The 144,179-nt window shown below is 33.2% G+C and overlaps 2 protein-coding genes across 4 annotated transcripts in view; both read right to left on the reverse strand.

Annotated features, from left to right (window-relative positions):
• LOC127175472 (adhesion G protein-coupled receptor A3) overlaps window positions 1–795 on the reverse strand; it is a 196,255-nt gene extending 195,460 nt beyond the window's left edge. Inside the window, exon 1 of the mRNA XM_051126554.1 lies at window positions 254–795. Within this exon, the coding sequence (XP_050982511.1) occupies window positions 254–462 (209 nt within the window). The 5' untranslated portion in view covers window positions 463–795. The remainder of the gene's footprint in view (window positions 1–253) is intronic.
• Window positions 796–46,782: 45,987 nt separating this feature from the next.
• On the reverse strand, window positions 46,783–110,001 carry LOC127175465 (gamma-aminobutyric acid receptor subunit pi). Of its 3 annotated transcripts, none has more exons than XM_051126542.1 (10): window positions 109,702–110,001; window positions 94,266–94,342; window positions 69,435–69,547; window positions 63,377–63,444; window positions 61,690–61,907; window positions 59,953–60,035; window positions 54,936–55,073; window positions 53,468–53,620; window positions 51,740–51,933; window positions 46,783–51,370 (listed from the first exon to the last, which is right to left on the reverse strand). In XM_051126542.1, exons 2-10 carry the CDS (start codon window positions 94,307–94,309, stop codon window positions 51,005–51,007), a joined length of 1,377 nt encoding a protein of 458 aa, XP_050982499.1. In that variant the 5' UTR covers window positions 94,310–94,342; window positions 109,702–110,001; the 3' UTR covers window positions 46,783–51,004. The 3 variants fall into 3 exon arrangements, with proteins under 3 accessions (XP_050982499.1, XP_050982498.1, XP_050982500.1); XM_051126541.1 differs by having other exon boundaries at window positions 94,266–94,346; window positions 109,702–110,000; XM_051126543.1 differs by having other exon boundaries at window positions 51,199–51,370; window positions 51,664–51,933; window positions 94,266–94,346; window positions 109,702–110,000.
• Between the last annotated feature and the right edge of the window lie 34,178 nt (window positions 110,002–144,179).

The following is a 144,179-nucleotide window of genomic DNA, read 5'->3' on the forward strand; positions in this document are numbered from 1 at the left end:
ATCTATTGACACAAATAGATAAAGTACTAAAAAAGAAACACTTAACATTGTCTTCTGGATGTTTTTTTTTTTTTTTTTTTTTTTTCCAGTAGTCTGAAAAAAACACTACAAAAAAACAAAAAGACCAAAATCTTGACAGGTGCATGATAAAACTGTGTTTTTGCCTGCAGTTTTTCCCCCTAAATAAAATATTACCCACACATTTAACAATGTAAACAGTGTAAACACGCAGCTTCATGTCAGAGATACTCACAGTGACACAGTCGTGTTGGGTAAAGAGCTGGGCTGCATGGTTTCCGTCAGGTCCTTATCCTCACACGCAACCTTCACGCGCAAACTCTGCCTATTAAACTCCTTTGATCTCTCCGACACGCAGCGACAGCTGTCAATCATCAGCTCGGGACAGTATCTGCTGCTGAACGCTCCCGCGAGCGCAGCGCACAGCACGAGCAGCACTTTCATCGCGATCTGTACTGTCACGTTACTTCCAGCCAATCTGGGAAAAAATGATCGATCATCTCAGGGAAATCAAACACAGAGCAATATCGATCCCTAATGAGCAGTCAAGCACCTGGAGATGATGATGATGATGATGATGATGATGCGTAAAACACAATATTCCCAATTCAAAGCCAGTTTTGCATTATTCGCCAGTTTGTATCCTCACTGTAAGCGCTTCTCTTCATCTTAAGTATCCAAAAGTGCAAAAAAACTTCTGTCCCACTGCGCGCCTCCGCGCGTTTGAGCAGTTCTGCAAGTGCGTACTGCTGTCAACAGGTTGCTGTTGCTGGATGAAGTAACTTGTAGCGATGTGTGTCCTGACACACGCGTTCCTCCTCCCGGCGTCGCGTCCTACTACGCTAAAGGCTTGTCTCATGAATATTAATGACGTTTCACCATAGGGCGTTCTGATTGGCTGACAGGAGAACGCTGGTGGGCGGGAGCTACTCAGCTGACCAATTATTTAACTCTCTCTGGTGAATCGCTGATTCATGAATAATACTTTTGGCGCTTCAGAATGGTTTCAAAACAACGTCAGCACGCCGTCATTAATATTCATAAGCGTTCCTTCGCCGTAGTAGGATTTAAAACGGTCCCTCCCGGTGAATAAACTTTTCATTGGCTCAGAATTTCACATGACATAATTATGTATCCCAAAGAGGCGTGGCGATGTGGAATTTCACATTGTGTTTAATCAAACTTAAGTTAAATGATTTATACTAACAAAAGTCTACATCTAGCATTTCTCTTTTTATGATTTACAATCATTACTGAATCATTTTTGGTCACAAATTATTATCAATTTTACTAGTAGTCCGGTGTAAGAAAATTTTTTTGGGTATAATATGTCACAGTTTACTTTATTTTGCTATCCTCTCTTACATAAATGAGCTAGAGTGTCCTGCACCCACTAGTAAAATAAATAAATAAATAAACAAATAATTTAAAAATTAAAATCTGGTGTCTGAATAATTTTTGTTTTGACTCTATATATACGTCTAAAATTAATTATAAATATAATAAAAATTAATTAAATTAATCTAAATATAATTTTTAAGTTTTCCCAGTGATTACTGCATGCATGAAGATTAAAAAAGTCACAAAAAAAGCAATAGTCAATTCAAAATTGTAAATTAGAGACTAACTAGAACTTTTAATGGGTTTACTAATATCCACAACATTTCTATCAATATTTTAATGAATGTAATCATTTCCATGACTCTTCCATGAAGATGTAAATTAAATTAAATTAAATTAAATTAAATTAAATTAAATTCTCTTTAAATGTTCAAATAGGATAAAAATAAATAAATAAATAAATAAATAAATAATATTTATTACCTTACACAGTTGACTGATTACATTGATAATTGCAAACATTTTTTTTTATATTACAAGTTTTCTAAAATGTTAGGTTTAAATTTGCAAATGAGGTTTTATGAAATATGCACTAATTTGCATCAATTTCTAGTATAAAAATCTAAACTGCATGAAGTCAGATTCAAAATTCTTGTTTATTTATTTATTTATTTTTTGACATTTTAGAGTCAAATGTTTTTACAGAGGGAATTTTGGGGACTTCATAATTCAGAAAACACTTAGAACAAACAGAAAACAATTTTAAAATGTTGTATATAATCAAGCAAATTATATATAAACAAATCCCTTCGTAAAAAACTTTAGGATATAGACAGGAATAAAAATGTAAAGTTTAGTGTGTAAGTGCTACTAAAGTGAAAATGTATGGCTCAGTGTAGGAGAAAAAACTCCTTTTAACAGCCTTTAATGTATTATAAGTGAAATCTATTGACACAAATAGATAAAGTGCTATAAAAGAAACACTTAACAGTGTCTTTGGGATGTTTTCTTTTCACTAGTCTGAAAAAACACTTTATGAAAAAACAAAAAATTACTGGCATATACAATACCAGTCAAAAGATTTTTTTTTTTTTTTGCTCACCAAGCCTGCATTTATTTGATCCAAAGCACAGCAAAAACTGTAATATTTTGAAATATTTTACTATTTAAAATAACAGTTTTCTATTTGAATATATTGTAAAATGTAATTTATTCCTGTGATTTTAAAGCTGAATTTTTAGCATCATTACTCCAGTCACTTGATCCTTCAGAAATCATTCTTATATTCTGATTTGCGGCTCAAAACATTTATTATTATGATGTTGAAACAGCTGAGTAGAACTTTTTCAGGTTTGTTTGATGAATAGAAAGTTCAGAAGAACAGCATTTATCTGAAATAGAAATCTTTGGTAATATTATAAATGTCTTTATGATCACTGTTGATCAATTTAAAGCTTTCTTGCAAAATTAAAGTATTCATTTCAATAATTCTTTCTCAAAAAACAAAACAAAACAAAAAAATTATACTGACTCCAAGCGTTTAGTGTATAATGTTACAAAAGCTTTTTCTTTCAGATAAATGCTGATCTTTAGATCTTTCTATTTATCAAAGAATCCTGAAAAAAATGAACTTAAGTACTGATGATAATAACAATAATAGAGAATTCTTTAAAAAATTACAAATCTTACTGTTCAAACTTTGGCTGGTAGTGACTTGTTGCAGCCATATTTACTGTACATAAGCACCTCAGCAAATACTTATTGCGTTTTGGCCGTCACACAAAAGCCATTCCACCTTTAAGATGATCTTTTCTCAGATTATTGGCCTGAAATGCACTGTTTTTCTTTTAAAGAAAGAACAACGTAATAAGAGGGAGGTTTTTTTCTATAGAATTGTCTCTTTCTGTTACTAGGTTACTGAATGACACGCTGGGATGGACGTCAACTAGTTGCGTTGGTCATCAGAGACATAAAAGAGCAGCACATCTTGTTATGTCTTGCAATGAAATGTTTTACCTTTTTTCCCATGTGCATAAATGATCTTCTTTATGCTCTGGCAACCATTCAGATGACAAAAGGACAGGACATCAACAATTCAGTAAGATAAATTTGGACATCTCAATCTCATTACATCCAGTCTACAAAATGTACACCTGAAAGAAAGAGAGTGTTTTGAGGGGAAAATGGGGAGTGTGCACGTTGCTTATACGTCACATGGGATTCAATTAAATTGTTGTGGACTTCACATTCAGAGGAAGAATTTTTAAGGTTTTCTTCCCCCATGTCCAGTCTTAGATTTATAAAAACTCTTAAAGTTGAAACGCTTTTCAAAACACGTGTGAATAAATCAAAGCTAAAGGATTTGCTTTTTGACATTAATAGCTTCAAGTTCAAATAAAAAAATGTGCTAAAATGTGCTCATCCTCAGGTCATCCAAGATTAGAATGAGTTTGTTTCTTCATCAGATTTGTAGAAATGTGTCATACCATCACTGCAGTGAATGGTGCCGTCAGAATGAGAGTCCAAACAGCTGATAAAAACATCACGATAATCCACAAGTAATCCACACCACTCCAGTCCATCAGTTCACATCTTGAGAAGACAAAAGATGAAACGAAGTGGTGTGGATTACTTGTGGATTATTGTGATGTTTTTTTATCAGGTGTTTGGACTCTCATTATGATGGCACCCATTCAGATCCGTTAGTGAGCAAATAATGGAACGTAACTTTTCTCCAAATCTGATGAAGAAACAAACTCATCTGTATCTTGGATGACCTGAGGTTGAGCATGTTTTCATTTTTGGCTGAACTGTCCCTTTAAAGGTGTTGAAACAAATCCATCATTAAATGAGTCCATAATCCATAATAACACTTCCTCCAAGTTCAAAATCGGGGAACCATATCAGTATGGAGAAAAATACTGAAATGTTTTCCTCAAAAAAACAAAACAATTATGACTAAAAAAAGAAAGACATGAACATCTTGGATGAAAGGGGGTGAGTACATTATATGTGAATATTTGTTCTGGAAGTGGACTTATTTTAACCTGTGCAGATTTCTTTCCCGATTCAGACCGGACCACTTTTTCACTGGAGGAAGCGTTATTATGGATTCAGGATTAAATTTAAAACATATTAATGAAGGACGGTGTTTGATAAGTTACTCTAAAAAAGTTATTAATTACTAGTAACTACACTGTAAAAAAAAAAAAAATAAATAAAATAAAAAGTTGTTTCAACTTAAAAAAGTAAGTGTTCATGCTGCCTTAAAATTTTAAGTTTACTCAACTCAAATATCAACGTTTTTATGTAGTACAACTTAACATTTCATGTTGACTAAACGTAAAATTTTAAGGCAGCACAAACACGTTGAAACAACTTAATATGTGCTTTTAAGCACACTGTAAAAATAAGCCATTTCAACTTAAAAAAATAAGTGTCTGTGCTGCCTTAAAATGTTAAGTTTAGTCAACATGAAATGTTAAGTTGCACTACATTAAAACGTGGATATCTGAGTTGAGTAAGCTTAAAATTTTAAGGCAGCACGAACACTTACTTTGTTAACCATTTAAGTGTCACCCGTCCCCTCAGAGAGAAGTTTACTTCACTATATTACAATTAAATCCTATTTTACCCTGGACCACAAAACCAGTCATAAGAGTCCATTTGTTTAAATTGACATTTATACATTATCTGAAAGCTATTGATGTATGGTTTGTTAGGATAGGATCATATTTAACTATTTGAAAACCTGGAACCTGAGGGTTCAAAAAATCTAAATATTGAGAAAATCGCCTTTAAAGTTGTACAAATTAAGTTTCTTAGCAATGCATATTACTAATCAAAAATTAAGTTTTGATATATTCACGGTATGAAATTTACAAAATGTCTTCATGGAACATGATCTTTACTTAATATCCTAATGATTTTTGGCATAAAAGAAAAATGTGTAATTTTGACCCACACAATGTATTTTTGGCTATTGCTACAAATATACCTGTGATACTTAAGACTGGGTTTGTTGTCCCTTTTTCCCTGTCATGGTTTATAAAATATCATAAATTATATATCAATTGAAAGTTTAAAACCTTAAAATTCATCCTTTGAAACCCATTTTAAAATCTCACATTGCATTACCATGAAAATGGTACTTCAAAATCATATTAGAAAATGTATTTGTTAAAGGGGTCATCAGATGCTAAGTTCACTTTTACATGTTGTCATAGTGGTCGTCATTTACTCCCGACATCTGAGCCGCTGAAGATGCAGTGGATTACGTTTGTTTGTGAAGGGAATGGGCCTCCCGATCTACATATATCCGTCTGTTCACGCAAATCATTCGTGATCCAGCTTCACTTACAGCAGAAGTGAGTATAAGGGGTTTTTATGAATCTTTGCAATCGCCTTTCCTTATAATGTGCTAGTTAGCAAGTTTAGCGGCTAAACATGGCTAAACGCGGCTAAAGTAAACAGGCTCGTCACTCCACAGAGAGAAGAGAGGGGCGGGGTGAGCAGAGCTCATTTGCATTTAAAGCAGCCTCGACCAGAATGAGATGAATTTTGCAGAGCTGATTTTGACAAGGTAAAAAGGGTGTTGTTTTACACAACCATTGAGAATTTTTAACCAAAGTATATTATAGACTTTTCTTTAAGACACTAAAGAATCATATCAACTTGTGGAAAATGGGCATCCGATGACCCCTTTAATAACATAAGAAGTAACTCTAAGTAATCCCTTACTTTACTTTTTCAGGGGAAAAATAATTAAATTACAGTAACAAATTGCTTAGAAATTACAGTTATACCCAACACTGATGATGGATTTGTTTCAGCTTTTGTCTTCTCAAGATGTGAACTGATGGACTGGAGTGGTGTGGATTACTTGTGGATTATTGTGATGTTTTTATCAGCTGTTTGAACTCTCATTCTGACGGCACCCATTCACATCCATTGGTGAGCAAGTGATGGAATGACACATATCTACAAATCTGAAGAAGAAACAAACTCATCTGCTTCTTGGATGACCTGAGGGTGAGCACGTTTTCATTTTTGGCTGAACTGTCCCTTTAAGGGTGTTGAATGTGTATATATAACAACAGAAGCCGGCGCAGCTGCTCCAGCTCTTATAGAGCCGAGAGCGAGACAAACTTCCCCTCAAGCGAGCCACACTGAATGGGCGCTCATTATTTACACTGAAGGAGACAGAGAGAGCGAGCGGCCGCTTCCTGACCGGCTGACCAGCCCCGAGTTTCCCATATTTCACTGCATGACAGCCAAACATGAGGCAGCTCTTTTCCTCTCAACCGCTGACAATTTCTCATTATCTCTCCCTTTTTCTTTCTGTGGATCTCAGGGGAAAGGCAAGAAATAAAAAACACTGTTGGGTTTTGCGTTCCTTTCAGGTTGCTGCTCCCAGGCCGCCTGGAGATGTTGTTTAGACAGATGTAGTTTCACCTCTGCGCTGGAACGTGAGCCGGGAGAATCTTCCCTCGTGAGACCGAGCCGCGCCGCTCTGACATCATCATCCGAAATGATAAATCTCTAAATGGAGAATAAAAAGCAGGCGTGCAGATGCAGTCCGTCTCTCCTGTAATGAGAAGCAGAAAACTTCAGCAGCCTCTTGATACTGGGTAAATATTTTCTCAGTGGTAAAGAAAGAGCGTTCAAGCCTCCCTAAACACCGGAGTGATAAATAAACGCACTGAGAATTTCAGACTGCGAGTCGGTGTCTCAGATTGAACACATGTGGAGATTCACATTAGAGACGCTGAACACTGTGAACTCAAGAGGGTAATGCAAGATGATTATGAACTCTTACCTGCATACTGGGTCAAAATCAACACTCCACAAGAAGAAAATCTGACAAAAACTGGAATCTGAATCTGTAACAATACATGCTTTAAGTCAAACAGCGACCAATAATACATTCACACACACACACACACACATATATATATATACACATGTGTGACCCTAGACTACAACAAGGGTCTGTTTTTGTTTTTGAAACTTGAATAAATAAGCTTTCCATTGATGTATTGTTTGTTAGGATTTGGCCGAACTATTTGAAAATCTGCTATCTGATGGTGCAAAAAAAAAAAAAAAAAAATCAAAATATTGAGAAAATCACCTTTAAAGTTTTCCAAATGAAGTTCTTAGCAATGGACATTACTAATCAAAAATTAAGTTTTTATATATTTATGGTAGGAGATTTACTAAATATCTTCATGGAACATGATCTTTACTTAATATCCCAATGATTTTTGGTATAGAAGAAAAATCGATCATTTTGACCCATACAATGTATTTTTGGCTTTTGCTACAAATATTATATAATATATACATTTAGATATTATATATATACGAATCTGAATGTTTATTAATGATGATAATACATAATTAAACAACATGACCAAACCAAAATACATTTTCATGGTCTGAATTTGTTTCCAGACCTAAAGGAGAAGTTCCAGAACAACAATTTACAGATAATGTACTTGTCATCCAAGATGTTCATGTCTTTCTGTCTTCAGTCATGAAGAAATTATGGTTTTTGAGGAAAACATTTCAGGATTTTTCTTCATATAATGGATTCACTGGTGCCCGATTTTGAACTTCCAAAATGTAGTTTAAATGCAGCTTCAAAAGGCTCTAAATGATCCCAGTCGAGGAAGAAGGGTCTTATCTAGCAAAACGGTCTGTCATTGTTTTCAAAAAATAAAAATTTGTATACTTTTTAAGCACAAAAGCTGGTGTAGCACAGGCTCTGGGATGCGCGTCCATGGGTCATTCTTGAACGATTCGTTCATTTTGAACAAATCTTTAATGACTCGGGAAGATCGATTCGTCTCGGGGAGTGATTCGTTCAGTCGCGCATGCGCAACATCCTATTAGGTTCTGTACTGGAATTAGTTCACCCGTTTCGAGTCTTTGGTTTTTTTTGAGTCGTTCGTTCATCGTATGGGGCTGTCACGTGATGCTGATTTTGCTAAAATGAACGAAATGACTTGAAAAAAGATTCATTTTGCTGAACGAGACTCAAAGGTCTGACCCGGTAAAATGATCCGAACTTCCCATCACTACTACGAATCACGTCTAAGTTCATCGTCTGTGTACTCCGGCTCAAAAAGGTAGAGTATGGCCAAAAACTCCATCTTATTTTCTCCTACAACTTCAGAATCGTCCGACATATTGTAGCTTTTTGTTTGTAAACAGTGTTTGACTTACTTGCACTTCCTTAGTCTTTGCACGTTTGCTTTGTAAACACTGGGTCTGTAGTTCCGCGTGACCTTTCGACATGATTCAATAATACGTCGTGAATGCGCATCCCAGAGCCTGCGCTACACAAGCTTTTGTGCTTAACAAGTATACAAATTTTTATTTTCCAAAAAAAATTAGCTAGATAAGACCCTTCTTCCTCGACTGGGATCAATTAGAGCATTTTAAAGCTGCATTTAAACTACATTTTGGAAGTTCAAAATCGGGGCACCAATGAAGTCCATTATATGAAGAAAAAAAAATCCTAAAACGCCTTCCTCAAAAACCACAATTTCTTCATGACTGAAGACAGAAAGACATGAACATCTTGGATGACAAGGGGGTGAGTAAATTATTTGTGAATTGTTGTTCTGGAAGTGGACTTCTCCTTTAAATGATGCCCCCAAGTTTGAACTTCCAAAATGTAGTTTAAATGCAGCTTCAAATGACTCTAAATGATCCCAGCCAAAGAAGAAGGGTCTTATCTAGCGAAACAAATTAACAATTTATACACTTTTTAACCTCAAATGCTTGTCTTGTTTAAGTCTGCGTGAACTCTGTTTTCTTTCTGGTGCAGCTACGGTCAATACAGTTAGGGTATGTCGAAAAACTCCCATTTAGTTTTCTTCCGCAATATCAAAATGGTCCTAAATAACTGCAGAAGTACAACCCAGTGTTTACAAAGTGAACATGCAAGGAAGATCAAACGCCTTTTACAAAAACAAAACAAAAACAGAAGTAAAACAGCGATGTAGGACGATCTTGGCGTTGAAGAAGAAAACGAGTTGGGAGTTTTTCGACATACCCTAACTGTATTGACCTGGATCACACAGACTGCACATGCGCAAATCACAGACGAGATTAAAAAGTATATAAATTGTCAATTTGTTTAGAAAATGACCGATCGTTTCGCTAGGTAAGACCCTTCTTCCGAGGCTGGGATCGTTTAGAGGCATCTGAAGTCCACTATATGGAGAAGAAACAATTTCTTATCGATTGAACAAAGTAAGACATGAACATCTTGGATAAAAATCAATAAATAAAAATAACATTTTAATGTTTTTTTGTGGAAAAACAATGGAAAAAGTTATAATTGTCTCTAATCTCCGTTACCAAACACCCATCATATTTTTATGCTGCAGTTTACTGGATGGGAAAAACGATCCGTGATCATTACAAACCCTCATTGTGATGTAATTAGGAAGCATTTACAGCAAACGAACAGGTAAACAGCCGTGTCCTCTGCATCAGGAGGTCCCGCGTGTGCCGTCTGCCCTAATGAGTGCACTTGTTTCTGACACGACACGACATGTAATGCGTGTACCGGCAGCGGCTCTGGCAGGAACACAAGAGCACGTGACCGGGGCAGATGGGCGGCAGGACGTACAGTACAAGACTCCTCAAATGTCAAGAACATTAATTAAGAACATAGATTAAGTATTTCTACTGTCTAATTATTTGACAATCAACAAATGAGCACATATAAACAAAAGCAGTAGAAAGCATGAGTGTTTTCACTCAGTGAAGGCTGTAAATGTCATTGTGAGGATGTGGGTAGAGGATCGGGTTCGGTGTGGTTCTGGTACCAGGGCGGGTCTACAGACCGCCAGCTACTGGAGCTCTGGACAAACCGTGGTTTGGCTCCCGATGAACTCTAACCAACAGGGCAGAACTCATGAGAATCAGACATGTTCATGCATGCACTTTAAAGTGGGGATGAAGTAAATTCACCTATTTTCTAAATGCATGTTATAGAGCTTATTCTGTACAATTCATGCAGATATGTGACCCTGAACTGCAAAACCAGTCACGGTATCACGGGTATATTTGTAGCAATAGCCAAAAATACATTGTGTGGGTCAAAATGAGCGATTTTTCTTTTAAGCCAAAATCATTAGGATATTAAGTAAAGATCATGTTCCATGAAGATATTTTGTAAATTTCCTACATTAAATATATCAAAACTTAATTTTTGATTAGTAATATGCATTGCTAAGAACTTCATTTGGACAACTTTAAAGGAAATTTTCTCAATATTTTGATGACTGGTTTTGTGGTCCAGGGTTATAGTTTTTAATATAATATTATTAAATTAGGCTATATCTTCAATTACTATTATTCAAAGTAATAATATATATCTAATAATATGTAGATATTATATTCATTTAAATCATTTTTTAATGAAAAACAAAAATCTAGATTTCCAATGGCATGAAAAAAATAATTTGCCCAAATTTGCAAAGTTGTGACTGGTTAAAATAGAGATTGCCAATCTTTTTGTCAGTTGAACCCCTCTGAGCTAAAATGTTTTCTTTGAGACACTATTATAGCTTTTATTAATATTTTTAATTAGGATGTTAGTTATTTTTACCATTTTATTTATTTATTTATTTTTAATTATTAAGTTTTAATAATTTTGTTGTTTGTTTTTGTCATTTTGATTATTTTTTATATACATATATTTTTTATTAATCTTTATTTCGGTTTTAAAAAAAATAAACAAACAAAAAAAAACACCTAATTAAAATGTATTTTTTTAAATTTTATATTTCAGTTATTGTTTATTTAAAAAAAAAAACAAACCAAAAAAAAAACTGTTTTTTGTTTTAGTTTCAGGTAACTATATAACATTGGTCCCACTGAGATTTTAAGTTTATATTTCAATAATTTAACAACACATTCACATGTTCACCTTTATTTGATCCAAAGTACAGCAAAAACAGTGAAATTATGAAATATTTTTACTATTTAAAATAGCTGTTTTCTATTTGAAAATATTTAATATGCAGTTTATTCCTGTGATTTCAAAGCTGAATTTTTAGCATCATTTACTCCAGTCACATGATCCTTCAGAAATCATTCTAATTACTGATTTGCTGCTCAGAAACATTTATTAATATTACTATTATGTTGAAAACAGCCATGTAGATTTTTTTTTCAGGTTTCTTTGATGCATACAAAGTTCAGAAGAACAACATTTATATGAAATAAAAATCTTTTGTAACATTATAAATGTCTTGAATCGTGACACTGAAGACTGGAGTAATGATGATGAAAACTCAGCTGCGCATCACAGGAATAAATTACATTTTAACATAGATTCAAATAGAAAACAGTTATTTTAAATAGTAAAAATACTTCACAATATTACTGCTTTTGCAGTATTTTAGATCAAATAAATGCAATATATATAATGATATATTATTAAATATTTAATAATTAAATTATTTTTATATTTTAATTTTAGATTTAAATAATTACATTTTTTATTTAACTTGATGTAATTAATTTTGATTTAATTACTAGCTATTTATCAACTTACAAATTTCCTGAAGTTTTCTCACAAACCTCAGAAACCTCAGAGAAAAATATGAGAACAGTGTTTAAACATGACAACAGCATTTGCTAGTGATCGATACTTTCGTCCAAACCCATTTCTATCTTGTAAAGAAGTCTTTGTTTTGCTGCTCTGCACTGAAGTCAGCTACTGTTCTGATGTGATTTACCGGAGGCAGCAGGAGCTTCCCATCAGGAGCTTGAGCGTGATTTACAGCCGCTGGAATAACCAGAGCTGTGTGTGACTCTGAGCCCTCGGGGAGACGACCGTGTGGATCCGAGTCGCTCGACAGAAGCCTTCAGCGGGACCGAAACTCGCTCAGATCCGGCTGGGATAATTAGATGTTGTCTGGTCGGAGGGTCCGTGTGGAGTTCTCCCATGAAACAGATTTCATGGCGTGTTACGCAGCCGTCTGAAGGTTAGGAGGGCGAGACGGCCTCTGCCGCGGCTCTATTATTAGGGCACGCGGCCTGAAGACTCGTATTGTCAGATGAGAGTCAGATGTGTCAGTTTCACAGAGATTCACGCCGGTCTCCAGATTTCCCATCATGGTGAAGAAACGTTCTTTGTTCAGTGCAGAAACTGCACTTACTGTACGGAGACCCTCAGATCTATAGTTCACCTGGAAATTGTTCTGTGGAGCACACAAGAAGATGTTCAGAAGAATCTTAACATTGATTTCACATACAATAAAATGAATAGAAATGATGTTGAGTTCAAAATGGACATAAAGCACCACAGAAGCATCATAATAATGGTCCACGTGACTTGTGTGCTGTTATATAAAGTCTTTAGAGGGAACAGACCCAAATTTCATCAAATTTGCATTGTTGTGATTGGTTAAAATGCAGATTTCCAAATTTTTTTGTCAGCTGTCCTTTTGTATAGATATTAAGTTATATTTCAATAATTTAATAACACATTTGCATATTTATGGTTCTCTAAAATCGATTAATGATTACATGATATGCAGGTAAACCAATAAATAATAATAAAATAATAATAATTATATATAATTAAAATAATACATATTATTAGTAGTATATATATATGCATATATTAGTGCTTTATTTTATTTTAATATTTATTAATATAAAATATTTTTATATACTTAAAATATTTATTTTTTGTACTTTTTAACTAGTTCTGATTCAATTTGAAGGTATTAATTTTGATTTAATTAATATTTAATAGTTTAACAACACATTTGCATGTTTACTGAAATTGGTTATTGTCACATGACTTTAAGGTCAATAAATAAAACATTTATTAAATAAAATTGTCAATTTTTAGTGTGCTTTTGAAACCTAAGACTTTATATAGTTTATCACATTGTAAAAGTAAGATCAAATTTTAAGGAATTTTCAGTGCATGTTCCATTATAATAGTTTTAATAAAAATTAACATACTAATAATTTCCTTAATTTCCACAACTATTGTTATATCATTCCATACTTGAAAACAAAAAAACAAACAAACAAACAAACTGCAAAATAGTCCAAAATAGTAATAATAATAAAAATCATAATAATTAAAAAGGAAAAAAAAAAAATCAATATATATAGAATTTATTAAGGTTTTTTTTTTTTTTGCCATATGGGTTGTGAATCGAAAAAAAAAAAAAAAAAATATATATATATATATATATGACACTACCGTTCAAAAGTTTGGGGTCAGTAAGACTTGTAAGAGTCTTTAAAGAAGTCTCTCAAGGCTGCATTTATTTGATTAAAAATATAGAAGAAAAACAGTAATATTGTAAAATGTTTTTACAATATAAAATAATGTTTTTTATTTTAACATACTTTAAAATAGAATTTATTCCTGTGATGAAAAGCTGAATTTTTATCAGCTGTTACTCCAGTCTTAAGTGTCACATGATCCTTCAGAAATCATTCTAATATGCGGATTTATTATTGGAATGATCAATGTTGGATAATATCAACAGTAGTGCTGCCAAATATTTTTTGGAACCTGTGATTTTTTTTTTTTTTCAGGATTCTTTCATGAATAACAAGTTTAAAAAGTACAGTGTTTATTCAAAATATAAATATTTTATAGCAATGTAAATTATTTATTATTAACTTTTAATAAACTTTTAATTATTAACTTAATACATCCTTGGTGAATAAAAGTATTAATTTCTTAAAAAAAAAAAAAAAGAAAGAAAAGAAACAATAAAAATGTACTGACCCCAAACTTTTGAACGGTAGTGTATATATATACGGACAGGGTCGTAAAAATTCTGTCATAATCTATTATTACCCGTCATTATAATTTTTATATTTCTATTAGAATAAAACATTTAATTGCTTTTATTTTTATTCACATTTTTATCTTTAATCATGAACCTACAGGACGACAGTGCAGTGTTTAAAAACAACAAAATACACTAGGGAAGGGTAAACAATAAATAAATAAATAAATAAATAAATGATTTCTCGATATTAATAGATTCTCATTTTAATGAACCAAAATCCATTCTTAAATCACAATTGATTTTTTGGTCTACGCTGTTTTCAGCTGATGAATAAACAGTACATAGTCCGTCCTCCTTCTAACAAATAGCAATAGGCTAGGGCTTGTGTTACATTTGATATAAAACACAGTGTCAGATTTCAAATTCTGTCCATTTCATTAGGAAATTCAAGCAATAAATACCGTTTTGGCGCTCTTTAATGTGGCGTGATAGATCGTTGTAGCTTCTGCGTACTCGCCCGTGTGTAGTCAAACCCATAAGAAAACATTCGTGACAGTTTTGTTTTTGTTCTGGATCCAGTTCTCTGCTGCTACACTGGAGCGCACTAGCCACCAATTGGACAGGGGTGGGAATTACAGCTACAATTTTACAATAGATTACCCTCAGTGTAATCTGTCAAAATGACGGACGGACAGATTTTTCCGTCACTGATAAAAAAATTTGAGAATTTTTTTTAATTGGGAAAATAATAGGGATACATAATATTATTACACTATTCTACCTTTAGGGACACAAATGTGGAAAATTCATCACACACGCACTAATAACTTCCAACTTTTCCAGCACTAGATATATTATTTTATCATTCCAAGCCACACAAGTTTAATATGTACTGTGGGTTAATGTTATGTGTTTCCTCTGGTGTGTCTGAGCGTTCGCTCCATCCTGATGCTGCTTTCACAATCCGCTGCTTTCCCACACACAGCTGGAGCCTGTCATTGGATCAGGACCACAAGAGTCCTTCTGAACCTTCCACAGCCACAGTAAAGACCTGAACACAGCCGGCCACGCTGTCCCACAATACAACCGCTGCTACTATAAACCTGCAGTCACACGCACACACACACAGATGCAGGAGCTGGAGGCCCAGCGGCTCTAGAGGAGACTGTAATAAACAGGGTGTGTGAGAGACTGAATGAAAACAAGTGAGGGTGTGGAAGAAATGGAAAGCAAACAGACTGAGCAACAGCGCCGGAGGAAAGAGGAACTCCACTGTGTTTGTGCTGAAATGCACCTGCTGGATCATGTAATGTGTTCAAGACCACCAGAGCATCACACCTGCTTCAGTATACCTGCAGGACGGGCCAAAACTAACACTCACACAGCACCTAATAAAACACAGACGGGCTCTGGACAGTAAATAAAACAAAGATGACTTGTCAGTTGGCCGGAAACTTCATTAGGAACTGCAACCTAATACAATCGGTCCAACTGTAAGACTGAAAGAAAGAGAAACATTGCCAAAAATGGCTAAAATGCACCTTTTCCAGAGGGGTCTTTACTGACGAAAAAAAAAAAAGAAATAAAATAAAATAAAATAAACACACATATAGTAAAAAAACAAAAACAAAAAAACATCACCTTTTTCAGAAGTGACTTTACTGTCCAAAAGAATAAAATATAAAAATAAATGGAAACTAATAATACACTAATACATACAAAATACATACAAAAGTGGCTAAAATGCACCTTTCCAGAGGGGACTTTACTGACAATAAAATAAAATAAAATAAAACACATAGTAATAAATAAATAAATATTTAATTAATTTTTATACTTTTTCAGCAGCTACTAGTCTTTTGCTAATACTGCTGTCTTCCTTTGAATAATTGCTTCTGTTTGTATTATTCTTATTTGTGAGACACTTCGGACAAAACCACACATGTAAATTTAGATTTATAACACATACAATTAAAATGCTGATAGACAGAAAAACATTGTCAAAAAAGGCTAAAACACACCTTTTTCAGACATGACTTTACTGTCCAATAATAAAATAAATAATAAAAAATAAAATGTGAATTTACATAAAAAAACAACAACATCCAATTATATATATATATATATATATATATATATATATATAATACAAACCTACTTTATAAAAATTATATGGTGACTTTATTTTTACTTGGAAAACAAAAAAACTGAAAGTGGAAAATCGTGAAGTGAATATATTATATTAAATATATTTATATTAAATAAATATTATGTTATATGTATATATACTGTATATTTTTTAATAATAAACATGCTATTTTGTAGCAAAAATAGTTTATTAGTTTATGGCACTTTCTTATTTTTCTAGTTATTTACATATATAGCGGCTAACAAATCAGAAATCTCGCACATTCAAAAAAATTGCTTATTTCTGTGTTGCAAAATAAGGTCTCAGATCATCTTTTTCTGCAGTATATATACATTAATGAAACACAAAAACAGTCTTAAGTATCACAGGTACAGTCATGTGAAAAAGTTCGGACACCATATTAAATTTCATGGGTTTGTGTATCAGGACATTAAAAATGATCTGGTCCTTGGCAGGTCTTAAAATTTGGAAAATAAATCCTCAGATAAACATCATCACATGACATATCACACAGTGTCATTATTTATTTAACAAAAATACAGCCGAGAGGGAAAGGCCATGTGTGACAAAGTTAAGACACCCTATGAGTCAACTGCCTGTAGCAGCAATAACTTGAAGCATTCATTTACTGTGCGACTTTATCAGTCTCTCACATGGTTCTGGAGGAATCTGGACCACTCTTCTTTTCAGCGTTGCTCCAGTTTATTGAGGTTTGTGGGCATTTGCTTATGCACAGCTCACACCACAGCATTTGAGTCAGGATGAGCTCTGGACTTGGACTGGGCCATTGCAACACTTTGATTCTCATGATTTTCTTTTCAGCCATTCATTGCTGGTGTGCTTGGGATCATTGTCCTGTTGCATGTGGGACAGATGCCCTCGCATTTGACTCTAGAATACTTTGATATACAGAGGAGTTCATGGATAACTCAATGACTGTGAGGTGCCCAGGTCCTTTGGCTACAATACAAGCCCAAAATGATCAGTCCTCCTCCAGCATGTTTGTCTTTTGGTATGAGGTGTTTGTGCTGATATGCTCTTTAGGTTTTCACCAAACTTGGCGCTGTGCATTATGGCCAAACATCTCCACTTCAGTCTCGTCTGTTCAAAGGACATTATTCTAGAAGACTTGTGTTTTGTTCAGATGCAACTTTGCAGACCTAAACTGTGCTGCAATGGTTTTTTTTAGACAAAAGAGGTTTTCTTCTGCCAAACCTTCCAAACATGACATTTTTGTCCCATATATTTCAAATGCTATTCTCATGAACTTTATCATTTAACATGTAAACTGAGGCCTGTAGAGTCTGAGGTGTAGTTTTTGGGTTGTTTGCCATTTCTCTGAGCTTTACACGGTCTGATCTGGGGGTGAATTTTCTGGGACGTCCACTCCTGGAAGGAGAGGTGTCTGTTTTGTGAATAAACGTCAGATTGTTTGGAAATGGCCGTATTACTCTTCTCAGACTGATGGCAGCAACAAGTGCTTCTCTAAGATGATTGCTGATGTCTTACCTCCTTGGCATTGTGTTGGCACACCTGCAGGCTCCAGACCAGCAAACTGCCAAAGCTTATGCTTTTATAGAGGCGCTCAGACTTGCTGATGATCAGTTAATCAAAGGTATTTGATTAGCAGTGCTTGACTGTTATTTACCCTCTTAATTTCAATGTTAACAGTAAGGGTGTCCTAACTTTGTCACACATGGCTTTTCCATTTTGGCTTTATTTTTGTTCAGTAAATAATGACACGGCACAATTTATCATGTGTTGTTGTTCATCTAAAGTTTTATTTTTGAAATTTTTTTTAATGATGTCCTGATACAGAAAACCATGGAATTCAATAGGGTGTCCTAACTTTTTCACATGACTGTATATTAGTAGCAATAGCCAAAAATACATTGTATGGGGCAAAATGATCTATTTTTTATTTTATTTTTTTTATGCCAAAAATCATTAGAATATTAAGCAAAGATCATGTTCCATGAAGATATTTTGTAAATTTCCTACCATAAATATATCAAAACTTTTCTCAGTATTTTGATTTTTTTACATCCTCAGATTTTCAAAAAGTTGTGTCTTGGCCAAATATTGTCCTATCCTAACAAACCATACATCAATAGAAAGCTTATTTATTACCAGCTTTCATATAAATATCAATATCACAATATTGACTCTTATGACTGGTTTTGTGGTCCAGGGTCACATGCAAGCTGTGCGTCAAACTAACAGCTCTCAGTATCCCACAATGCAATGCAGTTGAGCCGACCTTCCCTGTCCATTCTGAGTCCAGCTATCTCTTAATTACCAGGACCGACACAGAGGCATCATGGGAGTAAACCAGAGACAGCAGCACGTCAATCAGCTGCCAGCTCACAGCCGAAGGGAAAGACTTCATTTGAAAGTGAATGAAAGTCAGTGTGTGAATCATTCTGATACACTGATTCATATTAATTCATTTGGCAGATGTTTTTACTCACAGCGTTTATCTTGGAGAAAGCTTGAATGAGGAAGAAAAATAATCAAATGTAGCAGCGATGCAAGCTTGATTCTTTGATATATCGACTCAGTTCTGAGTCTGTCATGTGCATTTATATCCATTCAGTCCAATTTAAAACTGCTGCAAGTGACTTTTTAAGAAAAATTGCACATTAAATATCTGCATTGCCTGACAGATAAATAGTATGCATATGCAATATAATAGTATGCAATATTGTAATGCATTACTTTTCCCAACACTGATGATTGAAAATCAGATTTCTGAGCTTCTTCAAAAGTGGCTGATGGGATTGAACTGGTTAAACTGTAATAATGACCAGCGTCTCAGTCCAGTTTTCTCTCTCTAATGGTTAAACTGAGTCACGGTGGGTCTTTACAGACATACATGGACCGAGATCCAGTTGTGTCAACATCGCACACGCATACTCCTCTGACGTATGACAAAAAATATCATCTTTAGTACATACGACCACGGCGGAACTGCAGAGAAAACAGAAAGGCACCACAGCTCATTGTAGTGAAAAAAAGTCATTAGTGTTGAAAAATCTCATTTAAAACTGTTTATAGTCAAACCACAGTCCAGATACTCTTTTAGAGTGTTAATTACACTACAAGCTACTAAATTGTACAAAAAAAAGTAGCCAAATACATTAAAGCTATTTACAGGGATCTAGAGACTGTAAAATGACTTTTCAATACCTTTTTTTTTAATTTTCATTGACTTAAAACAGAGATCTCACTTATCAAACAATGCCTTATCTTTCAAATTCTAAAAAGATAAATACAAATCTACTATTAAAACAAAGCGAAGCACATGCAAAGTGCAATGATGTCAACTTAAGAACAAAAAGACAAACAGAAATAAATAACAGCATTTAAAGTGGACCATTTTTCTGGCAGCAACAGGTGTGATACCAATTTAAAATATGTATTTTATACAATTGTACACTTTAATAACAAGGGCGTAGGTTTGATTTTGGCAAGAGCAGTGAAAACTGTATCTCTATACTCATCCTATATGCACTCAAGGTGTAAATGTATGACTTTTTTGTTTGTTTGTTTGTTTTGTTAATCTGGCAACACATCCCTTACTTAAAAAAAAATTTAAATAAATAAATGAATAAATAAAAACATGGTTACAGTTTAATCATCATTAGTCCTTATAGTAAAACTGTGGTTATACTATACAAAAATCATGGTCACTATACTTTTACTATAGTAAAAGCAGTTAATTTTCTTAAAAAATTGTATTTGTGTATTCTTCTTTTTCTTTCTTTTGTTTTATAACTGTACTGCCTTAATGGTTTGATGTTTTGTTAAATTAAAAAAAGAAGTCTGAAAAGATCTCAAACAAATGATTTGCGATACGCGCTCCGAAGTTTCGATTTACATCAAATGATATCCGCTCTCCCAACTCCCGAACTGAATTATTCACGAACCATCATTTCAGGTGTCTGAGCGCGGATCGTGAATCATTCAATTCGCGAAATGATTCACGGACCCATTCCGAAGTCCCGATCTAATTTAAATGATTCGCGATCCGCGGTCCGAACTTCCGAGCTGAATGATTCGCGAACCACTCAGATCAGGAGTTTAAGCGCGAATGGAGTCCCGGCCAAGATGGCGACTGTGTAACATTCATGTGCTGAAGCTCTGCACTTGTTTTATAGTTAACGCATGTAAAAGGGTATATAAGTTAATAACAGCTTTTTTTACTGGTATAAGCAAGTCTTTTTTCGTTCTTTCGTCTTTCTTTCGTTCTCCTAACGTTTCAAACGAGCGCGATGGAAGCAGATAGGCCTAATCGAGGCGCTGGATGCCGCGTTCAAGGAAAATGACGCAGCGAAAACCTCTGGATCGAAAATCCCTCTACCTGAAACTCCCAAACCGCCTTCCAAGAAATCAAAAATGGGTGACAGAGATGGGTCGGACAGTCAGTCGGTTTCCAATTCACACCTTCTGGAAATTTTGGAGCGAGTTGAAAAAATGCAAGCCGAATTTCTGACTCGCATGCAATCCCTCGAGACAACGGTGAAAGACAACACGAATTCGTTGAACAGTGTGACTGAGGCGCTCGAATTCATGAACAATCAAGTAGAAGAGGTGACAGACAAGGTGAACTCGCTTCAGATCAAGGTGGAATCTCTGGAAAAGGAGAACCGTGTGCTGCGGGACAAATGCGACGAACTGGATTCTTACAAGAGGAGGTGGAATCTTCGAGTGTCCGGTATTCAGGAGCAGCGAGGAGAAGATGTCCGGAAGATTCTCATCGATCTGTTCAGTAAAGTTTCTCCTGTGATCGCAGATCAGCTCATCTACACGCTGGATGTCGCTCATAGACTGGGTCCGCGCTCTGAAGGAGTTCGCTCCAGCCGAAGAATCATCGTGCAGTTTCTTTCACGCAACGTCCGAGATCAGATCTGGAGGGATGCGAGAACCGCCGCCGTCCTCAAAGAAAGGAAAATCAGGATTTTCGAAGACCTGACGCAGAGCACCAAAGACGCCCGGAACAAACTCTGGCCTCTTGTCGAGCAAGCGAGGAAGGAGGGGAAGAGAGCAGGTTTCAGAGGCCCCTTCGCTTATATCGATGGTAAAAGAATCTCTGCTAAAGATCAGTTTGTGTGAATGATGCTGTGGCATCCTCCGCGAAATCTCCGCGCACCGAATGACTTTTCTGATACTCGCGGGTAAACACGATCTGCACCGCGGCTTCTTTGCACCTTTTTTTCCCTGACAGGATGGACAGACTGTAAACGGTGTTATATTGAGCTAATTGGAATCAGGAACCAGAAGACCTAAAGGTACCGTTACTTATTTAGTGTTATTTCACGAGCTGGATCCTCAACTCAATTTTTACTTTTATTTTGGGACTTACTTGTGTAGGGCATTGGTCATACATTTGGAATATTTACTTAATATATGAGTGCTCGTTTGGAAGAAGATATTACATTTTAGTGACTAAAAGATGAACGAAAGAACTCGGAAAAGGATAAAAGAAAAGAAGACGGAAAAAGACTTTTACTCAAGCCCTTATACTCATGTTGCAGAGTTAGGCGAAATATCGCTTTTTTCTTTGTTATTCGAGTAAATTTTTTTCTGTTCTAATTGATATTCAGATTGTTCTGTACCTAGTTCTTTAGGTATTATTCTCTTGTTTCATTTTTATGTCTTTGTCGTTGTTTTCTTTAAATGCCAGGGGTTTGAAAAATAATGTCAAAAGGAAGGCTTTATTTTTATTTTCTAAGAGACACAAAGTAGATTTTTGTTTTTTTCAAGAAAGTCACTCTACATCTAAAGATGCCAGATTTTGGAGGTCACAGTGGGGCAACGACATATGGCTGTCACACGGGTCAGAATACTCTGCGGGAGTAGGGATTATGAAGTGTAATTTTAATGGCAGTATTCTGGAAACCAGCATCGATCCTTCAGGTCATTTCCTGCTTATGGTAGTTGTTGTCAGTGAGTTTATAGTGATCATTGTCAACATCTATGGATACAATTCTGTGGCAGAAAACCGTACGCTCTTTAACATGCTAGATCAAACACTGTCATCTGCATTAGAGAAATATCCTACTGCCTTTCTGATTTTAGGTGGTGATTTTAACATGGTAATGAATAACACGATAGATCGACACCCTCCAAGGAAAGCAGCTTCTTCAAATTCAAGTCTTATTGCGTTTATGGATAAATTTGATTTAGTCGACATCTGGAGAGATATGTATCCGGATGTAATACAGTACACTTGGTCAAACAAAGACCGTTCGAGACAATCCAGAATCGATTATTGGTTGATCTCTAAAACACTAAGAAATAATAATATTTCTATTCATATTAGCAACAGTCCACTGACTGACTAATGCCATTTATATTTCGGTTAATTTATCACAAAATACTACAATTCATACTTCTAAAGCGTTACTTTGGAAATTAAATAATTCCCTTCTTAAATATGAAAAGGTCAAGCAACAGATTGATGAGTTAATCCGAATTTACTGGAAAAGGGCTGAATCAGAAAAAGCTTATGGACGTAACTGGGAGCTTCTAAAATATGAATTAGGAAAGTTCTTAAGAAAATTTGGAAGTAATGTAGCAAAACAAAACAGATTAATTGAAGATGACATTCTTTCACAGCTGTCTGCTTTATCACTTAAAGAACCATTGACAGATACTCAAAATGCTGAATACTCCAAACTCCAGAATAAATTAGATGAACTGTATAGAGCCAAAGCTAAGGGAGCCTATGTCAGATCCAGAAAAAAGTGGCTGGAAGAAGGAGAACAAAATTCAGCCTATTTCTTCAGGTTGGAAAGATCCAATGCTATGAACGCATCTATTGATCGTCTCCAAACAAATGATGGTGTTCTTGATAATCCTAAAGAAATAGCTGCTTTTTGCTCCAAATTTTATAACAACTTGTATACTTCAAGGTATTGTCATAATTCAGCCAAATCCTTTTTTGACTCTATTAGTCAAAACAAAGTTATTTCATTCGAAGATAAAGAAGCTTGTGATAATGATATATCTCAATCAGAAATTCTACAGGCAATTAAGAGCTTAAAAAATAATAAAAGTCCAGGCAGTGATGGTCTAACCGCTGAATTATATAAGATGTTTGATGAAAAATTATCTCCTTTCTTACTAAAAGTGTTTGAGGAAAGTTTTGAACTGGAAGCACTTCCACCAACCATGACACAAGGAGTCATTACTCTGATACCCAAACCCAATAAAGATCGAGAATGTCTAGAAAATTGGAGGCCAATCACCCTATTAAATAACGATTATAAAATTTTAGCTTTAGTTTTAGCACAAAGAATGAAAGATGTACTTAGTATCATTATTGATGAATCGCAATCAGGTTTTATGGAAAAACGTCACATTACGAATAATATAAGATTAGTTTTAGATCTGTTAGATTACGAGGATCTCGTCCCTAATGACAGTTTCATGCTTTTCTTAGATTTCTACAAAGCCTTTGATTCGCTTGAGCATAAGTTCATATTTCAAGCTCTTGCTAAATTTGGGTTTGGAGATCACTTTTGTAGAGCCGTCAGAACACTATATAAAAATAATAATAGTGCTATTAAATTAAAATTTGGAACCTCACCAAGATTCAGTTTGTCACGTGGAGTAAGACAAGGCTGTCCTATATCTCCATATTTATTCTTACTCGCCTCTCAATTTTTAGCCCTGCATATTTCTAATAATAATTTACAAGGTATTTCAATTGACGATAGACAAATTCTAATTAGCCAACTGGCTGACGACACCACTCTGTTTCTGAATGACGCTTCCCAAATCCCTTTAGCTTTGCAATTGATCGAGTCCTTTTCCAGAGCTTCGGGTCTCTGTCTAAACATCAACAAATGTGAGTTAATGTCAATTAAACGCTGTGAAATTCCCTCTATATGCAACATCCCTGTGAAAAATCAAGTTACATACTTAGGTATTGTCATTAATAAAGACCAAAAAACAAGATGTAAACTAAATTTTGACCCTTTAATAGTGAAAACACAAAGGAAACTGAATATGTGGCTGCAGAGAGATTTATCAATAAGAGGAAGAATTTTACTCTCTAAAGCTGAAGGATTGTCTCGACTGACTTACGCTGCTCTTTCCTTGGAGGTTGATAAAGGAACATTAAAAAAAGTTGACAGCATGTTAAACAACTTTGTTTGGAAAAATAAAACCCATTATATCAGAAAATCAGTAATAATGAATCCAACAAAACAAGGGGGACTGGATTTTCTAGATTTTGCTACCTTAAACAACACTTTTAAAATTAATTGGCTTAATAATTTTCTTAAAAATCCCTCTTCCCTTTGGAATATTATCCCCAATTATATTTTCTCTAAAGTTGGTGGGCTGAATTTTCTTTTACTCTGTAATTATAATATCTCAAAAATCCCTGTCAAACTTTCTAATTTCCATAAGCAGATGCTCTTGGCCTGGTCCCTCATATACAAACACAACTTCTCTCCACACAAATATTACTTATGGAACAATAAGGATATTCTTTACAAGAATAAATCTCTTTTCTTCAAGGATTGGTTTGAAAACAACCTTCTTTTAGTCGGACAGCTTTTTAACTCACAAGGCAGACTTTATAATTATTCAGATTTTTTACAGAAATATAATATCCCTGTATGTGCCGATGAATATGCGATTGTTTTCAATGCCGTTCCCTCTGCTGTGTCTTTTCTGTTGCAAGGCTCTACATTTCCATGGCCGTGTTCTTACTCTCTGAATTTAACTGACACAATGATTGGAGGTGTTTGCTTTTCTACAGATCGTCAGAAAAATAACTATAAAATCAGAGCTCTCTTCCAGGCTGAGATAACAACAATTCCATATGTAATACCGTATTGGAATAATATTGTGGAGAATATACCTTGGGAGAAAGTATGGACCTTGCCTCATAAGTATCTGCTTACCAATAAAGTAAAAGAAATGACATTTAAACTGATTCACAAATGTTACCCGACTAAAGTCTTTCTTAGGAAATATAAGTCTGACATTGAAGTGAACTGCAGTTTTTGTCATTCTTCTGAAGAAGACTTCATTCATTTGTTTTGGCAATGCACCCACACAGAGAAATTCTGGTCTGACTTTTTGGTGTTTATTCAATCTTATTTTGTAAGTGACTTCTCATTTTGTTTTAAAGATGCTTTGTTTGGCTTATTTGAATATTCTAAGGAGAATACAGGAAAATATTACATAATTAATTTATGTTTTCTGTTAGCTAAATTTCACATTCATAAACAAAAATTTACTGGCTCTAAACCTCTTTTTTCTTTGTTCAAAGTGGATTTGGATATGTATGTGGAAACTATCCAAAGTTCTACTAATTTGAAAGCTATGAAAACTGTATCTCTGTATTCATCCTTTGTGTCATCTTAAGATGTAATTGTATTACCCTGTTTTTTTCTTTGTTACCCTGGCAACAAATCTGTGTATTCTTCTTTCTTTTTATTTATTTTGTGTGTATTTGTACTGTTTTGTTGTTTTGAATATCTGTAATGCTTAATAAAAAAAAAAAAAAAAAAAAAAAAAAAAAAAGAGTTTAAGCGCGAATCGCGAATCATTCAAGTCGCGAAATGATCCGTGGTCCGAACTCCCAATCTGAATGATTCGCGAACCATCATTTCAGGTGTCTGAGCGCGAATCGCGAATCATTCAATTCGCGAAATGATTCACGACCGGTTACGAAGTCCTGATCTAATTCAAATGATTCGCGATCTGCGATCCGAACTCCCAATCTGAATGATTCGCGAACCATCACTTCAGATCAGGTGTTTGAGCGTGAATCCCGAATCGCGAATCATTCAAGTCGCGAAATGATCCACGCTCCGAACTCTCTATCTGAATGATTCGCGAACCATCATTTCAGGTGTCTGAGCGCGAATCGCGAATCATTCAATTCGCGAAATGATTCACGACCGGTTACGAAGTCTTGATCTCATTCAAATAATTCGCGATCTGCGATCCGAACTCCCGATCTGAATGATTCGCGAACCATCACTTCAGATCAGGTGTTTGAGCGTGAATCCCGAATCGCGAATCATTCAAGTCGCGAAATGATCCGTGGTCCGAACTCCCAATCTGAATGATTCGCGAACCATCATTTCAGGTGTCTGAGCGCGAATCGCGAATCATTCAATTCGCGAAATGATTCACGACCGGTTACGAAGTCCTGATCTAATTCAAATGATTCGCGATCTGCGATCCGAACTCCCAATCTGAATGATTCGCGAACCATCACTTCAGATCAGGTGTTTGAGCGTGAATCGCGAATCATTCAAGTCGTGAAATGATCCGTGGTCCGAACTCCCAATCTGAATGATTCGCGAACCATCATTTCAGGTGTCTGAGCGCGAATCGCGAATCATTCAATTCGCGAAATGATTCACGACCGGTTACGAAGTCCTGATCTAAATCAAATGATTCGCGATCCGCGCTCAAAACTCCCGAACTGAATGATTCGCGAACCATCACTTCAAAAACAGGAGTTTAAGCGCGAAATGATTCACGGACCCGTTCCGAAGTAATGATCTAAATCTAATGATTGGCAGTTTGAAGTCCCGATCTGCAAAGTTCCGATTCAAGTCAAATTATTCGCGATAGGCGATTTGATGTCCCGATCTGAATCAAATGATTCGCGATCTGATTGGAGCGCTCCGAAACAGTGAATCATTTTGTGACGCATTGGTTTGATTCGGAGTTTCGAAAAGCTGCGTTTCACCCATCATTATACGTTTGCTGTTTAAAATCATTACAAGCGATGTCGAAATTCTAAAATAAGTGTCTCTTTTAATCTGATTTTTGCTAGTGAATCGCTTGAACTGAATGATCGAAGTTACGAGTTTGAATCAAACGGAGCGGTTCCAGCGTAAGTGACTCACTCTATTGATTCGGTTCTTCTGCTTCTCCTTTTGCGTTTTCAGCCATGTTTACACGTCTGCTGGCTTAGCTGGCTACTTTTATGACATCATCTGAAATAAGCGAATAGACTGTGATGCAATTTGAATATGTGCTTATTGAAAAAAATAAAATAAAAACTTATTTAATAGATACATTGTCTTTCACTAATTCAAACACTTTCAAGTACACTGTAAAAAATAAAAAACACAATTTGTTGAGTCAGCTTAAAATAATTTGTTACCCTGCTGCCTTAAAATTTTAAGTTGAGTCAACTCAAATAAGTTTATTCAACTTGAAATGTTAAGTTGTATTAAGTAACAACTTGGATATTTGTGTTTGCTAAACTTAACAGATGGGTAAGAAACCCAGCTGCGTTAAAATTTTATGTTGATTCAACTCAAATATCTAAGTTGTCACTTAGTATAATTTGACATTTCAAGTTGAATAAACTTTTTTGAGTTGACTGAACTTAATTTTAAGGCAGCCAGGTTACAAATTATTTTAAGTTGATTCAACAAATTGTTTTTTACAGTGTACCTCTTTATGAATATTGCTATTTTCAAAGGGTTTTCAGGCCTTACATTTCAAAAAGTCAGATTTCCATGCACTCTAAGCACCTTGTATTTAAGGGGGCAATGTTTTACATTTTAAAAAAAATCTATTTTATAATTTAGTCATTTTCTTGCACAGTGAGAGTTTCTGAATGAATGTCGTGTTCTCTTACCTTTAATACAATGCATTTCCAAGAGTTTTCTAGTTATTCACAGGATTAATTTTTCCAGGCCTGGAAATCACATCCATTCACCCATCCTTAAAAAAAAAATGCAAGGAAAACCCTAGAAGGAAAAATATCATTTAGCACTTTTTTTGTGTTTCACAACTTTGATCAAATAAACAATCCAACAAATACATTTACACAAAATCTATAAAACACACACACACAAACACATAAATAAGAGCTACTCTTATTTATTAAAAAAAAAAAAAACTATTCTTCTTTGTTTTCACTGTCTTACATCTCTCCTATTTTAGCTTGTACTATAGATGATGTTTAAAACTTTATATGGCAAGCACTTCTTGTGTTATCACCTCCTTATTGTATGAATCGCTTGTTGTATTTCTCATTTGTAAGTCAATAAAAGCGTCTGCTAAATGAGCGCATGTAAAACGCTGCACAGCAGGGACTTGAAAAGGTGAATCCTTTAAGGAATTGATTCATTTAAATGGACCGTCCAAACAAAGCGATTCAGCCTTTGAAATGAGACAGAAAAAAACTCTAAGCGGTGTTTGCACATTATGTATCTGAAATCATTTATATAGAGCGTAATTAACCTTCAGTGCAATGCAACTCACTTTGGATAAAATGCATAAATGTTGTTTCAAATTTTTTATATATTTCCATTGCAAAACAGCATTAAAAACATTTAAGGAGAAGAAGAAACCATCAGATTGAATAAAAAGAGACAGAAACGGTGAGAATCTCTTTTCTCCTCTTGTACGCTTTGGTTTCTAGCATCAGTGACGCACTATAGAGGAACTAAACGCTGTGTGTTTCTCTTTCCTCTTCCTCTCTGGCTGAATTGGTTTGGCCGTGTGCCTGGTGAATGCTGACCTGATGCTGCAGACGCTCATTTCCCCCGTGGTTTGAGCTCAGGACAGCTGCTGTAGCGATCTGGTGGGTCATCGGCTCTCTGTAATAACACAACGGTTAACGTCCCAAACACCAGCCCAATCTCAGAATTAAAGCGGAGGGTCAAGGTTTGGCTGGATGTCATGCACTAGTTAGGAAGTCAAAAGTAGGCTGTTTAAAAATAGCATTAGTTTCTATTTCTGCATCATTTCAGAGTTGCATTGTATATACAGCAATGCATCAAAATGTTTTGTTGCACATTTATTGCACGAGTTGCTGTGCATTTGCAGCGCTTTCACAAACCCTAAACGTGTTTATATTTAGAGCTGAGCTTCAGATTGGTGTGCATGGGCTTTTAGTGCACTGTCATTCTTCATTGGGGTCACGCAGCCGTATACAAACACTGCATGCTGGGATATTTTTATCAGGAGATGTGCTTTCTGTCAGAGTGCTTCTGTCCTGAGCGCTGTCGCTTTTACAGAAGAGACAAAAGCTTTGGATGAAAAAAGAGGACTAATATGTGGATGGGTTTGTTCCAAAACCTAGCTGCCTTTTTTTTTTAAGAAATTAATACTTCTATTCAACAAGCATGCATTAAATAGATGACAGTAAAGACATTTATAATGTTACAATTTTATTTATTTAAAATAAATGCTGTTCTTTTGAACTTTTAATTCATCTGTGAATCCTGAAAAATAAAATTTATGATGGTTTTTACAAAAATATTGTTCAGCACAACTGTTTTCAACACTGATAATAATCAGAAATGTTTCTTGAGCAGCAAATCAGCATATTAGAATGATTTCTGAAGCATCATGTGACACTGAAGACTGGAGTAATGATGCTGAAAATACAGCTTTGATCACAGAAATACATTACATTTTAACACATATTAACATAGTAAAAAGCTTTTCTAAATTCTAATAATATTTCACAATTTTACAGTATTTTTGATCAAATAAATGCAGCTTTGTTGAGCAGATCTCAAATGCATTTGTGTGCTGAATTGTTATGAATTTAAAACCTTCACTTAAGAAATTTTGTAACCCTAAATGCTTAAGATTGTAATTTTGCAATATTTTTCCCATTTTTACCCTGATGAAAACTTGGCCTAAAAAGGTGAAAAACTAATGCATTATGAATATCAATGCTTGGATCTTTGAGGATTATTTCCTAAAATTCTTTGCATAAAATGTAAAAAAAAAAAAAAAAGGTCAGATTTCAGACCCTTTAAATGACACTTAAAGGAGAAGTCCACTTTCCAGAACAACAATTCACAAATAATTTACTCACCCCCTTGTCATCCAAGATGTTCATGTCTTTCTGTCTTCAGTTGTGAAGAAATTATGGTTTTTGAGGAAAACATCTGAGGATTTTTCTTCATATAATGGACTTCATTGGTGCCCCGAATTTGAACTTCCAAAATGTAGTTTAAATGCAGATTCAAGGGGCTTTAATGAATCCCAGCCGAGGAAGAAGGGTCTTATCTAGTGAAACGATCGCTCATTGTTTTCAAAAAATAAAAATTGATATAATTTTTAAGCACAAAAGCTTGTGTAGCACAGGCTCTCGGATGCGCGTCCATGGGTCATTTTTGAACAAATCTTTAATGTGACTCGGGAAGAACGAGTCGTCTCGGGGAGTGATTCGTTCAGTCGCGCATGCGCAACATCCTATTAGGTTCTGTACTGGAATTAGTTCACCTGTTTCGAGTCTTCGGGTTTTGAGTCGTTCGTTCATCGTATGGGGCTGTCACGTGATGCAGATTTTGCTAAAATGAACGAAATGACTCGAAAAAAGATTCATTCATTTTGCTGAACGAGATTCAACGGTCAGAGTCGGTAAAATGATCTGAACTTCCCATCACTACTATGAATCACGTCTAAGTTCATCGTCTGTGTACTCCGGCTCAAAAAGGTAGAGTATGGTGAAAAACGCCATCTTATTTTCTCCTACAACTTCAGAATCGTCCGACATTGTATCTTTTTGTTTGTAAACCACGTTTGACTTACTTGCATGTTCTTAGTCTTTCAAAGTGTTCGCTTTGTAAACACTGGGTCTGTAGTTCTGCCTACACTGAGCGTGACCTTTTGACATGATTCAGTAGTACGTAGTGTCATGAACGCGCATCCCAGAGCCTGTGCTACACGACCTTTTGTGCTTAAAAATTTTATTTTCTGAAAAAAATGAGTGATTGTTCCGCTAGATAAGATTCTTCTTCCTCGGCTGGGATCATTTAGAGCCTTTGAAGCTGCATTTAAACTACATTTTGGAAGTTCAAAATTGGGGGCACAACTGAAGTCCATTATATGAAGAAAAATCCTTAAATGTTTTTTTAAGAAACCATAATTTTTTACGACTTAAGACAGAAAGACATGAACATCTTGGATGACAAGGGGGTGAGTAAATTATTTGTGAATTGTTGTTCAGAAGTGGACTTCTCCTTTAAAACAGAATGCACTGTGAATTTTTAACACATATTCACATAGAAAACAGCTTTTCTAAATTGTAATAATATTTCACAATTTTACAGTATTTTTGATCAAATAAACGCAGCTTTGGTGAGCAGATCTTTACATATCTAGGTTTTGGAACGGAGCCTGTGTTTGTGATTTGCACAACATGAGTAAGTGCTGATAAGCCACAACATAATGCCCCAAACATCAGTTTGCCTTCATCTATAAATATTTAATTTGTCCGTCTGGTTTCCTCAATCGCTTTTAAAATACTCATGCGGTGCTTCCGCTCTATGAATTACTGGATGTTCCCATCATTCCAGACGGAAGAGTAAACACACATCCATTACGCATCTTCAGAGCCGCTCTGAATTCAAATGAACATCTCAAACTAAATCACTCCGACTGTAGAGATGTTCTCCGCCGCCGTCTAATGACTTGCTATTGTGCCTCCAGGAAAGTGAACATTATCACACTCGTCCCAGTGTCATGTGTTTATATATGTGTGAAATATCTGAATATTTAATGAGCTACAGTATGAGAACCGCCCAGTTGGACAGGAGGAGTTTTAAATTGACCAATCAGAGCTCATGTCGCTTTTGCATAATGTGTAAAGGGGGAAAATATTAAATAAATTAAACTCTCTCTGTTGATAATAATCAGAAATGTTTCTTGAACAGCAAATCAGCATATTAGAATGATTTCTGAAGGATCATGTGACACTGTAGACTGGAGTAATGATGCTGAAAATACAGCTTTGATCACAGAAATAAATTACATTTTAACAGATATTCACATAGAAATGTCTTATCTTAAATTGTAAAAGTATTTCACATTTTTAGTGTATTTAACTGTATTTTTAATCAAATGCAGCCTTGTTGAGCTTTTCTGCTGTGGCACAATGACTACTAGAGGTCAAAGGTCAAACCAGGCATCATGTGAGGTCACCGAAAGTTCACAGTATTAAACGAAAGTCTGAAATATCATAAAGGCAAATTACTTTACTACTGCTAAAGGGACAGTTCACCCAAAAATGAAACAAACTTACTCTCGTGTTGTAGTAAATCTGTATGACTGACTTTTAGATTACTTTTGACCTAACTTGTTGATTGCATTGATTTAAATAGGGTAATATTGTACCATATTGATGCAAAAAATACAAAGAGAAAGAACATGTATTTCATTCATTGTTATTAACAACATGACGTGTATTAAATGTTATATTAAGTCAAAGTTTCCCAAACTGGGGTTTGTGAAGGAATTGCAGGGAGATAATAAAATAAAATATAATATTTATATATAATATAATATAATAATAATGAAAAGATAATAATTAATTAAATCATTAAAAAGTAAAACAAATATTTTTACAATTGCAACAATAAAAATAAAACACTTCATAAAGAAATATAAGAAATATACCTGTTTACCTGCATGTCATGTGACCCTGTGAATAATACATAATCATGTACTCATTAAGAAAGTAGTTGTATTCTGTTTACATGTATTTTAAAAAGTAATATAATCTAATCTATTTCGTTTTTTGGAATCTGATTACATAACCCAGATTACAAGTATTATCGGTTATTACCCAGAACTGAATTACAGTAAACATTATCAGTCAAAAGTTTTTGTCAAAAGCATTTAGGGTTACAACATTTCTCAAGTGAAGGTTTCAAAATTCATAACACAATTTAGCTCACAAATGCATTTGAGATATATTTGAAGTTTGGATATTGCAGCAATTTTATTTGACCATTTCATATATATATATATATATACACACACACACTCACTACCGTTCAAAAGTTTGGGGTCAGTATATTTTTATTGTTTCTTTTTTTTTTTTTTTTTTTAAGAAATTAATACTTTTATTCACCAAGGATGTATTAAGTTAATAATTAAAAGTTTATTAAAAGGTAATTATAAATAATTTACATTGTTATAAAATATTTATATTTGTACTTTTTAAACTTGTTATTCATGAAAGAATCCTGAAAAAAAAAAAAAAAAAAAAAAAAAATCACAGGTTCCAAAAAATATTTGGCAGCACAACTGTTGATATTATCCAACATTGATCATTCTAATAATAAATCTGCATATTAGAATGATTTCTGAAGGATCATGTGACACTTAAGACTGGAGTAACAGCTGATAAAAATTCAGCTTTTCATCACAGGAATAAATTCTATTTTAAAGTATGTTAAAATAAAGAACATTATTTTATATTGTAAAAACATTTTGCAATATTACTGTTTTTTTCTATATTTTTAATCAAATAAATGCAGCCTTGATGAGCATAAGAGACTTCTTTAAAGACTATTACAAGTCTTACTGACCCCAAACTTCTGAATGGTAGTGTATATATATATATATATATATATACACACACACATGCACATCTCACTATTTTATACACTACCTCTCAAAAGCTTTTGCACAGTAAGATTTTTTAAATGTTTTTTAAAGTAGGCTTTTCTGCTCTCCAAGCCTGCATAAACAGTAAAAATCTGAAATATTTTTACAATTTAAAATAACTGTTTTCTATTTAACTATGTTTTAAAATGTAATTTATTCCTGTGATTCAAAGCTGAATTTTTAGAATCATTACTCCAGTCACATGATCCTTCAGAAATAATTCTAATGATATGCATCAAAAACATTTATTATTAATATTATTATTATGAAATTATTATTATTTAAATTATATGAAATTATTATTGAAAACAGCTGAGTGAATTTTTCAGGTTTCTTTTATCTGAAATAGAATATTTTGTAACATTATAAATGTCTTTATCATCACTTTTGACCAATTTAAAGCATCATTGCTAAATAAAAGTATTCATTTCTATAAATTCTTTTAAAAAATATATACTGACTCCATGCTTGAATGGTATAGTGTATAATGTCACAAAAGCTATTTCAGATAAAGAATCCTGAAAAAAAAAATCAACTGCTTTATATATTGATAATAATAATAATAATAAAAATAATGATGATTATAATAATAATAATAATAATTTCTTGAGCAGCAAATCAGTATATTAGAATGATTTCTGAAGGATCATGTGACACTGAAGACTGAAGTAATGATGCTGAAAATACAGATTTGATAATAGAAATAAATTATGTTTTAAAATATATTCAAATAGAAAAACACTATTTTAAATAGTAAAAAAATATTTCAAAATTGTACTGTTTTTGTTGCACTTTGGATCAAATAAATGCAGACGCAGAAGAGACTTCTTTAAAAACATTGAAAAACTTTTGACTGGTAGTGTATAAAACAGTGAAATGTGCATGTCTATATATGTGACCCTGGACCACAAACCCAGTCATAAGGGTCAATTTTTTGAAACTGAGCTTTATACAACGTCTGAAAGCTGAGTAAATAAGCTTTCCATTGATGTATGGTTTGTTAGGATACGACAATTTTTGTCCGAAATACAACTATTTGAATATATGGAATTTGAGGGTGCAAAAAAAATCTAAATATTGAGAAAATCACCATTAAAGTTGTCCAGATGAACCTTTTACTAATGCATATTACTAATTAAAAATTAAGTTTTGATAAATTTACAGTAGGAATTTTACAAAATATTTTCATGAAACATGATCTTTAGGTAATTTCCTAATGATTTTTGGCATAAAAGATAGATCAATAATTTTGACCCATACAATGTATTTTTGGCCACTGCTACAAATATACCTGTGCTACTTAAGACTGGTTTTGCGGTCCAGGGTCACATATGTATAATGTATATGAAATGCGTACAATAGTCAAACAGATATTAAATGATCAAATAAAATTGGTGCAATATCCAAACGTTTGTGTCTGTATCCTTACTAGTTGAAATATATTTCAAATGCATTTGTATGCTAAATTGTGTTATGAATTCAAAACCTTCACTTGAGAAATGTTGTAATCCTAAATGCTGAAATTTTGCTAATTTTTTTTCTAATTTTTACCCTGATGCAAACTTTGCCTGAAACGGTGAAAAAATGAATGCATTATGAATATCAATGCTTGGATCACTGAGGGTTGTTTCTTAAAACAGTTTGCATAAATTTCAAAAAGAGACAGATTTTTAGATTTACTCGCCTACTGTGAATGGTCACTTTACAGGTTAAGTCAGAGATTACTGGGCATTTAGAGCTCATTTTATGGATATGTAGGCATTAGTGTGTGTAATATCATGTATGACTCATCCGAGCGTGTGACGTCAGACGGATGAAAGAAACATCAATGATTTAGTGAAAGCGTCTCAAGTTCACACGCTGTTTTCATGCTCTGAACTGCAGACTTTAAGTGCCTCTAGTTTGCTTCAGGCACAAAACCACACAAACCCCACCGTCATCTTCATCAGCGTCATCGACAGCACTGACCTTACGCTTCTACAGCGCTGAAATCATTCTCTCCATTGGGATATTCTTTAATAAACAGCTGTAAGCCTTGAACCGAATCAACCGGCTCTGTGTTCAGTCTTTCAATTGAAACAAAAAAGTATGAGAAAAATCAGTAAAGCAAGATGAACGTCATCAAATGCATTATTGAATGAGAAATGGCAGTACAATATAACCTGTAACTGTAATTTCAATATCTTTTGTCTAAAATGATGGTTTATGTTCGCTATTAAATTGCCGCTCCATGAACTGTCTGTTATCATGAGATTTCGCAGCCGTTCACACGGATTAAAATGACATTTTAACTGCATGAAAACTTTTTTTAAGTGCCTGAAGTATGCCTTTAAACATTTTAAATGTGTGACGTGCAGAAGTGAGATGTTGTGGAAGATCTTTCACATTTCAAACCAATTCTTTTTTCATAAATCGGTATCTATAAACGCCATGTTCCTGTTGTGACAACTTACCCCACATAGTGTGACAACATGCCCCTGCTTTATGTTAATTATCTTTTCCAATGTAAAGTAAATGCTGATTTTTTATTCAGAAAATATAATCAGTGAAGTAAAAAAAAAAAAGTGCGACAACTAACACCAGTCTCCACATCATACATACAGACAGACAGAAAAATAATAAAATAATAATTATATATTAATAATAAAAAATTATTATAAATAATAATAATAATAATAATAATTATTATTATTATTACATAATTAGATGTTAAATAATAATATTTATAATTACTTATACTACTAAATTATTATTAAATAAAATGTTAAAAACTTTTAAAAACTTGTTAAAAATCATTATTTTTTAAATACATTTTAATATATTAAAAATCAATCCATAGTTGAATATTCATGTTCAGCAGCGACATAAATTATTATTTAATAAATTTATTATTATTATTATTATTATTATTATTAAATTCTGAATTATAATTAATGTTGAATTATTAATGTTAATACTGTTATCTATTATTATTATTATTATTATTATTATTATTATTATTATATTATTTAATTTATTTAATCTATTTATTATATTACTATTATATATTATTGTTGTTGTTGTTGTTATTATTATTATTATTTTTTATTTTATTTATTTAATCAATTTATTATATTACTATTATATATATTTATTATTATTGTTATTGTTATTATTATCCAATATATTAATTATTATTATTATTAGTAGTTATTCCTGAATTATCTATATCATTAAGTAATGCTGAATTATTATTATTATTATTATTGTTGTTGATTTTATTTTATATCTTATTATTATTTATTATTGTTTAATATTTAATAGTTGTTATTTTTATTATTATTATTATTATTATTATTATTATTATTATTATTATTATTTTTAATTCAGAATTATTATTATTATTGTTTAATATCTTATTATTATTTAATATTGAATTATTATTATTTAATGCTGAATTATCATTATTATTTTATGTTGACTTAGTATGTAATGTTGAATTTTTATTATTGAATTATTATTATTATTTAATATCTACTTGTTGTTGTTTTTATTATTGTTATTCAATTATTATTATTATTATTATTATTATTGTTGTTATTATTTCATATCTTATTTTTGTTATTGTTATTTAATATTGAATTATTATTATTTAATGTTGACTTATCATTATTATTGTGTAATGTGGAATTTTTATGACTGAATAAAACAATAATAACAACAACAATAATAATAATAATAATAATAATAATAATAATAATAATAATAATAATGGTTATTATTATTATTGATCATCCATCCAGAATGAATCAGTCATGTTCAGCATTAATGTGGTCGCTGCTCTCTGATCATTTGTCATTATAATTGTGAATCTGCATGTTCAGGTTGTGTTTTAGAGGATCTGAATCCTCCTGTAACAGCAAATCAAATCAACAAAAGTCCTGCAGGATCCACAAAGAAACATAAACCGGCAGCACAGGCAGGATCCCGGACAGACCTGCGGCATACGCTTCATAATCCACACAGATGTGTCAAATAATCCAAACACACCGTTTAAGCATCTTAAAATGTTGAGATGTTTTCAGTGTGTGCATGTACAATCATGTTTCATAATGCCATTACTGAAGCCTGAGGAATCAGTGAACTCTGAGCGAACAGCGCCGCCTGCTGGGCCGCAGCAAACACACTCGATCTGGATTAATGTGTGATACTGAGGTTAATTGTCTATTGATTTCATTTCCTGACCTGACTGCCGTCCAGAAACACGTTTAAGCATTTTGGCTGCTTTTCGTTTTATCCCGCAGCGGCCAGAATCAACGAGAGCGACAGATTGAACAGACAATAAAACACGAGCTGCTGAAATGAAGAGACTTACAAAAACAATCATGAAACAAACAATTCATGAACTTCACAAAATGAAATGAAAGACAGAGCCCAGGACTGAAATCTATTTCATATCTCTGTTCCTCCAAGACATAAAAAGAGCAAACTTCTGCTCCTGTAGGTTTCTTCTATGAAAAACCTCAGTATTTTCACATTTTCTGTCTATAGATTTGAAATGAGATCTCAATAAGGCTTCAAACTGTGCTCATGCTTGACATCTGACATCTCAAAATGAACTCAAACATAAACTCAATTTTAATTTGTATTTACTTCCAGTTAGTAATTATAGTGCTTTAAAACTCATGTAAACTATTTATATATATATTTTTAAAAATTGTTTTATTTTATTTTATCTATTGTATTTTTTATTTTAGTTAATTTATTATTCTCAGTTATTTTTACATTTCTGTTCTAATGTTTCATTGTATGAAAATGAGAAGCCTAGGCATTTTGAATTATAATAATAATAATAATAATAATAATAATAATAATAATAATAATAATAATAATAGTAACAGTAACAGTAATAATAATATGAATTGCTTTTACCTTAGTTTTATTTTTTTTATTTCCAGTCGGCAATTTTACTGCTCCAAATTTCTCCAAAAATCTACTTTTTTCTTCTTTTTTTCTTTTACTATTTTTTTTATTACAGCTTCATTACAGTTTGCAAAAATGTTTTAGTTTTAGTTAACAATAACAATTATATTGTATGATAATCAGAAGTTTGCATAATAATAATAATAATAATAATAATAATTAATAATATATTTTTAGCTCATTTTTATTTTTATTTACTTCCAGTTAGTAATTGTACTGCTCCAAATGAAACAAATTAGATGAAAAAAAATGCTTTTTCTTCTATTTTCTTTTTTTTTATTATTATTTTTTACTTCAGCTTCATTTTACTTAGCAAGAATGTTTTAGTTTTAATTTTAATTAACAATAACAACTACATTGTATGAGAAAGAGAATCAGAATTTTGCATGATGATGATGATGATGAATGATAATAATAATAATAATTAATAATAGTAATACATTTTAGCTCAATTTTATTTACTTCCAGTTAGCAATTTTGCTGCTTCAAATTAAACAAATTAGATGAAAAAATCAACTTTTCTTTTCTTTTCTTTTCTTTTTTCTTTTCTTTTCTATTGCAGCTTCATTTCAGTTTTAGTTTGAGTTTTAATTTTAGTTAACAATAACAACGACATTGTATGAGAATGATACATATATATATATATGATGATGATGATGATGATGATGATGATAATAATAATAATAATAATAATAATAGTAATACATTTTAGCTCAATTTTATTTACTTCCAGTTAGCAATTTTGCTTCTTCAAATTAAACAAATTAGGCCTCTAGCCAGGGGTTTCTTTTCTTTTCTTTTCTTTTCCACCCCATCCAGCCAAAGGTCCAGCAATTTATGTTTTTATGTTGATGTTTTTTTTTTAACAATTTTTTTTTATGAGAAATCAACAAGTGTTCTTTTAAATAACGAACTTTTAAAGCCATAAAAAGTATTAAATACTTTAATTAGTATAAGAAAAGTCTAAATTATAATTTCTAGAGGTCTTAAATTTGGAAAGACAAAAATCGCGTTAAATGTGGTAGTCGTTTGAAGCGCGCGTTATCCGCTACAGATCACAGTTCAAACAGCGGCGGAGCGCAAGTTTACTAGAGCAGATGCGTCTCCTCGCGATCACTAAACAGCGCTGTGAGATCCAGAATGAAGCACTTGAATTCGGTGAAGAACACAAAGACACGGCGATTTAAACAGATGAAACAGCGCTGACTAACAGGAGAAACACTGTGTGCAACCATAGTCAGAATAATTTAATATAATGGATTATTTTTACTGTAACACTGACTGCACTATGGTATTGCGGCAGAATTGTGGTACATATCGAACTGTGTTATATTATTATGTAGACATGTATTAAATCTATTAAAGGAGTAATGGAATATAATTACAGTATTTTGTGATTAATAGCGTTTGTGCATTTATACTAAGACCACTGTTCTTCATACAAACACCTAGAAGCCATGTAGTTCATTTTTATACCATGGTATTGAGGTGAATAATTATTTTTAATAATTTCATCATATCAAAATAAGCTTGTTACCATTTTTACAGATGTTACTGTTTTTGATAATGAACATTATCTGAGCTGTAAATCAGGATATCAGTTTAGACATCTTGCTTATTCCATATTAATAATTCTATTTCTGCAGGTCTTTAAAAAAAAGCCAAAACAAAAAGCCTTAAATTTGATTTTAAAAAAACGCTGCATAAAATTCCTTTTTTAATATTTGTATTTTGAAAAGGAGGAAAGACTGCATAGGGCTCAGAGGTTGAAAGGGGCCCAGAATGGGGGCTCAGAAAACTCTGGAAGGGTGTAGCATGGGTCAAGGAAGAACACAGTATATTCTCACCAGGGGCAGTTCTAGAACCGATTTATCAGACTGTCATCAACTTTTTTGTTTGTTCAATTTGCACAATGAACATGGGTTGGATCTCTTAATTTTGAGTTCTTAAAGTACACCAAATGAATGAATTTCACTTTAAAATGTATAAAATTTTCTCCTGGGGGGGCATGCCCCCACACCCCCCTAGAGGGACACACATCCACCCACCATCTATATATGCCTGAGTATAAAGAATGTGTTCATAATATGTCGTTCATTTAATTAACTAACTTATTGCTTTAGGTATTGGTGTATATTTACTGAACAAGGCGATATCTTGGTAAACAGTTTGACAACATTGTAGTAAATATTTTTGGTGAATACAAAAATCATGCTTATTAAGATACTAGCAGACATGATAATACAGCACAAATTGGTGAATGAGTAGTCAACAAAATGAAGTGTTTGAACCTCATAGTTAAATACAAAATGGGTGGGAACTGAAAAGGTCCACTTTTTGGAAAAAAAGAACCCCCCTTCCGCTAGGCTGGCTACGGGCCTGGTATATATATATATATATATCTATATATACATACATACGTATACATACACACACACACACACACATATGTGCGTGCAATTTGAGCTGATGATCTGAGCTGACTGTTTGTACAGCTCTGTGAATCTCCCGAGCAATAAAAGAGCAATCAGACGTGAGTGTCTACACATCTGTGCGTCTAAACGTCACATTAGTGATAAACGCCGTAAGCCGAATCATCTGTCTTTATTAATTTCAGCGATGCTCTCCAACAGATTCATAATTAAAATCCAGTAGAGCAATGATTCCTCAGGTGATGTTTGTCTATAATGTGATTATGACATCAATACGCATAATATCAAGAGTTTTCTGCTCATTATCAGGATCGTTATTTAATCTGTTAGTGTTTAATTAGGCCTAATGAGTGATGCTGCAGTCGTGAGCGTCCCACTACAGTACATTCATACTCCTGATCTGACGACAGACATCAACAAATCATTCTGAAACAATTCATTCAAACACACGTCCATGAATACAAACAGAATAGACTTTCTTGTTTTTATATAAATCTAAATATAAGGACAAACTAACCTAAACCTGTAAAATAATTTTGCATTAAAAAATTAAAAACACTTATATCCTTATAAGCTACAAAAAATAACCACATGGGTACGTTAATGTGTTTTTTTCCAAGTTTCAACTTTGTTTAAATTTTTGTGCTAGATTTCAGAAATGTTAATTTGTTATGACTGACAGAGCTCACACTAGACAACTACATGTAAAGAAACTGTCATTTATTTTATTCATATTAATATTATTATTTGATTAATATTTTGACTTTATTTATTTAATTAAAAGTGTTTTAGTTTTATTTTTACCGGATGATAATAACCCTGTTTCAGCTGTTCCCTTGTATACAAATAATGAGAAAGGTATTTTGCATTTAAAAATGTTCATATTTTATGTTTTATATTTGATATAATATATTTAAAAATACACATTAAATTGTATATTTAAAAAAATCACTATGAGAGTAAGTACACAGTTTTTTCTAATGCAACTTATTTATTTGTTAATACCATAAATAAAATTTTAATAATAACAAAGTTATATAATAATTATATCCTTATTATAAGTTACGAAAAATAATGTTTGTGCCAATTTTCAATTTTGCTTTAATTGTTGCGCTACATTTCAGTAATATTAATTTGTTATGGCTGATAGAGCTCACACTACACAACTACATGTAAAGAAATATTATTATTTGATTAATATTTTGATTTTTGAATACTTTGAGAGTATTTTTTGTAAATTTGTTTTAAGCTTTCATAATTTTTATTTGCTTTTTTTTTTTTTTTTTTTTTTTTTTTTTAATATTTTTTAGGTTTCATTTATTTTCACTTCAGTTTTAGTTTTTAATTAATTCAAGTTAGTAATTTCAGTACTTTAATTAAACGTATTTCATTTATGCACCAAGGCAACATTTTTAATTTTCATTTAGTTTAAAAATGTCAGCTAATATTTATACTTTATTTTATTATATTTAAGCTTTATGTATTCAACTAAAAATGTTTTGATTTTATTTTTAGATGAAGATAATAACCCATTTTGAAAAAAAAAAACATTTTTTTTTATTTTATTTTTTTATTTTATTTCAACTTATTTATTTGTTAATACTATAAATAAAAGATACAATGTTGTGTAATGTGATGCAAAATTAAAATGCTCTTGCTGTTGTTTATTGTCTGTTTGGTTTGGCCACTTCTACAAGGTTTCTGCAGGTTTTATGAATATTTTCCAGTGCAAATGTGAAGCAAAATGACTAAAGACAACTGATTAAAATATACAAAATTAAGTGAGTTTACAATTAAAACAAGAATGAACAACTTTTATTCAATTTCTCAGAAAACAAGACATCTCAGGCAAATTTATCTTGATGTTTGGATGTTTGTACTGGAAAAGAAAACAAAAATATTTAGGAAGATAATTATTTTTGAAAAACAATGCAACATTCAATGGCGATTTAAGACCTTTTTAAAAAGGCAAATGAAGACGTTCTGAGACCTTTTCAAGACCTTGTGCAGAAAATGCAGAAATTCGGTATTTACTCATAATTTTGTCTGCTTAACTTAAACATAGCATGTTTCAAGCAGCACTGCTCTTGACCTCAGTATTATTTAGAGCTGATATCAATATTTAGTACATGCATCTAAACTCAAAATGACAAATACGGACAATTCTGCACTGATTACTTTGAATTCGAACGTTAAAAACCCTTAAAAGTTTACTCATTTCAACTTACCAAACATCATTTGAAGAATTTGTGAAAGAGCAGGTCAGTTCACTCAGTCATTTGAAGTACAGCTTCTGTTTGAAGAGAGAAAGACTGAAATCTCAAACTGTTTGCCAAGCATTTCAATTCAACTACACAAAAGAACAATAAATCATGCACAATGGTGACATCCTAAATGTAGCTTCTGCTCAAATCAGCCATTATTTCTCATGAATGCCAAATGCATATTGATGAACTCAGCTATAAAAACCAGCCGATGCCTTTCATAATGTCTTTTAACTTCCCACAGCTGCGTTATTGAGTGTTGTGATTTTCAAGTTCCTCCAGTAGACTTTCTAGTCTGTTTTCTCAATCTTTGGCACAGTATGGTGATATTCCTTAGTGCTTTCATGAATACAAATAGACATGTTTATCCTAGGTGTTTAATAAAATACGGTAATCACGTAACTTACATGCTGATGCTTCTCCTGTTGTTTTGCGGCTCCCTGACGCTGAACTTCATTATTCGTCTACTGCTCATTCTCAAGAAACCTCACGCTCATTTTCACGCTAAAAGCTGCCATTTCATCTCTCGGCGTCAATCCATTAGTGCTGGAGGAGAGAAATACTGCTGGGACCCTGTCAAACTTGTGTTAGAGTAATTAAGATATTGTAATATGAAATTGTTTATGCTTCAGTGGCTGCCCTTAAACTTTAATTACGATGCATGACGATTGACATCATGAGCAGTCTAATTGTTTCCTTGATCTTTTGAAATAGTTCAGTGTGCTATGAAATCATGCTGGAACTTTCAGAACTCAAAACTTCAGCTGCAAAAAGACTCGCTCTGTTCAGAAACACAAATACATGAACGCACCACTGCACACATTCACATGTTAATCCATATTCAGCAAACTGAACAAGACAAGACGCTATTACTGCTCAACACTGACAGCAGAACATTCAAAATACAGTAAAAGTAACAGCTGTCAATTTAAAAAAGTGTTAATCTAATTAACACATCAAAAACAGTGTTAATCTAATTAAGCAGTTATGAAAGAACCGCTCCAAAGTCCCAATCTTAATTAAAATGATTCGCGATACGTCCTTTGAAGTCCCCATCTGGATCAAATGATTCGCCATACGCGCTTTGAAGTCACGATCTGAATCAAATAATTCACGATATGTGGTTTGAAGTCCCGAACTGAATCAAATGATTCGCGAACACGAACTGAAGTTCCGATCTGAATCAAATGATTCGCCATACGTGCTTTGAAGTCCCGAACTGAATCAAATGATTTGCGAACGCGCACTGAAGTCACGATCTGAATCAAATGATTCGCGAACACGAACTGAAGTTCCGATCTGAATCAAATGATTCGCCATACGTGCTTTGAAGTCCCGAACTGAATCAAATGATTCGCGAACGGGCACTGAAGTCACGATCTGAATCAAATGATTCGCGAACACGAACTGAAGTTCCTATCTGAATCAAATGATTCGCCATACGCGCTTTGAAGTCACGATCTGAATCAAATGATTCATGATATGTGGTTTGAAGTCCCGAACTGAATCAAATGATTCGCAATACGCGCTTTGAAGTCACGACCTGAATCAAATGATTCACGAACACGAACTGAATTCCCAATTGAATCAAATGACTCACGATACGTGCTTTGAAGTCCCGAACTGAATCATTTGATTCGCGAACGCGCACTGAAGTCTCGAACTGAATCAAACGATTCACGAACACGAACTGAAGTCCCGAACTGAATCAAATGATTCGCGAACGCGCACTGAAGTCCCGAACTGAATCAAATGATTAATGAACCCGCTCCAAAGTCCCGAACTGAACCAAATGATTCACAAACCCGAACCGAAGTTCCAAACTGAATCAAATAATTCGCAAACCCGCACTGAAGTCCCGAACTGAATTAACCTTTTTGGCGATACGCACTTTGAAGTCCCGAACTGAATCAAATGATTCACAAACATGCACTGAAGTCCCGAACTGAATCAAATGATTCACAAACGTGCTTTGAAGTCCCGAACTGAATCATTTGATTCGCGAACACGCACTGAAGTCTTGAACTGAATCAAACGATTCACGAACACGAACTGAAGTCCCGAACAGAATCAAATGATTCGCGAACGCGCACTGAAGTCCCGATCTGAATGTAATGATTTACGAACACAAACTGAAGTCCCAAATGGAATCAAACGACTCATGATACGTGCTTTGAAGTCCCGAACTGAATCATTTGATTCGCGAACACGCACTGAAGTCTCGAACTGAATCAAACGATTCACGAACACGAACTGAAGTCCCAAACTGAATCAAATGATTAACGAACCCAAAACGAAGTCCCGAACTGAATCAAAAGATTCACAAACTCGCACTAAAGTCCCGATCTGAATCAACTGATTGGCCATACCCACTTTGAAGTCCCGAACTGAATCAAATGGTTCACGATATGCACTTTGAAGTCCCGAACTGAATCAAATGATTCGCGTACACACTTTGAAGTCCCAAACTGAATCAAATGATTCACAAACCGCGATCCATGCTCTGAAATCCCGATCTGAATAATGATTCACGAACCATCATTTCAGATCAGCAGGAAATAATTCAAATGATTTGTGATATGCAAAGTTCCGGAGTCAAATGTCAAAAGGTTCATCTGTTCCTCTTTTCACATCTAAGCCATGTTTACACAACATTATTTGTACTGGCTTTTCACTTATCTGAAATAAGTGAAAAAAAGGATTATGTTTTCTTAATTGTTGAATTTTGCATGGAAAAGATACAGTATGAGCTTGTGGGGAAAAAAAAATTAAACACTTACTTCCTAGATACATTGTCTTTCAATAATTAAACACTTTCAAATACCTTCTCAGGAATATTGCTATTTTTAACGTCCATCAAAATGGTATAGTTCTGGCATCTTCCAGCAGGTGCTAGTAAGCTGGTCCCTGACCTTTGACCACTGATTCAAGAAGAGCTCAGGGGTCAAGCACTAGGCCCGCTGAACATACGGCCATGAAACTGTAACGCAGTGTAGAAATCAGAAATGAATATCAGAATCACACAAACTGTACTTCAAGCTTGAGAAAGAGTATTATGAAAGCAAATGAGTAATTGCTGTAGACACTCTGAACAAACATTCAAACAATTTGTCGAAATAAGTGTTTATTCATGTATATTTATACAAAACAAAAACATTCTTTGCCCACTGGTAACTGACGCACAAAATAAGTTGTTTTCTGGTTGTTTAGCGCTTCAATAGCCGTCTGAATAGAGCCGTTGTGACCTGGTTGTGTTTTATCTCTGCTCTTGGGTTTTGTTAGTGTATACTCGTTAAAATAAGATGACGAGCTTATTATAGTGCTGTCATGATAATATCTTCTTCAGAGCGCGACACAGAGGTTTACGTTCTTTATTTACTGTATGCAGGGAGGAAAATATCACTCAAGACTCTTAATTACATGTTTTTATTTGAATTATTACTATTAGTGTCATTATTAGCATCATTAGTATAAGCATCATTAAGTAAACATCAAGTAAACATGCAGTATTTACAGTCGTTCTTCAATTACGCTCCATCGTCTATATGCAAATGTTACATTATACACACATATTCACATCAGGATGATCGAGAGGTCCAGATACAAACACAAACAGTCTGGATCTGAGAGATCAGCCCAAAAACAGCGTCTGAAATTCACTGGGATGTCATTATGATCAATAACATGAGGATGATGGAAAATAAACGAAGACATGGACAGCCTTGCCATCAAATACAGATCAGTTTGCAGGTTAGAATTGAAATAGAAGAGCTAAACAAACAGGTTATTGTTTGTTTAAGTAATTGTCGATCTGTTTCAGGTGGATTTCTAGACATATGAAGTCTTTGGCTTACATGTTCAGCACTGTCATCATCATTCTCTTATCGTCCTATTTGCTGGAACAAAGATTATTTATTAGCAATGCATTAAGATTTCACATGAAGTGTGTTAAGCTGCTTTCTAATGTTGTAAATATAATTAAACATTGCAGGGATGCTAATAAAATAAAGTTCATGAACGTCATACATTGGGAATCACTTAAGAAAAATGTTTTCTAATTATTCTAAATACGCATCTGCATTATTTTAGTATTAATGATATAATATTAAATTTTGTATTAATATTTAGAATTAGTTTTTATATTTTCAACTTTCATTTTAGCTAGTTTTAGTAATTTTATTGTTTTGTCATTTTTATTGTATTTCTTCATTTTGTATTTATAGTTGACTTGTTTTAGTACATCAGGTCAAACTAAATGAAAAAGTTTTTAGCTGCAATAAAAAGTTTTATTTCAGGTGACGTTTATTTTAAGTCCTGAAAATGCTTTTTCCCTTTTTTAAGGTTTTAGTTTTAGTTAATGATAATAAACCTGATATGCATATACAGTAAATGATGTGTTATTGCATTAATTCTCAACTTGGCAAATTAAAAACAACCTATAAACAAACACAAAAAAGTCCCATAAATGTAAATTTACAGTCAATATTAATGTAATATTACCCTAAAGTGGTAAAGAAACATGCATTAAATTGTAAATCAAGCACTTGTAGTTTTAAACTTTGAACGGAAGGCATTCGACGTGAAATTAAGGATCCGACTGCATGCCGACGGCAAACGCTCAAAACATCTAACTGAAGCCAATTAAAAGTTACAAAAGTAGCAGATCCATTTCAGAGCATCAACAATCCCAAATAAATAAAAAAAAGGTCCAGAGAGGAAAATCCATCCATTCATTTGATCATTATGACAACAAATGCTAACAAAACCCCAAATCGCAAATAAAAGCATTCACAGCTTAGAAAAGAGCTCTGGATGGTGTTAAAAGGGGGCGATAGTGTGGCACTGCCTGTGCTTGTTTCACCTTAAATTATTTTAAACAAAACACAAGCATTATTTAATAAAATACATTAGTTGAATACTATATTTAAAACCACAACCCAAAGTATTTAATCCAGTTCCGTACAGGCCGTTGATGCATAATCCAAGAGCTTTAATGCACAGAAGCACGTGCCAAAGAAATTCAATGTATTGCAGAGAGTTTTGCCACACGCAGTCCGTGGCTTTTGGTCCATCTTCGTCCTGTATAGAGTCAACAAACACCTCTGAATCATTAAAGCCAAGTCGCATAAAGAGTTTACACGGCCCCTGCGGTCCATCGATCCCGCAATGTGCAAGAAAGCGGCTGAGGCCGGAGGATTTATGAATGCAATAAACAGGGAGCGATGGTTTATGTCTGATCTCAACACCGTAACTCAAACTGGAGAACCACAGACACACGAGGAAGACACGTTAGAGGCGTTACAGTGTGGAAAAAACAGACTGTGAAAGACTAAAGCAGCGCAACTGGTGTGCTTTAAGGGATAGTTCACCTAAACGTCACTATTTACTGACCCTCATGTGTCCAACAGCTTTCGAATTTCATTTACAACTGTGTTTAATTCAAATGAGGCGTATGACTTTTGAAGGAAAGTCATATAGGTCTTTAACAGACATGAGGGTGAGTAAATGACATTGTTTTCCTCTTTGGACGAACTACACCTTTAGGATATCAACTTGTTAGGCCCTTTTTGATCATGTTTTACTGCATGGTACTGTTTCAACAACTCCCAGCTAATGATAATGAACACACACACACAAATGCACATGAAATGCATTGACAGTCCAACAATCACATTCACACACCTTCAAATACTAAAATTGGATGTTTAACTCAACATATGTTAAGATCAGTTAATCACGTGACATGCGGGTAAACAAATTTTTCATTTTTAGTAAGTGATTTTTCAAATTGTTTATCCATTGTCATATTTTTTATGATTTCATTAATTATTATTTTTTATCAAATCCATCATTATTTGCTATTATTGCTGTAACCTCTATTACATTAACATTTACCAAAATTAAATGACGATATTTTAGAAAGGCTGCATTAGATACAAAGTCAGACTAAATAATTATTTGACTACTGATTAAGATTAACGTTATCCAATAGTCCACAGCCTAGATGATTTCAATGGAAACGTTGACTGAATTTTGATTTCACGTTGACTTTAAGATCGAGTCTGCTCATTCTCAGCCATACGTGATGTCAAACTCAGATTTCCAGTAATCTGATGCTGAAATTCACATGCATTTTCCTCAATTTATCTTTAGTTGTTCAGAGGATTTAATCATGGGAATCACTGTGGAGATCCAGACGCTGACGCTGATGCTATAATTGAGATTTATATATGGAACAACAAGGATACTGAACACGTCTCCTTGCTATTTTAAATAATGCAAGTTCAATGCAGGTTAATCTCTGTATAACAGCATCTGTAGCATATTAAAGCTGGTAAACACTCCAACTTTCACACAATAAACAGACAGACATTTGCCATACAGAAAGCGACTCATAGGAATTATGCTCCTAAGTGTATCCACCTAGAAAAGTAATCCACTCCAAGAATGACAAATAATAGGAGGGATTTACTGAACAATTCAAAAAGTTGACATTTTCTTTTAACTGTTGCTTTGTTTACTGCCATTGTAAGTATTGTGGTAAATGTAGTAATGGAGATTATAGCACAAATGCTGATGATAGATAGATGTGTATTGGCAGATATCATTCTAAATAATCTGATATCGGTATCGGCAGATATCCTTCTGAGTAATCAGCTGTTGTGTCATCAGATCTCATTCTGAATAATCAGCTTATCAGAATCAGCCGATATTACTTGGAATAATCTGCTATTGGTATCGGCAGAAAACATACAGAATAACCAGATAATTAGTATCAGCAGATATCATTCTGAATAATCAGATTATCGTATCGGCAGATATTCTGAAAAATCAGATTATCGGTATCGGCAGATATCATTCTGAATAATCAGATTATCAGTATCGGCAGATATCATTCTGAATAATCAGATTATCGTACTGGCAGATATCATTCTGAGTAATCAGATTATGGTATTGGCAGATATCATTCTGAGTAATCAGATTATCAGTATCGGCAGATATTCTTAATAATCAGGTTATCAGAATCAGCAGATATCATTCTGAATAATCAGCTATCGGTAGGTGTCATCCTGAATAATCAGATTATCAGAATCAGCAGATATCATTCTGAATTATCTGCTATTGGTATCGACAGATATCATTCTGAATAATCAGATTATCAGTATCGGCATATCATTCTGGATAAGTAGATTATCGCATCGGCAGGTATCATTTGGAATAATCAGCTATCGGTATCGGCAGATATCATTCTGAATTATCAGATTATCAAAATCAGCAGATATCATTTTGAATAATCAACTATCGGTATCGGCAGATTTAATTCTGAATAATCAGATTATAAGAATCAGCAGATATCACTCTGAATAATCAGCTATTGATCAGCTATTGGTAGTTATTTTGGATAACCAGATTATCCGAATCAGGAGATATCATTTTGAATAATCAACTTTCAGTATTAATAGATATCATTCTGAATAATCGGCTATCATCATCATCAGCTGAAAAATTTAATAATGATGCAACCCTAATTATTCTCCTTCACTGTTGAGTCTGTACTGGTCTTTCAGACACACACACACACACACTGTCACACTTACTAACACACAGAAATGATTCAACATGATGCGCTGGTTAAAAGTACAGGTAATAGGTCCAGTAGAGCAGATTCACGATGATGAACGACAGAGGGAAGGTTAACCGTGAGTAATTGTCTATATAATGTGGGTTTTCCACATGACAACAGTTAATGGATCTCAAGATCTTCCTCAGGACAGAGATGTTTTTGGCACAGCGGCTAAACAGCTCAGACGGGACCTCAGCGGTCTTGGGTTCGCTGGTGGTCGGGCTGGAGGGCGCAAGACCTGGCTCTCCGGCGGCGGTGGCCGTGGGTGCAGGAGACGGAGAGTCTTTGCGCCGCTTGAGCCGAGAGGAATTGCTGGCGATGGTGGTGACGATGCCGTTCATCTCCTCCTCACAATCGTGCATGTGATGACCGTACTGACAGAGAAACACAGAGACCAGAGAAAATCAGCAATGAATTCAACATGAAAATAAATCAGACCAAAAGTATGATGAGAGGATGTCAGCAATAAATGATGAATACAATGATGATGACAGTAACAATAATGACTATAATTTGGACCCTCAGGGCATCCATAGATACAGGTGACTTTTTTTCTTCAGTAGAACAATAAACTGAACATTACTTACATAATTATCCAAAATACAAACCTGACGGTAAGTAATTTTACAATTTTTTTGTTTTAAGGTGCACTAATAATGATGCTTACCTTTGAAAACAGCACAGACGATGATGAACACACTATGATGATGATGATGATGAAGGCAAAGAGGTTCCTCTCTTACCATAAGTGCGCTGTTGCAGTCGGGGTGGTGTAGAGTGCAGAAGTGGGCCACGGCGTACTCTATCAGCGCTCCAAAGATGAAGCTGAAGCAAATACCCAGGTACACATCAATGGCCTTGATGAAGCAGTTGGCATTGGGCAGAGACGTCCGTGCGCCCATCATCAGCGTGGTCATCGTCAGGACGGTCGTCACACCTGTAACACGCACCAATAACACACAAGCTCAGCTGAGACGCTCGACTGCCCAGTGCTCAACTCTCATAAGGAAATCAGCTTTTGCTTTTATTATATTGGATGTTTGGTTGTTTGGATGTTCCGAGTGGTTACTACTCTCAAATAAAAAATGGTGTGGGATTTACTTTGAAACAATTTTCACTCTGAAATTGTTAGTAAACAAAGAACTGATAAGTAGCACACTGAATCCTATAAAAATGAAATTATGAACTAGAAACCCTGAAATATTATTTTCTTTTAAACTCCAACCGACTCCAGTTATTTTTGTTTCATATACAACTTCCTTACATATTTTATTTTTCCAAAATATAAATCAAACCACCAATGAAACGTGCAACCACACCTAAAAATACATTTAAAATGACAAAATCTGTGCAGAAAATGTGCTTAAATAATGTTTTCATGGGAAATACATTTCATAATTGCAAAAATAAATAAATATAAAATTAAACTAAATCAAATTAAAATTAAAACAAACAAACAAATAAATAAATAAAGAAAAAAAGAAAAAAAAAAACATATTATGTTTATCTGAAAGATTGTGCAAATAATTTTCTTTAGAAAACCTATGCCATAGAGCAGAATTTGGGACAAAATGTAAGCACATGTAAGCAACAAATGTAAGCATTAAATCATCATTTAATGAAAAATATATTTAAAAATTGCAAAATAACTTTACATTATGTCCATATGAAACACAGTGCAAATAATTCTCATTGGAAAATTTGTGCAAAAAAATATCTGGCCTTTAACACTTTGGGACAAAATATGCTTAAATCATTATTTCATGAAAAATATACTTGCAAGCTGAAAATGAACTGCAAAACTGTTATGTTTTTATGAAAGATCGTATAAACAATTATTTTTGAAAAAAACTTTTAAAAAAAGCCTATTTTATTTTTCTAAAATATATATCACACAGGCAATGAAACACGTAACCGCACCTAAAAATACACTTAAAAATGTCAAAATAGTGCGGGAAAATCTGGCCTTTCAAAATTTGGGATTAAATTATGTTTTCATGAAAAATAAATTTAAAAATTGCAAAAATAAATAAATAAATAAAAATGGAAAAAAGACAAAAAAAAAAGGGGGGAAAACCCTCCTGCATATAATGTTTATTTGAAATATTGTGCAAATAATTTTCTTTGGAAAACCTATGCCATAGATCAGAATTTGGGACAAAATGTAAGCACATGTGAGCACCAACTGTAAGCATTCAATCATCATTTAATAAAAATATAATTAATTTTAAAATTGCAAAATAACTTTACATTATGTTCATATGAAAGATGAAAATTTGTGCAAAAAATATCAAAATATGCTTAAATCATCATTATTAAAAATATACTTGCAAATTGAGAATGAACTGCATGTTATGTTTTTATGAAAGATTGTGTAAATAATTCTATTTGGAAAATCTGAATGACTTGTCTTTACATATTTTATTTTTCCAAAATATAAATCACACAGCCAATGACACGCATAACTGTACCTATGCAGATGCGAGCGGGGACGGATGATTGACTGATCCAGAAAGAGACCCAGGACAAAACCACCAGCAGGCTGGACGGCACGTATGTCTCCAGAATGAAGTACAGGATGCTCCTCTTCAGCTCGAAATGAAAGATCAGCTTGGGATAATTTCCTGGGAAGAGAAACAGAGTCTTTTCAAAGTGATATAAAGCACTGATGCTGTCAGTCCAAATAAAAATCTTCAAGACCACCAATAAAACTGGAGATTAGGACGTTATTGTGGCTGTCACTACAGCAGTCAGCTGCAGAATGCGTTTGTCATTCCCGTAAATTACTGAACAGAACGCGATTAAGCACTAAAAGGTGAATCTACACCCAAATTTAGCTGCAGTGTATACTTCGCCTAGGGGAACACAGCCTAAGGGGCACAACCTAACACTTTTTGACTTTCTTAGTTTGTGGGGTTCAGAGTATAATTTTTTATCCACATTAATTTCACACTTGTCTAGTACAAATATGTCATTTTGTTTCATAGTTACAGTGTATACGTTTTTCATTATTTACTTCAAAAGAATAGAAGTGAAATGTAACAAAACAATGTAACAAAAAGCTCCGTAGATTGTAACATTGTAACATTTGAGGGCACTTTGTAACATGACCATATGAGAACTTTAAATGTTATCTGATCTACTGAAAAAAATATGCAAGACAAACTAAAATATTTAACTAACAAAAATAAAATAATAAAAAATATTAACTTTTCAAATAAAATAATGGTGTTTTTTAAGAAATAAAAATAATCTAATTTTGGAGTTTGACAGTGGACACACTGCAACCATGTGTGGGACGGCACTGATCGCAACACGAATCATTATCAAGCGATTAATCGCACGCAAAATAAAAACCTGAGTTTGCCTAATATATATGTGTGTACTATGTGCAATTATTATGTATATATAAATACAAACAAACACATTCATGTATATATTTAAGAAATGTTTTTGAGTATACGTATTTATTATAATTTTTATATAATTTATATTGTATATAAATAAAAATATTTTTACATAAATAACATATTTCTCTTAAATGTATACATTAATTTGTGTATTTATATGTACATCATAATAACACAAAGTACAAACACATTTATTAGGCAAACTCAAACTTTTATTTTGTACGCAATTAATCTTGATTAATCGTGATTAACTGTTTGACAGCCCTAATTCAGACATTCAGAAAAACACTCCCCTCCATCCTGAGATGAAAAATGTATTTCAGCCAGAAATGTACTTTCACTATGGCAAATTAAAGATTCGGCAATATCATCAAAAGATTTTGGAATTTTGCCGCACTATTTCCGAGTGTTGATATGGTTGATTTGCTCACAAAGCAATAATAAACAACAAACATGGTGATTTCAGAGTCATTTCTGATGAAACAGGTGTTATTTGGTGTAACTGCAGTGTGTTTGTGGTCTTGTGTACCTGTCTCATATACGGCCTCAGACACAGAAGTGTAATGATCCTCTACGGTGTACTGAGCCAGTTTCAGCGTGTCCAAACCGCTCACAGACTCGTTCCCACGCGCCCAATAAAACATCACGTCATTGATGTTATAACCCCCTGTCAACAGACAAACAGCATTAATCACATGAGAAATAAATCAGATATGTCTTGTCATATTCATCATAATTGCATGCTCAATTCACCCTTGAATACTACGATATTCTATGTAAATATTACACAGAAAATGTGCAACTACCATTCAAAGTTTAGAGTTGGTAAGATTTGTAAAAGTCTCTTCTGCTGACCAAGGTGACATTTATTTGATCCAAAATACTTTAAAAATGTTAAAATATTATTAGAATTTGATACAGGTTTTTCTATGTGAATCTCTGTTAAAATGTAATTTATTTCTGTGATGCGCAGCTGAATTTTCAGCATCATTACTCGTCTTCAGTGTCACATGATCCTTCAGAAATCATTCTAATATGTTGCGTTGCTGCTGAACAGACATTTCTGATTATTATCAATGTTGAAAACTATGAATATTTTCGTAGAGATTGTGAAATATTTCGTCATCACAGATGAATAGAAAGTAAAGAACAGCATTTATTTGAAATAGAAATATTTTGTTACATTATTAATGTCTTTACTCTCACTTCAGATCAATCTGATGCATCCTTCATGAATAAAATGATTACTTCCATTCAAAAAAAAAAAAAACAACGTTGTCCCCAAACTTTTGAACATTAGGTGTATTTGTTTAAATATTAATCAGTTCTCACACTTTCTTTGAACAGTTAAAACAAAACTTCAAATGTTAATGCTAAAGCAAAGATGAAAAACTAGAAGTTTAATTTTTTTTTTTTTTTTTGTAGTTTTATATTCAGACAAAATATTGTGAAATTTGATGTTATTATGAACAAGAGAAGATAATTTGATGCATGCAAGTCAGTTTTGGACTGATCTGATAAAGGACACACTGTGAACAAATTGTGAAAATTTATATTTATTTACATATTCAGCTATTAACCATTATATATTCATATTTTAATATGTAGGTGATTTTATCAGATAAGTGCATTTATAAAATAAATAAAATAAAATAAAATAAAATAATAAAATAATTGGGGAAAATATCATGTTATTATGTTTATATGAAATATAAAAAAATATTTGGAAAATCTATACTACAGATCAGAAAATATATTTTTTTTAAATATTAAAAAAATATATATATTTTATATTTTTATGACAAATAAATTGAAAATTGCAATACAATTGCAATTAAATTAAATAAAGATTTTTTTTTTTTTTTGCATATTATGTTTATATGATTGTGCAAATAATTTTCTTTGGAAAAAAAAAACTATACTATAGATCAGAATTTGGGACAAAATGTGGTTAAATCATTTCTGGAAAAACTGGAATGTGGGAGAAAATGTGCTCATATAATCTTTCTATGAAAAATAAATGAGTTAAAAAATGCAAACAATTGCAATACAATTAAATGCAAAAATAAATAAAATAATTGAAAAAAAATCCTGCATATTATGTTTAGATGTAAATTTGTGCAAATAATTCTCTTTGGAAAATCATATTTTAATGTGTAACTGACATCAGATAAGTGTCCACATGTATGAGTGTGTAATATCAGTATGTGTCCTCTTGGTGGCGCTGTGTGACAGTGATCAGATGCTGTGAATCTGTGAGATGTGTATTTTGGATCATGAACGTGTGTTTGTCCCGTGTGCTCACTCAGACTCCCCGAGGACAGAATCGGCACATGCCGGGAGAGACGAGCGTTTCTAATCACACACACGACTGTGAGTCACTGCGGTCTCACATTATATATCTGTACAGTAAACCGTGATTGAGAAAGATTTGCAATTAAGACATGCAATATGCTGCACTGCAGAAACAACAGCAGGGAGAGGCTTCTGCGGTTCACCGCGTGGCACATGAATATGACGTTCAGATGACAGGCCATAATTCAAAGAGACTTAAAACCCTCATTTGAAACAAAGCCTCCTTTGAACGTCTCAATCCACCACGGAGAATCTTTGATTGTGCCGGTCTCACGGTTTCTGTCACCGTCATATAAATATCTGAGCTTCAGAAGCGTTCAACCTGTACGTTGACATGAAACTGAATATTGTGCATTTCCAAAAATAACATTTCCTGGAGAAAGTCAGATTGCATGTAATGTCTGTCAAATGCATGGGTGGTTTGATGTTCAAAATGAGCAGATTTGCCATTTGTGTTCAGACAAGTGATGTAAAACTTTAGGAAGAAATCTGTGACAGCTTGCTGGATCTGGTCTCATGCAACGGTGTTTACTTCATGCTGCTACTTCCAGGTGTTTTCTTAAAAATGCACAAAGCAATTATAGTGATCAGTGTGCAAAAGACATTATTTCTAAACTTGCTGTGAAAAATACAATTAAAGCTGTCGAGAGAAAAAAAAAAACTGTTCATATGAAGGATTGTACAAATAATTCTCATTGGAAAATCTGTGAAAAATTTAACAAAATGTGCTTAAATCATAATTTCATGAAAAATAGGTTTAAAAACAAAAACAAAACCAAACAAAACTTATAATTATGGAACAATTGTACATAATATAATTTTTTAATGAACAATAAATTTTAAAACTGCATTAAAATAAAACTGCAATAAAATAAAATAATTACCAAAAAAAAAAAAATAAATAAAAAATAAAAAAACTCTGCATATTATCTAACAGTATGAAAAACTGTGCAACAAATTTTCTTTGTAAAATCTATGCCACTGACCAGAATTTGGGACAAAATATGCTTAAATGATCATTTAAACAAACAAACAAACAAACAAAACTTATGATTATGGAAAAATTGTGCATAATTCTCTTTGGAAAATCTGTGTGAAAAAATCTGGCCTTTCAGAATTTGGGAGAAAATGTGCTTAATATTTTTTATGAACAATACATTTAAAAACTGCAATAAAATAAAACTGCAATAAAATAAATATTTGCAAAAAAAAAAAAAAAAAAAAAAAAAAAAAACTCTGCATATTATCTAACTATATCAAAAATTGTGCAAAAACAAACAAACAAACAAACAAAACTTATGCTTATGGAAAAGAATTGTGCATAGTTTCAAAACTGCAATAAATAAATGAATGAAAAAAACCCCTTGCATATTAGGTTTATCTGAAAGACCTTGGAAAATCTGTGCAAAAATATCTGGCCTTTAACAATTTGGGACAAAATGAAAAATATTCTTGCAAACTGAAAAAGAACTGCACATTATGTTTTTATGAACAATTAATTAAATAATTCTTCTTAGAATTTCTGTGCAAAAAATCTGGAACTTGGGAGAAAATGTGCTTAAATAATATTTTTTTTAATGAACAATACATAAAAAAACTGCAATAAAACTGCAATAAAACTGCAATAAATAAAAATAAAATAAAATAAAAACTCTGCATATTATATAACTATATGAAACATTGTGCAAAAACAAACAAACAAACAAAACTTATGATTATGGAAAAATTGTGGATAATTCTCTTTGGAAAATGTGTGAAAAAAAATCTGGCCTTTCAAAATTTGGGAGAATTTGGGAGAAAATGTGCTTAATATTTTTTTTTAATGAAAAATACATTTCAAAACTGCAATAAATAAATAAATGAAAAGAAAAAAAAAAAACCTTTAGGTTTATCTGAAAGACTGTGCAAATAATTTTCGTTGGAAAATCTTTGCAAAAATATCTGGCCTTTAACAATTTGGGACAAAATGTGCTTAAACCATCATTTCATGAAAAATATTTTTGCAAACTGAAAAAGAACTGCACATTTTTATGAACAATTGTGTAAATAATTCTTAGAATTTCTGTGCAAAAAAATCTGGAATTTGGGAGAAAATGTGCTTAAATAATATTTTTTTAATGAACAATACATTTGCAATAAAATAATAAAATAAAATAAATAAAATAAAATAATTATCTTTATATGAAAAATTGTTTTCATATAAAGATAAAGTTGTTTTTTTTTTTTCCTATGCTATTTCTATGCCAGACTGGAATTTGGGACAAAATGTGCTTAAATCATCATTTAATGAAAAATATATTTAAGAATTGCAAAATAACTGTGCATTATGTTTATATAAAATATTGTGCAAATCAATTTTCTTTGGCAAATGTGCACAAAAATTACTATTTGGGGCAAAATTGTCTTTAAAATACTGTCACATTTCATAAAAAAACTCCTAATGTTCCTGAAAACAGGCTGCAGTGTGTGCATGTAAAATGCATTAAGAAACCTTATTTTGTCTTATGTTTTCTGAAGTGACCCAGACATTCTTGAAATTCAGCCATGTGTGTCTGCTAGCAGCACCGTGTGGATTCATTAGAGAAGGACTGTGTGGATGGTGGGTGAGACAGACATTCAGAGACTTCAGAAGCTCCTCTAACCCTCCTTCTCTTCATGCCGCCGCTCTTACATAAGCACGAGCAGAAGACGTGGAAGAGATCCACATCCAAAACTCACAGGCGGCGAGAGAAGAACGACAAGATCAGAGAGCGGCAGACGGGCGCAGAGATAAAGAGAAGAGGAAGATAAAGTCAGCAAGAACAGAAAGCAGCTTCAGGGGCCGAACCACAGCAAATCAGCTTCCACGGGAAACTAAATTGACCCAAATCTGGTGGCTGTCACACACATCAAACACTTCTGAGGAGCATCTTGGACTGATTTCTGTCTGTCTGTAATATTTGTTTATATAAATGATCTTATGCAACCTCACATCAGAGATCTGCGTCGCACGCAAGCGCGGAAAGTAAACAGGAGTAATGTGGCGTGTTTGGATGCAACTGCGTGTTCTTATAAAATATGAAACAGCGTGAATATGAAACATTGTGCAGCTATATGAGTACACATGTCATAAACAAGAGCCCAAAAACGTCAGCTTGTTGCCAGAGCAACACTTGGGGAAGCAAAAGATGGAAATGTGTGAGTTTTCTTACAGCTCTCCAGTTGTAAGGTGCACGTCTGTTTGTCCATGGGATATTTGGTCAGATCCATGTTGCAGGCCACTGTCGTGGTGATCCTACACACAAAAACACAGTTTAGATTACGTCTTATAAACGCTGACATGTTCTCATTGCTTCTGATATTTAATGATAGATAAAGATGCACAGGTGCATAACATCCCATCCGTATTCAGTATTTTAGTCTTGCTTTCCAGTAGAAATATCTAATCATAATAACAATAATAAAACATAATTATTTAAACTGTATTATTATTATTATTATTATTATACATTTTATATTATTATTTTATTGTTTATTTTTACTTATAATTATTAATAATGTAAAAAAAAATAAATTAATAACTATAAATATTTTAATTAATAAATCAATAACAACAAATTATTTTAATTTATTTATTTTGTAATTTTTTATTATTTATTTACATTACTAAATAAATACCAACTAAACACACTCAAAACATTTAAAGAAAAAATAATGCAGACTTATTTATTTTGAATTTATTATTATTGTTACACAATTTATATTATGTATTTTTATTATTTTATTATTTATTTTTACTTTTAATTATTAATAATGTAAAAATTAAATTAATAACTATAAATATTTTAATTCATGAATAAATTAATAACAACAAACAATTTGTAATGTATTTATTTTGTAATCTATTATTATAATTATTATTATTAGTATTACTACTACTATCATCAATATTATTATTATTATTATTATTATTATTATTGTTATAAAATTTATATTATGTATTTTTATTCTTATTTTATACTGTATTTTTACATTTAATTATTAATAATGTAAAAAAAAAAAAAAACGCTAATGAATAGCTATAAATAAGCTGCACAGGCTCATAACATGCCATCCATAATCAGTATTTAGTCTTGCTTGCAGTAGAAATATCTAATGATAATAAATAGTAATAATAATAGTAATAATAATAATAATAATAATATATAATATATAATATAATAATAATATGACAAAACATAATTTATTATTTAACATTATTATTCAATTTATATTATGTATTTTATTATTATTTTATCATTTATTTTTACTTTTGTAAATATTAATAAACTAAATAAATAAAATATAATATAATAAAATTTATAAATATAATAAAAATAAACAAATTAATAACTATAAATATTTTGAATGAATTATTAAACAAATTAATAACAACAAACAATTATTTATTTATTTTGTAATTTATTATTATTATTATTATTATTATTATTATTACTAAAAAACAACTAAACACACATCCTCAAAACATTTGGAAAAGAAAATTCAGACTTATTTATTTTGAATTTGTCATTATTATTATTATTATTATTATTATTATTATTATTAACTTTAAAACATTTTGATTTTAGTAATAATAACAGTAATAATAATAACCAATTATAAATATTATTATATACATTTAATTATTTATGATTTATTTATTGTTATATTTTTATTTTATTTGTACTTATTCCTAATAACTATTTATTTTTACATAATTTATTTTTATTTATTATTAAAAATACAAATATATGAATAATAACAGTAATAATGTTTAAAATGATAATTATTATAATTAAATAAAAATATAAAGATTACCAACTGACTTCAGACTTGTTAAAATATCAGTACAGCTCAAGCAGATTCACAGCTATATATATATCTGTGCTGTAGACCAGATAAAGCCTCACCGGAGCGCATAGAGAACCGTCCCGTTGGGAAAGATCCGGATCAGTCGGTTCTCCACTGTGATGTCGTGGAGGAAGGATTTCTTGGAGTCCACTATAAATGTGTCTGGGACCCACAGCAGCTCCACCAGTCGCCCGTCCAGACTTAAACTCTTATTACCTTCAAACACCAGACGCTCGTCCGTCCAGCGCTGCCGGAGGAAGATTGTGGCCGTGTAGTCCTGACGATTCAACAACACAGCTCAATGAAGCTCTTTTTATACAACAGCAGAACATCCTTAATGTTTTAGAAAGCAATACACAAATGCATTTTCACATTTTATGAACAGCACAACATAAACTATGTCGAAATGAGCCATAAGTTTAATACTTGAAGTTAAGAATATGAACAAACTACTTAACTTAAACTACAAGCAATAATAATAATAATAATAATAATAATAATAATAATAACTATAATAATAATAATAATAATAATAATAATAATAATAATAATATATTTTTTAATTATATTATTTTTAATTATTATTTTTATTATTGTTTTAAATTATTATTGTCATTATTAATCATGTAAAAATGGTTTATAATAATTATTAAAAAAACAAACAAAAATATTTGACAATATTAATTTTTAATTACTTAAAAATACTAATTTATTATATATTAATATTATTATATATTTTGAATTACTATTGTTACAATTATTATTTTTACTATTATTATTAATTATACTAATTATTATTAAAAACAAACATTTTTGAATATATTTTTTAATTATTTATTATTGGTGTTATTTAAAATTATTTTAATTTATAATCATGTATAAAACTTTTAAAAATGTTTTACTTTTTTTTTTTTAATCAACAAATAAAAACACTACTACTACTAATATTATTATATATTAATATATTGAATTAGTAGTAGTAGTAGTAGTAGCAGCAGTAGTAGTAATGATAATTATTATAACAAATAAGCATTTTTGAATAATAATAAAACTTCTACAAATATTTTATTTAAAAAGAACAAATAAAAACGTTTTTATTTAAAATATTTGTTTTTAATTATTTATATTTATAAATATTACTACTACTACTACTACTAAATATTTTAATATTATTATATGTTGAATTATCATTTATAATGAAAAATAAGCATTTTAAATATTGTTTTAATTACTTTATTATTATTATTATTATTTTGTTTCAAAGTTGTTCAGTTATTATTAGCATTAATAATCATGTAAAATCAAATTTTAAAAATATTTATTTTTTATTAAAATTAGTTGTTTATTATTTAAAATGATACTATTATTAATAATAATAATAATAATAATAATAATAATAACGCTTTTTAAACATTATTTTTTAATTATTTATTTTTTGAAAATACTAATACCACTACTACTAATGTTTATTTTTAAAATAATATTATGTATATAATATATTATTATTTTTAGAATTATTATGATTATTAACAATAATAATAACAGCAATTATTATTATTATTATTATTATTATTATTATTAAGTTTACTTGAAATTACTCAAGGTTAAGGTTAACAAAGCCTTAAACCTTAAATATGACTAATACATACATACATGCCTAACTAACAAGCACACAAGAAAAAAAAAAAATGCATAAAACTATAAAATTATTTCATTTTAATTCCAGGTGTGGTGTGTGTTTCTCACCATGTTGATCTCTGAAATGGTATCAATGCTGGCGATGTCTAAACTCATGCCCACCGTGACGGGACCATCTGAAGAACAGAGAAGGCGTGTAAATGTCACGTACATCCGCAGCTCTGCAATACATCATAATTCAGAGAAACCCTGGAGTGAAACTCTGCTCATTAGCGCTGACGGTGTGGGAAGCATGTGTTTTATTTCTTCAAGCATCTTTAAAACAGTGAGTCAGAATGATGTAGATGATTGGGGTGAACATGCGGTGAACGGAGACAAATGAAAGAAAAATAGCAGCGACTTCAGAACAGCAGGTTCTCATCATAGTTTTTCTGACACGTACGGCTCTTTATACGCCTATTTTTACACTTGGTTTGACGGTTTGAGCTGCTGTCCACACGCGTCTCTCTTCACATTATTCTGTCACCACGACTCTCACAGCTGATTTTCAGCTGTTTACCGCTGAAACTATGACTCGAGAGAAGACGCCGGATTCATTGTGTTACTGAAGTATTTGTCCCTTTGCATTCGCCAGCAAAACCTCACACGCTCAGATGTGAGCGGGAAGGCAATTTACTCTGAGACGAGCAGCTGTGAGAAATGCATTATGCTGTAAGTGCGACGGGGAGCACGCAAACATGTAAATGATTCGACTGAAGGAGTTTTGCCTCATTAAATAGCTTTACTTTTACATTCATGCATTGGGAGACACTTTTATCTGAAGTGACTCGCACTGCATTAAAGGTTTAAATTTGATTATTTCATGCATTCTTTAAAAATCTAAGAACATCTGACAGATTGAAGATCATTTAAATTAACATTCAACTAGTTAACAATTATAATGAAAGTAATATTCTCTTTATTCACCACTTGAAAGTTGAAAAGAAAGTTCCATGTGCAGCACACATTAAGTGTTCAACATGATGTAAATGTAAAACAAATTCACTTGTTAAAGGAGAAGTCCACTTCCAGAACAACAATTCACAAATAATGTACTCACCCCCTTGTCATCCAAGATGTTCATGTCTTTCTGTCTTCAGTCGTAAAAAATTATGCTTTTTGAGGAAAACATTTCAAGATTTTTCTCCATATAATGGACTTCATTGGTGCCCGATTTTGAACTTCCAAAATGTAGTTTAAATGCAGATTCAAAGGCTCTAAATGATCCCAGCCGAGGAAGAAGGGTCTTATCTAGTGAAACGATCGTTCATTTTTCGGCGAAAAATAAAAAATTTGTATACTTTTTAAGCACAAAAGCTCGTGTAGCAAAGGCTCTCGGGTCGTTCTTGAACAATTCGTTCATTTTGAACAAATCACTAATGTGACTCGTGAAGAACGAGTCGTCTCGGGGAGTGATTCGTTCAGTCACGCACGCGCAACATCCTATTAGGTTCTGAACTGGAATTAATTCACCCGTTTCGAGTCTTCGGGTTTTTCGAGTCTTTCATTCATCATATGGGGCTGTCACGTGATGCTGATTTTGCTAAAATGAATGAAATGACTCGAAAAAAGATTCGTTCATTTTGCTGAACGAGACTCAAAGGTCTGAGTCGGTAAAATGATCCGAACTTCCCATCACTACTACGAATCACGTCTAAGTTCATCGTCTGTGTACTCCGGCTCAAAAAGGTAGAGTATGGTGAAAAACGCCATCTTATTTTCTCCTACAACTTCAGAATCGTCCGACATCGTTCTACCTTTTTGTTTATAAACAGCGTTTGACTTACTTGCATGTTTTTAGTCTTTGCGCGTTTGCTTTGCTTTGCTTTTCAGCATGACCTTTCGACATGATTCAGTAGTACATAGCATCTAGAACACGCATCCCAGAGCCTGTGCTACACCAGCTTTTGTGCTTAAAAAGTATACAATATTTTTTTTTTTCGAATAAAATGACCAACTGTTTCGCTAGATAAGATCCTTCTTCCTCGGCTGGGATCATTTAGAGCCGTTGAATCTGCATTTAAACTACATTTTGGAAGTTCAAAATCGGGGCACCAATGAAGTTCATTATATGAAGAAAAAAAACCTGAAAAGACAGTTTTGAACATCTTGGATGACAAAAAATTATTTGTGAATAATTTCCATAACTTTGCATAAAAAAAAAAAAAAAAAAAGTCTTAAACACATCCCTACTAAAAAAGTAATAGATTTAAAATGCATTTATTTTATACTAAGTATAGTTTACTGATATATCGGTTGAGATTTACTATAAAAAGTTGTAATTAAACTTTATTTGGAGTACTACTTGTGCACAATGCACATTTCTTAATATTAAGCCTAAAATATGTTAATATGCAAATGTATTTGTAGCAGGGTTGCCAGGTTTTCACAACAAAACCCATCCCATTGCTACTCGAAACTAGCCCAAAACTAGCCCAATTTTGTTTCGAGGGGGTCCCTGTTAAAAATCGCATTCTGGAGGATAAAATACACGTTTTTTTGGCAGGGTTCCCCCCCTGGTAAATTCACATTTCATTGGCTAAAATATGCCGGTATTGGGGTCACTTTAACCCACGGACATCAAAAACAACCCACAGCAACAGTGTTAAAGTAGCCCAAATCCGCTGGAACACCGCGGACTGGGCAACACTGATTTCATTAGTCATTTAGTCATTTAAGTAAATGTCTAAACAGAAGTCATCCTGTGCAGTGAAACTAAAATAATTTAATTAAAAATGATAAAAAAGCACAACGTTTTGTTATAAGACGGGTGCTGTGTATGACGTCACTAAGAAGAGACGCACAACGAGAGAGAGAGAGAGAGAGAGCACACGCTTCGCAGATTGCGAGTGTCACAAACAGGGTTAAAAGTGTGATGATTAATGATATCGAAGTGGATGATGGCAGATTATGAGCCCCTGTAGAATCCAACGTGGTTAATAATTCATTACTGAAATTTCCCGGATTTGGTCAGGTTTTTTGTGAGTCTGGAATAAGCTGTGATCTTGAGATGGCGAGCCACCCAGCTAGAGGACCCTAAGAAGAGGAAACTCTGCTATTCATCACGTGATCTGTGCCTTAATTGCCGTTACCAGCGGAACTCATCCTTGTGGTATTTCTCATCAATTACCTCAACACTGAGCACTGAACAGAGTCGTTTGCTGCCTTATTGAACATTGCACTACTACTGCACCAAGAGACTTTTACATTCTTTGGATTCACTAATTGGATTTGAAGGAACTTTTCTTACACACGTACATGCACACTTGCTTCATGTACTGTAATCTGTTCACCTACATTGAATTACTGTTGAGTTTTCTGTATTATTTCAGTTAAAGTGTTATTTGTTGAAAACGACCTGACTGTTACAACCATTTCATGTTGTGGGTTATTGGTTCCAATTTAACCAAACAGGAAGAAACATTTTAAACCCACAGAGAAAATAAAAAAATCTAGCAGAAGTAAAATACATCAGCATTAAGCTAAAATTGAATTTAAATAATTAAGGAAGGTTAATACATATATCAATTTAAATATTACAGTGAACAGATATAATATAAATAGATACAGCTACAAAAATAAATAAATAAATAAATAAGTAAGTACAGGCTACATTTCTGCTTGTTGTTCCCATTTACTTTGCTTTTATTTCATTTTATGATTTCATTCATTCCAATTTCTCTGAAAAGTAAACCCAAACATATTGGTAAAAGTCTGTCTGGTCCTTGTGTTAATGTGTTTTGCCTCATTTCTGCCCTCTGTACCGAACCTGGTGATTTGGCCTGTTACTGTGTATTGTCATTCATATTGATACACAGAGGAACTGAAGTATCTGTTCCACACTTTAAGCTCTACTGGTTACATTAGCATAAAAATGTATTTTAAATATATTTTAATATAAAATGTTCAGAAATAATATAAAATAAGAAAACGCTAAATATTTGTAGACATTTTGTTTTAGAGGTCGACTCAAAGTCAGTTCCAACTCCAAAAGACTGACAGAATATCAGCAGTTATTGTAGTTATTATTGCAAGTAACAATCCACAACTCATCAATAATTTACAGCAGGAGCAACAGGACGAGACACACCGACAGACAGACAGACAGCAACAGGTTTACTGCGTTTCTCTGACCTCGTTAGGGGTGCGATATATATCATCTGTGATAATACCGTAATTGTTGTTTTAACGATGCTCAATTAGACATTATCGAGTATTTTGCAAAAACCATTCAGAACACCTACAGAGTGCAGTGCACGCATTACGAGAAGTCGAGATTAGTGCGCGGATGCATTAACAGTGTGTTCTTTCACTGCATGATTCGGTCTATTAAAATACACTTAGAATGATCAACAATTCACAAAGACATGGGGACAGAAAATGTCAATATCACAAGAAGAGTGCCGTTTTCCTCTCTAAAAATGACCATGATTACAAATGTGAGATTGATTTTTTACAACAGTTCAATAGACAAGAATTAAGAGACTTATGTTTTAGACACCATGTTGCCTGTTTTTGCTCTACTTCACCAACAAAAAGCACTGACACATGACAACTGACTACTGAAAAACTCAAAAACGACAAATTATGTACCAAAAAACAGTATTGTTGTTAGTTTCATAACTAGTTTAATTCAGAGAATGTATGTTTCAAGTTTATTTAATGTAAACAATTCTAGGACCAGGGCTTCACAATTTTGGGAAAAATCTAACTGATAAATGAATAAAAAATAAAAATGAATAATAATAAATAATGATAAATGATAAATAATGATAAATAATGATAAAAAATGTATTATTATTATTATTACTTTTAATGCCATATTAATACAACAACAATAATAATTAATAATAATAATAATAATAATAATAATAATAATAATAATAATAACAACAACAACATATTTTAGAATAATATTATATTATAATATATTTTATTAATATATTTCTTTTTTGTTTATTATTATTATTATTATTATTATTATTATTATTAGTAGTAGTAGTAGTAGTATTTTATGCCATATTAAAATAATAATAATAATAACAGATTATTATTATCAGTAGTAGTAGTATTTTATGCCATATTAATATAATAATAATAATAATAATAATAATAATAACATATTTTAGAATAATATTATATTATAATATATTTTATTAATATATTTCTTTTTTGTTTATTATTACTATTATTATTATTAGTAGTAGTAGTAGTAGTAGTAGTATTTTGACATATTAAAATAATAATAATAATAATAATAATAATAATAATAATAATAATTTATTATTATCAGTAGTAGAAGTAGTAGTATTTTATGCCATATTAATAATAATAATAATAATAATAATTTATTTTAGAACAATAATATATTATAATATACTTGATAATAATGTAAGCCCAAATGCAAGAATTTGACTCAAAAGATAATGCACACATTTAGAAAAAAAAATTAAAATGCCCATAAAAGGTAAAAATCAATTTAAACTTATTGGAAAATATTAATTTCTATCAGTGTGAACTGACCACCACACAGAATATGAGGAATATCAAAAAAATTAGAAGTCAGCTGTCCATGGTAAGTCCTTAAGATTTCAGCACAATAACACACTCTGCAAAATATCGTCTAATTAATGTTATCGATAAAATCCCAGAAAATATTGTTTTTTTTTTTTTTTTTTTCAATATCGCACAACCCTAGACCTTGTGTGCTGCTGCTTGATTTCTTAAAGGGGTCATGAACTGAGAAATCAAATTTTATTTCATCTTTCGACATGTAAGAAGTCACTGTAATATAAAAACATCCTGTGAGTTTCGGAACTCAGATCTTCCTCATTAGTCCAAAAACAGCTTTTGTTGAAACCAAGATCAGAAAACGACTCGTTTTAGATTTTATTTTATTTCTAACTATGTGGATGAACTCTGCAGTTCTTACAATTAGTGATTTCTGAGTGTCTTTCTCTCACTTTCTGATTGATGATACTGTGGCTTAATCACATTGAGATTCTCATTTGAATATGTCGCATAATGGAGCATCAGTCAATCTGTTTTAAATGAAAATGTGAGGGAGTAAAGCGCCGTTCAGCCCACATATACACACACAAGCATTAAACATCCATTACGTCCTTACTGTCAAAAAAAGGCCGGAGGTATTTGTTGTATCCCTTCATCAGCTTCTGGATGGTCGGAGGAAGAATCTCTCCCTCTTTCACCTCGGCGCTGAGCAGAGAGTTCTCCAGAAACCTGTGGGAGAAAAACGGAGGAATACGAATGAAGAGAAAGGTGGTTTCGCTTCCTCTGCACTCTCATTATTTCAGGGCAGATCGCAAATCAACCGTTCGGTTTTGCTGTAAAATCAGCGGCCCACATTGATAAGAGTGTTCAGATCCCACAACAACTTTAAATGAAGATAGAGAGAAAAATAGAGAGAGAGAGAGAGAGAGAGGGCAAAAATAAGCTCATTTTCATAATTGGATTACTTTGATCCGTCAGTGTGGAGGACTCCAGAACGTACCATCAGCAGTCGGATTTCATCACGTTTCGCTTTTACACACAACAGCAAAAATACGCCTGCACCTTCAGCAGAAACTAAAGCGCATTTATGATGCCGTTAAAGACTTGTGCATGTGCGAGACATGTACAGTAAATACAGTAAAGCACCGACACATGCTAAAAACTGACTGCTGGAAAACTGACAGTAAAAACTGCAAATTATGTACAGAAAACTGCATTGTCGGTCGTTAGTTTCATAACTAGGTTGTTTTCATGTATGTTTATAAGTTTATTTAAATGTAAACATTTCTACGACCAGGGCTGCACAATTTTGGGAAAAAAATCTAATTGTGATTTTTTTTTTCTTTGTAGGACTGCACAATTTAGCCAAAATTGTGTTACTATTATTATTATTATTATTATTATTATTATTATTATTATTATTAATGCCATATTAATACAGCAACAACAATTTATTTTAGCATAATAATATATTATAATAAATTATATAAATATATTTCGTATTTTGTTTATCATTATTATTAGTAGTAGTATTTTATGCCATACTAATATAATAATAATAATAATAATTTATTTTAGAATAATAATATATTATAATATATTTTATTAATATATTTCTTATTTTGTTTATTATTATTATTATTATTATTATTATTATTATTATTATTTTATACGATATTAATAAAATAACAATAATAATAATAATAATAATGAAAGTAATAATAATAATAATAATTTATTTTAGAATAATATTATAATATATTATATTAATATATTTCTAATTTTATTAATTATTATTATTATTAATGATATTATTATTAATAAAAAAACTATACAAAATATTATTAGTATTTTAATATATCACTGTAAAATAAATAAAAACATTATCTGGACAAAATTGTGTGATTACATATTAATATAGCTATAAAATAACAACAACAACAACAACAATAATAATAATAATAATAATAATTATTATAATAATAATAAACAAAATAAGAAATATCACTACTATTTAAATATTTTCTTGTAAAATTAAAAATATATATTTAGAAATTTGGCTGAAATTTATGATTTATATTAATATGGCTTTATTATTATTATTATTAAAAACAAAATATCAAATATTATTAGTATTTAAATTTTTTACTGTAAAAAATGCAACTGCAATTACATATTAATATGCCTATAAAATAATAATAATACTAATGATATCAACAACAACAACAACAACAACAAGAAAACAAAAAAGAAATACTGTTATCTCACTGTAAAACAAAACAACAGAGTATTTAAGAAAATATGACCATCATCATCATCATGATCATTTTATTTGACATGGCAACTATTAAAAAAAAAAAAATACTTATGGCTGTCTTCACTTCTTCATTTTTAAATGTTAAACCATCAAAATTAGACCTTAATTCTTACATTTTGAAGTTAAGCGCTTCTCATTACAAGTTTGGGACGATGGTTGGAGATCACATGTAAATAAACACGTAGCAGTGCCGCGCTTTACTGGGAAGCAGTAAATATTTATTTCATGAACTCACATCCTCTGTGATTTGATAAAATACTCTCAAGATATAAAGATACAGCTTAATGTCTTTAAGTTGCTCTTATCAAAACAATCAAGAGATCGTGTGGACGGCCTGAGGAATAAAGGAAAAACAATGCAGAAGATGTAAATGTTTCAAAGCGTATGAGGAAAAAACAGGCCACTGGCTGAACTCAAACATTTATATTTGTTCCAAGATCAAATCATCTCCACATTACAACTCACACTACAGCAGCTTACTGTACTCGTGTGTCACTATATTTAATTCTTCTAAAGACTAATTTCAGGACAAACATCTGAGAAAGTTACATAAATGACAACTCCATCGAGCTATGAAACAGAATTTGCCGTCATGCAGAAAAATATTGGCTGAAAATAAAGTAGGACAGCGTACAAACAGCCAAGAGACACGATCCAAACCGCTCTCATTACAAAACCAACCCTCGTTTGCTCTAGAATGTTCCTCCGCCTCGTTATTCAGGTGATGCCATCCATCCACAGCAGCGCTCACATGCACCTGTCTGTGTGTGTGTGTGTGTGTGTGTGTGTGTGTTTTCCTCACACGCAGGAGTGTTTGTGTCTGTGTTTCTCTGCCAGGCCTGTAGGTCGTGTGTGGGATCAGAAGAACGTCTCCAGATCCGTTTCTGACAGCGATTCGCTTTTATTTCACACAGTCGAGACTAGAAAACCCAACATGACCTTCAGCTTCCCCATATCACAGCGAATCTCACAAAAACATCCAGGACACGGCACATTACACCCCGAATGTCAAAGTAACATCAATACTGCTAATAAATAATAATATTAATATTTATTAAAAAATAAATCAGAAAATGAAGCCTTTTTGGCATCAAAAGATTTTTTATTATTGATTTATTTGATTGTTTATTTGTATTGTTAATTTCTTCATAATTAGGATTTTTTACACTTTAGACATCAATGATGATTCTCATTAGAATCTTATTACTTTAATAGCCTTTTAAATTTAAATAGGTTTTACTTTTACTGTTCATTTTTCATAATTAGGAAAAAAAACTATTCAGTTTTTATATTGTTGTTAATCGAACAGGTCTTTTTCTTATACGCTGTGATTCTACTGTGATATAAAAATACTTACTTTAAATATTACTATATACATTTTTTTTTTTCATTACAATAATGAGCATGATTTTTTTTGCATTGCATTGCATTGCACTGTGATAATAAAAATTGCGAGAAAATATACTTTTCAGCAAAAGAAAGGCATGCAGAAAATACTAACAGTCCTAAAATAGTCATTTAATTCAAAATAAGAAATAAACAGGAAAAAAAAAAACATATTATATTGTTGGTACTTGAATAGGTATTTTCTTATATGCTATGATTCTACCATGATATAAAAATGCTTAATAATTTAAATATTACTATATACATTTTTTTTTTTTCACTACAATAATGAGCATGATTTTTTTTTTTTTTTTTTTTTTTTGCATTGAATTGCATTGCAATAATAAAATAGTGGGACAATATACTTTTCAGCAAAATAAAGACATAAAGACAAAGTCCTGAAATAGTAATTTACTTCAAAATAAAAGCATAAATTAGTGCTTTTGATTTTTGGTTAAAATATGAGCCAGATTTTGACAGGTTGTTTGAGATGCAACATGAAAACAAACACATGCTTAAATTCAAATGCCAAAATTAGAAAAAGAAAAAAGAAAAAGAAATTATAAAAAAAAAATTAAGTGTATTTTAGCATTAAAAAGTTTTTTTTCTTTTTTGCATTACTTTATAATTAGAAAAAAAAAAATATATATATATATATATATATATATATATATTTACTTACTATATTCTTACTCAAATAGGTATTTTCTATGCTGTGATTCTACCATGATATAAAAATACTTAATTTAAATATAACTATATTTTTTCTCACTACAATAATGAGCATGATTTTTGCATTGCATTGCAATAATAAAAAAATATACTTTTCAGCAAAAGAAAGACCTGCAGAAAATACTAACAGTTGTAGTCATTTACTTAAAAATAAAAACATACATTAGTGCTTTTGATTTTTGGTTAAAATATGAGCCAGATTTTTGAGATGCAACATGAAACTAAACACACATGCTTAAATTCAAATGGCAAGAATATAAATAAAATGAATAAGAAATTATAAAAAATGTAAGTGTATTTAACATAAAAAGTTTTTTTTTTTATGTTACTTCATAATTAGAAAAAAAAACTATTTAGTTATTAGATTCTTACTCAGATATGTTTTCTTATATGCTGTGACTCTACCATGATATTAAAATACTTCAAATACTATATAATTTTTTTCTCATTACAATAATGAGCATGATTTATTATTATTATTTTTACTATTATTATTATTATTGCATTGCATTGCATTGCAATAACACAAACTGTGAGAAAATATACTTTTCAGCAAAAGAAAGACATGCAGAAAATACTAACAGTCCTAAAATAGTCATTTACTTCAAAAAAAAAAAAAAAAAAATTATATATATATATATATATATATATATATATATATACACACACACACACACACACACACACACACACACACACATTTTTTTGGCTGGTTGGTAAAATGAATATGAAATTCTATAAAAAATGAAGTGCACTTTGGATTTGTTATTCTAATAATTAGGAGGGAGGGATCAGCTTAATCTTCAGTAAAAGAAAGCCACAATGCAGAAAAATCCTAATGGTCCTAAAAATAGTCTATTTTCCTCAAGATAAAAACGTATTTGTCAGTGTGTTTGATTTAGTTTTTTGATTTATTTATTTTTTTATTATTTTTTTCATGAGCAGACATTTTGACAGGTTTTTTGAGATGTGCACATTAAAATAAACACAGAAGCCAAAACAGCAGCTTCTAATAGACAATCTGACAGCTCTTGTCGTTTCTTAATGATTAAATTTAGAAAAGAGGGGGATGCAAAAGAAACAACAGATAACTTCAGACATGAAAGAGGCATTTCAGATTGGACTGAAGTTATGCAGGAGTGAAACCCAGTTTATGATGAGATTCTGTGACTGACAGCCGCTCATCGGACCGTTTGACTGTTTAATCGCGTCGCTCAGATCAATGCAATACCTTCACTACGACTGTTAATGCCATCACACAATTCAGGTCAAACAGGGTCACTTTCAGATGTAACTGATGACGGATTCATCTGCAAATAGGATTCATTCCTCCAGAAACCACTGGAATGATTTGGCACACGAATGGAAGAAGATGCATGAATTTGTATTTGCATAGAAATAAACCTGACAAAAACAGAGCAGCGCACAAAACAGATCCCTTTGCGATCACTTCTGAACACTTATATGACTTCAGGAAATGTGTTTAATGGAAAAACACACTGATTCTCCTCATCCGACCTGAATGTGCAGCATGTCTCCAGCACAGAAATGTAAAACAGAGCATCGTTCTCCTCACGTCATTAGTCTCTTTCATCACTTCTGGCTTCCGGTCGTCGTCTAACAGGGTGATGTTTGATGTTGGAGGTGCTGAGGAGGTCATGAACATCAGCGCTGACACTTTAAAACACCTGCGACATGTCATTTCTATTGCAGAAACTGCAAAAACACTGGATTACTTATGCGTTTGCACTAGGTGGAATTCGCTTGCCAATAAATGGACTCATTTTTGATTTTGAACAAGTGTGCCTTTTTTTCAGGACTGTTTAACTTTTATGAATCATGTTTTTTTTTCATTTTTAATGCCAAAACCTTTGAATTTTGTACCAGTAAAAAAACTCATTCTGCTCCGTGTTCTGTGTGTCAGCGGTGGGACGGGATCTGATGAAAACATCTAATTAAGAGCTGGAGATTCACACGCACATGCAGTTAATGCTTCACAGATGCTGATTAACAGAGAATTACATTTCATATTCATCCCTGTTGACCTTGGATGTTTTACATTCATCTATACATCCATCCATCACTCTTTAGCTTTGCAATTCAAGTTTCCTTACCACTTTAAATAACATCTGAGAGTCACTTCATCAGCATTTCTCCATTACATTTGATGATCATCAGATGCACAAAGAAACTCAAAGGTCTTTACTACAAACCCAAAATAAGTTTGTTTTAACCTAAAGATATTGTAACACAAAAGTGTTATTATTGTACAGTAAAATTAATACCTATCAAAGTAGCAGTAGTAGTAGCAGTAATAACAATAATAATAATAATAATAATAATAAATAATAATTTTATATACAGATGCATCTCAAAAAATTAGAATATCATGAAAAAGTTCATTTTTTACACACTTTTTTTTTCTATTGTAAACCTTTGCTTGCCCCCCCAAAAAAAAGGATTTTTTTGTTTTATTTGACTAACACCTTTTTTGATAATAATTTGCATTAAAATCATAAAACTCTAAATAAATTTCTGAAAAACACATTTCATAGCGCCTTTACTATTAAACTGTAATAAATTAATAATTTGTTATAGTTTTATAAATTCAGTTGATTACACATCCTGATTATTAAAAATTAAATTAATTCATTAAAACGGAAAACAGAATTTTGGAAAAAAAAAAAAAAAATTGGGAAAAAAAATTGGGAAAAAATAATACATCTTACAGGACACTATTATTGTTACATTTTTAATAAATTATTACATTTTAAAAGTTTTATTAATTAATTTGATTAGACATTTTGTTATTAAAAATGAAATTAAACTATTAAAACAGAATCCAGAAATAAAATGGGAAACAGAATTGGGGAAATGCATTCTTTTGATGAACATCTCTTATATACACTACCGTTCAAAAGTTTGGGGTCAGTAAGACTTGTAATAGTCTTTAAAGAAGTCTCTTATGCTCATCAAGGCTGCATTTATTTGATTAAAAATATAGAAAAAAAACAGTAATATTGCAAAATGTTTTTACAATATAAAATAATGTTTTTTATTTTAAAATACTTTAAAATAGAATTTATTCCTGTGATGAAAAGCTGAATTTTTATCAGCTGTTACTCCAGTCTTAAGTGTCACATGATCCTTCAGAAATCATTCTAATATGCGGATTTATTATTAGAATGATCAATGTTGGATAATATCAACAGTTGTGCTGCCAAATATTTTTTTTGGAACCTGTGATTTTTTTTTTCTCAGGATTCTTTTATGAATAACAAGTTTAAAAAGTACAGTGTTTATTCAAAATATAAATATTTTATAACAATGTAAATTATTTATTATTAACTTTTAATAAACTTTTAATTATTAATTTAATACATCCTTGGTGAATAAAAGTATTGATTTCTTAAAAAAAAAAAAAAAAAAAAAAAAGAAAAAAAGAAACAATAAAAATGTACTGACCCCAAACTTTTGAATGGTAGTGTATATATAAAATCACTTTTATTAAATCATAAAACAGAATCCATTTTATAGGGCACTATTATTGTTAGATTTTTAATAAATTATTATATTTTAAAAGTTTTATAAATTAATTTGATTAGACAGCCTTTTTGATTATTTAAATTTAAATTCAACCATTAAAACCGAACATTTTAATTGGAAAACAAAATTTGGGAAAAATAAAACCGATTTCAAAAGACCCTAGGCACTTCTGATATAATCATAAAAGCATTCATTTAATGAACATATTTAAAAAAGAACAATAATAATTTGTATTAAATCATAAAACACAGAATCCAGACGAATTAAAACAGAAACTTAAAACATTATATAAAAATAATGTATATATATTATATAAAAAATAAAACATTTCATAGGGCCCTATTTTTGTTCAAATTTAAAATTTTAAATAAATTAATAAATTGTTTTATGAATTCAACTGATTAGAAATCTATTTTGGTCAGTAAAATTAAATGAAACCATTAAAACAAAATCCAGAAATATTCAAATGAACAACACAGTATTTATGAAAAATAAAACGAAATTTTTAATAAATTATTACATTTTAAAAGTTTTTTAAACTAATTTGATTAGACATCCTCTTTGGTTATTACATTTTAAATTCAACCATTAAAACAGAATCCAGAAAAAACAGAATTTGGGAAAAATAAAACAGATTTCATAAGGCCCATGACACTTGTGATATGATCCTAAAGGCATTAATTTAATTAACATCTTTTTTTTTTTTTTTTAATAATAATTTGTAGTAAATAATAAAACACAGAATCCAGACAAATTAAAACAGAAAATTATTCAAAAAAATAAATAGATAAATAAAAATAAAGATAAAGCACATTTCATAGGGCCCTATTTTTGTTCAAATTTAACATTTTAATAAATGAATAAATTTAATATAAATAATATAAAAATTGAATATAAATATAAATAATATATAAATTGAAAATAAATATAGGACACTAGAATTTTAATAAATTATTATATTTTACAAGTTTTATAAATTAATTTAATAAGACATTCTTTTCAATTATTAAAACTTAAATTCAACCATTAAAACCATTTAATTTTAAAATTTGGGAAATAATAAGGCCTTCTGATATGATCATAAATGCATTCATTTGATTAACACCTTTTTTGATAATATTTTTTATTAAAAACAGAATCCAGAAAAATTAAAACAGAAAATTTCTCAAAAATAAAATGCATTTCACAGGGCCCTATTATTGTTAAAATTATACATTTGAATAAATTAATACATTGTGAAAATTTTAGGAATTTAACTGATTAGAAATACATTTTGGTCAGTAAGATTCTATTAAACTGTTAAAACTGAATTGGGGGGGAAGAACAATTTCTGAAAAAAAAAAAAAAAAAATCATAAGATAAATCATTAAATAATAACGTTTTAATAAACTAATAAATTGGTCAAATTGTAAAAAAAAAAAATGTTTTAATTAAACCATTAAAAGTGAATCCAGAAAAATGACATGGAAAACAGAATTTGGAGAAAAAATAAAACATAATTCATTGATATGTTGTAAAAGTTTCATAAATTAATTTGATTAGACATCCTTTTTTTTTATTATTAATCCAATTAGATTTTTTTTTTTAAACTGCTGTTTAGTTTTGCAGTAATTCATGTTTCTTTTCCAGTTCAAATGACGTGCATCCTTCCCACAATATCTGTGAAAGCACATCTACCACAATATGAAGCGTACAGCAATCTCTCTACTGATTAATGCATTTCTATTTTCACCCAGCTCGACATTCAGAAATCAATTCACTGTGCTCTCGGCACTTTGAATGGCCTGGGAATCAGTGAACAAACAGACACAGATAAGAATACAGCAGTCAGACAGCTGGAGTGGATGGATTATGACACATATGTGGATTCTGATGCTCGCGGGACGCGGACGCCCTCGCGTTCGCCTGCGCTGTCGTTATTCTCCGATACCATTCACACGCTTCTTAAAGAGCCTTGCAGATTAGCGGAGATTACTGTCGCTCCTCTAGAGCGGCTAAAAATGCAGTAACTGTCACTGATAAGCATGTGAAGTGTTCAGCAATCTCATTTGTCTGTTGGTTTGGATATGATAAATGTCTCTTACTGTCATACATTTTTTATTAGAACATCTAGTTTTGTGAGAATCAGTATCATCAATGGCTTTTAGGGCTCTCCGATTGCAAAACATAGAAATTACAGATTTCTGTCATAAAAATGGAATTAACCACATAAAACACTGAATGCAACAGAAATTGGCAACATTAAAAAGGATACTATTAATTCAATCATGATATGGACTGGCGTCTATGAATATTAGACAAAATAAGAGCGTTTAATTTCATTTGAAAAACTGTTATCACATACATACAGAAACTCAAAGATCTTCACTACAGCCTACCAAAATGAAGGTTTGCTTTATCATGTAGAAATAATGATGTATAAATAACAAAAATAAGTTTATTAAAACATTATTTGTGAAGGAATATCACATCATTTTTCTTCCATGTCTTCATTTGTTTGCTAAAAAAGGAAGGAATTGTTTAAATTTAATTTGATTAAATTTTAAAAGATTAAATTGTTAACGTGTCATCTGTTCATGTGTGTCATGTGCACCATGTTTGATAATAAATGTGTATTAAATCATAAAACACACAATCTATAAACAAAATATAAAAAAAATAAAATAAAAATAAAAATCAGAGGACTGTTATTTTTTCAAATAGCAATAAATGGCTATGAATTAAATTAATTATTCATCTTTTAGATTTTTACAATTTTATTAAACTATTAAAAACAGAATCTAGAAATATTAAAATAGAAAACATGCATGGAATTTGGGAAAAACAGAATTGCTGAAAAAATAAAACATTTTATATGGGGCGCAATTATTTGTAAAATTGCAATAAAACATTAAATTGTTAGAGTTTTATGGATTCAACGGATTAGACATCCATTTGATTATTAACATTTAATTAAACCATAAAAACCGGAAAAATTAAAACAGAAACATGGAATTTGGAAAAAAAAAACTAAGAATATCTAAAAAAAAAAAAAAAAAAAAAAAAAATCATAGGACACTATAAAAATAAAATAAAATAAAATAAAATAAAATAAAATGTTGCATGCCAGTATTGTTACAATTTCAATAACATATTAAATGGTGAAATGGTTATCAATTAAATTGATTAGACATATTTTGTGGATTTTTTAAATTTAATGAAACCATTACAAACAGAAAGAAAGAAAGAAAGAATAAAAGAAAGAAAAAGAATGAATTCAACTGATTAGGCATCCTTTTTGATTATTAAAATTTAATTCAACCACTTAAAACTTCTAGAAAAATTTAAATGGAAAAACATGGAATTTTATGAAATATTAAACCATTAAAAACAGATTCTAGAAATATTAAAATAGAAAACATTCATGGAGTTGGGGAAAAACAGAATTGCTGAAAAAATAAAAAAATTCATATGGGTCACAATTAAATAATTTAAATTATTATTATTAAATAATTAAAATTGCAATAAAACATTAAATTGTTAAATTTTTATTAATTCAACTGATTAGATATCCATTTGATTATTAACATTTAATTAAACCATAAAAACCGAATCTGGAAAAATTATTGAATTTGGAAAAAAACTAAGAATATCTGTAAAAAAAAAAAATTCATAGGGCTCTATTAAAATAAAATAAAATAAAATAAAATAAAATAAAATAAAATAAAATAAAATATTCCGCATAACAGTACTGTTACAATTTCAATAAAATATTAAATGGTTAAACGGTTATTGATTAAGTTGATTAGACATATTTTGTGGATTTTTTAAATTTAATGAAACCATTACAAACAGACTCTAGAAACACAGAAAGAAAGAATGAAAGAATGAAATAAAGAAAGAATTCAACTGATTAGGCATCCTTTTTGATTATTAAAATTTAGTTAAACTTAAGTTAAATTTAACTTAAAACTGAGTTTAGAAAAAATGGAAATAATGGAAATGGAATGGAAATAAATGGAAAAACAGAATTTTATGAAATACTAAACCATTAAAAATCAGAATCTAGAAATATTGAAGTAGAAATCATGCATGGAATTTGGGAAAAACAGAATTGCTGGAAAAATAAATCATTTCATATGGGGTGCTATTGTTTTTAAAATTGCAATAAAATATTAAATTGTTAAAGTTTTATGGATTCAACTGATCAGATATCCATTTGATTATTAACATTTAATTAAACTATAAAAACTGAATCTGGAAAAAACAAAGAATTTCTGAAAAAAAAAAAAAAGCATTACAATTTTATTAATTCAATTGATTAGACATCTTACTGATTTTTGCATTTAAATTAAACTGAATAAATAAAAAAAATAAAAATAATTAAAACAGAACCTAGAGAAGTTAAAATGGAAAACATGAAATTTGGGGACAAAATAACAGATTTCACTTCCTATGCGATCACAAATTGATTAAAGCTACTATCCCAGATTAATGCACTTCAGTCTCCTCTAGTGCCACCAAACAGAACTACGACGACTGAAGGCAGAGAAGAGCTGAGACTGATCTGGGTGTTCAGACTGATCTCTGATGAGTCTGCATTTACAGTGAGGTTATTAGAATAAAACATGAGCGGTGAGCCAGTGTCTGTTTCTCACTGTGTCAGAGCACTGCTCAGATTGTGTGGGAATCCGGCGTTTTTTTCTGCAGACGTCTCTGCTCATGGCCGAGAGATGTCACCTGCAATATTATGCATGTCCTCGAGGACACAGACAGCCAGTGCAGGAATGAGACGGCTCCTCAGGCAGATCTCAAATCTCAAATCTCAGATCTGCTGGAAATGATCTAAAGATTGCATTCGGGAGGCGATTAATGACACTGCATGAATCATCTGAATATTTTAAAGAGAGTCTTGAAGCAATATTGTGTGGATTGACCTACTTAACAATTACATAAAGCACAGGTGTCACCTCACAACTGATGTACTGGTGCTGTTTGCATCATTATATTTCGCATCACTATATTGCTATCGCTTACGCTCTGAACAAATGCAAAAAGTATTAAATTCAGCATACAACCATCCAAAGCACAGCAGCGTCACAATGCAAACACTTTTGCAACACACTGACAACCACAAACCAAGTTTACATCATAAAAATCTAGTGTGAGATGTACAACACAGACAGTATGCAACCTCCACATCACATTTATTGGGTAAGCAATATCACACAACTTCATCTTTTAGCCTGTTTGCCAAAAACTCAAAGGAACTGTTTAAATTTCATTAAACAATTTTACATTTTACAATTAATTTAATTTTTAATTTTTATGCATTAATTTGATTAACACCATTTTTTTAATATAAACATAATTTCTAAAAAAAAAAAAAAAAAAAAAAAATGTGTTTCTGATTAAACCATAAAAAAATCTAAAAAATATTGAATAAATAAAGAAATATAACTTCTTGAAAATAATAAAATAAAATAAAATAAAATAATAAAATAAAATAAAATAAAATAAAATAAAATAAAATAAAAATATTGCACAGTTGACTCTACTTGTACCATTTTTCTTCCATGTTTTAATTTGTTTGTTTAAATTTAATTTGATGAAATGTTAAACCACCATATTTGATAATAAATCTGTATTAAATAATAAAACACACAATCTAGAAACAAAATATCTTAAAAAAAACAAAAAAACAAAAAAAACAAAAACAAAAACACACAGATGACCGTTTTTAAATTGTTATAACTGGCTATGAATTCAATCAATTATTCATGTTTTTGCTTTTTACAATTTTATTAAACCATTAAAAACAGATTCTAGAAAAATAGAAAACAAGCATTGAATTTGGGAAAACAGAATTGCTGAAAAAATAAAATATTTTTATATGGGGAGTTATTATTTTTGAAATTGTAATAAAATATTCAGTTGTTCAATATTTATGAATTCAACTGATTAGACATCTATTTGATTATTAACATTTCATTAAACCATAAAAACTGAATCTAGACAGATTTAAACAGAAAACATGGAACCACCCAAAGCACCTCTGGAACTTTTGGAAAAATAAAATAAAATAAAATAAAGTCACATGGCAGTATTATTGTTAAAAATTTCAATAAAATATTAAATGGTTTACCAGATATAAATTCAACTGAAAGAAAGAAAAAAAGAAAGAAAAAGGAAGAGAACTTTTTATAGAGCACCATTGTTATTGAAATAGTAATAAATTATTAAATTGTTAAAAAAAAAAAAATTCTGATTAAAATTTAGTTAAACCACTTAAAACTGAATCTAGAAAAATAAAAATGGAAAAACATGGAATTTTATGAAAAACAGAATCTAGAAACTGAATTTCAAAATGCAATAAATATAACATTTTAAAAGTTTTATGAACTGATTAAACATTAATTAAACAACCATCAAAAACACAATCTTGAAAAGTTTAAAAAACACTATTACCATTGCTTATGCTCTGAACAAATGCTAAAAGTATTGAATTTAGCGTGCAACCGTCCAAAGCACGGCAATGTGCAAAGTTTTCTTCATGAAAATCTAGTGTGAGATGTGTGCAGCCTCTAATGACATTTACTTCAAGTAGTGAATAAACGAACAATGCAATCAAGGCGCTGTTAGCGAGCATTCAGCTAGAAGTCTATTAACTGAACCCAGCAGGAGTGTGACGCAATAAATCCCTTTGTGATTAACTATATAGGAAACAATAACTGCCTGAATGCATTTGTGAACTCGCTGACAGCTTGCTTTTACAGGGCAAATGGAAGATGGTCTGCAATGAGAGGTCAAGCATCCAGAAGGAATATTTTCTGCTTATTAATTCAGCTATAACAGCCTCCTTTATGTCAGTAAGAGCTCCTGAGAGAAATCATTACTACATTCAGCAGTGTAAATATCAGCCCAGCGCTCTACAAACACACAGAGGACAGTCTGAGATGCTTAGGGCAAAACGGCTGATGATTTGTCTTTATGTTTGGACTACATTTGTGAGTTTAATCTCAGGATTTTTTTTTTTTTTTTCTGGAACTGTCGCTCAAATGATGTGGAGCAAAAAGCATAAATGAAAGGAAAATATGCCATATACAAAAATAAACATATATGCAACGTTTTTCAGACCTGGACTGGACACACTGTGCGTTTTATGCTGGTTGTAAGTAAGTAAATAAATAAATAAATAAAAGAAAATATGCCATAAATAAAAATATTTAATTAAAATATAGATGAAAAATAAATAAAAAAACATAAAATACAGTGTGTGTGTATATATGCATATATATACAGTGGGTACGGAAAGTATTCAGACCCCCTTAAATGTTTCACTTTTTGTTATATTGCAGCCATTTGCTAAACTCATTTAAGTTCATTTTTTTTCCTCATTAATGTACACACAGCACCCCATATTGACAGAAAAACACAGAATTGTTGACATTTTTGCAAATTTATTAAAAAAGAAAAACTGAAATATCACATGGTCCTAAGTATTCAGAACCTTTGCTCAATATTTAGTAGAGGCACCCTTTTGATCTAATACAGCCATGAGTCTTTTTGGGAAAGATGCAACAAGTTTTTCACACCTGGATTTGGGGATCCTCTGCCATTCCTCCTTGCAGATCCTCTCCAGTTCTGTCAGGTTGGATGGTAAACGTTGGTGGACAGCCATTTTTAGGTCTCTCCAGAGATGCTCAATTGGGTTTAAGTCAGGGCTCTGGCTGGGCCATTCAAGAACAGTCACAGAGTTGTTGTGAAGCCACTCCTTCGTTATTTTAGCTGTGTGCTTAGGGTCATTGTCTTGTTGGAAGGTAAACCTTCGGCCCAGTCTGAGGTCCTGAGCACTCTGGAGAAGGTTTTCGTCCAGGATATCCCTGTACTTGGCCGCATTCATCTTTCCCTCGATTGCAACCAGTTGTTCTGTCCCTGCAGCTGAAAAACACCCCCACAGCATGATGCTGCCACCACCATGCTTCACTGTTGGGACTGTATTGGACAGGTGATGAGCAGTGCCTGGTTTTCTCCACACATACCGCTTAGAATTAAGGCCAAAAAGCTCTATCTTGGTCTCATCAAACCAGAGAATCTTATTTCTCACCATCTTGGAGTCCTTCAGGTGTTTTTTAGCAAACTCCATGTGGAGAGGCTTCCATCGGGCCACTCTGCCATAAAGCCCAGACTGGTGGAGGGCTGCAGTGATGGTTGTCTTTCTACAACTTTCTCCCATCTCCCGACTGCATCTCTGGAGCTCAGCCACAGTGATCTTTGGGTTCTTCTTTACCTCTCTCACCAAGGCTCTTCTCCCCCGATAGCTCAGTTTGCCCGGATGGCCAGCTCTAGAAAGGGTTCTGGTCGTCCCGAACGTCTTCCATTTAAGGATTTTGGAGGCCACTGTGCTCTTAGGAACCTTAAGTGCAGCAGAAATTTTTTTGTAACCTTGGCCAGATCTGTGCCTTGCCACAATTCTGTCTCTGAGCTCTTCAGGCAGTTCCTTTGACCTCATGATTCTCATTTGCTCTGACATGCACTGTGAGCTGTAAGGTCTTATATAGACAGGTGTGTGGCTTTCCTAATCAAGTCCAGTCAGTATAATCAAACACAGTTGGACTCAAATGAAGGTGTAGAACCATCTCAAGGATGATCAGAAGAAATGGACAGTACCTGAGTTAAATATATGAGTGTCACAGCAAAGGGTCTGAATACTTAGGACCATGCGATATTTCAGTTTTTCTTTTTTAATAAATCTGCAAAAATGTCAACAATTCTGTGTTTTTCTGTCAATATGGGGTGCTGTGTGTACATTCATGAGGAAAAAAAATGAACTTAAATGATTTTAGCAAATGGCTGCAATATAACAAAGAGTGAAAAATTTAAGGGGGTCTGAATACTTTCCGTACCCACTGTATATATATATATATATATATATATATATATATGTATATGTGTGTATATGTGTGTATATATATATACACACACACACACATATATATATACATACAGTACATATTTTTTATACATATTATATATATATATATATATATATATATATATATATATATATATATATATATATGCGCACATATATGCAACGCTTTTTGTCAGTGATGTATATATAAAAATACTTTGTACATAATTAACACATTTCTCTTAAATATATACATTAATCTGTGTGCATTTATATATACATAATAATAAGACACAGTACAAACACATATATTAGGCAAACTCAAACTTTTAATTTGTATGCGATTAATCGCAATTAATTGTTTGAATATATATATATATATTTTTTTTTTTGCGCAACAATTTTCAGACCTGGACTGGATGCTCGGCATGTTTCATGCTGTTTGTTTGTCAGATTATGGTTAATCATCCAGAAAATCAGCGCACCAGGACAATTGCTTATTAATTTTTCTCTGCTAGAGCAAATGAGGTAAATAAACAAGACTCATTAATCAGCAGGACAATAAACGAACATCACATCACTGCAATCAAAACACAACCCTGAAACAATCAATCCACAGAGGTGAAAACGTAAAACCATCACACTCAGTCTACTTTTCAAACCGTCTGACTGTTGTCGTGATCCGCTTTAAGAAATCATAAGAAAATAATAAGAACAGCAACTTGAGCGAGTAAATGAGCACTATCTTGGCTGTTTTTGTGCGCTGCATTAGAGAATCCCTCAGGATGGTTGCTATGGCAACTGCTCTCATTTTAAAAGTTTCTGAAGGGAAAAAAAGTTACATATTTGAGGATCATTTATAGAAACGGGAGCTTGGAACGGTTCGGATCAATTTGGTACAAACCTCCCAGAAACAGGCAATTAAGTTAGCAGCGTTTGCCAAGTCAAGCGTCGCTGGTACTTTCTAGTGCTCATACTGACAGTATTAAACTTCTGTATAAAGTTCATCTGGTAAGGAACAAGGATCATTATATGAGATTAAAAGACTATTTAATGATCACATCACAGCACCAAAATACTAATTATTTGTCATTTAAAATGTTTCCACTATCCTTCAAACACCTGGTTTTAGCAATTTTGTCAGCAAAAGATTTTAATAATTCAAAACTATAATTAGTACGACATATACATATATATACATATATATATATATATATATATATATATATACATACAGTTGAGGTCAAAGGTTTACATACACCTTTCAGAATCTGCAAAATTTTAATTATTTTACCTAAATAAGAAGGATCATACTAAATGCATGTATGATTTGAATAAGATATTTCACATAAAAAATGTTTACATATAGTCCACAACAATAGCTGAATTTATAAAAATGACTCTGTTCAAAAGTTTACATATACTTGATTCTTAATACTGTGTTGTTTCCTGAATGATCCACAGCTGTGTTTTTTTGTTTAGTGATAGTTGTTCATGAGTCCCTTGACTTTCCTGAACCGTTAAACTGCTGCTGTTCTTCAGAAAAATCCTTCAGCTCCCACAAATTCTTTGGTTTTTCAGCATTTTTGTGTATTTGAATCTTTTTCGACAATGACTGTATGATTTTGAGATGCATCTTTTCACAGTGAGGACAACTGAAGGACTCATATGCAACTATTACAGAAGGTTCAAACACTCACTGATGCTCCAGAAGGAAAAACAAAGCCTTAAGAGCCGGGGAGTGAAAACTTTTGAACAGAATGGAGATTTTTCTTAGTTTGCCTAAATATCATATTTTCTCATTTAGTACTGCCCTTCAGAGGCTACAGAAAATATGTACATGTTTCCCAGAAGACAAAATAAGTTAAATTTACCCTGATCTTCAAATTCCAAAAGTTTTCACCCCCGGCTCTTAATACATGTTTTTTCCTTCTGGAGCATCAGTGAGTTTTAATATGTGGGTCAAAGACGTTAAGATGTCCACATCAAAAATGTACAAAAGTGATTTTATGTTCACAGAAAGCACATTAAATATAAGTAAAGTCTCTACTTTTAAGGTTTCAAATGTTTTTTGTAGAATAAAACGTCAACATTTGGTTGAAATGATGTTACACTGTCATTCAGTGTTATTGTGTCATACTCATGCAACACAATATTTATGCAAAAATGCTTATTCTGACTTGCATATTAACATATTAAAATATATAAAAAAGAATAAGGGAGCATATTACATTTTACTGTGTTTTAAAGGAGTAAAAAATCCTTACTGACAAATGGAAAAAATCTAGGATAGTGGCAAATTTCACACATGTAGAATTGCAACTAATTAGTGGGGTGAAAGTAATTCGTCTTTTAATATGTAATACATTGATTTTTGTTGTAAATATGCCTGACAGGAATGACATTTTAGTGGGTGTCTTCTATAAATTAGGGGAAAATGTATGATATTTATTTTTTGCTCAGAAAAACAAAAATGCTATTAAATTAAATAGAAAACTTTTTATTTTTAATTTATTTATTGCTATTAGAAAAACAGCAACAATTTAAAGCAGTATTATACTTATTGTTTTTTTTTTTTTTTTTTTTTTTGCTTAAACCCTTTTTCGTCTTTGACCCGTATACATGTAACATATTACACTTGCAAATGGGTCCCTTCAGAAAAATTTCAAACAACACACGGATGATTTTCTGAGAAGCTTAATATAAGGATACAGAGGTTTTGCAGGTCAAAATGTGATGAACACCTATTGCATCATGAAACCCTGTAGGAAGAAACCACTATTAACAATAAATCATCATGTGAAGTTAATCTGTTTAACTGCCTGCAGAAATAAAAAAAAACATCTTCTAAAAATAAAAAATCTAAAAAAAGACTTACATAAGAGGGTCAAAGATGTGTGCTAATACCAACACAGCGTCATGTCTGACATCACTTAATGAGAGATTAATCCATGTCTTCATCTGTCCGGTGAACTGAGACGCTCTCATGTGCGTATGTTAGCGTGTAAGTGCGAGTGTATGTTCATGTCTTTTTGTGTTACGCCACACGCGAGTAGCTTTTAGGATTTCATTTTGCATTAATCCACCTTATCTTTGCCGGCGCGCGTGTGAAATCCCTCGTTGAGGCCGCTGGCAGTATTTGAGAAGCTCATTTTCAGCCTGTGGGGAAACTCGCTCTTGACGATCTTCTGGTTTAGCATGTGTGGTGTGACAATGTTCACTTTGCAACAATAATGGATGACAAAAACCAGCTGACTTAAATGCTGAAGAAGACGTACTTAATAATGTTCATTACAGAGAATGAAACATTCGTCTGCAGCCACCAAGCCATGGTATCGACGTACAAGTATTACAATTATTAAAAACGACTTACAAAAGAGATATAAATGCAATTTGTAACTGACTAATTTAGTAATATAGTTGGTTGGATGCTAGGTGATGCTGTGGGATCATTATTGTTGCACAGTAACACAATAGCATTTAATTTATTTTAAGATGAAAGTTTGAATTTTTTCAGTTTTTACAGCTTTTTTTTTTTTGTGCCAGGTAAGACATTCGTGATGTTACAAAAGATTTCTATTTCAAATAAATGCTGTTCTTTTGAACTTTCTATTTATCTGTGAATCCTGAAAAATACAACGTATCACAGTTTCCACAAAAATATTGTGCGGCACAACTGTTTTCAACATTGATAATAATCAAAAATGTTTCTTGAGCAGTAAATCAGCATATTAGAATGATTTCTGAAGCATCAACTAAAGACTTTTGCTAAAAATTCATTTGATAATAAATCAAAATTTTAGCATGATTCTCATTGAAAACAGCAAATTGTAAAAATCAGCATATTTTTGAGAAATAAATGCAGCCTTTGGTGAGCAGAAGCATCATTTTTTTATAAAAGTCTTCCCACTCACAGACTTTTGAACATTGTATATGCTGCGTAGCAGATCATGATCTATAATATATGAAAGTTTCATTCATGTTTTGAAATGTCCCACTGATATAAATGTACAATATATCTTTAAATTGTAAAAACCCACAAATTCATGAGACCTAAATAAAACGCTCGTCTATACATTATTTCACACAGTTCTCATGTTTTCTAGTTCATGTGTTTGCATCTGTCTCTGTGTTTTAAACAAGACTGTGTGTTGTGACGAGAGCCACTGTGTGGCTGTTTCTGCTACTCTTGGATCTTCTCTTACTTTGTTCTTTCCTAGCAAACGGAAAGTAGGAGATGAAAAAGAAGGAAAAATTTATCATTCTGTCCCAGAAGAGTGAGAGAAAGAGACATAAAAAAAAGACACAGGCATGCTAGTCAAGGACAGCCCTCCATAACCTCACATGTACATACACATACCCGACACTAAACACCTCTCAAACCACCAGAGTGGCTTCACTGGAGCTCAAAAACATCAGACTCAAAGCATCAGATGGGCATCAGCAGGGTTATTATAGTTAACTAAAACTAAAACCATAACAAAATTATGTTGGGTAACAAAATAAACATTACTTAACATTACGAAATAAACATTCTTAAAATAATTATTTCACCTAGTTTCCAAACCAAAATTTCTTAACTTGATGTACTAAAATAACTAAAACTGTAACTGGAAATATAATTAATAAAAACTAGGGATGTATAATATATCGCCATTGGCTGACAAATGTTTATTTTTCATGTTGAATAATAAATAATGGAATAATAAATAATAACAATAAATTACATGACTTTAATAAATGCATCAGTTTCAAGATGCATTTAACCAACTGATTTAGTTTTATTGGTTAATATATCAGTTATCGGTATCAGCCAAAATTTTAATACCATATAAATTATTGTTTTTCATGTTGTATAATAAATAATGATATAATAAATAATAACAATAACTTACAACTTTAATAAATGCATCAGTTTCAAGATGCATTTAACCAAACAATTTAGTTTTATTGGCTAATACATCGGTTATCGGCTTCCAAATATAAAAAAAAAAAAAATAGCGGTTATCGGTATCAAACAAAATTTATATATCTGATAAATGTTTATTTTCACGTTGTATGATATATAAATAAATAATAAATAATAAAAATAAATTACATGACTTTAATAAATGCATCAGTTTCAAGATGCATTTAACCAAAATATTTATTTTTATTGGCAAATATATTGGTTATCGGCTTCCAAATAAAAAAATTACTGGTTATCGGTATCGATTTTCATAGCCGATAAATGTTTATTTTTCATGTTGCATAATAAAGAATGAAATAATAAATAATAACAATAAATTATATGACTTTAACAAATGCATCAGTTTCAAGATCCAAAAAGATTTAGTTTTTATTGGCTAAAATATTGGTTATTGGCTTCCAAATATAAAACATGATCAGTTATCGGTATTTTAAAGAAGTCTTCCCACTCCCAGACTTTTGAATGTTTTATATATGCTGTGTAGCAGATCAAGATCTATAATATATGAATGTACAATATATCCTGTGACAAGTCTACCACTGCAAACCCACACCATACATGAGACCTACATAAAACGCTCCTCTATACATTATTTCACACAGTTCTCATGTTTTGTAGTTCAAAACAAGACTGTGTGTTCCAAATATAAAACATGATTGGTTATCGAAAGTGACAGTAAAGCCATTTATAATTTTATGCATTTAACAAAACGATTTAGTTTTATTGGCTAATATATCGGTTATCGGCTTCCGAATATATATAAAAAATATATATATCGGTTATCCATATTGGCCAACATATTCATATCAGTGCATCCCTGATAAAAGCTATATTGACTTGTTAAAAAAAAACTTAATCCTTTAAAAACATCAAAAACAGAGTCTATCTAAAATACATCGCTTAGTTTTGTTACAGTCATCATTATATTGACAAAACTGACACAGCTTCTAAAATGCATTACTTAATTGTTAAATGGATAGTCCTGAATCTACATTTACATTTGCAAAATAACTAAAGATCACGTAGACAGCAAAAACATCTCACTGCAAACATGACCACCAAAGATCATCTGAATGTACACAATGAATTCACAGCAAACTCAAAGTCTTCTTTCTGTTGTAGGATATAAACAATGCGCAGGATAAGTAATTTTTTTCTTTCTGTCTGTGAGTCTTTCTCTATTTAGTGCCCAAATCAACTGGCAAATGGCGCAAGATGTGCTGAAGATAAAAGACAGCCGTTTCTTTAATCTCATGCAGATTTTTTTCCAATAATCAGCGGATAAAATGACACACACAGCTCAGTTTCTGTTTTTGTCTCTGCATGTGCATGTCCATAATAACTTTTCCTGCAAAACACAGCCCCACAACAAAACAAATGAGGCTACATTTCATTAGAGTTGAGATCTTATGGTCTAAAGTGAATGTAATGAGACAAATAAGATAAATAAGACAATTTTCCTATAGCACTGTGCTATGTTTTTGCATGCAATAACAAACTAACAGCACAACCAGCATAGTCTGATTCACAAACAAACAACTCTGAGTTGATTACTTTAATAAATCATTAAAAAAAAAAAACCCCTCACAAATCAGCACAGGGGCATTTCCCAAAAGCATCATAAGCATAATCAGATCAGATCGTAAATCAGCTCTAAAAATGACAATAGTGTCATTATTCAGCTCAGTTTAGTTTAATGTTGATAGGCATGCAATGTCACTGAATCAAGTGTGATGCATACGTGTGTGTTCATGTGTAGAAGAAGATTTCCTAAGGCCACCACATGTGAAGAGCGTGCCTACACTCCCTCGTCTCCATTATTGATGATAATCAGAGGAACTGCTGGAGTCTGGAGCTCAGGGAATGACAGGCACACGAGCCATGAAACCATCTGATTCAAAGCACTGTGGGATCCAGGTGAGTGTCAGAATACATGACTTTAATAAATGCATCAGTTTCAAGATGCATTTAACCAAAAGATTTAGTTTCATTAGCTAATATATCAGTTATCAGCTTTCAAATATATATATATATATAAAAAAAATATTGATTATCGGTATCGGCCAAAGTTTTCATATCCGAAAAAAAAAAGTTTATTTTCCATGTTGCATAATAAATAATAACAATAAATTACATGACTTTAATAAATGCATCAGTTTCAAAATGCATTTAACCAAAAGATTTAGCTTTATTGGCCAATATATCAGTTATCGGCTTCCATATAGAAAAAAAATTATTGGTTATCGATATTGGCCAAACTTCATATCCAATAAATGTTTTTTTTTTTTCATGTTGCATAATAATGAAAAAAATAATAATAGCAATAAATTACATGATTTTAATAAATGCATCAGTTTCAAGATGCATTTAACCAAAAGATTTCGCTTTATTGGCTAATATATTGGTTATCGGCTTCCAAATATAAAAAAAAAACTCATCGGTTATCGCATCTGCCAAAATTTTCATATCCAATAAATGTTTATATTATATTTTATGTTGCATAATAAATAACAATAAATTACATGACTTTAATAAATGCAGCAGTTTCAGGTGCATTTAACCAAAAGATTTAGTTTTATTGGCTAATATACTGGTTATCAGCTTCCAAATATATATATTAAAAAAAAAACTTAGCGGTTATCATATCTGCCAAAATTTTCATATCCAATACATCAGTTATCAGCTTCCAAATATAAAAAAATTATTAGTATCGGACAAACTTTTCATATCTGATATATGTTTATTTTCATGTTGCATAATAAATAATGAAATAAGTAACAACAATAAAATACATGACTTTAATAAATGCAACAATTTCAAGATGCATTTAACCAAACAATTTAGTTTTACTGGCTAATATATCGGTTATTGGCTTCCAAATATAAAAAAATATCGGTTATCCGTATCAGACAAAATTTTCATATAAGAACATTCCTAATAAAAGCTACATTGACTTGTTAAAAAAATAATTAATGTGTAAATAATGCATGTGTGTGTGTTCATGTACAGAAGACGATTTTCTAAGGCCACCACATGTGAAGAGCGTGCCTACACTCCTTCGTCTCCATTATTGATAATAATCAGAGGAACCGCTGGAGTCTGGAGCTCAGGGAACGACAGGCACACGAGCCATGAAAGCGTCTGATTCAAAGCGCTGCGGGAACTAGGTGAGCATCAGAATACATTAATCTCCCTGCTACTGTATCGGGCCTAGAGACGTTCCTCGACGGAGATGATGACATGTGCCCCAGGCTCATGCACATGTATGTTTGCGTGCGTGGGTATATGTTCATCACAGTTTTTATAAATACCACCGTCAGGCACTTTTCAGGAAGCAGACTGTGAAAATGCTTCCATCGTTTTCACTGCTTGCATCAGTTCACAAAACACATTTACAGAGTTCACTGACACCACCATCCGTCTGGAATAAATTATCAGCCTTTGTCTCTGTCTACCTTTCCAGTACTAAATTCATGCTGTATATTGCAATTGAATATTTGCTATCACAATATGCATTTATTTCTTAAATAAAACAGCAAAAGAGATGCAGTCAAATTCAGAAACATCAAACATAGTTAAATGAGTTTGATGAGAATGCTCTTACCTGCTGATGAGGAGGAGAGTAAATAAAGAGCTGAAGAAGGTCATGGTGAGACGGTGAGAGCTTCAGTCCGCTGGAGTCTATCTGAAGAAGAACAGAAGGAGGTCATTGAAACGGGTCGAAACTCACTTTGGCAGCAGAACAACTGTAAAAGAGTCTTTTGAACTACTGAAGCTTTCACTTTATTGACAGTCAGTGTGCTTTTAGCGGTTGGATGCTTAGAGGGGTCACATCATACATTTTATTCATACTATTCATAACTATTTTCTCACATTATAAGGTCTACTTAATATGTTAGTCATGATTTACTGAGGTTAATATGTCATTTTTATGACCATTTTCCACTCTCTGAGCTTTACAATGAAATAGGGACGGTCTTTCCCATCATTTTGTCAGACATACCACACTTAAAGTTTCTTTATGGAACCATTTCAACAAAAAAGGCTCTTCTGTGGCATCGTGAAGCTCTTTATTTTTAAGAGTGTAGTGACAGAATGATCAGCAATTGCATTGCTTTTGTTTATTTTAATTAGGTAAATTGTGAAAGCAGCAAAAATCATTCTTTCAATGCTCATCAAGGCTGCCTGATTATGGAAAAAAAAATTATAATCACAATTAAGACTGAGATTAATACTGAGGTAGTGATTATTTAACACAATTACTCATTGACCTTGGAAACATCATGCATTTATTTAACTTTCAAAAAAGAAAAAAAATGAAGTGGATTTCCTTAAATGTTAAATATGATCCAAGTAAAAAACAAACAGAAATGCAAATAAATAAATAAATAAAATTGCTTAACACTTCCTTGAAAGGTAAATATAATCGAGATTAATACTGAGACTGTGATTATTTAACACAGTTACTCAATGAACTTGGAAACATCATGCATTTCTTATCCTGCAACTTAACTTTAAACATTAAATATTATTCAAGTACAAATTAATTAATTAATTAATTCATTCATTCATTCATTTAAAAAAATGCTTAACAGTGGATTTTCTTGAAAGGTAAATATAATTAATCTAAAAAAATATATGAAATCAATTAATTAATTAACTAATATGTTAAATAAATAAACAAATGTGAAATAAATAAATATGATATAGAAATAAAAAAGAAAATTGCATCAGTGAATGTCCTTAAAGGTTAAATATAATTTAACCAGAAAAAGTAAAAATGTAAATAAATAAAATACATAAACTGAAAAACAAATAAAAACAAAAAACTTAAGAGACTCTTTTTTTTTTTTTTTTAACCTTGAACAATAAATATAATTGGCAGCGGCTATTTACACTAAGTGAAAATAGCTATACATTCTATTTACACTATGTTAAAAATGCTAATTTATTCTCAACTTTTTGATTATTTCCTTCATTTTTACTGAAAATAAATGCATTTCCAAAGTGATATGAGATTCGAAAGGGGAGAAAAACTTTTTTTGGCAAAAGGCAGATTCGAACTCGGGTCGACTGCATCAAAAAGTCTACGGCATACACTTTACCATCTACGCAACTGGAGCCGTAGCATGATATTAGTCTTTTGTATTGTTCACTAGCCCAATCACACACTGGTGGGTGGAGTTAGTGTAAAAAGCCTCTGCCAACAAGGCAGGCTATTTGCACCTAGTGTAAACAGACACTACGAATATAGCTTAACTGAAAAACAAACAAAAATGAAAATAAAATAAAAATAATGTAAACACCTTAAATAAATAATGTAAAAACTAAACACAGTTAAATTAGATAGAAATAACATGCGGTGGAAGAACTTAACATTTACGAAAGGGTGAAAGTGCAGTGCTGTAAATGAAGAGATGCATTGGATTTATAACACAAAACAAAACTAGAGCATCTGTGAAGCACAATGCTTTAATCTCAGTTTCTGTATCCTATATTCCTAATCACTGGAAGCCAAATCATAATTGAAACGCTGTGGCAGTAACACTGTATGAGATGAAATAATTCATCAGATCAAACGAAATCAGATCATCATCTTCAATGCAAGCTCAGATGCTCGACTGTACCGCTTCAAGCTGATTTCCTACATTTGGGACAATTGCCTGAAACCCAGTGAAAGCGATTCAGAAACTTCTTGTGTGCCGTCTCCAAATTTCCTCTCCCAGCGGGCATCACAGATGGCATCGGCCGCCCGTGGCCCATCTTCTTCAGAGCAACACTCTGCGTTTGAGGGAACAACTCGCTCTTGAGAGAGGCAGACGTATTATTTACCCTTCAGGCCAGTGAAATCTGCCCACCTTTCAAACACCAGCCTAACAATCCAGCTGCTCTTACAAACACAAGTTATTCCCACTCAAACCGAAGTCATTCCACCGTAATAACTCTCCCAGAAACACTAATCTTCAGATTAAGGTAATTAAAAGTATTTTATTTCTAGCTTTGCGAAATCACTGCCTTGAGCTGGAGTCGCTTTCTCTTTTTTCGAATGCATCTCGCTGGGAGGATGAAAGCACGCAGAACGTCTTCAGAGATATCAAACATCCAGATGGTTCATCCAGAAGGGTCTGACTCTTGCTGTTTGTCAACTAGAGAAGCAAAACGCTGCTTACGACATACTGAACATGCAGCAGCAATCTGCAAAATAAAGACACGCTATGATACGAGTACAGAATACAACAGAAGAGTATATCATAGATATGTCCAATTCATGTCAGTGACCTCATAAAAGTCCAAAAAAGAGTAAATATAAGATGTGTAATCTTGACAATCAATGACCCAGGACTAATTGCTAACCCAGAGTGAAGAATAATCCATTTCAACAAAAAATTATGTTAATATCCACACCCTCAAACTCTCTCTCATATCAATATGATTGTTTCAGATCAAATCAAAATATGTAAGCTTAACCTAGTTTAAACCTGCATGAACTAGTGGAATATTATTTATATTTTTTTACAATAATATATATATATATATATATATACACTGACAATTATTATAAAAAAATAAAAACCATTAAATTAGATTGTTAATTATTATTGTTGTTAATTTTATTTATTATGTTTTTAAATGCTTAATATAAATCAAATGAAAAACAAAAATGTAAAATAAAAAGACAAAAATAATATAATACATATATATACACACATATAGACATATTATATACACATTTACATGATTAAAGTAAAAAAAATAGACTTATTAATGTTAATTTTATTTATTATGCATTTTATCATGACTACTTTATGATTATATTTAATTCCTTTAAATGTAAAGCACTTTGAATCACCATTATGTATGAAATATGCTATATAAACTTGCCTCATCCAAATTATCTTTTCATTCCATACCAAAAAGTACTGATTAAATAAATTATTACATTTCATTCAATTTGACTGTTCAATGGAACACAATGTTCACATTTAATTGAATGTTTTTTTTTTTTTTTCAGTGTAATAAAAACTAAGGATATAAGGAACAGCTTTTGTTTTGGTTTTAGGACAACTTTGATGAAAGGTTTTGATCCACTTCAAATGTTGACTATTACTATATTTAAAGGAATAGTTCACACATATATTCACATATAATCCATAATAACGCTTCAGTGAAAAAGTGGTCTGGTCTGAATCAGGAAAGCAATCTGCAGAGATCAAGCACCATTTACAAGCCAAAACAGTCCTTTTTTATTTCAGAAAAAAAGTTTTTACGGACTCACATTTTAGTTAAAACATTCTTAATGTTGGATTTGTTTCTTACAAACATGCAGCTTTTGTCTTCTCAAGATGTTAACTGATGGACTGGAGTGGTGTGGATTACTTGTGGATTATTGCAATGTTTTTATCAGCTGTTTGGACTCTCATTCTGACGGCACCCATTCACTGCAGAGGATCCATTGGTGAGAGTAATAGAATTACACATTTCTACAAATCTAATGAAGAAACACACTCATCTACATCTTGGACAAACTGAAGATGAGCACATTTTTAGCAAATTTTCATTTAACCTATTAAATGTTTGTACTTATAAAGACGCATAGTTAGCTGCAGTGCGTGAATGTCAAACTCTACCGTGTCAACTGTGAATGGATTCTACGTGCTTCACATGACGAGCACTATTTGTGTGGCATGTGGATTTGCTGCCTACGCAGAGCGTTTCAAATCAGTCACTGCAGTTACCTATGCAGGCACAGAGCAAAAAGTGTTCGGGAACAGAGCTAGAGACTCTCATTATTCCACCCACATACATACAGACACACACAGGCAGATCTGATGCACAGATGCAGCAGATACTGGCGGTGAAAGTCACCGTATGTTTCTGCGGTCATCTAGCCAAAAGCTCCACATATAGATAGCGCTGGAAATCCTGCCATATCTGCGTCCTCTGACACAATCACACACGGTAATCAGATCCGGGCAGATGTGCGTCCGTCCAGACGACTCTTTGGCTCAACAGGAGTTTGCAGCAGATTGCGGCCAGCGCCTGAGGAAATTGGATTGGTGCAAGTGTGACTTTTGAGTTTGAGTCAACATGAAAAGGATGAAAGGAGGGGAAAAGTATGGCGTCGTGTGACACAGCTTGATCTAACGTACTGTCTTATTCTTTTCATCACTTTCTTGCCTTAAAGAGCAAGTTTATATGACTCACGTCTTTATGTAAACATATACAGACGAGAAAACCAAGTGCATTTCTCTATAACCTTTGAGCTGTACATGCCTAGCTCATACGGCCAGCTGCAGAAATGCCAGAATAGATAATCGTTTGGTTTTCAGGCCCAAAACAGATGCCCTGTCTTCAAAATTTTAATGTGAGTGACGATTGTTTGCAATGTGCAGAACAGAATGTATTCCAGTTCAATTAAGGATTAATAATACAGAATTCAGTACAGAAATATATAGATATTAATTAAGAATAGAACTTAATATAAACATTTACACATTTATGTATTTGGCAGACATTTTTATCCAAAGCGACTTGGGTTGAATTTAAAGTGTACAAAACAAACACTGTGTATTTTCTACACTTAGAAATGTACAGCACTTTTACAATTATATATTAATTGCCAGGACTAGTGTCTGACATACATATCAAACATCTTTATCCAGTAAAAACACATGCTTTTGAACAACTGTTTCTGAATCTACAGCACCACGGCCAAAAGAGTTAAACACTGAATACAGGGTTCGTTCAGATGCTGTGAAATAAATAGGAAATTCAGACTTTCAAGGACTTTTCAAGCACTACTTTTTTGACTTTCAAGGACTTCAAACTGAGTGTTCACTTATCAAATAATGTCTTATCTTTTAAATTCTAAAAAACAAACAGACAAATGAAAATATATACTAATAAAACAAATGGCAAAAATAAAGCACGTGCAAAGCATGCAATGATTTCAACTTTAAGAACAAAAACAGAAAGAGAAATAAAGCACATAACATATAGCTGCATCTCCATATTCATCCTATGTGTCCTCTAAAGGTGTAAATTTATTACTTTTTGTTTGTTTTGTTTGGCAACACATTCTTTACTCAAAATAAAACAAAACAAAACATGGTTACAATTATTAAATCGTAATCACAAATTAACCATGGTTTTGCCACACAAACCATAGTTTAACTATGGTATTTGTAGTAAAACTGTGGTTATACAAAAAACAAAAAAAAAGCAAAAAAAAAACATGGTTACTACAATTTTACTATAGTAAAACCATGATTATTTTCTTAAGAGATTTGTATTTGTGTATCCTTTTATTCTTTACCTTTTCTTTGTTTTGTTTTTATAGCTGTACTGTCTTAATGGCTTCATCTTTTCTACTGTTTAAAAAAAAAATCTGAAAAAAAAAAAAAAAAAAAAAAAAAAAAACAAAAAACGAAAAAACATTTGCGAACCGCTCTGAATCGAATCTAATGATTCGCGAACACGCAGTTCGGATCTGAATTAAACGATTTGCGATCCACGCACCAAAGTTCCACCATGTGCATACTATCCACCCTATCTGCCCTAAACAGTATTGAAAAATTACTACTATCACATAGAATTTATGATGGATAGTATGAACATCGCCCAATCTGAATCAAATGATTCGTGATATGCGCTCGAAGTCGCGATCTGAATCAAATGATTCGCGAACCCGCTCCGAGGTTCCGATCTAAATGATTCGGGATCCGTGAAATGATTCATGATCCGCACTCCAAAGTCCCGATCTGAATATGATTCGCGAACCATCATGTTAGATAAGGAATCAGAGCGCGGATCGCGAATCGTTCAATTTGCGAAATGATTCGTAAACCCGCTCCGAACTTCCGATCTGAATCAAATGATTCGCGAACCCGCTTCGAGTATCCGATCTAAATCAAATGATTCGTGAACCCGCTCTGAAGTTCCAAACTAAATGATTCGCGATTCGCGAAATGATTCGTGATCCGCACTCTAAAGTCCCGATCTGAATAATGATTCGCGAACCATCATGTCAGATAAGGAATCAGAGCGCGGATCGCGAATCGTTCAATTCACGAAATGATTCATAAACCCGCTCCGAACTCCCGATCTGAATCAAATGATTCGCGAACCCGCTCCGAAGTTCGGATGAATGATTCGCGATCCGTGCTCAAAAGTCCCGATCTGAATAATGATTTGCGAACCATCGTGTCAGATAAAGAATCGGAGCGCGAATCGTTCAATTCGCGAAATGTTTTGTAAACCCGTTCCGAGCTCGCAATCTGAATCAAATGATTCGCGATCCACACTCCAAAGTTCCGATCTGAACAATGATTCGTGAACCATAACGTCCGATCACGGGCGCGGATCGCGAATCATTCAATTCGCGAAATGATTCATGAACCCGAATCATTCTCCCGATCTAAATCAAATGATTCACGATACACGATTTGGTATTTGTAGTAAAACTGTGGTTATACAAAAAACAAAAAAAAAAAAAAAAAAAAAAAAAAAAAAAAAAAAAAAAAAACATGGTTACTACAATTTTACTATAGTAAAACCATGATTATTTTCTTAAGAGATTTGTATTTGTGTATCCTTTTATTCTTTACCTTTTCTTTGTTTTGTTTTTATAGCTGTACTGTCTTAATGGCTTCATCTTTTCTACTGTTTAAAAAAAAAATTTAAAAAAAAAAAACAAAACAAAAAACGAAAAAACATTTGCGAACCGCTCTGAATCGAATCTAATGATTCGCGAACACGCAGTTCGGATCTGAATTAAACGATTTGCGATCCACGCACCAAAGTTCCACCATGTGCATACTATCCACCCTATCTGCCCTAAACAGTATTGAAAAATTACTACTATCACATAGAATTTATGATGGATAGTATGAACATCGCCCAATCTGAATCAAATGATTCGTGATATGCGCTCGAAGTCGCGATCTGAATCAAATGATTCGCGAACCCGCTCCGAGGTTCCGATCTAAATGATTCGGGATCCGTGAAATGATTCATGATCCGCACTCCAAAGTCCCGATCTGAATATGATTCGCGAACCATCATGTTAGATAAGGAATCAGAGCGCGGATCGCGAATCGTTCAATTTGCGAAATGATTCATGAACCCGAATCATTCTCCCGATCTAAATCAAATGATTCACGATACACGATTTGAAGTTCTTTTTTTTTCTCGGTTTGTCTCTCGTTTTTTTTTTTTTTTATTCATTTATCATTGCAGATATCCAAAACAACAAAACAGTACAATTACAGACAAAATAAATTAAAAAACAAAAACAAACAAACAAACAAACAAACAAACAAAAATACAGAGATTTGTTGCCTGGGTAACAGACAAAGAAAAAAAAGGGTAATAAAATGACATCTTAAGATGACACAAAGGATGAATACAGAGATACAGTTTTCATAGCTTTCAAATTAGCAGAACTTTGGATAGTTTCTACATACTTATCCAAGTCCACTTTGAACAAAGAAAAAAGAGGTTTAGAGCCAGTAAACTTTTATGAACGTGAAATTTAGCCAACAGAAAACATAAATTAATTATGTAATATTTTCCTGTATTCTCCTTAGAATATTCAAATAATCCAAACAAAGCATCTTTAAAACAAAATGCGAAGTCACTTACAAAATAAGATTGAATAAACACCAAAAAATCAGACCAAAATTTCTCTGTGTGGGTGCATTGCCAAAACAAATGAATGAAGACAAAAACTGCAGTTCACTTCAATGTCAGGCTTATATTTCCTAAGAAAGACTTTAGTCGGGTAACATTTGTGAATCAGTTTAAATGTCATTTCTTTTACTTTATTGGTAAGCAGATACTTATAAGGCAAGGTCCATACTTTCTCCCAAGGTATATTCTCCACAATATTATTCCAATACGGTATTACGCAGGGAATTGTTGTTATCTCAGCCTGGAAGAGAGCTCTGATTTTCTAGTTATTTTTCCGACAATCTGCAGAAAAACGAACACCTCCAATCATTGTGTCAGTTAAATTCAGAGAGTAAGAACACGGCCATGGAAATGTAGAACCTTGCAACAGAAAATACACACCAGAGGGAATGGCATTGAAAACAATCGCATATTCATCGGCACATACAGGAATATTATATTCAGGTAAAAAATCTGAATAATTAAAAAATCTGCCTTGTGCCTTGCCACGATTTGGTGTTCAAATCTAAAAGAAATGATTCGCGATCTGAAGTCACATGTTCTGGTTTTTGCCAGTGAATCGCTTGAACTGAATGATCAAAGTCACGAGTTTGAATCAACGGTTCCAGCGTAAATGACTTAATCAACTGAATCGTTTACAGACACTGTCTGTAATACTACTGGCTTAGCTCGCTAGTTTAATAAAATAATAAAAATCTTTTTAATAAAATATCAATATTTCCATTACAAAAATAAATGCAACACAAATCTACAGAAATATTGAGGTGAGGTATCCGGTTTACTGCTAACTAGTGATACACTCCATTAATATGACGAGCTGCAGCTCAAAATACATGTTAGATGGACACATTGTTCATTATGATGGAGTTTGTATCTTAATTCACTATATTTGAAATAGTTTGAGCACTGCAGTTCAGTTGCTGACAGTTCAATAGGAATCAGTTGAAAGCATCCATTATCTCATCATCTTATACCATTTAGGTGAATGTAACATTTATCAGTGTATTGTAATAAATATTTGAGAAATCATTGTTGTGTCTCATTGTATTAGTCTATTGTGGCATGGTGTGGAAGATGAATTCTAGCAGGTGAAGTTTATTTATTGATGATCATAAGCATTGTAATGTTTATAGCAGCGCTGAAAAGGGGCTACATAAGGTCAGCATCAGAGGGGCTGCAGTGTTAACCTTGCATCAAGAGATATGCGCTTATTCAAAAATGAAACACTTACTTCATAGACACATTGTCTTTCAATAATTCAAGTACTTTTCAAGTACCTCTACAGGAATACTGCTATTTTCAAGGGTTTTCCAGGCATTAAATTTCAAAAAGTCAAATTTAAGTACTTCAAGTACTTTAAGCACCTTGTACGAACCCTGTGAATAGCACTTACATTTTAACTAGCACTTTAACCTCATTCATCTAGTCCGTCATGAGGCTGGAACACATTCCTGCACATTTTAAAATCTAATGAAAATTAATATATTCATTAGGTCAACTCTTAGCAGGTCAGTTTCTCACTGGCTTCGGTCACCAAACATTTTTTAAAAAAATGACCCCAATCTGACTAATTTAAGTTTCCTTCCACTAGAGAGAAGCTCTAATTATGAATCTAGGGTCATAAACACACTGCAAACCTTCAAGAAAGACAACTGTGTTTATCTACGAGAATGATTCCCTAAATATATCATGTACAAAATACACAAGTCACTCCCGCAACCCTGAACATGCAGTGATTGATATAATAATAATCAAAGCACAAGACCGTAATGTAAATTACAACCATTTGTGATAGATTTGAGCGAACTAAGACAAATTATCACCTAAAAACAGCTGTGAAAAGAGACACACAGAAAGTCACACAGGTTTGAAATGATATGAAGGTGAGTAAATGATGACAGAATGATCGTTTAATGTTCATTTAAGCATCCAAACACAATAAGCGCAATAAATGGATTCTCACTGCCAGCAAAAATGTGGACTGTGATGAGTAATGCATCTTCATTTGATAGGATATCATTAATGAACATTATTTTTTCTGTGGCTAATCTGCTTATTAAGAACTACAGACTACTCAAACTGAGGAAGCATCAAATATCAGTGTTTACATTCAGCCTAAAGACCTACAAACACACAGATCTACAGAAACAGCTCGAGTTCTCATTCATAAGGACACCCACATTCATTGTATGCACGAAGATGCAAGAGAATACAGAGATGAGCCCGAATCAAATATGACAGCACAGACTCCAAATCCCATAATGCACCTGAGCCAGGGAGCACATCAGATTTAGTCAGTCAGGGAGAACAAGCCACCTGCTGCCCATCTGCTGGCATCTGGAAACAGCAGTGAGACGCAGGGGTCATCGTTACCTTGATAACCGTAAAAATTGACAGTATGAAAGTCAAAGAATTTGACAATTTGTATGAATAGATCAAAATCATAAGGCCCGCCAAAATGTTTAACTTGAAGAGATGATGACAGAAATGTATCACTATTGTTTCCTAAAATAAAACCTAAAATTTGATTTTATAAAATGTTTGATTTATAAATCTTAAAAATGTGTTTACATTTTTAAAAGTTAATTAAATAAAGTTTTATTAATTCATTTGATTAGCAACATTTTTGATGATGCATTCGCATTAAATCATAAATCACAAAATCCAGAATTAAAATAGACAAAACAGAATTTGAAGAAAAAAAAAAAAAAGAATTTCAAAGGCATCACATATTGTTAAAGTTTTAATAAATTATAAAATTGTAAATGTTTTCAATGAAATTTAAATTCATTTAATTAGACATATTTTGATGGTTAACAAAAAGAATTAAGCCATTAAAAATGGAATCTAGGAGGATAAAATAAATAAAATAAAATGAAAAAAAGAATTTGGGGAAAAATTAAACATGTTAAAAGCTCCTCCTACTGTTAAAGTTTGAATAAATTATACAATTGTAAAAGTTTATTCAATTTAATTGATTAGAAATATGTTTTGATGATTAAAAATGGAATCCAGAAAAAAAATAAATAAATAAAACACACACAGAATTTGGGGGGAAATGAAACAGACCAAAAATCAAATCCAGAAAAAAAAAAAAAAAAAAAAAGAATTTTGGGGAAAAATAATGAAACAGATTTCAAAGGCCACTCTTAATTTTAATACATTTTAAAATTGTAACAGTGTAATGAATTTATTTGATTAGAAATACAGTTGAAAATTAATTATGCCATTAAAAATTGAATCCAAATAAAGGTTAATGGAAAAACAGAATTTAGAAAAGCAAACAAACAAACAAACAAACATCTAAACAGAATTCAAAGGTCCCTTTTATTCTCAAACTTTTAATAAATTATAAAAATGTAATTTTAGTTGATTAGACATTTGTTTTGAAGATTAAAAATTAATCAAGCCATTAAAAATGGAATCCAGAAAAATGAAAAACAGAATTCGGGGAAAAAATAAAACCGATTTCATACAGAAGAAAACTGAGAACTCTTACCTTTAGAAATCAATGCCCTCTTTTGAATTATAACAAAACAATCATAAAAAAATCAGAGCCAGTCGGTATTACTTCTCAGTTGTCATCTTTACAAAATTACGGTAACTCTGACCTGACAGGAACACCTCAATCCAGAAACTCTCTTCTTACAACAGTGCAAAATCCCAAAGGATCTTTCATTCAAGTGAGGGCTTATACACTGGGGAGGACATATGAGGAGAAATAATGGATCAGCTGTCACACTTTCTGCAGGATTTGTCACTCAAGTTTGCAAAGAACCCAAAGGTCAAGACAGAAAAGCAAGAAAAATGAAATCAAGCTGAATCCCACACAGCTAAAAATGCAGAAAGAGCCAGAGAGATTCATCCTCTACTCGGTGAGAGATGGAGAGACGGACGCGTAGAGCAACATGACATCTCTCCCACCGCGCCGTCCAGAGATAATGTGATTGATGGCCAATCAAGCCTGTAAGACTGATGGAGTTAGTGCCATAGGAAGGCCATCAATGATGATAGCCCCGTGTCCCTGGGGTGGCATAGTTATCTTGTTTCTGACCTTCAGTAGGACAGAATATGGCCGTCATTCAGCACAACCTCTCAACCCAACTGTTACTCAGGGGTTAGTAATGTCTTAACTAGACTGCTGGTCTGTCCTATGACACATGTCTAAACACTGTAATTAGATTGCAAAGCCAAGCATCACTATATTCATTGTTAATATTTAAGGCTTACAGTACAATAAACTGCTCCAGACACAAATTATACAACAGATGTGCTGGAACTTTACTAAATGATGGGATGCATTATCTTCACCTGCTGAGCGATAAAACAAGGCAATTAACAGTTGAAAATCATTAATCACTTATATGGCCTTCAAGTGAAGTCATATTATATTTATGAATACTGAACACAAGGATGACCAAGCAAAGTTGTATATACAGGTGAGAATCAGTGTTATTTTAGCTTCATTATTGTATTTGCTAACTATATTGTAATTGTTAGAATGGCCAAGGATCAACAATCTCCACATAAAACTGATGGTGCAGACCAAACCATAAGTCGTAGACACTTGAAACTTGGAGGGATGGTAGTACTCACACCCCCTACAACATCACCAAGGCTCACCCCAATCAGCCTGACGGGGGCGCTACAGCGATCAAAAGTACAAAATCGCTCATAACTCCTAAATCGTCAGCCACAGACTCAAGTGTTTTATGCCTCAGATTAAATCATGAGCTGGTGCAATTTTCAGGAATTTTGGATTTTTTTTTAAACCTACTTTTGCAAACTAGTCCAAGGTTTTTTGCCCAATTGGAACCAGTGCAGAAAGATTTTCTGGAGTGAATATCAATAATTATCCAAAAAAAGTTTAACTTCCAAACCATCGTCGCAAAGGGACGAAAACCACTGGAGTATAATTCTCTGGACTCTCTAGGTCAATAATTATTAAAAAAAAAATGCTGAACTTTACCCTTTGAAAAAAAAAAAAGCTATAATGGGGTCGTTTAGAAAAGAGGCCTGTCCAAATGTACCCAAAACCCTATAAAGCCTAAAGGAAAACTCAAAACTTCACAAAACCCAGCACATGCAACTGGTGATTCTAAACAAGCATGCAAAGTTTTAAGGAGATCGGACCAGGGCTTGCGCTATGATGGGCTATATTATTAAAAAAAATAATATTTCTATGGTAAATTACCTGGATTTGCCAAAAATGCTTCATTTATGTGGTGCTAAATAATGTCTTTTTTCACATGTGCTAAAATGACTTAAGCGCTTGAACCCTGGTAATTGCTGATTGCAGCTATATTATATTAGAGTTTTTGTAACATTTTGAATGAAATGTTTTTGTTTTCGTTTTGGTTTTAGTTACAGTTTTAGTAATGTTGTGTTATTTTTTATGTTCTTAAATATGTCTGTATAGTTTTTGAGTTTTAGGTTTTTGTGTTTCTTAACGGGAACAGATTTACAAATGAAATTGAACTGACATTTAGCTTTGACTTGCTCACCAATGAATCCTCTGCAGTGAATGGGTGCCGTCAGAATGAAAGTCCAAACATCTGATAAAAACATCACAATAATTCACAAGTAATCCACACCACTCCAGTCCATCAGTTAACATCTTGAGAAGACAAAAGCTGCGTGTCTGTATAAATCCATTATTAAGACTTTTCAAATGGTTGCTTTCGGCTAAAATACAAGTCTTCTATCCGTAATATTGCTTTCTACAGTTAAAAAGTCATCTTGTCTGAATCAGGAGAAAAAGTCAAAACGTCAAAACGGCTCTAAACAAACATTGTGGCTAGATTGTGATGTGAGAGACAACAGAAGATGAATTTTTTCACTGGAGGAAGCATTATTTTAGATTATAGACTGGCTGGAAGCAATGGTTTGAAGTTAAAACACTTTAATGCTAGACTTGTTTCTTACAAACACAGCTTTTGGCTTCAAAAGACGTTAACTGATGGACTGGAGTGGTGTGGATTACTTGTGGATTATTGTGTTGTTTTTATCAGCTGTTTAGACTCTCATTCTGACGGCACCCATTCACTGCAGAGCATCCATTGGTGAGACCGTGATGGAACAACACATTTCTCCAAAACAGATGAAGAAACAAACTCATTTACATCTTGGATAGCCTGTGGATGAATACATTTTCAGCACTTTTTTTTTTTTTTTTGGCTGAACTATTCCTTTAATAGTTGCACTGAAGTACGAGCAAAACATCACTAAGTATAAATGTATACACACCACTGCCCTGATTCAAACTCTCTCAAACATCTCTATATGATGTTTTCCAAACTACTTTTTCCATAAGTAGTAAATCCACGACAAATATGAGAATTCAGCAATTTCCTGAGCGCCTGATCAACCTCTCCATCCTCACACAGTCAATCTCTCCTGAAGCGACGGGGGAATGTGACACTCAAAATCCCAGTTCTGGAATTTTGATGATAAGGTGAGACGATGTTCCCACAACTCTACTCTAAAAAAAATTCATTTATGCTAATCCTGTTCATTCCCACTCCTACATTTGCTCTGCATGTCATGCTTGACTCAGGAGCCGCTGTGGGACCGACTTCAGCACATACACGACTGTAACACTATATCACATCTTAACCCTGGCCGTAACACATACTAATACAAATCATGTGATCTGCTAAATTATAAAGATGTGAACTGCTTCTTGCCAATTTTGGAAAGAAAAAAAAATCTGAAATGCATTAATACTTAATATACACAAAGCATTATGCAAGCTTAACATTGCATACAGTGCAATAACATGAAACGCATCTAAAAATGGCAATGCAAGACAACAAATCTCATTATCCAAATCTAATGAAATGCTCATCTGCATAATGTGCCATTAAAGTGAATTTGCCCATGACTATGACAAGTAATCATGAACATATGCCAACTAAACCGCTCTAACGCCCTATGAATGAGATTCACTCCGCTTATTTATATCTAGATACCATAAGGCATGTGACACATGCATATTTACATTATATAACATTATACAACAACATATCGGCGCATTTTGCTCTGCACGCCACATTGATTCAGTCTGAAATGGATAATTGCGATTTACATTGATGAAACTGCTCAAACTGTTGTTTGAATTTAATATTAAACGTTGGATAAGACATCAAAACATATCAGAATTTGACAAAAGCAAAGCTTAATTCATATCATGTTTAAATTTAATTTAACTTAGGCACATTTCATTTGATAATTCCAAATGAAAAACGTACTATTTATCAGTAAAAGTAACTGCGTAACACAAAATTGTCCTGTTCACCGGAAACGAACAATCAAAGCTTTCCAGTCAAAAGCTTCAGCGCTTCTCTTACCTGTGGCGCCGTGTATATGCGGGCATCTCTCAGAAATATCAGGATGAGCTAACCAACCACGTCCACAGAGACATTGATCTTCACTTAACATCCAATAAAAGTAGTTACAAGCAGTGTTTTACTCCGGTTTATGGAGGCGCGTTTGGAGCGAGCGTCCGTGCGGCAGCGCGCGACAGCAACTGAATCCTCCACGCGCGCTCTGACTGGAAAAGATGTGCGCGCCAGTCACGCGCCTCACGCTTTTGCGCGTTTCTGTCGCTTCACGAGAGATCCGTTCAGTCGGGGTTTGTGATTGATAGCTGTGCTTACTATCAAGAGTGACTACTAGTACTCAACAGCGGATGCTGTCTGAGATCAGGTAACCAGGTTAACCGGCTTTCAGTTACGCCCTGTAAACACGAGGACAGATAACCATACTAAATCTGTATTGCGATCGAAAGCAATGCGATTTTATTTCAACCTATTGGGATTTCTAGCCACTCCTGCTGCTTTCATCATCTGAATGTGTTCAGAAACTCTGTGTAAATGTATAAAGGTTGAGAGGAGTGAAACTAATTGTCAGTTCATGGATTCTTAGCTAACAAGGAACGTTCTGGCGAGGTTCTCTCAAAGAAATGAACAAAAGTTCTTCCGTAATGTTAATAGAATGTTTGGTCAATGTTATTTACTAATGTTCTCAAAACATTAGCATGAAACATTGTTTATACATCATTCATGGAATGTTTTGTTTCTGAAAGGTATTAGCAGACATTTATCTAATGTTTTTTAAACAATACTACTTGTTTCAGAACGTTCCCGAAAACATTTAAAAGTAACAGTTCCATAATGTTAGGAAAATTACAAAATCGAATGTTCCCTCAACATTTGCATACAAAAAATGTTTTCAAATATTTGTGACCCTGGACCACAAAAACAGTCATAAGGGTCTGTTTTTTGCAATTGAAATTTATACATCATTTGAATAAATAAGCTTTCCATTATGGTTTGTTAGGACAGGACAATATTTAGCCGAGATACAACTATTTGAAAATCCGGAATCCAAATATTGAGAAAATCGCCTTTAAAGTTGTCCAAATGACGTTCATAGCAATGCATATTACTAGTGAAAAATTCATTTATGATATATTATTTACAAAATATCTTCATGGAACATGATCTTTACTTAATATCCTAATGATTTTTGGCATAAAAGATAAATCGATAATTTTGACCCATACAATGTATTTTTGGCTATTGCTACAAGTATACCTGTGCTGTTAAAAACTGGTTTTGTGGTCCAGGGACACATTTAAAAAAAAAAAGAATGTTTTGAACTTTCGTAGAACATTTAGAAATAATGTAACTTAATGGGAACGTTACCAAAACATTTTTAGAACATATTCTTCTTATCTCATCACCCAAATGTGTTTTATCTCCTAAATGTTAAGGTAGTCACTTCGGTGGTTATAGAATATGGTTGTCTTTTGTAACCAAACCGTGTGTGAATATACGAAGAGTTAAGATGCAAAAGCCTCTAAATCCATCTTACGTATTTCTTTAAAATAAGCATTTTTATCAGGCTCCTATGAATAGGTTTCTATGTAAGTTCCAGCACTTCTAATTGAGCTGAGGCTGGGATTTAGCGAGTTTGAAGTAAAAGTATTTGATGGACGTATACTATGTATCAAAAGCATTCACTCAGCATCATTATCTCATTTTTGACATGAGGTGACTTTTAGCTGGTTTTGCATCTGAACTTTTCATATATTGCTCAAACATTAGATCATGAAGCTACTGTAGCAACACCAAGGTCATAAGTTTGATTCCCAGGAATTGCATGAACTGATAACGCGCTAACCTTGAATTCAATGTAAGTTGCTTTGAATAAAAGTTTCTACCAAATGCATTGAAATTTGTATCTACTGCTGTGTGAACATAATGATGCAAGTTCTTCAGATTTAGTTTTCTTAAAATGTGTTCTTCCAATATGGAAGAAAACTTTGGATAATCTAAAGATATTTATCATTTGACTCCAGTAAATGTCAAACTCATAAATGAAAATGAGGCTGTGAGAGATATAGACGTACTATGTTCAGTGGGTTGTAACGTCCCTCTCTCTCGCTTCCACACACGCTATCATTAATCAAACTGTAACCTTAATTAATGAAATGAGATTCAGGCAGAAATTGAAACTCACTCTGCATTTCCTTTGTGGTTTCTGATTACTTCATCATATCGTCCATGAGTCCTCAGGCATGTTTAATTTGAGCAGTATGTTCTGACACTAAACGTAGATAATTTATGGTTAATTGTCACCATTGTTGCCTAGAAAATGAAGTGTTTGCAGTCAGTGTTGTTTTGTTGTTACGAGGTTAATCAAGTGATAATAATTCTGTCATTGTGTGAATAACGCTTAACAGAGGCTCTGGAAATTATCATTTAAACAACCACAACTGTGGAGTAATTAGCCCTTTTGTCAATGTTTTAGTGATACACATGATAATCTTTCCTAAACCTATGTTAAACAAAAGTTTTTGTGTTTATACGGCAAAATAGAATAATATGCATGACTATTTTGAATTAGGCTAGTAAATTGCATCTATAAATGGGGTTTCAAACAAAGAACAAAGGGTCAAAGCTGGTGGTCCCTGTGCTGTTTCTAATGCATCTTTCAGCGTAGTTTGCACACAGTAGGAATATGAAGATTCCTGTGTCGCTGATAAATACATCACATCCGATCCAGTCCCACACACTAATCCGGACTGTATCCCCCTCACTCTCTCGGCAGACTAGTCCTCTTTATCCCCAGGCACAAGGCATCCCTATGCATTAAACATCAAAGAAACTTGAGATCTCTGCTCAGATGCTGCTAAGAGGAAATTTTTGGGGGAAAGGCAGAAAATGAAGCGTCTACCCTCCATCTGCCATCTGCCTCTGCTGTGACAAGAGTTTCATGAATTCAACATCACACCGTATCCACCACAACAACAGCAGCAGCCACGCTCTGAAGACCTGATAATGTCTAAATCTGGCAGCGCTGAATTATGCAGCACTTAAAGGAATCTGGGTTTATTGATGGAGGAGAAGCTGGTGAAATCAAAAGCTGGTATCTGACCTTGTATAGATGTTCATAATTGGCTGCAGTTACGCAAAACGGAAAAAAGCTGTAATTTAGAAAACGATATAATATGCATTAAAGTAGTGCTTGGCTGACACCATTTTTTTTTAATTTAAATGGCCATGTTGATGACATAACATAATGATAAGTAAAATACAATTTAATGGTTCATGGATCCTCTGCAGTGAATGGGTGCTGATAAAAACAGCACAATAATCCACACCACTCCAGTCCATCAGCTAACCTCTTGAGAAGACATACGCTGAAACAAATCCATCATTAAAATCTTTTTAACTAAAATATGAGTCCATGATCCATAAAACACTTCATCCAGTAAAAAAAAGTCTATAAAAATCCATATTTGCCTGTTTTGGCTTGTAAACGGTGCTTGATCTGTGCAAATTTCTCTCCTGATTCAGACCAGACCACTTTTTCACTGGAGGAAGTGTTGTTTCAGTAGTTCAGTAGTTTAATGTCCTTAATTACAGAATCTGTTTGTTAGCCACTGAGTGAGCAAAGAACTGATGTCATTCAGAAAAGTTAGTGCAAGACCTTTTCAGAGGCTTTTTCACACAGGGGTTTTAAAATGCTTCCATTAAAGAAGACGTCCACTTCCAGAACAAAAAAAAATTGACAGATAATGTACTCACCCCCTTGTCATCCAAGATGTTCATGTCTTTCTTTCTTCAAAACATAAAGAAATTATGTTTTTTGAGGAAATCCATTTCAGCATTTTTCTCCATATAATGGACTTCAGTGGTGCCCTGAGTTTGAACTTCCAAAATGCAGTTTAAATGTGGCTTCAAACGATCACAAACGCGGTTGTAAATGATCCCAGCCGAAGAAGAACGGTCTTATCTAGCGAAACGATTCCATCACTTTCTCACCAATGTATCCTCTGCAGTGAATGGGTGCCGTCAGAATGAGAGTCCAACCAAGCACAATAATCAATAAGTAATCCACAACACTCCAGTTCATCAGTTAACATCTTGAGAAGACGAAAGATAAAACAAATCCATAATTAAACCATTCTGAACTAAAATAGTCCATAATCTATAATAACGCTCCCTCCAGTGAAAAAGTGGTCTGGTCTGAATCAGGAGAGAAATCTGCACAGATCAAGCACTGTTTACAAGCCAAAACAGCTCTAAACAAATATGATTTTGATGTGAGGGACAACAAGAGATGTACTTTTTCACTTGAAAAAATGAACCAAACCAACCAGTGGTGAATCTGAAAATTGGTCAAAAAGAAAAAGTAAAGACTGTTTAGAATGACAATCAAATTACAAACTATTGATTTAAGATAAAAATGCATACATTTTTATTCATAATTAATTTCTGTCCATCTCTTCTTTTTTTTTTTTTTACTTTTACGATATTGGGCTATTTTCACATTTATTTCAGTAGAGGAGAGACCAAAATCAATTGGCATGCAATTTCATGGTAACAATTTCATGAATCCTCGGCAGTGAATGGGTGCCGTCAGAATGAGAGTCTAAACAGCTGATAAAAACATCACAATAATCCACAAGCAATCCACTCTAGTTCTTCAGCTAACGTCTTGAGAAGACAAAAGCTGAAACAAACCCATCATTAAGATGTTTTTAACTAAAATATGAGTCCAGTGAAAAAGTACATCTCTTGTTGTCTCTCACATCAAAATCATATTTGTTTAGAGCTGTTTTGGCTTGTGAAACAGTGCTTGATCTGTGCAGATTTCTCTCCTGATTCAGACCAGACCATTTTTACACTAGAGGAAGCGTTATTATGGATTATAGACTTGTATTGTAGTTAAAATTGTTTCAGCTTTTGTCTTCTCAAGATGTTAATTGATGGACTGGAGTGGTGTGGATTGCTTGTGGATTATTGTGATGTTTTTATAAGCTGTTTGGACTCTCATCCTGATGGCACCCATTCACTGCAGAGGAAAAGTGCATGTGATTGTGCATGTTTGCATTTGTGTATCTCTTTAATACTGACTAATATAATGTGAAGGTGTGTGTCCCTGTAAGAACAAAGGAGAAGGTCAAAGCAAGATGACGGCACCCATTCACAGCGGAGGATCCATTGGTGAGACAGTGATGGAATCACACATTTCTACAAATCTGATGAAGAAACAAACTCATCTACATCTTGGGTGGCCTGAAGGTGAGAACATTCATAGCACATGTTTATTTTTGCCTTGTCTGTCTTTCTTTATTACATATACGATTAGGGTAAATATGAAGAGTTCAGATGCAAAATCAGCTAAAAGACATCTCGGTCAAAAATGAGATAATAATACTGAGTCAGCCCAGTCAGAAGTACCAGTACTTACATAGAAACCTATACAAAGTAGCCGGACAAAAATGCTAATTTTAAAGAAATACGTCAGATGGATACGTTAGAGGCTTTTGCATCTGAACTCTTCATATGTTTTCTTTGTGAGTCAAAAAAATCTTTGACGGCTGCTTTTAAAGGGGATCTATGGAGAGAAATATACGTCTAGTCGTTATGATATTGACCAGCAGGGGCTAACTGGACCAGTTAATAGAGCTAGTTGTGTGTAATTTATTTCAGTGATGACACAAACAGAAATTAATGCATGATATAATCTTCAATTAATATATAATCATGATATAAGGCAGTTTTTGAAGTACGGTTGAGAAAATCACAGCAAAGCCCAAACGGAGAGCATCAGGACTGATGGAAAAGTCGCACCGCATGTATAATGCAAATACACTTTCCACTGAGAGTGTTTGCTATATAATTGGCTCCACATTGTCAGTTGTCTGTGTTTTTTTGATTCAGTCTCCTCCATTTCTTCTGCTCTGTTCTCACTTGCTTCTTTTATTGATGATTAATCTTCCATATCTGCTTTTTTGCCTTCTCATCATCCTTGCACCTCTTTGGTTCTTCCTCTCTGTGTTTTTCTCTCCCTGGTATAAATTCTATTTTCTCTCTCCTTCTGCATCCTCCTTCATCCCTGTGTTTGTTTTCCAAGCTCTCGCTCTCTGTGACACCATCTCGGTCCCTGAGGTTAAGAGGTTTGTCATTCTCCGTCAAAGAACTGGAGCTCATTCCCACGGCTGGATGCGTCCCGCGGCCTCACATGCTGCAAAGATACCAACAGATTAACAAAGAGACGGCAGAGAACAAACAGCTCTTTGTGAGAGACGATTCACGACACACCTCAGGAGAAAAGCCGAAATGTAGTTTAATATCCTCAATTACTGAATCTGTTTGTTAGCCACTGAGTGAGCAGAGAACTGATGTAATTCACAAGAGTTATGAGAGTGCAGCACCTTTTCAGAGGCCTTGGCTTTAAGTGTATTTTTCACACAAGGGATTTTAAAGTTTCCTGTACAAAAATGAATCAAACCAACCAGCTACAAGGTGAATCACAACATTGCAAACTTAGCAAACTAAACAAAAAAGTATTTGAAATGTGTACTTTAGAATGACTATCAAATTACAAACTATTGATTTAAAGACAGTAAATATTTTACATTCATTGCAAAATATACATATACACAAACATTTTAATAGTTTGAGAGCATAAAAATCTGATTCTAATATATAATTTGTAGTGATTCATACAAGTGGGTGGAGCTAAAGAGTCATTTTTGGCATATTTTGCTTGTTTGGATTTTGTGGTGGATTTGGCAAACCAAAAATAGTTATTTTATGGCATTGCTTCCAGAACTCCCTTTGGGACCAACATTTTTAAGCTTTGGGAAAATTAATGACATTTTTACTTCTGGAACCCGACTTAGCCAACAACTCACACACTGCACTTTGATTTCCACTGTGCTAAGATAAAAATGCATTTTTTATATTTAAAACAAATTTCTATCCATCTCTCTTTTCCAGATTATTATTTTTGGCTTTTCACATTTATTTCAGTATAGGGTGAGACTGAAAGCAATGGGCATGAATCAGGACTTGGTCACCCGAGGCACAGATGCACCATATGTCAGAGCAAATAAGGCTGTGAGTTTATGTAAGGACTTTACTGATAATCTTTTCACTTCAGGCTCAGTATTATTTTAGTATGTATCTTTTTTTATTTCATTATAATTTTTATTAATAGTTTACATTTTTACGTTTAGTTAACATTTTAGAATTTGTTTTGTTTTGTTTTTGCACACACATTGGGTCATTTTAAATCATGTTTGAGGGCATTTATGTACCCAACACCTTGTTTCACTGCTGTTTTGTGTTTGAAATTGTATCTTGTTGCGTGTTTTATAATTTTTGGATTTTGTTATTTATGCTGTCTGTGTTTTTAAATGTGCTATACACTCCATACACACCATTTTTTGGTTCCACAAAGAACCATTCAGTCAAAGGTTCTTTAAAGAACCATCTCTTTCTTACCTTTTTATAACTGAAGAACCTTCTTTCGCCACAAACAGCCTTTTGTGAAACAGAAAGGTTCTTCAGATGTTAAAAGTTCTTTATGGAGTCATTTAAACAAAAAAGGTTCCTCTACGACATCATGAAGCACCTTTATTTTTAAGAGTATACAAATATTTTTTTAAGTAACAGTTTTAACAATTGTTTTGGTTTTGTTTAAATATAACAACCCTGTTTATGCTTGGTTTTTGTTGTTTTTGTTTTGTTTTGTTTTGTTTTGTTTTGTTTTGTTTTGTTTTGTTTTGTTTTGTTTTTGGTTTGGTTTGGTTTGTTTTTATTTAGTTTTTGTTTAGTTTAGTTTAGTTTTGTTGTTTTTGGTTTGGTTTGGTTTGTTTTTGTTTTGTTTTGTTTTGTTTTGTTTTTGTTTAGTTTTTGTTTAGTTTAATTTAGTTTAGTTTTTTTGTTTTTGTATTGTTTTTTTTTGGTTTGTTTTGGTTTGGTTTGTTTTTGTTAAGTTTTTGTTTAGTTTAGTTTTGTTTTGTTTTTGCTTTGATTTGGTTTGGGTTGTTTTTGTTTTGTTTTGTGTTTTGTGTTTTGTGTTTTGTTTTTTGTTTTTGTTTTGTTTTGTTTTGTTTTTGCTTTGGTTTGTTTTTGTTTTGTTTTGTTTTGTTTTGTTTTGTTTTGTTTTGTTTTGTTTTGTTTTTGTTTTGTTTTGTTTTTGGTTTGGTTTAATTTTGTTTTGTTTTTTGTTTTGTTTTTGTTTTGTTTTGTTTTGTTTTTGGTTTTGTTTGGTTTGGTTTGGTTTGGTTTGTTTTTGGTTTTGTTTGGTTTGTTTTTTTGTTTTGTTTTGTTTTGTTTTGTTTTGTTTTGTTTTGTTTGTTGTTGTTATGTGTCTATGTTTTGTTTAAAAATGAAAACATAGAGAAACCTTTACTGGTATTTGCTATTTGACTTCTGTTTTCAAGACGAGAGACCTCTGTCTAAGAACACAGTGCTGAATCCCAAAATCTGGCATTTTAAAGACACTTACTCATCATCCCTCTGGATATGTTTGTGCCTCATTCAAATTGGCATAAAAACAGAGCGCTGTGAGAAGGATTTTATGACAAACTCAATTCACCACAGGAAATTAATTTAGATATATTCACATGAAAAAAAATATATATATGAAAAGGTTTTTTTGAATTATATAACCAAAAGTATTACAAATATCGCATCAAATTCATTTTTCAGCTACACTTGATCAATGTAATCAAAGATAAAAAAAATTGACTTAAAACAGTTTTACTTAAGACAATAAGAAAACACTAAGAAACCACTCAAAACACCCTGATAACAGTAAAAAAAAATAGTTCAGATCCGCACCCATAACACCCTACAGCATCATGCCAGCCTTCTTCAACCACAATAACAGATCTGCAGAGACTTATTGACCACGTTTAAGTGTTAATTGGCAATTAGCACAAGTCTTTCATCCACAGCATTGCACGCCTCACTGAATGCACAGAATCTCTGAAGTAACCTGAGGTTAATTGTCTTTCAGCGTTTAGAGAGCAGCGTTGATCAGTAACTTCATAGATCATTCCCAACAAGCCCACATCCTTAAGCTTTTGATCACCAATGCATCTGATCATCAAATATGTTTTGACTTTTTTGTGACTGTTGAGAACAGTTGCTGGTAGCCATTAACTTCCATAGTAGGGGGGAAAAATACTATGGAAGTCAATGGGGACCAGAAACTGTTTGATTACCAACATTCTTCAAAATATCTTCTTGTGTATTCATCGGAAGACTCTCCACCTTTTTTAATCTGTCAGTGAATACTGTAGGGAAAAAAACTTCTAAATGGATAATTATCCATAAATCAGATCCACAGGGGTCATTGTTAGAGGAATTTAACTGTAACTGCATAAAATGTCTGTAATATGAAGTAAAACGTATCATTGATGCTACTAACATTGCTGAGAATCCACCAGAGCATTGCTACGGCACCAATAAAAGCTCTTACAGACTAATTATAATCTATTTTAGGAACAGTTCATTTTCAAGGGAAGTAGAGAGTTGTAGAGAAAGAAATACTCAGAATAGAGACAGAAAATTAGCCTAGGAGGAGGACAGGAATCAGATTAAACGCCTCTGTTGTCTGATTCGCTCGTGTCTCTTCAGACCGACCGCCTGAGCGCCTCTTTATGGCTTATTCAGAGGTGTGTTCGTCTGATGCACGTCTTACATAAGCAGTGACATTTCAAAGCTCTCTGACGACTCATTAGGGGCAAAACCTGGAGCAGGACTCTACTGTGTCGTCTGATGTGAGAGGCCACGGGAGACTCGCTTTCACAGACCATCAGCTGCTTCTGCTTATGATTACTAGATAAAGATACTAAATAAAAACATAATCATTCAGACCCGTTAGCTAATGAATCATTCAGACTGAGTTCCCAAAAAATATATTTCAATATACTGTATGCAAAGCATGGTCAAAAATATATATTTGCTAAAATATATTTCAAAATATATTATTGTAATTATATATTCTGCCGAAATATTCTAGCAAATATTTTTTCCTCCATTATAATGTACAGAGTTTATTTTCAAAAACAGATTTTTAAAAATGTTTTAAAATCATGATTTTTTATATCATGGTTTTTTTTTTGGATTTTAGTGTGTTAGTTCGGTTTTTTTTTTTCTTACAGTATCAAAATTGAGTTTATGCGTAAAAAAAGAAAATATTTATTGGGTCAATTTTTTTTTTTACTTTTTTTTTGTTTTACCACATAAAAAGTGAAAACATTCACATAAAAAACATTCTTTCATGTTTTAAGCATAAACTCACTTAATTTCATGTTTCAGAAAAATAAAAGTAATTTTGCTTCTCAAGTAAATTTATGTTGATTATTTGTTGATTATATTAGATTTAGATATTTGTACTGGAAAACAACTAAAAATCTGCGGGAAAAAATATCTTGAAAAGAAACAATCCCAAAATATGTAGCATAACTAAAGTTGTAAATGCACTGTTGACTAGGATGGAAAAAAACAGTTTTAACAGTCCCTGATATATTTATTTTTTTATTTTTTCATGCAAAAATTACACAATAAAACTCACACAGGTAATAAATTAACCATATTAAACAATATAACTGTGAGCGCCAAACATCTAGTTAAAGGTATAATTAAGTGGAAATAAAGATTATTGCAGTTTTGCAAGAAAACACTTTTCAGTCTTTCAGTCTACTTCAAAATTTCACTTTTAATTCAGTGCATTGCTTATCATTTCTTTAATTATATTTGTGAAATTTCCAAGCAATTTCTGAGTGAAAATAGTCTCAGTAAATCCTACACCTCGTTTTTTAGTGTTTTACATCAGACAGTCCTGTTTGATGTGTTCAAAACAACTTACGATCAATCCATCTTGAGATATTAAAGTCAATAAACAAGTGGCTGTGATGGACACATTTGAATCTTTCCCAAATAAACCTAATCCTGTAAATGAATGAAGTCTGTCCCGTATGCTGTGCTCTGCCTGCTGGGTAATATCAGACATATTTGGTTTCGGGGCTGTAATGAGGATTCATTTGCATCACTGCCGTCGATCCAGCAAGAGGAACATCATGGGAACTCAGTCAGGTCTCTGGCAGCTCAGAGCGAATGTCCACAAGCACCTTCACAACCCATCACAGAGCTGTCAATCACTCACACAGCGCATGCATCTGCATACTTAAAGAGCACATGCAATAGTAAGATCATGATATATATGCTTCATGATGAGATTTACTTTATATATGGATCTATGACACATGTATATTGTTGTAATACTTAACTAAAACGACCAGAAAGTACTATGGTAGTACTATAGGATTCTTCGACATACACTGGAGTATCATGCAAATGCAGCATGAATATGGTAATAATTCAGTGCAATGGTATAGCCATTATATCTTTTTTCTGTACTAAAAGTGTCTGAAAAATCTTCTCAGTTGGTGATTTGTTCAAAGGATGAAAATGATGTCTGCTATAACTTGAAAGAAGTGAATTAATCCATAAATGTCTACTTTTTAAACACTGTAGTCATTAAATATCAGCTTGGTATCTCTAAATCTCACTTGAATGTTTTCATTGATGTTATGGAGCTGGTCTGAATCCAGAAACCAGAGAAAGACGTTCAGTTCAGCCTGGCAGCTCTCTGTGGTTTTAGATCAAAAAGAACATGAAGGTTCATTCATAACAATTACAAAATCATTCATATGTAAGATCATCCGGTGTAAATGATACAAGAGTCTGGCAGATTATCAAAATGAGCCACAGAAAGGAACACACGCTCCATCAGCCTCCTGATCTCCTGTAATATCATGAACACAGTGTTTATCGGTCCGTCTGTAATGAAGCTCTCGTTCAGAAAGTGACCCGGCTCTCTTATCTCACTAAATGAGATTATTTCTGTATGGCACAAACACGATTCAGCAGGAACGCCGCGGATCTTAGTATGCAGAGAGAGACAGCGTTTAACTCACGGCCAGATTCAATCAGCTCAAGTCTTGTGTTTCATTTAATTATTTTCCTGATACCTTGAAGGATCTGAGAGACGACAGCTTTCCATTTCAGAGTTGAAACAAAAGAGTGAGCGCGCAGCCTCTTCCTGAATGTTAAATACTTGTTTTAGCAAGTTCGCTTAATGAAGTCTTGGGCTGAAAGTTCTTAAGTTCTCAACAGTTTCTTAAAGGGGTCATCGGATGCAAACTTCACTTGTACATGTTGTTTGAACATTAATGTGTGTTGTCAGTGTATGTACAAATCTACCCTATAATGATAAAAATCCATGCAGTGGTTTTTAATTAATCTGTAAAAATAATATCCCCTTTTTCAAATCGAGTCATTCTCAGATGCCTGTCATTGTTGCGTCACACCAACACAGGCCGCTCCCACAATAGTTGATTGACATGAGCGTCTTACCTCAGATCAGCTGTAACAGTCCAGTAACTTTTTTCCGTTTTGATGCCGGAGCAGGGATGTAAGTTAGACAAGAATATCTCAGATTGAGCGATTGAGGTGTTGTGTTGCTGGATGTAATAATGAACATAGTGGTCGTCATTTACTCCCGACATCTGAGCCGCTGAAGATGCAGTGGATTACGTTTGTTTGTGAATGGAATGCACCTCCCAATCTACATATATCCGTCTATGTTCACGCGAATCATTCGTGATCCAGCTTCACTTACAGCAGAAGTGTGTATAAGCATTTTTATGAATCTTTTCAATCGCTTTTCCTTATAACGTGGTAGTTAGGAAGTTTAGTGCTAAAAGTGGCTAAATGCGGCGAAAGTAAACAAGCTCGTCACTCCACAGAGAGAAGAGAGGGGCGGGGCGAGCAGAGCTCATTTGCATTTAAAGGAACAACCCCTTAGAATGAGATGATTTTTGCAGAGCTCATTTTGACAAGGTAAAAAGGGTGTTGTTTTACAAAACAATTGAGAATTTTTAATCAAAGTATATTAGAGACTCTTCATTAAGACCCTAAAGAATCATATCAACCTGTGGAAATTGGGCATCCGATGACCCCTTTAACAGTTCAGTTGTTTCTCCTAGACAACAGTCAAATTAAATACAATGATGACTTTTTGGTTTCAGATCTCAGTGTCTCAAACTTTGCTCAGAATTTGTCAAGATACCAACTTGGCTAACAGTTTTTTTAACAGGTTTCTTTCAAGGGTATGAACAAACCTTTATTAATAGAATCTTCCTTCAAAGTTATCTGGTCTTTAATAACCCATACAGGAATAAACTAAACTAAACTAAACTAAACTAAACTAAACTAAACTAAACTAAACTAAACTAAACTAAAAAAGATATCTATATATCTATATCTATCTATATATCTATGTGTATATATATATATACATATATACATATATAGATAGATATATAGATATATAGATAGATATGTAAATACATATTCTACATATATATATTTCTGAAAATATTTTACAATTTTTGTTTTTTCAAAGTTATGAACAAACATTCATTGATAGAATGTTCCTTCAAAGTTATCTGGTCTTTAATAACCCATACAGCAAAACATAATAAATAAAATAAAAAATAAATAAAAATAAATATAATAAAATAAAATACAAAATAAAAAATATACATGCACACACACAAATATATTTTTCAATGTTTCAATATATGTTTCAAAGAATATTTCTGAAAATACTTTTCAATTCTAAATGTATATTTAAAAAATGATTTTGCCATTCATATATTAAAATTCTAAAAAATACATTCACATATAGCATATTTTAATAAAATTCAAGAAGGAACACACTTTACACTTTTCAAAAAAATAAAATAAAATAAAATAAAAAATACAAATTACAATAAATAAACACAGTAAAGTCTTTATAGATCTAGTTTTGATGTAGGTTATTCCATACACATTTGCATTTAGCCTAAATGTAGGGATGTTATTTTTCTTCTTCTTCTTCTTCTTCTTTTTTGCTGTATGGGGATGTTCTCAAAACGCTACACTTGTAACGAAGCGGAGATGAGACGAGGATCTATGTGCAAGAGTTTATTGTACATCCAAAGAAAACAACAAATTATCCAGAACGGGGAACCCTTAGAATCCAGGCAAGAACAGGGAGCAACCATCACAGACATTAAACAACTGACAAAATACAGGGGAAAGACAAGGACTATTTATACACAGGGTGAGGTAATGATCTAATTGGTAACCGGGGTAACTGATGAGGGAGTGGGTGTGGTTCAATGAAGATCCATGGCAACAAACAAGGGAACAGAGGTACAGGGAAGCAGGGAACAATAAGACACAAAAACTACAAAATAAAAGTCCTTAAACACGAATACAGAAGACAAAGACCAGGCACATGACATAACCCCCCCTCAAAAGAGTGGCTTCCAGACGCTCCAAACAGAAATACCAGTCCAGGAAGGGGGAGGAGCTCAGGCAGAACTGGGGAAGGGATGGAGGGCCAGGTCCATGTAAGGGGAGATAAACAAGGGACTGAAGCAGAGCAAGAGGCCAGGGTGGAGTCGGCCAGATGGGAGGAGCTGAGGACCACCAGATCATGAGAGAAGACCTCCACGGCGGAGCAGGCGGTACCCAGCAGGGCGGAGCAGGAGGCTCAGGAGCCCTCCAGGGCGGAGCCGGAGGCAGAGCAGGTGGCACTAGAGCCCTCCAGGGTGGAGCCGGAGGCAGAGCAGGCGGCGCTAGAGCCCTCCAGGGCGGAGCCGGAGGCAGAACAGGTGGCACTAGAGCCCTCCAGGGCGGAGCCGGAGGCAGAACAGACGGCGCTACAGCCCTCCAGGTCGGAGCCGGAGGCAGAGCCAGCGACACTAGAGCCCCCAAGGGCAGAGCCGGAGGCACAACAGCCCTCCCAGGCGGAACAGGAGGCGGAACAGGAGGCGGAGCAGGAGGCGGAGCAGGAGGCGCAGCAGCCCTGCGGGGCGGAACAGGAATCTGCATCACGCTCTGGGACCTGGGGAGAGCAGGGACAGAGGAGGCAGACAGAATAGAGGGAGAAGGCGCAGCAGCCCTCCAGGGCGGAACAGGAGGCGGAGCAGCCCTCCGGGGCGGAACAGGAGGCGGAGCAGCCCTCCGGGGCGGAACAGGAGGCGGAGCAGCCCTCCGGGGCGGAACAGGAGGCGGAGCAGCCCTCCGGGGCGGAACAGGAGGCGGAGCAGCCCTCCGGGGCGGAACAGGAGGCTGCGTCATCGACTGGGACCTGGGGAGAACAGTGACAGAGGATGTAGACAGGGAAAAGGGAGAAGCAGAGAGTTTGGTGGTTAACGCCCCCTCCGTAAGAGGTTCTACGGCTGGCGCCGACACCTCTGGAGGCATTGGCGCAGCTTCTCCGACGGGGGAAGGCCTCTGGAGCAGACTTGAGACCAGACGGGGCCTGGGGCAGACTTGAGACCAGACGAGAGCTCTGGTGCAGGCTTGTGATCAGACGAGAGCTCAGAGGCTGACCTGTGAACAGGCGTGACCTCAGGAGCACAGTGTGTAGCCCACACACACCACATGGCCACTGCCATTAAGGGAAGAGCAGCAGCGATAACGTCACTTGGCTTGTGAAGATCTGCTGTAACGTGGCTTGACTCGGGAACAACATGGCTTGACTCGGGAACAACATGGCTTGACTCGGGAACAACATGGCTTGACTCGGGAACAACATGGCTTGACTCGGGAACAACATGGCTTGACTCGGGAACAACATTGAACAACATTGACTTGGCTTGACTCGTGGGGAACAGCTGCTGTAGCTTGACTCGGCCCTGTAGCTTGACTTGAATCAGGGGTAGCTGCCGCAACAAGAGGGAGCGCCATCTTAGCTGTCCGTACAGCCATTAGGGGTGAGTCCAACACGTGGGTCATCATGTGGCGTGACTTGGAGACAGCGACCATCTTGTGGACTGGCTTTGGCGTGGCGGCCATCTTTGCGACAGGCTCTGGCGTGGCGGCCATCTTTGCGACAGGCTCTGGCGTGGCGGCCATCTTTGCGACAGGCTCTGGCGTGGCGGCCATCTTTGCGACAGGCTCTGGCGTGGCGGCCATCTTTGCGACAGGCTCTGGCGTGGCGGCCATCTTTGCGACAGGCTCTGGCGTGGCGGCCATCTTTGCGACAGGCTCTGGCGTGGCGGCCATCTTTGCGACAGGCTCTGGCGTGGCGGCCATCTTTGCGACAGGCTCTGGCGTGGCGGCCATCTTTGCGACAGGCTCTGGCGTGGCGGCCATCTTTGCGACTGGCTCTGGCGTGGCGGCCATCTTGTGCAGTGGGTCTGGGCTGGCGGCCATCTTGCAAGGAGACTCAGGAGTGGCGACCATGCTGTGAATTACCCTTTCTACTTCCTTAACAGAAAAAGGGGATTCACAGAACAGCAAAACAAAGTCTATATACTGTGACAGGGTCCAGCTGGGGTCCTCATCCGGTAAGTTTAAACAAACCTCTGGATCGAGTCCACTCCAGAAACAGTCCTTTATTTTGGTGTCATCTCCAGGCACTAGCTGGCTGTAATAAAGGAACTCCTCCACATAATATTCGATCGGTCGGCCGTTTTGAAAAATTGAGCAAAGAGTGCTCAGAGGGTCGCGATAAACTCCTGCTAGATCCATAGTTGGTCAGTTGTTCTGTAACGAAGCGGAGATGAGACGAGGATCTATGTGCAAGAGTTTATTGTACATCCAAAGAAAACAACAAATTATCCAGAACGGGGAACCCTTAGAATCCAGGCAAGAACAGGGAGCAACCATCACAGACATTAAACAACTGACAAAATACAGGGGAAAGACAAGGACTATTTATACACAGGGTGAGGTAATGATCTAATTGGTAACCGGGGTAACTGATGAGGGAGTGGGTGTGGTTCAATGAAGATCCATGGCAACAAACAAGGGAACAGAGGTACAGGGAAGCAGGGAACAATAAGACACAAAAACTACAAAATAAAAGTCCTTAAACACGAATACAGAAGACAAAGACCAGGCACATGACAACACTGAGATACATTTTTGTTCATCTAATTATTTTAAATGTTCAGAGAGCAAAAGTATAATTTCCAATAAATGTCTGCAAAATTCTAAAATGGAATGTTCCTTTAATATTTAAATAATCCAAAAAAGGCTTTAAATAAAAACTGAGTTCAAAAAACATTTAAAACTAATCTTTTCATAACTTAATGTGAACATTAGCAAAATGTTCTTCGAACATATTTTGGCTAAAGTGTACTTAAAAGTCCAATTCTTCCAAGACCGAATGATCTGAGCCGCTGTCCAAAATTATTCTACAACTCTACCAGATGTCTGTTTCTATTTCCCCTCAGGATTTTTGGGTGAAACTTTCAAAACACAGTTCAGTGGAGCCTTCAGTATATCTGAGAACTCCATTAAGCTTGTTCTTCTGGGTATAAATATGGAGAGCGCAGGCTTTTATCGGCCCGTCTGACACACACAGGATCTGTTAATGTAGCTGTGCTGACGAGTGCGACACGAGGATCCTGAGGGAACGACGCTGCTCTCACCTTTAACAAGTGAAGTTCACATCAGTCCCAATCCTCGTCTTGCTTTGACCTTCTCCTTTGTTCTTACAGGGACACACACCTTCACATTATATTAGTCAGTGTTAAAGAGATACACAAATGCAAACACGCACAATCACATGCAATTTCCCTCTGCAGTGTATGGGTGCTGTCAGAATGAAAGCCTAAAAACATCACAGTAATCCACAAGTAATCCAAACCACTCCAGTCTATCAGTTAACATCTTTAGAAGCCAAAAACTACAGGTCCAATATACAATATACATATAGGACCACTGAATGAATGTTATGTCATATAATTAATATTAATGAGTCAAGCTGATAAGTTTCATTATGCCCCGCCCACACACACTTTTAGATCTTTCCTACAGAATGCTATTAATATGAGTCAAAGAAGTGTGTGTTTGGGCTCTTGCAGGCTTTGATTTACTCCAGCAGCAAAACTCAAACTTCACCTGAGAGGGAAAGAGAGAAAAGACAAACACACAGAGAATCTGTGAGAGACACACTTGAAGACTCCTGTTCTCCTCTGGCACTCTGTGTAAAACTAGTTGTTCTTCACCTCATATGAGGCAGAGGGCAGAAGAGGAGAGAAATGAAGATGGCTGGAGAAATGAGATGAGAAAGGCTGCAGAAACATTGCTGGAGGGACGGAGCATCTGCTTTAGTTTGAGACTCACAGAATGAGAGAGAGAAAGAGATTCACTCACACTCCCAGTAATGAAGACGATCATGTGACACTGCAGATACAAGAGTTACAGTAATTCAACTGCAAACCACATAACTAGGCTTCAGACAAAATATACTGGAACTATGTAACATATACACTGTCGTTCAAAAGTTTGGGATCAGTAAGACTTGTAACATTTTTTAAAGAAGTCTCTTATGCTCATCAAAGCTGCATTTATTTGATCAAAAATACAGAAAAAAAAAAAAAACAGTAATATTGCAAAATGTTATTACAGTATAAATAAAGGTTTTTATTTTAATATACTTTAAAATATAATTGATTCCTGTGATGCAAAGTTGAATTTTCATTAGCTATTACTCCAGTCTTAAATGTCCCATGATCCTTCAGAAATCATTCTAATATGCTGATTTATTATTAGAATTATCAATGTTGGAAACAGTTGTGCTGACAAATATATATATTTTTGAACCTGTGATTCTTTTTTCAGGATTCTTTGATAAATAACAAGTTAAGAAGAACAGCATTTATTCAAAATATAAATCTTTTCTAACAATGTAAATCTATGCTATCACTTTTTATTAATTGAACACATCCTTGGTGAATGAAAGTATTAATTTCTTTCAAAAAAAGAAAGAATAAAAATGTACTGACCCCAAACTTTTGAACAGTAGTGTATATTGTTAGAAAACCTTTCTATTTTAAATAAATGTTGTTTATTTTTAACCTCTTATTGATAAATGAATCCTGAAAGAAAGTATCTGTCACATCTATGTTCCTGCTTAGTTTCCTGTTTTCCTTATTTGGTCATGTTCCTTTCCTTGTTAAGTTAATTGATTATTCCCTGCACCTGGTTGTTGTTTATTATCCTTATTAGTCCTCTTTTGTTTAGTATTTATAGCCCTACCTTTCCTCAGTTTGTTTGTCCTTTTACTGTTGTGTTAAATGGTTGTTTTTGTCCTGTTTATGCTTTTTGGGTTGTTAAAAAGTTTCCTTGATCTTCTGGCTCCTTCGAGTTTCTACTTCAACAACACGTGACATATACATACAGAGTATAGATTATTCAAAATAATTTTTGAAAGAAGTATCCTCTGCTCAACAAGGCTGTATTCCTTTGATCAAAAATACAGAAAAATCAGTAAAAAATCTGAAATATTATTGCCATTTAAAACAGCTGTTTTCTGTGTGAATATCCGTTAAAGTGTAATTTATTTTTGTGATCAAAGCTGAATTTTCAGCATCATTACTCCAGTCTTCAGTGTCACACGATCCTTCAGAAATCATTCTAATATACTGATTTGCTGCTAAAGAAACTTTTTTTTTTTTTTTTGTTCAGGATTCAGAAATAAATAAAATGTTCAAAAGAACAGCATTTATTTGAAATTATAAATGTCTTTTATGTCACTTTTAATCAATTTAATGCATCCTTCCTAAATTAAAGTATGCATTTCCTTTAAAAATATTTTATCTATAATTGGCATATCTGTGGTATTTAAAAAACAAACAAACAAACAAAAAAACATGAGGTGCAAGTCAAAATAAGTTTTGTGGGTTTTGTGGTAACTGACATTTAGCCACAGATGCTGTAAATAGAGGTTAAATTGAACCAGAAATTGAGCTACAAAAAATGATGTTAAATGAATCAGAAAATTGTTTCTTTCCAAAATAATTCAGGCTACTGAGAGTAGATCACTCGACTGTAAAGCTCTGAATACAATGAGAAGAAACAGACACATAAACAGAGAAAATACGTTAAAAACAGTCACTGTCACACCGTGGAAAAACGTAATAAAAAGGTTGTAGTGTTTCTACTTTTACTCATTTACCCACACATTTATTCAGTGTCATAGTTCATGTTATTTGTTTGATGCCTTTGTCAATTTGAGTGTAAAATAACACAACGAGAACAGTCACTCAGAGATGTCTGTCGCCCAAATACATTTTCTCCAAAAACGAGTGGCATGTAGAGGAGTGTGACAAAAGCCGCGTTAATGTTCTCTGTCATCTCTCATCTGTGTTTGCTTTGATCAGTTGCACCTCCAGCGCTAAACTGACACACCGCATCAGACGGAAAACAGCACTGAATGAGACCTTCGTGATGACATGCTTTAATTGAGAACCTGCTTTCAATAAAAACACAGATGGGTTTTCATAAATGAAAGAATTTTAAACAGAATTTTAAAACCTTTAGCTTAGCAAACAGCTGCTGATGATTTGGATCTTGTGATTTAGATCTTACGTAAAACAACACTGTCTCTTTAAATGCGAATCAGTGACTCGTTTGTTAGCCACAATAATGGGCTTTTCCCATGATGCTTTAGTAAGTGGGTCAGGAAAGAGAAGAGGAGAAGACTAGATGATTCTCTCATGGTGACGGCGTCGTCTCTGATGATTAATGGATGCTGCGTGTCAAGGTGAATCTCAGACTCATTCAGTAGATTATCTCAGTGAATTACCAGCACGCTGTCATGAAGAAACAAGACATGGCATTGACCAGCACAAAACACTCTGTACACGGAATTAAAAAGCAGCTCAACAGGAGCCGTGGAGGAGCTGAAAAACCTGGGGTGTTACTAACGAAAGCAGAAACACTGTAATCTTTAGGACCATATAGGTTCAGCTGTCAGGACTAGCAGAGTTCAACAAAAAATGAAATTTCAGAATCAGAATCAGAATTAGCTTCATTCGCCAAGTGTGCGCAAACATACAAGCAATTTGTTGTGGTTTTTTAAGGTGCTCCTGGTGCATACATACATGCATATCTGACATGAGAACAGAGAAAACATTTAAATAAAATAGAAAAACTTAAAATAAATAATAATGTGTATGAATCTGGAACAGAAGATTTATGTACAGATTTGTGGATTATTTACTCTATATACAGCTGTATAAATAAGAGATGTGCATGTGTGTTTACATAAGAATACAGAGAGAGACAATAATTAGAAAATGGAGAAAGAAATACAGAAATTCTAATCCAGTTATATTAATTAGGGTTTTTTAATTGTAATTATTGTATAATTTACAGTATATAAATATATTGTATAAATTATTGTGTAATTTACATAATCTGGTTATACAATAAATTCTGTTTCTGTTTGTTTATTTATAACGCAAAATTAAAACAACATAACGTTGACCAAAACGCTGTACACACATTGACATGACAAAAATAATAACACAGTAACACCATGAAATATTATATATATATATATATATGACGAGTTCATTTGGAAAAATACATAACTCGTTGTACGTTGTTACTAATTTTCATAAATTATGTTTATATTGTGTTATCATGTTTTTATTGTGTTAGTTAGCTGTATTGTTTTGAGTATTATTATTTCTTCAAAACAACCCAAATGCAGTTTGATTGATGTTACTTGGTATGTAGAATCAAAAACAAACAAAAAAACAAAATAACAAACAACAACAACAAAAAAAAACAACACGATTTTTAAAAACGATTTTGAGTTTTTGCAAATGGACTCTTCGGTGGATATCACATAACACACTTCATTGAGAGTTTATCCAGAATACATAGCAAACAATAAAAAAAAATAGTATCACTTTGTTAACCCTTTAACTGTCACCGTCCCCTCTGTGGGTGAAGATAAATCCTAATCTAATCATGACAAACTATTTATCGTTGGGAAGGTCTAAGACTCCTAAATATATTTCACCACTCTTTTGTGTTACAAATTATGTAGGAAAAGTAATAGATTAATTTATGATAAGAGTGCACCTCAAAAATCTACATCATAACAAGACTTCTGACCTTTGTCACAAAAAGACGTTCCTCATTGCCTTTTAACTCTTGAGAAATTATATAGCAGCTGAAAACTTAAAATCTCAAAATTCATCCTTTGAAAACCATTTTAAAATCAGACATTGCATTACCATGGAAATTGTACATCAAAATCATATTACAAAATGTTTTCTTTCATGAATTATAAAAAATTCACTTTGGATAGTGCATTTTTATGTCTATGTTTAAGATAGGGGTGACAGTTAAAGGGTTAAATTAGCAATATGATAATGTCAAATTCTTTTGCAATCAGCTGTGACTTGCGTCTCCTTTAAGCATCACCTAAGAAATTACTTATGCAGACAGTAGACAACAAGAGAGCTCTTTATTAGCTTATTGTGTCCTCAGATAACTTTGCAAGAGTAGTTGAATTAATTTAAATCATGAGCAGCTTTATATTTTATTCCTCAACACTGCTGTGACATTAATTTATGCAGTTGCACCAATTATACAAATTACATTGGATATGGTTCTGTGGTCCATTTTTAATTCATTACTCCGAAATTTAACACATATATCAAGAGAGAACTAAAACAAGTGCTTCTGTGTTAGTATGGATGAAATACAGTATTATGTCTTATATGTTGATTCTCAATTGGTGGGTTACAGGTCTGTTGCGATGGTCCAGTGATCTTAAAATTGCTTATTTTTGGCCATGTGTAGATTATAGTAATATTAATATATATATTTTTGTTTACTTTTTTAATACCTCAAATCTGTCCTGAAGCTAAATCTATTATCTAAATGATAATGAGGTTAAGACATTGCAAATGTAAAAAGTATTAAATAATCTTGAGAAAATTGTTTTGTGTTATGTTTAAATATGTAAATTAGGAATTAGACATTTTCAGAAAATAAATCTGAATATTTGATAAAGCCAGGTTCTTGTTTGATTTTATTGACTTATTAAAATTAAAGCTTTTTACAGAGGGGATTTTGGATTTCTCTTTTTGTAACTCCATGAATCAGAAAATACTGTCAACAGACAGAAAAAAAAAAAAAAAAAAAATCACCATGTTTTTAAGAGTAAAATGTTGTATATAACCAGGCAGTGTTATATGAAGAAACCCCTCTATAAAAACTTTCAAAATACAGACTGTGAATTTTAGTGTATGTAAGTGTTACTGAAATGGAAGAAAAAACTAATTTTGAGAAAACGGCCCTTAAAGATATGTACTGTAATTGAAATTAGGCACAAATAGATGAAGTGCAAAAATAAACCAGGGAAATTATATAAACAAACCCTTCAGTAAAACTCTTCAGAATATAGAGAGGAATAAATCTGTAAGTTTTGGTGTATGTAAGTGTTACTGAAGTGGAGAAAAAACTCACACATTTAAAGATATGTGTTGTAAATGAAATACACAGTCGCAAATAGGTAATGTTTTTAAGAATAAAATATTACATAAATTAGGAAAATGTTATGCACAATCCCCACTATCAAAACCAGTAGACTATAGATAGGAATAAAACTGCTAAGTTTGGTGTAAGTGAGTGTTACTGAAGTGGAGGAAAAACTCTTTAAAGATATTTACTATAATTGAAATCTACGCAAATAGATTAATTGCAATAAAGTAAATTAAATGTGTAAATTAAATTACAATTAAATGTGTGTTTCAGATGTTTTCTTTCCACTGTCTGAAAGAAGACAAGTTATAGTAGCAAAATAAACCAAAATTTCAAAACTGTTAATGCAATGTTCTAGCCTGGAAAAAAACTAATCAAAAAAACACTAATGACGATTATAGTTTACAGCTGCTCTTAAACACACACTTGCTCTGACACTCTGCTTGTGTTATTTATATGATTATGTTTCTGTGAGTTTCAGCAGACTTACAGGAATCTGTGTGTCTCTCTTTCTGAATGAGTTAGTGGTATTTTGTTTCTGTAGTCCATCAAATGTTAGTGGTGTGGGACACTGATGTTCTTCTCTGCCCTGGGTCACTCTGGCTGCGTGTACGACCGCATCATAGGAGGAATGGAGATGTTCTCTCTGATTCATATATCCTTCATGAGTCACTGTGATAACAGCAAACACATTCAGGTACTGCAAAACCTTTAAACCAGAATACACTGTGCACAAGAAACAAACAGCATGCTGAAAATGTATCTTGCAAAGGGATAAATATAACATACATAGTTTGTTTTTAAACAGTTGTTCAGTGTTTGTTTGCTAAAACAACATCATATATGTGTCACATACGTTTTTCCATGTGCATGAATGGCAATAAAAGCAGACCCAAAGACAACAGATCAGCATATTTTTGGACTGAATAATTCACATACATTTTTATATGAATACAATTTTTTATTTTTTTAACCATCACTACTTCAAAAGCAACATTCTCATAATGTTTGAAAAAAATAAAATAAAATGTTCCCTAGTGTTTTGTTCATCTGTTTCTTCCCATTTACTCTTTTTACATTGACTATCACTTAAGACTAATACAGTCAGATGCTAATAATTGTTCTAATATTTCTTTAAAATACGGATAAATTGAACATTCACTTCAATGGTATGAGATGACTGCATGCTTTCAACTGATTTCCAGTTGAACTGTAACCAACACCTACTGCAAACTATTTAAATTTAGTGAATTAAGCTGCAAACTCGATCATAATGCACAATGTTTCCATCTAACATGTATTTTGAGCTGCAGCTCATCATGGACTGTTTTAAACCGGTTACCTCACCTGAATGTGTTGGATGTTATCTTTAGCATGGAAATATGGATATTTTATTTGTAAACATAATACTTTTCCGCTTATTTCAGTTAATGTCATAAAAACTACCGCGAATCATTTGATTGCGATCGGAACTTAGGAGCAGGTTCGCGAATCATTTGATTCAGATCGGGACTTTGGCCGATTGCGAATCATTTTGGAGTGCGAATCGCGAATCATTTGATTGCGATTGGAACTTAGGAGCAGGTTCGCGAATCATTTGATTCAGATCGGGACTTTGGCCGATTGCGAATCATTTTGGAGCGAATCGCGAATCATTTGATTGCGATCGGAACTTAGGAGCAGGGGCCAATCATTTCATTTAAGACTAGTCTTAAAATCAAGCCAGGATTGCAATTTTTTTGCTTTAAAGCTGGTTCGTCATCATTTAAATTCAGATTACATAAAATCATTTAGATTAGTCTAATCATTTGAATGCAAAAATAAGACTGATTACCCTTTGGCTAATCATTTGATTCAGATCGGCTCTTCAGCAGACTGTCTTAACATTTGGAGCTAAGTTTATGCAACTGGCCCCAGGTCACGAATCATTTGATTTAGATCGGGAACTTAGGAGCAGGTTCGCGAATCATTTGATTCAGATCGGGACTTTGATTGCGAATCATTTAGGAGCAGGTTCGCGAATCATTTGATTCAGATCGGGACTTCGGCAGATCGCGAATCATTTCGGATCGCGAATCACGAATCATTTGATTGCGATCGGAACTTAGGAGCAGGTTCGCGAATCATTTGATTCAGATCGGGACTTCGGCAGATCGCGAATCATTTCGGAGCGCGGATCGCGAATCATTTGATTCAGATTGGGACTTCGGCAGATCGCGAATCATTTTGGAGCGCGGATCGCGAATCACGAATCATTTGATTGCGATCGGAACTTAGGAGCAGGTTCGCGAATCATTTGATTCAGATCGGGACTTCGGCAGATCGCGAATCATTTCGGAGCGCGGATAACGAATCATTTGATTCAGATTGGGACTTCGGCAGATCGCGAATCATTTTGGAGCGCGGATCGCGAATCACGAATCATTTGATTGCGATCGGAATTTAGGAGCAGGTTCGCGAATCATTTGATTCAGATCGGGACTTCGGCAGATCGCGAATCATTTCGGAGCGCGGATCGCGAATCATTTGATTCAGATTGGGACTTCGGCAGATCGTGAATCATTTTGGAGCGCGGATCGCGAATCACGAATCATTTGATTGCGATCGGAACTTAGGAGCAGGTTCGCGAATCATTTGATTCAGATCGGGACTTCGGCAGATCGTGAATCATTTCGGAGCGCGGATCGCGAATCATTTGATTCAGATTGGGACTTCGGCAGATCGCGAATCATTTCAGAGCGCGGATCGCGAATCATTTGATTGCGATCGGAACTTAGGAGCAGGTTCGCGAATCATTTGATTCAGATTTGGACGAGACTCATTTCAGGCAGATCGCGAATCATTTGATTCAGAACTTAGGAGCAGGTTCGCGAATCATTTGATTCAGGACTTTGGCAGATTCGCGAATCATTTTGGAGCGCGGATCGCGAATCACGAATCATTTGATTGCGATCGGAACTTAGGAGCAGGTTCGCGAATCATTTGATTCAGATCGGGACTTCGGCAGATCGCGAATCATTTCGGAGCGCAGATTGCGATTAATAATAAAATGTACACATAGGATGAATATAGAGATACAGTTTTCACTGCTTTAGGATTAACAAATTTTGGACGGTTTCCATATACTTGTTAAACAAGTAAAAATCAACAAAATTACTAAATCTTTGACTAAAATTACAGATAATGTAAAAATTAATTCAAAATATTAACAAAAACTACAATAGTATGTCAGCGCCTACTAAAATAGCACATGGTGTGTCATAAACAATATCAGCTTGTTTTCTGCACCTTTAGACCCACAAATGAAAGAAAATAAAAAGTAATTAATTCATAAAGAGAAGAATTCAAATGCAGTTCAATATTTACATAAATGCACGAATATTCAGAAACCTATGTAAGGAACAGCAGTACATGCAAATATACCTCATCTGCTCTGAATCTTAATGTCACAGCATTTTCTCTAAGAACAAGATTTCTTGCTGAATAAATGCAGTATATGTGTTAATTTGCATGCACCAGTAGTTTCAGTAGTATCGGCTGTTCTGGTGACGATGTGAAGAACTAACAACACAGAGGCATTTGCTTAAAATATGCATGATTTTGTAAGCAACACTATTTCACTGCTGCCATCCTGCAGAAAAAACATGAAGATGAGGAGAAAAGAGTCCAAGACGCCTGCGACCACACTGTGAACAAAGAGAGTGAGAATAAAAGAGAGTAATCAAGCACGTTCACACTGGCCTGAGATCAGCTGTGATCAAACTGAGAAGTTAATGAAGAGACGCAGCACAGACTGCTCACAGAAAGTTTTATGATAAGAAGAAATTAATGAGACAGTTCAGTTGAAAATAACCTGTCATGTTGATCTACACCCATTTTCTTTCTTTAGCAGAATAGAGGTGAAAATCAATGTTTGTGTCACTGAATGTGTCTAAAGGCACCATATTTAATCATTTGATTGCATGACCTAGCACTTTTATGATATAGCAGTCAGGATTATTATATTTAACTAAAACTAAAATAATTCTAACTCAGCATAAATGCTAACTGAAATAATAACAAATATATTTTAATATGAATATATAATGTATAATAAAATATATAAAATATAAATATTTATTTAAATAATAAAAATGCATAATATATTAAAAATATAAACACATTTTTAGCTAGATGCCAAGGAAATATTTGTCATTTTTATTTAGGTTAACTTGATACAAAAAAAAAAAAAAAACAACAACAAAAAAACTAATAAAAATGACAAAAGGACACAACAAAATAATAAAAACCTTCATATTAAAATGAAAACAGAAATATAAAAATAAAAATTCATTCAAACTATATTTTTTTCATTTTATGATCTTTTGAAACAGTGTGGTAAAATCACTTAAAACCTTGAATGAATGAATGAATGAATGAATGAATGAATGAATAAATAAATAAATAAATAAATAAATAAATAAATAAATAAAAATAATAATAATAAATTCCAGGAATTTTTCTACATGCCTAAACAACATGCTTTTCAACACCTAAACTGGAGTTCATTCACCTAGAAAAGCAGTTCCAAAACAAAAGGCAAAAGATCAATATATATTTATTTCAAAGTGAATAATTTATATAAATACTAAAATATTTATAACTTAAATATGAGCTGAACATGTTTGATTGTAAACCTACCGGAGCGTCCCATCATGTCGACTTCCATTTCTATTGTGTTTTTATTTTCTCCATTTGTAAATTACAGAAAGAAAATCATATGGTGTTGGAACGACATGGGGATAAATAAATGATGCCAGAATCTCTTTAAATTGCAGGACATAGTGAATCTGTGTCTGTAAGCTGTGTTTGGAAGTGTGGAAAGCATCACACACACACACACACACACACACACACACTAGTCGCTCTATTACCTGCCTGCGGGGCACAAAAAGTGTCTTTTTTTAATACTTCACCACCACAGTCTTTCTTTCTCGTGCTATTTGTTTCATCTTTAGACTTTTCTCTCATGCATCTCTTCCTAAAGGCCTACGGGGACATTTAATTGCTCAGATTTTGCTCTTTCATAACTCAGGAGATATATGCTACAATTACGTCATGTTGGGATTACCGGAGTTATGAGTTTCTAGCTAAAAATTAGAGTCAGAAAATGTAAGGAACTTTAAAGCTTTAACTGTTGTGACATCATGAGAAAACATCCAAAATGACAGCAGCTTTTGCAGTAAAAGTTGGTTAACTACTTACAGCATTTCTGTTTATACTAAACTGTTGAACGGTCAATTATTTAATCAAAAATACAGTAAAAATAGTGAAATATTATTACAGTTTAAACTAACTATTTTCTATGTGAATATATAGTAAAATGTAATTCCTCTGATCAAAGTATCATTACTCCAGTCTTCAGCGTCACACGATCCTTCAGAAATCATTCTAACATGCTGATTTCTCATTATTATCAATGTTGAAAACAGTTGTGCTGCACAATATTATTGTAAAAACCATCATACATTTTATTTTTCAGGATTCACAGATGAATAGAAAGTTCAAAAGAACATCAAATAGACATAGAAATCTTTACTAACATCATAAATGCATTTACCGATACTTTTAATAAATTTAATGCATCCCTGATGAATAAAAGTATTAATTTCCTTTTAAAAAAAAATCTTACTGACCTCAAACTTTTAAAGTTTTAAATGTGCTCAAGCTATAAGACCCAAATGACCTTCAAACTTCAAGGCCTTCTTCTGCTTTCACACGAGCCTTTGTCAAAGTGAGTCTTGATGAACTTTCCTTCTCTTCGGTCTTCATTACCTATTCTATATGTTGTCTGAAAGGTCTCGGCCCCTCTCAAGTTTCAAAAGAATTCTTGATCACATCTGCCTAAAACTTTCCATATCTGCATGATTAGCATTACAGCCGGAGCTGTTCAATTCCCTATGTGCCTATAAGAGGAGATGTGAGATAGAGGAGTCACAGGTCACAAGATTCAGCCAATAATAATGAGAAAGAGAGACGATTATTACTGTTATCAGCCCAAAAAAATGCTCAAAAATACAAGTAGTTGCTATAATGTCAACACTTTAAATAACTAAATTAAATAACAAAACTTTAAATAACAAAAATTGTCTTTATCATATGAGAGTAGTGGTTAATCTGATAGAGGAATTGTTTTTTGGCATATTTCACATGTTAAAATATTAAATTGATCAAAAGTGCCAGTAAACACATTCATAATGTTACAAAAAAGTTTTTTTTTTTTTTTTTTTTTTTTTTTTTTTTAGAATAAATGCTGTTCTTTTGAACTTTATATTCATCTGTAAATCCTGAAAAACAGAAATTATTACAGTTTCCATAAAAATATTGTGCAGCATAACGGTTTTCAACGTTGATAATAATCAGAAATGTTTGTTAAGCAGCAAATCAGCATATTAGAATGATTTCTGAAGGATCATGTGACACTGAAGACTGTAAGTAATGATGCTGAAAATACAGCTTTGATCACAGCAATCAATTACAGTTCAACAGATATTCACATAGAAAACAGCTGTTTTAAATATCAGTTGCAATAAGTTTTCACAATTTTTACTGTTTTTACCATATTTATGATCAAATGAATGGAGCCTTGGTAAGCAGAAAAAAAAAAAACTCCAATAAATAGATAGATCACAGCACTAACATGATTTACTTTTGCCATCATGCAAACAAACGGGCGTTTTTATGTTATGCCATGTAACCTGGGTTACTTAAGCCAATTGGTTACAGCTTGCATGCTTTATTTAGCCTTCGGCTGAGTCATTTTGCTCTGTTGTATCAGGCTTGTGGCATGTCAAGCCCAACGTTTTATTGCATGTGATTTGACACCAATAAAAATGACACACAGTTTCAATCACAAGAGTGCTGCAAACTCCACTGGAGAGCATTAAACTCCTGCTGCTTCAGTGTTTTGAGAGAGAAAAGATTGTAAAACGTGTATGAGCCGCCTCACATACATGGACACGCAGTTTGTCATGTCGCATTCACAGTATCTGCAGTTTCTGTTTGCACTTGATCAGTAGCCGCTGTTAGTCAGTGCATTTGTTTTTCTAAGGTGAGAATGGTTAATGAGTGCCAGTGCAGAATAATCACTTCATAATTTTGCTTTCGGGTGGTTCTTTAAAGCTGTGAAGCAATCAGTGAAAAACAAGTAATTAGGGTAGAGAAACAACACAATGAGAGGCACTCACGTTTACTTATTTCCCTCCTGAAAGCAGATAAAAATGCAGCATGAATATCAACCTTTCCATTTTTTACACAAAATATTGCCATACAACAGGGCGAATCAATGCAAGTAATTATTTAATTAAAAAAAAGAATACAAAGATCTGCGAAACCGCTCCGAAATCCTGGTCTGAATCAAACGATTCGCATTCCCGCACCGATGTTTGATCCGAATCAAATCGTGAACCATCATTTCAGATCAGGACTCGAAACACGGATCGCGAATCATTCAATTTACGAAATGATTCACGCAGCCGCTCCGATGTTCCGATGTAAATCAATTAATCCGCGATTCGCGCTCCGGAGTCCCGATCTGAATAATTTTGCGAATCATCATTTCAGATCAGGACTCGAAACGCGGACCGCGAATCATTCAATACGCGGAATGATTCACGAACCCGCACCGAGATCTAAATCAAATGATTCGCGATATGCGATTTGAAGTCCTGATCTGAATTAAGTGATTTGCGATACGTGAGCCGATTGGAGCGCTACGAAACAGTGAATCATTTTGCAACGCAATGGTTTAACTGAATCGGAGTTTCGAAAAACATGCTTTTTAAAATCATTACAAGCGATGTCAAAATTCGAAAATTAATGACTCTTTTAATTTGATCTGCTAGTGAATCGCTTCACTTGAAATAAATTAATCACGAGTATGAATCAATCGGAGCGGTTCAAGCGTAAATGACTCACTCAATTGACTCGGTTCATCTGTTCGTCTTTTTGCGTCTTCAGCCATGTTTACACGACACTGTCAGTAGCTCGCTAGTTTGACTGAAATAATCGAAAAAAGTATGTTTTTTTTTTAATTGTGTAAATTTTCCCAGCAGGCACACAACGTCATAAGACGCTGATATTTGGTTAAATTTCGGTTGCGACATCGGCTGACCAAAATTCAATGTAAATGCAATTCGTTTAATGTCAACCTTAAATTGATGTCCAATACCAATGTCAGCTGACATTGATATTTAGTTGTTTTTAGGTTGTGTAACCAAAATCCAACATTAAGTCAGCGTCAAATTGATGTCAAATACTGACGTCAACACGATTTTCATTCTCAACCAAAATGCAACGTCTGTCCGACATCATGTCCAACGTCAATCTGACATTATATAGACGTCCAGTGCCTGCTGGGTTGTGTGAAAAGATATTAAATATACCCTATATAAAAAATTAAACACTTGTCTTTCAATAATTCAACCAAGTACCTCTTCAGGAAGAAATATTAAAACATTACAAAAAATATTTTATCCAATTTGAATAAAAAGCAAATTATTAAAAACTACAAAAAAACTGAACGAAAACTAAAAATGTTGCATTGGCAGCCATCTGAAATAAAATAATCTCCCTTATTAAAATCACAAATCTGAAATAAAATAAAACTAAATAGAAATATTTTTTACATTTATTTAAAAAAATATATTTATTTTAATTGTATTTACTTAAATTATATATCATGAAAAACAAAAACTAAATCAGTTAAGGTTTATAAAATAATTATTTCGGACATAATTCATAACTGTCATTTTTTACAGAAATATTGTTTAAGAAGCATTGTTTTAGGGGGAAAATGTTGCTAATTCTCAAGTCATGCTCATAGTTTTGATTAGAATACATCATATACGGTCTATAATCCATCCAGTTTTAAACTGCAGTTCCAAATGGCAAGTAACTCAGCAGAAGCCCATTTTGATGCTTTCAGCACTTCTTATCTCTGCCCCCTGCGTGAACGTCCGCTTTGAACCCTGATCGCTCCATGCTGATTTGAGATCTGGCTTCTGAAGCATCTGTTGGACGTCTCTACACTTTGACAGTGCTGTACTGAACGGTGAGGTCCCGGCGCTGTGAATCCCACCATCTGCTGAAATGAGAGTTCAGACACTCTGGTTAACACTGACACTTCGGTCTGGAGTACAGACTGACACCCGTCTGACTCGCTGTTGAGGTGAAGAGCCGAAGAGACGTAGAAGAGACAACTGTGACTGTGTGTCTGAGGCACAAAGCAGCACAATATGACACATCCACCCTCTAAACACAGGCAGACTGATACTAAACAGAAAGAGAAAATGCATGATGCTGAGAAATAAATGAGGGGAGGAAATGGTCTGAAGGTGATGAAGAACAAAAGAAGAAAAAGAGACGGTGCTCAAGGCGGCGAGAATAATGAGCAGCAGTGACAGCGAGCCGAAAGAGAAAGAAGCTGGGGGAAAAAGAGTTGACACTGATATGATTTCTTGCCTCGGCAGAGGAGGATTACAGGCCTGGAGTGGCCCATCTGCGGCCTTACATAAAGTGTTTTTCTCAAGTGGGGTTACAAATGTGAAAAAATTGTGTAATCTGTCACACTTAGTCCAGAGAGAGAGCCAGAGATGAAGGGGATGTGAACCATGAAACAGCAGAGACGCTCTGACATACGACACAATCTCCACACCTCCATCACAGCATGTTCATATCTTTCTGTCTATCCATCCATCCATCAGTCTGTACATGCAGTACATACGTACATCCATCCATCTAATCATACATCCATCAATACATCCTTCCACTGTGATGGATGGATAGATTGATAGATGGTGGAAAGATGGATGGATGGATGGATGGATGGATGAATGGATGCATGGATGGATGATGACAGATCAATAGATGATGGAAGGATGGATGAATGGATGGACGAACATGTATAAATGATGGATAGATGGATGGATGGATGAACGAAAGAATAAATGTTGGGTGGATAATAGATGATGGAAAAATCAGTGGATGGATGAACTGATGGATAGATAAATGTTGGATGGATGGATGAAGTAATGGATGGATGGATGGATGCATGGATGGATGGATGATGATAGATCGATTGATAATGGATGGATGGATGGATGGATGAACAAAAGAAATGGATGTAGGGTGGATGATAGATGGATAAATGGAAGATAAATCAGGGGATGGATGAACTGATGAATGGATGAATGAAGGAATGGATGGATAGATAGATGGATGGATGAATGGATGGATGAACTGATGGATGGATGAATGAAGGAATGGATGAATGGATGGATGGATAAATGAAGGATAAATGAAAAAACGGATGGATAGATGGATGGATGAATGAATGAACGATGGAATAGATGGAGGAATGCATGGATGGATGAATGAATGAATGAAGGAAGAGATGGAGGAATGGTAGGATGGATGGATGGATGAACATATGTATAGATGATGGATGGTTAGATGATGGATGGATGGATGAATGAATGGATAGATGTTGGGTGAATGATAGATGATGGATAAATCAGTGGATGGATGAACCGATGGATAGATAAATGATGGATGGATGGATGAATTAAGTAATGGATGGATGGATGGATGATGGATGGATGGATGATGCTGGGTGGATGATAGATGATGGATAAATGGGTGGGTGGATGAACTGATGAATAGGTAGATGATGGATGGATAGACGGATGGATGGATAGATAGAAAAATGATATGTCGATGATCGATGAATGGATATATGATGGATGGATGGATAATGGATAGATTGATCCCACAGAGCCGAAATATAAAGCCATTTGTACTGTCAAATTTGGCGTCCGAATGAATAATGATAATCTTGTAGCTCGTGGAACATCAAAGGAAAATGAATAAGAACAGAGCAAGTAAGGCCCATAAATTAGCTTTGATAATGTGACCGTTAGGTGAACTCTTGTTTGATGCGGTTGGATGCTGTCAGGAGGGCGTGAGCTTCACCCTCCTAATTAGTCAGAGAGATGAAGCAACGGCGGGCAGCTGACATTCGGCTCGGGATAATTGCTTTTTTTGCTCCCTGATAACTCAAGGTCCATTTCAACAGATGGAAAATCAACAGAAAGCATGTAAAACAGCATGAC

The sequence above is a fragment of the Labeo rohita genome, chromosome 13 (assembly GCF_022985175.1).
Source record: "Labeo rohita strain BAU-BD-2019 chromosome 13, IGBB_LRoh.1.0, whole genome shotgun sequence".
NCBI lineage: Eukaryota > Metazoa > Chordata > Actinopteri > Cypriniformes > Cyprinidae > Labeo > Labeo rohita.

Bases quoted from the DNA above. Each gene is read 5' to 3' on its own strand.
- LOC127175465 (XM_051126542.1), bottom strand. From the start codon at position 94,309: ATGACCTTCTTCAGCTCTTTATTTACTCTCCTCCTCATCAGCAG. The intron at 55,074-59,952 runs GTAAGAAAACTC...GTCTGTTGACAG, and splicing joins CACCTTACAACTGGAGAGCT to GGGGTTATAACATCAATGAC. The intron at 51,934-53,467 runs GTACAGTTATGC...TGCGTGTTACAG, and splicing joins CCCCGCTCGCATCTGCATAG to GTGTGACGACCGTCCTGACG.